This window comes from Anolis carolinensis, chromosome 2 (assembly GCF_035594765.1).
Source record: "Anolis carolinensis isolate JA03-04 chromosome 2, rAnoCar3.1.pri, whole genome shotgun sequence".
NCBI classification, from domain to species: Eukaryota; Metazoa; Chordata; class Lepidosauria; order Squamata; family Dactyloidae; genus Anolis; species Anolis carolinensis.
This window is the reverse complement of record NC_085842.1, coordinates 19,935,883-20,075,517: the sequence shown is the minus strand read 5'-3', so window position 1 is coordinate 20,075,517 and position 139,635 is coordinate 19,935,883. Positions and strand designations below refer to the sequence as shown.

At 43.1% G+C, this 139,635-nt stretch overlaps 11 protein-coding genes across 19 annotated transcripts; 9 read left to right on the top strand and 2 right to left on the bottom strand.

The window, feature by feature from the left end:
* Positions 1–5,399: 5,399 nt before the first annotated feature.
* Positions 5,400–17,035, bottom strand: LOC103280875 (zinc finger BED domain-containing protein 4). Of its 2 annotated transcripts, none has more exons than XM_008121159.3 (4): positions 16,825–17,035; positions 11,222–11,973; positions 9,639–9,765; positions 5,400–8,224 (listed from the first exon to the last, which is right to left on the bottom strand). In XM_008121159.3, exons 2-4 carry the CDS (start codon positions 11,951–11,953, stop codon positions 5,625–5,627), a joined length of 3,459 nt encoding a protein of 1,152 aa, XP_008119366.2. In that variant the 5' UTR covers positions 11,954–11,973; positions 16,825–17,035; the 3' UTR covers positions 5,400–5,624. The 2 variants fall into 2 exon arrangements, with proteins under 2 accessions (XP_008119366.2, XP_016853101.2); XM_016997612.2 differs by having other exon boundaries at positions 11,222–12,039; positions 16,825–16,978.
* LOC103280877 (zinc finger protein 436) lies at positions 17,035–24,411 on the top strand. 2 transcript variants are annotated; one of them, XM_062973397.1, is made up of 5 exons: positions 17,035–17,295; positions 18,368–18,454; positions 19,569–20,372; positions 20,942–21,068; positions 22,116–24,411. In XM_062973397.1, exons 3-5 carry the CDS (start codon positions 19,647–19,649, stop codon positions 23,291–23,293), a joined length of 2,031 nt encoding a protein of 676 aa, XP_062829467.1. In that variant the 5' UTR covers positions 17,035–17,295; positions 18,368–18,454; positions 19,569–19,646; the 3' UTR covers positions 23,294–24,411. The 2 variants fall into 2 exon arrangements, with proteins under 2 accessions (XP_062829467.1, XP_008119367.1); XM_008121160.3 differs by lacking the exon at positions 18,368–18,454.
* Positions 24,412–24,658: 247 nt separating this feature from the next.
* On the top strand, positions 24,659–29,494 carry LOC103280886 (zinc finger protein 391). The gene is made up of 4 exons (XM_016997617.2): positions 24,659–24,904; positions 25,643–26,449; positions 26,990–27,116; positions 28,116–29,494. The coding sequence occupies exons 2-4, from the start codon at positions 25,724–25,726 to the stop codon at positions 29,123–29,125; spliced, it is 1,863 nt and encodes a 620-aa protein (XP_016853106.2). The 5' UTR covers positions 24,659–24,904; positions 25,643–25,723; the 3' UTR covers positions 29,126–29,494.
* Positions 29,495–31,990: 2,496 nt separating this feature from the next.
* On the top strand, positions 31,991–41,754 carry LOC107983567 (zinc finger and SCAN domain-containing protein 20). Its single transcript, XM_062973401.1, has 4 exons — positions 31,991–32,148; positions 36,393–37,213; positions 37,768–37,894; positions 39,590–41,754. The coding sequence occupies exons 2-4, from the start codon at positions 36,482–36,484 to the stop codon at positions 40,729–40,731; spliced, it is 2,001 nt and encodes a 666-aa protein (XP_062829471.1). The 5' UTR covers positions 31,991–32,148; positions 36,393–36,481; the 3' UTR covers positions 40,732–41,754.
* Positions 41,755–43,692: 1,938 nt separating this feature from the next.
* LOC103277502 (zinc finger protein 397) lies at positions 43,693–51,556 on the top strand. The gene is made up of 4 exons (XM_062973403.1): positions 43,693–45,261; positions 47,336–48,156; positions 48,711–48,837; positions 49,519–51,556. The coding sequence occupies exons 2-4, from the start codon at positions 47,425–47,427 to the stop codon at positions 50,643–50,645; spliced, it is 1,986 nt and encodes a 661-aa protein (XP_062829473.1). The 5' UTR covers positions 43,693–45,261; positions 47,336–47,424; the 3' UTR covers positions 50,646–51,556.
* Positions 51,557–55,059: 3,503 nt separating this feature from the next.
* Positions 55,060–61,784, top strand: LOC134297021 (zinc finger and SCAN domain-containing protein 31-like). The gene is made up of 4 exons (XM_062973468.1): positions 55,060–55,809; positions 56,843–57,656; positions 58,208–58,334; positions 60,221–61,784. The coding sequence occupies exons 2-4, from the start codon at positions 56,931–56,933 to the stop codon at positions 61,042–61,044; spliced, it is 1,677 nt and encodes a 558-aa protein (XP_062829538.1). The 5' UTR covers positions 55,060–55,809; positions 56,843–56,930; the 3' UTR covers positions 61,045–61,784.
* Positions 61,785–68,628: 6,844 nt separating this feature from the next.
* Positions 68,629–87,146, top strand: LOC103282965 (zinc finger and SCAN domain-containing protein 20). Its single transcript, XM_062973430.1, has 5 exons — positions 68,629–68,796; positions 73,388–74,227; positions 77,194–77,317; positions 81,745–81,939; positions 85,331–87,146. Exons 2-5 carry the CDS (start codon positions 73,391–73,393, stop codon positions 86,020–86,022), a joined length of 1,848 nt encoding a protein of 615 aa, XP_062829500.1. The 5' UTR covers positions 68,629–68,796; positions 73,388–73,390; the 3' UTR covers positions 86,023–87,146.
* Positions 87,147–89,369: 2,223 nt separating this feature from the next.
* On the bottom strand, positions 89,370–99,280 carry LOC103280873 (gastrula zinc finger protein XlCGF26.1). Its single transcript, XM_062973405.1, has 6 exons — positions 99,146–99,280; positions 96,896–97,386; positions 95,144–95,207; positions 94,391–94,476; positions 93,754–93,874; positions 89,370–92,990 (listed from the first exon to the last, which is right to left on the bottom strand). Exons 2-6 carry the CDS (start codon positions 97,316–97,318, stop codon positions 91,708–91,710), a joined length of 1,977 nt encoding a protein of 658 aa, XP_062829475.1. The 5' UTR covers positions 97,319–97,386; positions 99,146–99,280; the 3' UTR covers positions 89,370–91,707.
* Positions 99,281–99,344: 64 nt separating this feature from the next.
* LOC107982281 (zinc finger protein 664) lies at positions 99,345–114,469 on the top strand. 6 transcript variants are annotated; one of them, XM_062973481.1, is made up of 6 exons: positions 99,345–99,468; positions 102,374–102,807; positions 104,897–104,990; positions 108,115–108,188; positions 108,961–109,081; positions 111,942–114,469. In XM_062973481.1, the coding sequence occupies exons 2-6, from the start codon at positions 102,502–102,504 to the stop codon at positions 112,904–112,906; spliced, it is 1,560 nt and encodes a 519-aa protein (XP_062829551.1). In that variant the 5' UTR covers positions 99,345–99,468; positions 102,374–102,501; the 3' UTR covers positions 112,907–114,469. The 6 variants fall into 6 exon arrangements, with proteins under 6 accessions (XP_062829551.1, XP_062829552.1, XP_062829554.1 ...); XM_062973482.1 differs by having other exon boundaries at positions 99,353–99,468; positions 102,359–102,807; XM_062973484.1 differs by lacking the exon at positions 99,345–99,468 and adding an exon at positions 104,571–104,613 and having other exon boundaries at positions 102,644–102,826.
* Positions 114,470–114,615: 146 nt separating this feature from the next.
* On the top strand, positions 114,616–126,784 carry LOC134292279 (gastrula zinc finger protein XlCGF57.1-like). Its single transcript, XM_016997615.2, has 6 exons — positions 114,616–115,463; positions 116,969–117,406; positions 117,591–117,687; positions 118,679–118,743; positions 118,926–119,046; positions 120,711–126,784. The coding sequence occupies exons 2-6, from the start codon at positions 117,002–117,004 to the stop codon at positions 121,826–121,828; spliced, it is 1,806 nt and encodes a 601-aa protein (XP_016853104.1). The 5' UTR covers positions 114,616–115,463; positions 116,969–117,001; the 3' UTR covers positions 121,829–126,784.
* A 2,440-nt stretch (positions 126,785–129,224) lies between these two features.
* LOC100566775 (zinc finger protein with KRAB and SCAN domains 7) lies at positions 129,225–138,343 on the top strand. Of its 2 annotated transcripts, none has more exons than XM_016997622.2 (6): positions 129,225–129,371; positions 131,776–132,230; positions 132,393–132,522; positions 133,258–133,334; positions 133,519–133,639; positions 135,925–138,343. In XM_016997622.2, exons 2-6 carry the CDS (start codon positions 131,814–131,816, stop codon positions 136,860–136,862), a joined length of 1,683 nt encoding a protein of 560 aa, XP_016853111.1. In that variant the 5' UTR covers positions 129,225–129,371; positions 131,776–131,813; the 3' UTR covers positions 136,863–138,343. The 2 variants fall into 2 exon arrangements, with proteins under 2 accessions (XP_016853111.1, XP_016853110.1); XM_016997621.2 differs by having other exon boundaries at positions 133,480–133,639.
* The last annotated feature ends 1,292 nt before the right edge of the window (positions 138,344–139,635 follow it).

Genomic DNA, 139,635 nt, shown 5'->3' with positions numbered 1-139,635 from the left:
ATCATAGAATCATAGAGCTGGAAGAGACCACATATTCCCAAGCTAACTTTTCCTCTTTAAAATTTATTTAATTTATTTAATTTATATACCGCTCTTCTCCCCCACAGAGACCCAATGTCAATGTTGTGCAATATCTTCTTTTACTTTCATTTTTCCAGGTAGAAAGCTCCATGCAGATGTTTCGACTCTTGCAGCAGAGTCTAGAATTTCCCACTATTTCAAGCTAGTATTGTCCAAGGATGAAATTGGAGATCCAAGAAGATGTTACAAGTCATATACCATGGAAAGTGAGAGGGAGCTGCCATGTTGGGACAACGGAGGCATTTCTGCCTAGGAGACCAATGGAGGTGAAACAGGAACCCAACAAAGACTCATTTCAGCAGTGGGAAGCCCAATGGCAGGAGTTCCTGAAGAGTGTGGAAAGTCCTCACCCAAACTGGGGGACCCCTCATTCAAGGGAGGAGCCATGGGAACCTCCTTTGAGCAAGTGGCCGAAGCCTGGCTTATGGCCAGCTTCAGGAACTGTGTTGCCGGTGGATGAAAGATGAAAGGCATTCGAAGGAACAGATCCCGAAGCTGCTGGTCTTGGAGCAGTTCTTGGCCGTCCTGCCTCCAGAGATAGAGGCCTGAGTCAAGGAACGTGGTCCAGAGACTTGTTCCCAGGCGGTGGCCTTGGCGGAGGACTTCCTCCAGAAGCAGCTAGAGTCCAGGAGGCAGGCAAACCAGGTGAGGACCATTCATTGTCTTGATCCTGGGTAGCTCGCACAGTTTCAGTCCTGTGGCTTAGTATGGGTTGGGATTTCGACAAGTTGAAAGTTATCATTCTGGCCAGTCTATTTTTGTTGATTTTTCCACATCTTGTATAATACTTGAGCCTGAATAATTGGAGATTTTAATATGGCATCAACTCTAAAAGATTAGAAAACATTGCTGTATGTTCTTGAGTTCCAGGCTTCCCAAAGGGTTGCTTTTTGCAAGCTGTCAACAGATCTTCATTTATCAAGCTCAGGAGGCAGTGTCATTAAGTTTGGAGTAAGTAAAATGTAACCTGTGTGGATCTATCTTTGAGTCTTCTTAGGTCTCCCAGCATCGCCTCTGCCCCAAAAGTTGACCCTTGGTTTACTTTTTGTTTTTAAAAAGGCCTCTTTTGTGCTGAAACAGCCATGGAAGCAGAAAAACAATGCAAAATTGCCTCACAAATTCCCATGAGATAAAGCACACTGAGTATTTAATTTTTAAAAAAAGTTTAAATACAATTGGGGTGTGGAGTGCCCTACAAAGAGCAAATTTAGCCGGCATCACATGCCCAGGCAGTAGGTTTAATCTGGGATTATGACTTGTGAGATCTGGGTTCAAGTCCCTACTGGCATTATGTGACTATTTGCCAGTTATTTTCTCTGCCCCTGACCTACCTCAGAAAGAATAGAGCGTGAAGTCTTGGAGGAGGATGTATGGAACCAAGATGGGCCAGCAAGCACATGGAGGATCTGAATGCCAAATCCTTCCCATTTCAGACATGTAACCTCAGTGGGCAGGTCACACTCTCTCAGCCCCAGAGGAAGGCAAAAGCAAGCCCCTCTGATTAAATAGTTCTGCCAATGCAAGGGGCTATAGTGAGGTTAAACAGTATCTTGCGGTTTTGAGAATTTCTGGCAAATTGCTAAGATAGAAATAGTCCAACTCACGTGGGTGGAGTAGGAGTTATGCAGTAGCAATGCAGCCAGTGAGTGCCTGCCATGCTCAATTCAGCTGGGGTCCAGCTCTGGGAAGCCCAGGAGGGGGAGGTTGGTCTTGAGGAACACTAGCTGTACCACCACCACGCAGGGTCCAGCGTGGCCTGGTGAGGAGTGACAAGGAAAGGGACTAAAGTGAGCTTAAACTCAAGGCTGCTTTGACACACAATGCGGTTTTGAGAATCTGTGACAAAATGATAAGATAAAAATGGTCCAAAAAACACCTAGCGCAGGGATTCTCAAACATTTTCAGCCACTGAGCCCTTTTTAAAGCAAACGTTTCTCGTGGAGCCCAAAGAAGTTTATCTATATATATAAAAGGATAAAAAACATTTGGCCTAGGACAAAACAACAAAACTACACATCCCAGAAACACTAACTTGGCAACACAACCCCTCATCCATGCCTCTATGTTCATACAGCAAAAAGAAAAGAAAAATAAAGTCCTAATTAGAGGGAAAGGAATAATTGTTTTTTATCCAATTGCTGCCAGTTAGAAGGCTAAGCTCTGCCCACTTGGTCTCCTAGCAACCTACTCAGCCCAGGGGACAGGCACAGTTAGGCCTCAGGCCTCTTCCACATATAATCCAGATTTTAACTGAATTATATGGCAGTGTAGACTCAAGGCGCTTCCACACAACAAATAAATACTATACAATACTACACAGGGACATAGACCCCCTCTACCCTCACCACTTTCACAGTACACAAACAACCAAATGCATACTAAACATAAAGAGAATCATACAACAGACATTCAATACCACCACTACCTCAACAAGTTCTCACCAACACCACCAGACAACGCCACAGCAATGCATGGCCGGGCACAGCTAGTATATTATATTTTATATATTATATATAATGTATATGGTCTTTCCTTAAGGATCATAAGGAAGGCTGAGCGAAGGAAGATAGACATTTTTGAAGTATGGTGTTGGAGGAAAATTCTGGGAGTGTCTTGGACCGCAGGATCAAACCAGTCCATCCTCCAGGAAATAATGCCCAGCTGCTCACTGGAGGGAAGGATATTAGAGGCAAAGATGAAGTACTTTGGCCACATCATGAGAAGACAGGAAAGCTTGGAGAAGAGAATGATGCTGGGGTAAATGGAGGGAAAAAGGAAGAGAGGCCGACCAAGGGCAAGATGAATGGATGGTATCCTTGAAGGCACTGCCTTGGGCTTGAACTTGAAGGAGCTGGGGTGGCCATGGACGACAGGGAACTCTGACGTGGGCTGATCCATGAGGACACAAAGAGTCAGAAGCGACTGAACAAATAAACAACAATATAATGTATATGTATCGGCAAGGGCAAACTTTTTGGCGTTGTTTTAAAATTTGACAAGATAGGCCCGGCCAGTGGCAGATAGCGTTTGTGTGAACAAATTGAAAAAAACATGAACAAAATTCCTATGTGCACTGCAAAAAAAGGAAAAAGAGGGGCTCCACGCTTTCCTCCTCCTCCCTCCTTCAAGCTTTTCCTCCTCTTTCCTGATCCTCCCCTTCTCTTCCTCCTTTGCCTCCAAAAGCCTTTTCTCTCCCCTTCCCTTGTGGCCAAAGCCTTTTTTCCTAGTTTCCCTTGCTGCCCAAACCCCTTTCCCCACCTCCCTGGCTTCCAAAAGCCTTTTCCCACTCACTTCTCTTGCTGCCAAAAGCCTTCCCAGCCTCCCTTGCTTCCAAAAGTCTTTTTTCCTCTTTTCCCTTGCCACCAAAAGACCTTTTCCTTATCTTCCTTGCTACCACATCCTTTTCCTCTCACCTTGTTTCCAAAACCCTATTTCCCTCCCGCAGCTCAGGGGTGCTTTGATTGTGCTTTTCCTGCATGGCAGAAGGGGCGTTGGATTGGATGGCCCCTGGGATTTGCCACTGAAATACTGTTAAGTTTATCCTGGTTAAAATTGTTCATCATTTTAAATATTGTATGGTTTTTTTCTTTCCTTTTTAAAATACTACAGATGAGATACGTGCAGTGTGCATAGGAATCTTCATTTTTTTCAGATAGTTTATACAAACACACTCCATTCATCTAACAATTTTAAAACGCAACGAGTCAAAAAAATTGCCCATGCTGATACATATACATTATATATATTATATAAAATATAATATATAAACATTTCTTGGGGCTCCACAAGAGACTTTTGCTTCAAAAAAGGTTCCGTGATTGAAAACATTTGAAAACTCCTGTCTAGTGCATATATATTAAGAATATGATGCTGTCATGAGATTTGTGTATTCCAAGTAGACTGGAACGTACTTAGTCCTAATCCTTTTTTATACTGGTTTTAAACCACTTCATTGGATGTATTGCAGTAGCACATTCCCAGATTACTTTAGTGTTTACACCTAATTTTATTTTTTTGTTAATATTTAATGTTTATTTTACTTAAGTGATATTTGTCTTTACTGTTCTAATGTAGCACAAATCCTATGTAAAATCATACTACGTATTTTTGACATTAATATTGAAATCTGAAATATATACAGAAAGTCTTTACTTTATAATCAAATGGGTTTCTTTGTGTTTTGAATGTCATCATCTCACCTGAATTCTGAAACTCCAGTGAGACTAAGCCATAATGGGGAAAACATAGCCCTTAGGTTACATACAACCGCTGAAGCCCCCAATTCTATATTTTATTACTTTTCTTAGACAACATATTTTTCCTATTCATTTCTTGAAAAGGTTTTTTTTGCCCCCAAACTGGCCAAAGCAACTCAAATCTAGCAAAATGCAGCCATGTATTTATTTCTCCCATACTCCATAGCCTCCCAATTCAAGTCAAAAGAAAATAGTCAGATCAGGCTGGAGGACTCTTTAGCTGCCTGTTCTTAACATGCCCCACAACTATGAGAGTACTGCAGACATTATTTCCCACCAGCCTGATCTGCGGCACCTTGCAAATATTTCGCTTGAGGCAGTATTGCTGTCAAGAGCCCAGCATCTTAAATACAAATCTGAAAACAGGTTTAGATTCATTTTTCTGAATGAAAGAACTAAAGGAACTTACTTAAAATACCAGTATCTATCTTTGGTTACAGGAGTAGCTGCTGGTGGTAATTATGAGGAGGATTAGACTAAAATCAATTCCTTGCTCATTGCTGTTACAGTAGAGTCTCACTTATCCAACATTCGCTTATCCAACTTTCTGGATTATCCAACATGGTTTGCCTCCTGGCCCAATTCACTGCTGTTTCTCTAGGCAGCAAGGATTGAACTTTTATGGATTTAATTTCCAATAATGTCGCTACTGTAAGTTTATTTAATGCAATTCTATGTTTATTTGTAGTCAATTTATTAGTAGTCAATTTTTTTTAGTCTGTTTGCAATATATTGCGATGTTTTGGTGCTAAACACATAAATACAGTAATTACTACATAATGTTATGGTGTTTTGGACTTCTTTTTGTTGATTTGTTGTAAAACATGATGTTTTTGATGCTTAATCTGTAAAACCATAACGTAATTTGATGTTTAATAGGCTTTTTCTTAATCCATTTCATTATCCAACATTTTCGCTTATCCAACATTTTACCGGCCCGTTTATGCTGGATAAGTGAGACTCTACTGTGCTTTATACTCAAGGTATTTATTCCTCAATGTTAATTTTAGAATGTCTATTAGTCATTCCAATGGAAAACAAAAAAAAAAACAAAAGAATTAATGAACTTGGAACTCAACACCTGGAAGTGTATTTATTTAGACATGTTGATATTACCTTCAAATATACACCCAGCCACCCATCCCCTGTGGAAAAAGTCATCATTTTCAGGGTTCTTTTAGGGTAGCAGGAAACATGACGTATTAATGCTACCCGAGCAAGTGTCAACAAACTCAAATTGTTGGAGTAGGAGTTTTGCAACAACAATGCAGCCAGTGCCTGCCATACTCAACTCAGCTGGGGATCTAGCTCCGGGAAGCCCAGGAGGGGCAGATTGGCCTTGAGGAACAACAGCTGTTCCACCGTGGCAGGGTCCAACGTGGTCCAGTGAGGGGTGACAACATCTCCAACCATATTGAACACCCTCTCACTCAATGCGGTGGTCGGTGGACAACTGAGGTGTTCCCGGGCAACCGTCGCCAGATCCTGCCACATCTGGCTCCGGGATACCCAGTAGGCCAGTGGGTCGCAGGACAGATCCTCCACCGGCTCCTCCAGATACTGGTTTACAGAAACCTCCGCCTTGTCTCTCCTGCATGGCTGACCGTACTTGGGCCCAACCATCTTGGCCAAGGCCCTGGTAAAGTTCCCATTCTCCTGATGCTGCCGCCTGCCAGCCATGGGGACGGGTGATTCCCTGCTGGCAGTGCTGCACAGGGTCCCTGGTGTGGGTGAGGGTGGTGAGGTGGTGGCAGCAGGTGTGCAAGCTACACCTTCTCTCTCTCCGCCCCTGTGTAGGTATGCCGCCCTGACTGCTGACACCAGTTCAGCCTTCCAGTGTGCGGCCGTGTTCTTGAAGCATACAGTGACCTTCATGCGTGGATCACACATGCCAGCCAACATGTGCGCCCTACTACTGAAGAGTGGCTCCAGGTGTTTTGTGACGGCACTAGTCAAGCGCGTCACCACTGCCTGCACCTGGGGTGTCAGCGTCCAATCCAGGTTGGCAAGGGCACTGTCCCCCTCGAGGCTTTCCAGGTGCTCCTTCAGTCCCAGCACCAGAGGGAGCACGTGACTGAGAAGGGCTGTTGAAGCACTCAGGGTCTCTGTGGCCTCCAAGAAGGGCTGGAGCACAGAGACCATCTGGGAGATGCAGTCCCAATCGTGCTTTGACAAGGGCGTCTGCACAGGGCCGAGACCCTCCAATTCCAGGCCTTGGATCACCTTCTGCTGCTCCACCAGCCACTGGAGCATCAGGAAAGTGGAGTCCCATCGGGTGGGGATGTCCAGCAACAGTTTGTGTTGCAGGACCCGCTCCATGGCCTGCCTCCCCTGCAGCAGTCTTCCAGCCTTGATGCTGCAGTGGAAATGATCCGTGATCTTGCGGCACCGGTCAATCAGTTTAGTGATGTCTCGGATGCCACTTGGGAGGGTCTCTGTAGAGGACGTACCAGCCAGCCCTAGCCCTTCACAGATGGTGAGATGGAGCATGTGCGCAAAAGAGCTCACGCCTCGGAAGCCAGCGTCCTCCATTGCCTGTACTATATTTGCCCTGTTATCCATTACCATAAAACCGCGGGTGAGATGCTGCCTCCCAGACAGCCACTCCTCCAGCATGCGGTCTATGGCCCGGCGAAACTCGGCAGAAGTGTGGGCCTTGTCTATCACTTCTACATGGAGCAGGGCCCAGCGATGCCCTGTCTCCATGGCGCCCTCTCTCTCCCACCAATGACCTGTGAGGGAGAGGTATGCATTGCTTTCACCCGTACTGGACCAAATGCCTGTGGTGAAGTGGATGGATGTCGATCCGGCACCATCCAGCAACTGCTCAACATGTTCCCTGCAGCCATGATACAGGGATGGCACCACCATCCTCGAGAAGGTGGTATGTGAGGGGATCTTGTAGTAGGGAGCCACCAATGCCATCAAGCGACAGAACCCTTCTTGCTCTACCATTAGGAAGGGCTGGTCATCGAGAGCCAGCATCTCTCCCAGGCACTGGGTGATCTCCTTCACAGTGGGCAGCTTGCCACCCACTCTGTCCTTGCCCCTGATCGCGTCCCACTGCTCTAGGGTGGCCTGCCTCTTCTCCCTTCCGGCAGCAGGGGGACTGGAAGGTGTCTTGTTGCTACTTCTGCCACAAACAGTCCCAGTCTGAGGAAGCGTGCCAGCTTGCAGAGGGTGGTGCCTCCTGAGATGCATCTGCATCCCAGTTGTAGACAGATGTTTTATGTTTTTGCCCCTACTGACTTTTCTTTTACAGTGCTTGCACACCGCCTGTGTGCGATCCTCTAGCCGCACCTGGAAGTGGTCCCAGACGGAGGACCTAGGCCTTCCAAGCCCCAGGGATAAAGGTACGGCCTCAAAACCTGCACGTCCCTCATTTTGCCCACTGCCTGCTGGGGATGCACGGCCACAGGTAGGAGAACGTTCAGGGGACTCCATCTGAAAATCCCCTTCAGTCCTCTCTTCCAACTCCTGTGTAAGCTCTGAATTCATACACTGTCTCTCATCTGCAGAAGTACTTTTATTCAGGTACATGTATGAACTCATCCCTTCATAAAGCATGTCACATTCAGTGAGGTTTCCACTTTGATTGATAGTCTTTGCAAACATTAAATCTGTTTGGTCCTCAGGGCGAATTCTCCAATGAACACTGGGGAAAGCAATCCCCTTTTTTTCTTTCTCACTTTCCTGCTGGACTGAAATTTCGTGGAAGCTTCCCACCTGAAATGGGAAGGATTTGGCTTTTGGCTTCTCCACATGGCTTCTGTCTTTGCTTGTTGGCCCACCTTGGCTCCAAACATTCTCCTTCAAAGCTTGACACACTGTTCTTTCTGAGGAATCCTCACTTAGTTTCCCCTCATTCTCATTTTTCCTTTCATCAGCTGTTGGAAATAAAGCAGAAGGCAAATTAAGACCCACTCTCACAATGCCACCTGAAAGCTTCCCACAAAGGTTTAGGGGGAACAAGACGCAGTGGTTGCTCCCAAGTCTTTGGAAATTCTTCCCTGGGGAAGTTAGGATGGCATCTCCTTTCTTTCTTTTCACTGACCAAGGAAAATTGTATAGTCTGAGAATGTTTCTGAATCTTGAATAAGATCTGAAAGAGAAATTGGACCGTATACTGTTTTTTTTCCTTTCCTTCTGTTCCTTGCGCAGCAACAATTTCTGTGTTTCAACAAGCTTCGAATTTATTTATTCGGATTATTTCCCATATACAGCTCCTTCATCATATATACTGTACAAACAGTCATCAACCCACACATAACCCGGAGTATAAGAAGGGTACAAGACTTTGCCACAAAATAAGAAGGCAACTGTGCCCACACATTATCACAGGAAATGTGGTGTCTCCTTCTTTGGAGGTTTTTAAACAGAATACACTCAAAACAGTGTTATCCTTATTATCCAATGTTCTGCATGGCAGAATGGAGATGAACTGGATGGTTCTTGCGGTCTCTTCCAACTTTATGGTTCTAGGTTTTTACAGGACACACCGGTAACCCCATCACCCACAATATTAGAAGTACAGTAGAGTCTCACTTATCCAACTTAATCGGGCCGGCAGAACATTGGATAATAAGGAGGAATTAAGGAAAGGCCTGTAAAACATCAAATTACATTATTTTACAAATTAAGCACCAAAACATCTTGTTTTACAACAAATTTGACAGAAAAAGCAGTTCAATACACAGCAATGTTATGTAGTAATTACTGTATTTACAAATTTAGCACCCAAATATCACAATGTATTGAAAAGATTGACTACAAAAACATTGACTACTAAAAGGCAGACTGCACTGGATAATCCAGAACGTTGGATAAGCGAATGTTGGATAAGTGAGACTCTACTGTATTATTAAGGCCTCTAGAACAGCAGAATCCATATATACGCTTTCATTTACTTACACTTAAGGTAAAATTCTCTCTCTAGGCATTTGCTAGATCCTCCAGTGCGATTCTTTGGAAATATACCATGGGCAGAACTCGATACAATAATGCAGGGGAGGATTGACCAGAGATGATAAGGATTTCCAGGCCAGGAGTCTGTCCATGCGGTTCCTTCACTTACCCCAGCAAAGGGGAAACTTTGGCCTTCCAGATACTACAACTGTCAATCCTCTCTGGCAAAGCATTATAGAAGTTGGGAGCCCCAAGTGCCTAGCAGACTCTTGGGCTTACACTATCCAAAGATCTAAGGGAAGGCCCTACTCAGGGGGATAAGCAGCCACAGTGCTGTGGTTAGTCTAGGAAGAACATCCTCAACATCCAAGGAAACAAATAGCCCGTTCTTCTTACCAAAGGGTCCAGCATTCCTGTCGTCATTTTCCTGTTTGGTCGCCAGACGAAGCTTCTTTTGCTCTATCTCAGGCAGGGCTTGACCAGCTTCAGGGGAACCCGACATCTCCTCTTCCTCTAACTGCACCTAAAATATTTATCACTTGTTAGTCAAATGCATATCTCACATATTTGGCTTTCCTCTGACTTACACAATGCATTTCGTGGTCCAGAAGGGACTTGAATCCAGATCTCGCAAGTCACAATCTCACATGAAAACTACTGCCTGGGCATTTGATGACAGCTGCATTTGCTCTATGCAAGGTATTCTTTGCCCATACTATATGTCAACTTTTCATAAATAATAATAAATCGTTATTTATATCCCACCTTTCTCCCCATGAGATTCAAGGCGGCTAACATCTAAACAACAGTTTAGAAAGAACAATACAAAAGTTTAAAAACAATGCAATAACAGTGTGGTAAAAACAGAATTAAAAGGCAGCAAATAAACTAAAATGTCATTTAAAACTCATATCCTTCAGTAACCCTCATCTCTTTATGGGCATTTGTGAGGCAATTTTGACATATTTTTCTCCTTCCATGGCTGTTTCAGGCACAAAAGAAGCCTTTTTAAAACCACAAAGTAAACTGAGGGTTAACTAATGGTGCAGAGGGAATGCTGGGAGACCTAAGAAACTCAAAGATAGCCCCATACAGGTTACACTTTATTCATTCCAGACTTAAACATACTGCCACCCTGTTTTATTTATTTATTAGCTACATTTATATGCCGCCCTTCTCACCCCAAAGAGGACTCAGAGCGGCTTACAAATTAAATTTACATACAATATTATATTAGCACAGTACAATACTGGTAATAAATTACTATATTGTACTGTATCAATATATTGTAGTATTATTAGTAATATTACATGTAAAATATAATATATAATTAATTTTATATTGTATTATTAGTATTATATTGTATTACAATATAATATGAATATTATATGTATGTACAATATGTTATAACTATTATATAATAGTTACATTGGCAGTCTTCAGAAAGAACTTGAAGACCTGGCTGTTCCAATGTGCCTTCCCAGATTAATAGGAAATCTCCAACTCCAAGTCCCATAAGCACTTTATTAGAACTAGATCGTATATCGCACTCTGCACTTGCCCTAGAAGCCTTATATATCACCTGTCACATCAGCACTTTTAATCTTGTACCCATTACTCTGGCCCGGCCCAGTTTTATTGTGTTTTAGCGTATTGTTTATTGCTTGTTGTTTATACTGTTTTAATTGTTTTTAATTTGCCTTTTGTTTTGTATTGTTATATTGTGTGTTGAGGCCTTGGCCTTTGTAAGCCGCATCGAGTCCTTCGGGAGATGCTAGCGGGGTACAAATAAAGTTTAATAATAATAACAATAATATTGTAAATTATATTGTGTGTATGTGTGTGTGTGTGTGTATATATATATATATATATATATATACACACACACACACACACACACACACACACACATAAACATACACACATATATATGTTGGCACTTTGTACGAATCAGCCATTTGGGAAGCCTAGAAACCCACCTGGTTTGCCTGCCTCCTGGACTCTTGCTCACACTGCTTCTGGAGGAAGTCCTCTGCCAAGGCCACTGCCTGGGAGCAAGTCTCTGGACTACATTCCTTGATCCAGGCTGTTATCTCTGGAGGCAGGATGGCCAGGAACTGCTCCATGATCAGCAGCTCCAGGATCTGCTCCTTCGAATGCCTTTCAGCTTTCAGCCACCGGCAACACAGTTCCTGAAGCTGCCCGTAAGCCTCTCTCGGGCCCTTGGCCTCTCGGTAGCGGAAACGCCGGAAACACTGCCGCTGCTCCTCCCGCCGCATGGCATCCCCGTGCAAGATGGCAGCCTTCAATTTCCCATAATCTTCCCTGCCTTCGGCCCCCAGGCCAATGAAGGCCCTCTTGGCTTCTCCGCTCAAAGCTGGCAGTAGCCGGGGCACCCACTTTTCCTTGGGCCACCGGCAGGCTTGGGCCACTTGCTCAAAGGAGGCCAGGAAGGCTTTGGTGTCGTCCCATGGCTCCTCCTTCGACTGGGAGGTGTCCTGGTTTGGGTGAGGGCCTTCCAAGCTCTTCAAGAACTCCTGCCATTGGGTTTCCCACTGCTGAAGTGAACCTTCGTCAGGTTCCTGTTTCACCTCCATTTGTCTCCTTTGCAGGAATGCCTCTGTTGTCCCAGCATGGCAGCTCCCTCTCACTTCCCCTGGCACCTGCCCTGGTATGTGACTTGTAAGGTGTTCCCGGGTCTCCATTTTCATCCTTGGAAAGTAGCCTGAAACTGTGGGAAATGCTAGACTTTACTGGAGCATTATAAACATCAGCATGAAGCTTTCTGCCTAGAAAACTGAAAGAAAAAAAAGAGGAATATTGCACAACATTCACATTTTAAAGAGGAAGAGTTATGAAAGCAAAGATGCAGGGCTGGAGTGGAACTGGTCATTAAGTAGGTAAGCATGAAAAGATCAAACAGGACAGTCAGATCTCTGTATCCATCGGGGGTACAGTAGAGTCTCACTTATCCAAGCCTCGCTTATCCAAGCCTCTGGATAATCCAAGCCATTTTTGGAGTCAATATTTTCAATATATCATGATATTTTGGTGCTAAATTCGTAAATACAGTAATTACAACATAACATTACTGCGTATTGAACTACTTTTTCTGTCAAATTTATTGTATAACATGAAGTTTTGGTGCTTAATTTGTAAAATCATAACCTAATTTGATGTTTAATAGGCTTTTCCTTAATCCTTCCTTATTATCCAAGATATTCGCTTATCCAAGCTTCTGCTGGCCCATTTAGCTTGGATAAGTGAGACTCTACTGTATTTTCCGTAATGTACTGCAAAAACAAAACTGTGGAAAACAGCGAACCCTATTGAAATGAATGACTCTGCCGACAAACAGTTGCCCTGGAGAATTGAGGCCAGGAGTGTCAATCCCGTTTTTATTAAGGGCTACATCAGCCTTATGGCTGCCTTTAAACGGCCATTGAGACCATGGATAGAGAATCTGTGAATACAGAGGGAAAGCTATAATTCTTCTACATAGTGTTTGGTACTCTTTAGTTTTTATCTAGTTTGGGTCCTCAGGTGTTATTGAATAACAACTCCCACCACTTAATAGGAATCGCAACCCAAGAGTACTTATGGCTCTGAAGTTAGGAAAAAGTTACAGGGCATTTCACAGTCAGACATCTTATCCACAGGCCTTCTCTCTTAAATGCCACGCCACTATCCTGACTAAACAGAACAAACAGTAGTTTTCGAGCTGTTACTTTATCTCAACTCCCATCAGCTCTAGTCCTGATGTCTAATGATGAGAAATACAGAAGGTGTAGTCCAGCATCTGGAGGGCCAGGGCTTCCCATTTCTCATTGTCTATGCCACAGTTTTTAAGGTTGTCTATAAGCCCTTCTTTAAATCTCTTTTTCCTATCAATCAACACTCCGTTTTCCATTCTTGAGTTGAGTATAGTAACTGCTTTGGCAGACAGTGATCAGGTATTCGGACAATATGGCTTTCCCAGTAAATTGGATGGTGAAGGATCATCACTTTGATGCTGGTGGTCTTTGCTTCTTCCAGCATGCTGACATTTGTCCTCCTGTCTTCTCAAGAGATTTGCAGAATTTTTCGGAGGCAATGCTGATAGAATGCAGAAGTTGAGTGTGACGTCTGTAGAGGGTCCACGTTTTGCAGGTGTATAATAGGGTTGCGAGATAATAGCTTTATAAACATGCATCTTAGAATCCCTACGAATGTCCCGATCTACAAACACTCTGCTTCATTTGAGAAAATGCTGCACTCGCAGTGCTCAGACGGTGTAGTATTTCAGTGTTGATGTTAACTTTTATGGAGAAGTTGATGCCAAGGGAGTGGAAATGGTCAGTATTTTCTAATGTTACACCATTAAGCTGTATTTCAGGCATTGCAGAGGGATTGGCTGGTGCCTGCTGGAAGAGTTTCTCGATGCTCAGTGAGAGGCCAAACTTTTTGTATGCTTCTGCAAAGGTGTTTAGAGTGACTTGTAGGTCTTCTTCTGAATGAGCACAGACTACATTATCATACTGGGGTCTATAACTGATGTTGTTTTGACCTTGGTTTTGGCTTTCAGTCTGCTGAAGTTAAATAGCTTGCCATCTGTCTAATAGACAATTTCCACGCCGATGGGGAGCTTCCCATCAACAAGGCGTAGTATCATAGCAATGAAGACTGTGTTTTTAACCTATGTTTTGTTGGGCCCGTCCCCATGTGAGCTGCCCTGAGTCCCTTCGGGGAGATGGTGGCAGGATATAAGAATAAGGTTATTATTGTTATTATTATAAGACGGAGAATAAGGTTGGGGCAATTCTGACTCTAGGAGGATGTCTTCTGAAATAGGTAGAAAGTGGTTTGCAAGGATTTTTGCAAGACATTTCCCAGCGGAGGTTAGAAGGGAGATTACCCTATAGTTTCCGCAATCTGTTCTATCCCCTTTTTTGAAAAGGTTGATGATGTGAACTCCGCTGGGATTTTCTCAGTTGCCCACACTTTCTCAATAAGCTGATGGAGTTGTGGTCTCAGCTCAGGTCCACCCTCTTTTTTAAAAAAAAAATCATTAAGATTTACAGTAAAATAATAAAAGAAAGGTATGGGAGAAAAGATGGGAAAGGTCTGCCTTTCCCTGTCAACAGGGATCCCCTCAGGTCCTCTGGCTTTGTTATTTTTTAGTTGGCTGATGGCTTTGCTGACTTCCTTCAGACTAGCCAGTGCTAGGGAGGTTAGGGAGGTTGTGGTTGTGCTCTTAGTGTAGTGGAATTTATTTTTTTATCCTTCAGAAGTTTGCTTCCATCTGATTAACACAGATCATGTATGCCATGATTTCTTGGGCCATAGATGACTTTTGTGGCTTTAAAGAATCCCCATGCATCATGGATATCTGCAAAGTGTTGGATTTCTTGGGCCTTTTTGTCCACCAGATTTTGTTGAGTTCTCTGGTCCTTCTTTGGACCTCACCTTTCACACTGGCATAGATCTTTTTCTTTGGAGCGGAGTTGGTGTTTCTCTGCCATATTTTGAAGGTTTTCCTTTTCTTATCGATTAACTACTGGATCTAGTTATCATTTTCATAAAACCACTCTTGATGTTTCTTAGTTTGGTACCCAAGGGTTTATTCGCAGGCTGTAGAATCATAGAATAATAGAGTTGGAAGAGACCTCATGGGCCAGCCAGTCCAACTCCCTGCCAGGAAGCAGGAAATTGCATTTAAAGTACCCCCGACAGATGGCCATCCAGCCTCTGCTTAAAAGCCTCCAAAGAAGGAGCCTCCATCAGTTCGATGGCGGTCTTCAGTTTGTTTCAACATTCCTCAACATTTTCAGGGTGTTCTAAGGGTAGATGATCCTTGAATGTTGTTTGAAGAAGGGCTCATTTAGAGGGCTCTTAAAGGGCTTGGATGTTCATTTTACGGCTTATCTTTCTTCTTTGGAGTCTGTGTTTGGGGGCGATCTTGATGGCCATCGTGCATCGAGTTAACCAATGGTCTGTCCAGCAGTCAGCAGCATCTGTTAAAGAGCCCCCAGTGGCATAGTGGGTTAAAGCCTTGTGACTTGGAAGATTGGGTTGCTGACCTGAAGGTTGCCGGTTCAAATCCAACCCGGGAAGAGCGTGGATGAGCTCCCTCTATCACCTCCAGCTCCATGCGGGAACATGAGAGAAGCCTCCCACAGGATGGTAAAAATATCAAAACATCCGCGTGTCCCTTGGGCAACGTCCTTGCAGACAGCCAATTCTCTCACACCAGAAGTGACTGTTATGCTCTTGTGTGGAGCACATAACGGCGGTCTCTGGCACGTATAGTTACATAGTCTCAGAGGTGCCAATGCTTTGACCGGGTGCTTCCATAATGTCTTAAGCTTGTTTGCCTGGTGAAAGAGTGTGTCTGTGATGACAAGGTTGGTGCACATTTGGTGAGAAGTGGGATGCCATTTGGGTTGCTGTTTCCAACCCCATCTTTTCCTATAATCCCTGGCCACAGGTCCAAGTCCAACTCTCGCATTAAAATCACCCAGGAGGATGATTTTGTCCTCTTTGGGTATCTCCAACAGGTGTTGGAAATGACTAGACTTAATGTCAGGGAAAAACATTTACCTTTACTTATTTATTATCCCTATTTTCCTCCCACAACTTTAAAATGCAGGACAACTCAACTAAAACATACAGAAAATACACTTTAAAATGTAAACAAACTGAGGGTGCATCTCCACTGGCAAATGAATGCAATTTGGTTCCCCTTTTAACTGCCAGGCTCAATGCTATAGGATCAGGATAGCTCTTTAGTAAGAAAAAATATTATTGAATAATAAGAAAATATTATCCAAGCAGATGGAATGGAAGTCATTTTTATATATTTTTTTATTTTTGGTGTGTGGGTATATTTTGTAGATTGTAGAGTTTTATCTTTCTCTCTTTTTCTTACTTTTCTATACCTTGGTTGTTCTCACCCTTTTGATGTAGTATAAAAATTTAATAAAATTATTTTTTTTTAAGGAAAAGACCTTGTAAAACTGCCATTCCCAGCATCCCCCAGCATGGGGCCTGGAAACAGTATATTATTTGAGAACACAGAAATGCTCGACCACTCCAACAACTATCATGTCAGACTACACAGAGAAGCCATTGAAATCCACAAGCATGTGGGCAATTTCAACAGAAAGGAGGAAACCATGAAAATGAACAAAATTTGGCTATCAGCATTAAAAAAAACTCCAAAATCAGAGCAGTAAATGAGAAGCAACACTCTGAAAACAGAGGAGTTCCAGACATGAATCAACCAGGGGCAGCTAACGACTCTGAACAAAGGATGCCCCAGGCAGGAAGAAACCAGGATATGAAGCTATTCAATGCTAATTAAGGTGATTAACTACAACATTCACACTGGCCTCCAACAGACAAGAATTCTTCTCTCATCCTGGACTTTCCACAGATATATATATAACCCTTCCTTGCTTAGTTTTCTCCATACCTCACAACCTCTGAGGATGCCTGCCATAGATGTGGGCGAAACGTCAGGAGAGAATACTTCTGGAACATGGCCAGAGAGCTCGGAAAACATACAACAACCCCATTTCCCATCACAGCCGCCTGGACTTACCTTCCTCCCTCCAGTTTCTTCCCTCTAAACCCAAGAACGCCGCCTCAGGCGTTTCTCCTTTTCCTCCAAAAACCTCCGAGAAAGAAAAGCAAAAGGCACGAGTTTCCCAAGAAGCCGCTTTTGGAGGAGAAGCCGGACCAGGAAGAGCAGGACACCGGCCACATCCGCCCAAAACACTCCAGGAAGTCCTCTCTAGCCACCTGTAGTTCCAGATCTCGGAGGTTTGCCTTCAAGCCGCCTTTGGTCCTCCAGAATTTTGGACTCCAACTTCCAGAGATTTGGCTAGAGAGGACTTCCTGCGGTGTTTTATTTTGCAAGGTTGTGGCCTGTGTCCTCCTCTTCCTCCTCCAAAAGCGGGTTCTTGGGAAACTCGTGTATTTTACATTTCTTTCTCGGAGGTTTGTGGAGGAAAAGGAGAAACGTCTGAGGCGGAGTTCTTGGATTTAGAGGGAAGAAACTGGAGGGAGGAAGGTGAGTGGAAGAGGAGAGGATCTGATGGGAAATGTTGCACCTCAAAAGGCAAACCTTGGCCCTGCAGGTGTTTTGGACTTCAACTCCCACCATTCCTGACAGCTTAAGCGGCTGAGGGGGAAAAGGAAGGGGCCTGAGGCTGTCAGGAATGGTGGGAGTTGAAGTCCAAAACACCTGCAGGGCCAAGGTTTGCCCAGACCTACACTAGGTCATATATATCAAACCCAAGGCCCACATGCTGACTGTGGCCTTCCATGTCATTTAATGTGTTCCTTCTCATCTACAACTCCTGTATTTCCGCTCTGAAACTCCTGTATTCCTCATCATTAGACATCAGGACTGGAGCTGATGGGAGTTGTGATACAGTAACATCTGGAAGGCTGTAGCTTGTTCTCTTTAATTGGAAGAGTGGGGTCTCTATTGAGATACAAGCCTTGTGGGTGTGAGGCCTGGCTTTAAAATTCCCTTTAAACATTCTCCAACCTCAGAGCCACCAATGCAGTTGCCTTGCGATTCCCATTATCCCCCGGTCGCACGGCACGTGGCCAAAAGTCGTGGCAGTTGTGGTTCAGTAACATAATTGGACATAAAGTAAAGGTTTCCCCTGACGTTAAGCCCAGTCATATCTGCCTCTGGGGGTTGGTGCTCATCTCCATTTCTAAGCCGAAGAGCCGGCGTTGTCTGTAGACACCTCCAAGGTCATGTGGCTGGCATTACTGCATGGAGCGCCATTACCTAGGAGCGGTACCTATTTATCTACCCACATTTGCATGTTTCCAAAATACTAGGTTGGCAGAAGCTGGGGCTAACAGTGGGCGCTCATTCCGCTCCCTGGATTCAAACCGGCAACCTTTTGGTCCACAAGTTCAGCAGCTCAACACTTTAACAGCACTCTGTTCAGCAGCTCAGCACTTTAACAGCACTTTGTTTTAATCTGTTTCTGTAAACCGCTCCGAGCCAAACTGGGAGTAGCGGTATACAAGTCAAATAAATAAATAAATACTGTGCCACTGGGGGCGAGTCTTACTTATCCAACTTTCACTTATCCAACGCTCTGGATTATCCAATGCAGTTTGCCTCCCGCCCGGATCCACAGCTGTTTCTCTAGGCAGTAAGGACTGAACTTTTGATGCATTTAAGTTCCAACAATGTTGTTACTGTAAGTTCATTTTCTGTAATTCTATCTTTATTTGTAGTCAATTTGTTAGTAGCCAATGTTTTTGTAGTCAATTTTTCCAATACATTGCGATGTTTTGGTGCTAAATTTGTAAATACAGTAATTACTACATAATATTACCATGTACTGAACTGTTTTTTTTCTGTCGATTTGTTTTGGTGCTTAATTTGTAAAATCATAACATAATTTGACATTTAATAGGCTTCTCCTTAAACTCTCCTTATTATCCAACATTTTCATTTATCCAACATTCTGTCAGCCCGTTTATGTTAGATAAGTGAGATTCTACTGTAATTGTTTTTAAATATTGTTGACACGTCTGTCAGCCAAATTCCCAAGTATTTCACTTTTCTGTCTATTTGAAATCCTGAATCTTCCATCAGTTTTTGTCTGTTGCAAATTTTATTTTATTTTTTTTTCTTTGTTGACCTTAGGTCCTCATATTGTGCCATAATCCCTTAACAACTGGTTTAATGCAACTAATAATCTGCTTGGTTTTCCATCAGTAGCATTAAGTCATCGGCACATACACCTATTTTTTGTTCCACTTTTCTGACTTCTAAATCTCTTATATTAGATTCTAAGCTTCTTATATTAGCTGCTGCAAGTGTTGTAAGCCACTCTTGAGTCCCCTCAGGGAGATGGGGCAGGGTATAAAATAAAATTTTATTATTATTATTAGCCTGTGGCGCAGCAGGTTAAAACTAAAGAGTATCAAACACTATGTAGAAGAATTATAGCTTCCCTCTGTATCCACAGATTCTCTATCCATGGTCTCAATGGCCGTTTAAAGGCAGCCGTAAAGCTGATGTAGCCCTTAATAAAAATGGGATAGACACTCCTGGCCTCGATTCTCCAGGGCAACTGTTTGTTGGCAGAGTCATTCATTTCAATAAAGTTCTCTGTCATCCATGGTTTTCTGTTTTTGCAGTAAATTAAGGAAAATACCCCCCATGACTATCCTGTTTTGATCTTTTCATGGTTACCTACTTAATGACCAGTTCCATTCCAGCCCTGCATCTTTGCTTTCATAACTCTTCCTCTTTGAATGTAAATGTCGTGCAATATTCCTCTTTTTTTTCTTTCGGTTTTCCAGGCAGAAAGCTTCATGCTGATGTTTATAATGCTCCAGTAGAGTCTAGCATTCCCCACAGTTTCGGGCTACTATCCAAAGATGAAAATGGAGACCCGGGAACACCTTATAAGTCACATACCAGGGCAGGTGCCAAGGGAAGTGAGAGGGAGCTGCCATGTTGCGACAATGGAGGCATTCCTGCAAAGGAGACCAGCGGAGGTGAAACAGGAAACTGACGAAGGCTCTCTTAAACAGTGGGAAACCCAATGGCAGGAGTTTCTGAAGAGCGTGGAAGGCCCTCACCCAAACTGGGGCATCTCTCAGTCGAGGGAGGAGCCGTGGGACGACGCCAAAGCCTTCCTGGCCTCCTTTGAGCAAGTGGCCCAAGCCTGCCGGTGGCCCAAGGAAGAGTGGGTGCCTCGGCTCCTGCCAGCATTGAGCGGAGAGGCCAAGCGGGCCTTCCCTGGCCTAGAGGCCGAAGGCAGGGAGGATTATGGGAAAGTGAAGGCCGCCATCTTGCACGGGGATGCCATGCGGAGGGAGAAGCAGCGGCAGTGCTTCCGGTGTTTCCGCTACCGGGAGGCCGAGGGGCCGAGAGGGGCTTACGGGCAGCTCCAGGAACTGTGTTGCCGGTGGCTGAAAGCTGAAAGGCATTCGAAGGAGCAGATCTTGGAGCTGCTGGTCTTGGAGCAGTTCTTAGCCGTCCTGCCTCCAGAGATAGAGGCCTGGGTCAAGGAATGTGGTCCAGAGACTTGCTCCCAGGCGGTGGCCTTGGCGGAGGACTTCCTCCAGAGACAGCGAGAGGCCAGGAGGCAGGCAAACCAGGTGAGGACCGTTCATCATCTCAATGTTGTGTAACTCACATATGGGTTGGGGTTTGAAATTTGAAAATTTTCGTTCTGGCAACTCTAATATTTTGTTGACTTTTTTGACATCTAGTATTGTCGTTGAGCCTGTATCATTTGGGTTTTTTAATCTGGCTTCAAGTTTAAAAGATTCTAAATTTTCAGCTTAATTTGTGGTTTTAAAAAAGCATCCTTTGTGCCTGAAACAACCATGGAAAGGAAGAAAACGCGATGAAACTGCCTCACAAATTCCCATGAGGAAGTGGTCATACTAAGTTTTTAATGTAAGGAAACATTGAAATACAGTGGGAGTGAGAAGTGCCCTGCAAAGAGCAAATGCAGCCCCCATCTTATGCCCAGGCAGTAGGTTTAATGTGTAATCATGACTTGTGAGATCTGAATTCAAATCCTTTCTGGACCATGAAACCCATGGGCTAGTTATTTTCTGTGGCCCTGACCTACCTCACAAATACTTTGAAGATGGTGTAGAGCAGAGAAAATCCATATACATGAGATCTACATTTGGCTAACAAGTGATAAATATTTTAGGTGCCGTTAGAGGGAGAGGAGACGGCGGGTTCTCCTGAAGGTGTCCAAGCCCTGCCTGAGATGGAGCAGAAGAAGCTTAGTGTGGAGATCAAACAGGAAGATGACGACGGGGATACTGGACCCTTGGGTAAGAAGAATGGGCTGTTTGTGTCCTTGGGTGCTGATGATATTCTTCCTAGATTAATCACAGCAGTGATGCTGCTTCTCCCCCTAAGTAGGGCCTTCCCTTAGACCTTTGGATGGTCTAAGCCCAAGGGTCTGCTGGCTACATGGGGCTCCCACCTTTGCCAAAGGGGATTGAAATGTGTAGTATTTAGAAGGCCAAAGATTCCCTTTCCCTGGGGTTAAGGGACTGCATGGGCAGACCCCTGGCCTGGAAATTCTCATAATCTCTGATCAATTCTCCCCTGGAATATTGTATCTAGTTCTGGCCATTAAAGTTCAAAAATGTCCAAGAAAAACATACTATAGAATCACACTGGAGGATCTAGCAAATGCCCAAAAAGATTATTTTCTTTTAGTGTAAGTAAGTGAAATCGTACATATGGATTCTAGAGGTCGTAAAATATTTCTAATATTGTGGGTGATTGTGGGTCCTGCGATGATATAGAATCATAGAGTTGATTCTATAAGGATCATGCGATCCATCTCCATTCTGCCATGCAAAACATCCTGACAGATGGCCATATCACCTCTGTTTCAAAGAAGGAGGTTCTAAATTTCCTGAGAAGACGTGTGGGCATAGTTGCCCTCTTAGTTTGTGGCAAATTCTTGTACTCTTGTCATAATCCGTGTTTTGTGTGTGGGTTGATTACTGTTGTTATATGTGATGAAGGAACGCTATAAGGGAAATAATCTGAATGAGTAAACATGAAGTTTATTGAACCACAGAAATAATGCTATGCGAGGAACAGAAGGAAATGAAAAAATAGAAAAACAGAAAAAAAATCTCTTTAAGTACTTATTCAAGATCCAGAAACTTTCTCAGATTATACAATTTTCCTTGGTCAGTGAAATGAAAGAAAGGAGGGACGATCCTAACTATGCCAAGAAAGTATTTGCAAAGTCTTGGGAGCAGCCACTGTGTCTTGTTCCCCTTAAACCTTCCTGAGAAGCTTCCTGGTGCCATTGTGAGAATGGGCCGTAACTTGTCTTTCTGCTTTATTTCCAACAGGTGATGAATTGAAAAGTGAGAATGAGGGGCAACTAGGTGGGGATTCCTCAGAAAGAACAGAGTGTGAAGCATTGAAGGAAAATGTTTGGAGCCAAGACGGGCCAGCGAGCAAAAATGGAGGAAGTGAAAGCCACCTGGAGGAGGTGAAAGCCGAATCTTTCCCATTTCAGTTGGGAGACTTCCACAAAATCTCAGTTCAGCAGGAAAGATGGAAAGAAACAAATGAGACTGCTTTCCCCACAGTTCATTGGAGAATTCACTCTGAGGACAAATCCAGTGAATGTGAAACACTTTCTGAAGGGACAGGTTCCAACATATACTGGAATCAAAGTATTTCTGCAGATGAGAGACAGTTTATGAATTCAAATCCTGATAAGATGAAACATCCAAGGATCCAAAAAGAGGAGAAGCTGTATAAATGTTTGGAGTGTGAGAAATGCTTTGGTCGGAAGACCCATCTCTTGTCTCACCAGATAATTCACACAGGAGAGAAGCCGTACCAGTGCTCCGAATGTGGGAAATGCTTTGGTCGGAGTGCCCATCTCAAGTCACACCAGGTACTCCACACCAGGGAGAAGCCCTATAAATGTACAGAGTGCGGAAAGGGTTTCAGCCACCATGGAAGCCTTAGCTTACATCAACAGATGCACACCGGGGAGAAACCGTATCAGTGCTTGGAGTGTGGGAAATGCTTTGGCCGGAGTGCCCATCTTAAGTCACACGAGATAATCCACACTGGGGAGAAGCCGTATCAATGCTTGGAGTGTGATAAATGCTTTGGTCGGAGTACCCATCTCAAATCACACCAGGTAATCCACAGCAGGGAGAAGCCCTATAAATGTATAGAGTGTGAAAAAAGTTTCAGCCACCAGGGAAGCCTAAGCTTCCATCAACGGATTCACACAGGGGAGAAGCCATTTTCCTGCTCCGAATGTGGTAAGAGCTTCCGTGATCAGTCCAGCCTTGTTAGACATAAGAGAATCCACACCGGAGAGAAACCGTACACCTGTGCAGAGTGCGGGAAGGGATTCAGGCAAAGTACCAACCTGACTTTACATCAAAGAATTCACGGCCAAAGAAGCTGCCACACAAATATCAGTGGGAATAACCAGCTGAATACTGGCATGACTGTGTTAGTCTCTCCACCTAATCCAACAATCAGTCTAGTAGCACCTTAAAAATAAAGCCCTATTATCAGGCGTCCTCAAAGTTTTAAAGCAGAGGGCTGGATTCACTCTCCCTGAGACCATTGGGAGTTATGATTACAGGTTGGAAAAAAATGAATTAAATTCTACACACACTGCACATATCTTATTTGTTGAGCAAAAAAATATGAAAGAACAATACAATAGTTAATATGAAGGACAATTCTAAACAACATAAATTTACCATTATTTCAGTGGGAAGTGTGGATCTGCTTTGGGCTGATGAGATGGTCAAGTTAGCTAGGATTGTTGTTATTTGCCTGCAAGTTCTTTCAGATTTAGGCCGGCCCTGAGACTGAAGTTTAGTACATGGGCTGGGCAAATGACCTTGTGAGGGCCTCATCTAGCCCGTGGGACTTAGTTTTGGGACCCCTGCGCTATACATTCATGGTCAGCTGCAACCAGCAGTGCTGCGGAGTTTGAAGAGGCACGAATGGAGGGCTTAAGGGAGAAACGTGCCAAGAGGAAGGCCCGTCAAGCCAACCCTGACCAGGACTGCCTTCCACCTGGAAACCAATGTCCTCACTGCGGGAGAAGATGCAGATCAAGAATAGGTCTCTTCAGCCACCTAAGAACTCTGCTGTTTTGCTGAGCGAGTGAGTTGAAGGCACCTTAATACTAAATACCCTGAAGGCAGTTCAACGGATCTATCTTGGAAGCTACAGCCTTGGTTTGCACTTGGATGGGAGACCGACATGGAGTCCAAAGTGCTGGAGGCTTTATTGCAGAGGAAACCCACCTTTGGGTAGTTATATGTTTTCCGGGCTGTATGGCCATATTCCAGAAGTATTCTCTCCTGACGTTTCGCCCACGTCTATGGCAGGCATGTTTCACATTGGCATGTTTTCGAACTGCTAGGTTGGCAGGAGCTGGGGCTCACAGCGGCCGCTCCCGCCGCTCCTGGGGTTTGAACCTGGCACCTTTCAGTCTCCAGCTCAGTGCTTTAATGCACTTGCCACCGGGGCTCGTATAGACTATGAGAATGATGGAAATGTTAACAAAAATACAAGAATAAATAAAATAATATAGAAAAAGTAATAAAAATTCTAAAATACAGGATGAATAAAATAATAAAATTCAAGAATACATAATTTTTTTTAAAAAAAAAAACAGTACTTATTTGCACTTATGGGTAGGCTGGAAAAATTACTTATTAAAAATGGCCAGAGGAATTTCTTCCCCGTTGAGAAAAGCATTTCCTCCCAGCTTCAAAACGCATGTGTTTCCCAAGCTCGGCTCTTCCAGGAAGATTTGGACTTCAGTTCCCAGAATTCCTGCTCCTTGTCCAAGGAAGCGGAGGCTTCTGGGAGTTGAAGTCCAAAAGCCTGTAGGACCAAAGGCCACTTTAAGGCAAACCTCCGAGATCTGGAACTCCAGGTGGCTAGAGAGGACTTCCTGCGGTGTTTTGTTTTGGGCGGATGTGACCTGTGTCCTCCTCTTCCTGGTCCGGCTTCTCTTCCAAACGCGGCTTCTTGGGAAACTCGTGCCTTTTGCTTTTCTTTTTTGGAGGAAAAGGAGAAACATCTGAGGCGGAGTTCTTGGGTTTAGAGGGAAGAAACTGGAGGGAAGATTCAAGAAGGAAAGGTGGGTCTGATGGGAAATGTTTCCTCTCCTTCCTCCCTTGGGAGCAGGATGAGGGAGGGCAGGAGGGTGGCAAGGGGAGAGTCCTGGGAGGCAGGGGATGCTGGGAACTGCAGTTTCACAAGGTCTTTCCCGTCTCTGCCAAATAGTGCTGGTTCCTCCCCAAACTACAGCTGCCCTGATCCTATAGCCTTGAGGCTGGCAGTTAAAAGGGGCACTGAACTGCATTATTCGGCAGCAGAGATGGACCCTCAGTTATTGTCACCAGTTTAATTCTACTTTAGAATGTAGGAAGAGGGGGGTAATAAATGCACACAGCACATGTCTCATTTCTAGGGCAATAATACCATGAAAGAACAATACAATATTTTAAATGAAGAACTATTTTAACCAACATAAAGGCATCGGTATTTCAATGGGAAGTGTGGCCCTGCTTTTGGCTGATGAGATAGTCGGGTTTGTTAGGACTGGTGTTGTTGTTTACCTTCAAGTCATTGCAGACTTAGGACAACCCTGAGACTCAGGTTTAGGCCAGGGGCCAAGTGAAGGGCCTTGGAGGGGCAGCACCGACCTGCAGGCCTCAGTTTGGGGAGCCCTTGGCCAAGGCTGTTTCTCCCTTTCCATGGTTTCTTATTCAATGGCCAGTTCCATTTCAGCCCTGCATCTTTGTTTTCTTAAATATTTCTCTTTAAAATCTGAATATTGTGCAATATTCTTATTTTTTTTCTTCCGGTTTTCCAGGCAGAAAGCTCCATGTGGATGTTTCGACTGCTGCAGTAGAGTCTAGCATTTCCCACCGTGTCAGGCTAGTATTGTCCGAAGATGAAAATGGAGATCCGAGAAGACCTTACAAGTCTTATACCAGGGCAAGAGTCACGGGAAGTGAGAGGGAGCTGCCATGTTGGGACGACGGAGGCATTCCTGCCAAGGAGACCAACGGAGGTGAAACAGGAGCCCAACAAAGACTCTCTTCAGCAGTGGGAAACCCAATGGCAGGAGTTCCTGAAGGGCCTAGAAGGCCCTCACCCAAACTGGGGCACCTCTCAGTCGAGGGAGGAGCCGTGGAATGACGCCAAAGCCTTCCTGGCCTCCTTTGAGCAAGTGGCCCAAGCCTGCCGGTGGCCCAAGGAAGAGTGGGTGCCCCGGCTCCTGCCAGCATTGAGCGGAGAGCCCAAGCGGGCCTTCACTGGCCTGGAGGCCGAAGGCAGGGAGGATTATGGGAAAGTGAAGGCCGCCATCTTGCACGAAGATGCCATGCGGAGGGAGGAGCAGCGGCAGTGTTTCCGGCGTTTCTGCTACCGGGAGGCCGAGGGGCCAAGAAGTGCTTACGGGCAGCTTCAGGAACTGTGTTGCCGGTGGCTGAAAGCTGAAAGGCATTCGAAGGAGCAGATCCTGGAGCTGCTGGTCTTGGAGCAGTTCTTGGCCGTCCTGCCTCCAGAGATAGAGGCCTGGGTCAAGGAATGTGGTCCAGAGACTTGCTCCCAGGCGGTGGCCTTGGCAGAGGACTTCCTTCAGAAGCAGCGAGAGTCCAGGCGTCAGGCGAACCAGGTGAAGACCATTCATTGGGGTCCAGACTTCCCAAAGGGCAGCTTTGTGCCAGCAGATCTTCTTCACTTATCTAGCCAGGGTAGCAGTAACTGAATGTAGACTGTATGGGGATGTCTTTGAGCTTTCATAGTTCTCCCAGCATCCCCTCTGCCCCAATACTTAACTCTCAGTTTATTTTGTGATTTTAAAAAGGCTTCTTTTGTGCCCGAAACAGTCATGGAATGAGAAAAACGTGGCAAAATGGCCACAAATTCCCATGAGATTTTACTTTAAGAAAAGTTGAAATAGAGTGTGGGTGAGGAGTGCACTGCAAAGAGCAAATACAGCCCCCATCAAATGCCCAGGCAGTAGGTTTAATGTGGGATTGTGACTTGTGAGATCTGGGTTCAAGTCACTTCAGGACCATTAAACTCATTCTGTGATCCTGGGCCAGTTTTTTTCTCGGGCACTGACTTACTTTACAAATACTTTGAGGACTGTGTAGAGCAGAGGAAAGCCATATATGTAAGATATACATTTGGCTAACAAGTGATATTTTAGGTGTCGTTAGAGGAAGAGGAGATGGTGGTTTCCCCTGAAGGTGTCCAAGCCCTGCCTGAGATGGAGCAGAAGAAGCTTAGTGTGGAGACAAAACAGGAAGATGACGATGGGGATGCTGCACTCTTGGGTAAGAATGGTCTGTTTGCGTCCTTGGATGTTGGTGATATTCTTCCTAGACTAACCACCACACTGTGGCTGCTTCTCCCCCTGAGTAGATCCTTCCCTTAGACCTTTGCATAGTCTAAGCCCAAGGCTCTGCAAGGTATATGGGGCTCCAAGCTCCTGTAATGCTTTGCCAGAGAAGACTGAATATTGTAATATCCGGGAGGCCAAAGTTTCCCCTTTCCTGGGGTAAATTAAGGGACTTCCCAAAGTTATGGGCAGACCCATGGCCTGGAAAGCTTCATTGTCTCTGGTCAGTCCCCACCTGGATTATTATTTCCAGATCTGGCCATCAAAGTTCAAAAATAGCCAGGGGAAACATACCATAGAATCACACCGTAGGATCTATTTTAGCAAATGCCTTCAGAGATCATTTTCCCTTAATTGTAAGCAAGTGAAACTGTACATACGGGTTCTGCTGTTCTGGAAGCCGTAAAATATGTCTAATATTGTGGGTGATGGGGTTACCAGTGAGTCCTGTGATGACATAGAATCATAGAGTTGGAAGACACCTGCAAGGACTATTTAGTCCATTTCCATTCAGCCATGCAGAAAAACACACTCAAAGCACCCCAACATATAGATTTTCCATCTCTGTTTAAAAACTTCCAGAGAAGGGGACTCCACATTTCCTGAGGAGACGTGTGGACAAAGTTGCCCTCTTAGTTTGTGGCAAAGTCTCCTACCCTTCCCATAATCCATGTTGTGTGTGGGTTGATGGCTGTTGCTATACCTAATGAAGGAGCTGTATAAGGGAAGAAATCTGAATAAATAAACATGAAGCTTGTTAAACCACAGAAATTGATGCTGTGTGAGGAACAGAAGAAAATGAAAAAATAATAATAGAAAAACACTATAGGTTCCAAAATTACTTTTGACTCTTATCCAAGATTCAGAAACCTCAGATTATACAATTTTGATTTTGAGGATGGGTCTTTTTTGCCTTCTGCTCTATTTCCAACAGGTGATGAAAATAAAAGTGAGAATGAGGGACAACTAAGTGAGGATTCCTCAGAAAGAACAGAGAGTGAAGCATTGAAGGAGAATTTTTGGAGCCAAGATGGGCCAGTGAGCCAAGATGAAAGCCACACGGAAGAGCCGGAAGAAACGTCCTTCCCATTTCAGGTGGAAGACTCACAAGAAATCTCAATCCAGCAGGAAAGCGAGGAAGAAAAAAAGGGGTCTGCTTTCTCCAGTGTTCTTAGTAGACTTCACCCTGAGAATGAATCAGATTTAATGTTTGCAAATACATCAAGTTCCAACATATCCCTGAATCAAAGTATTCCTACAGATAGGAGACAGTGTATGAATTCAGATCTTGGTAAAATGAACCATCCAAGGATCCCAAAAGGGAAGAAGCTGTTTAAATGTTTGGAGTGTGGGAAATGCTTTGGTTGGAGTTCACACCTTACTTCCCATAAGAGAATCCACACCGGTGAGAAGCCGTATCAGTGCTTGGAGTGTGGGGAATGCTTTGGTCAGAAGGCCCATCTTAAGTCACACCAGATAATCCATACCGGGGAAAAGCCATATCAGTGCTTGGAATGTGGGGAATGCTTTGGTCAGAGTGCTCATCTCAAGTCGCACCAGATAATCCACACCGGGGAGAAGCCGTATCAGTGCTTGGAATGTGGGAAATCCTTTGGTCGGCGTAACAGTCTCAAGACACACCAGAAGATTCACACTGGGGAGAAGCCCTATAAATGTACAGAGTGCGGAAAGAGTTTCAGTCACCAGTCTACCTTTATCAGACATAAGAGAATCCACACCAGAGAGAAGCCGTATCAGTGCTTGGAGTGTGGGAAATGCTTTGGGCAGGGGGCCACCCTCAAGACACACCAGAAAATTCACACAGGGGAGAAGCCGTATCAGTGTTTGGAGTGTGGGAAATGCTTTAGTCAGAGTGCCAATCTCAAGAAACACCAGAAGATTCACACTGGAGAGAAGCATTCACACTGGGGAGAAGCCCTATAAACGTACAGGGTGCGGAAAGAGGTACAGTGACCGGTCCCCCTTTGTCAGACATCAGAGAATCCACACCAGAGGGAAACCGTACTCCTGTTCAGATTGTGGGAAGAGTTTCAGCCAAAGTACTAGCCTGACTTTACATCAGAAAATCCATGGTGAGAGAAGATGCCTCACGAAAATCATCATTTGCTGAATGCTGGCATGGCTGTGTTAGTCTTTTCACCGAATGGAATGGACAGTCTAGTGACCTCTCAAAAAGGAATACCCTATACCAGGCGTACTCACACTTTTAAAGCAGAGGGCCAGTTCATGGTCCCTCAGACTGTTGGGAGGCTGCACTATAGTTAGTAAAAATAATGAACAAATTTCTATGCACACAGCGCCTATCTTATTATTAACTGCATTTCTATACTGCTTTTCTCACCCCTGGGGGGACTCAAAGCGGTTTACAACATAATAAATGGCAGAAATCAATGCCTTACAATTATATAAAAATATATCACATATCTAAATAAAATACATACAACTGTAGATTAAAACCATTAAAACTATAAAAACATCAAACAAAGACATATGCATAAAACATGCTATTACAGTAATTGACACAGATCCCTTCTTTTCCCCCACCACCATCCCCCATCTCCCTCCATAAAGTTTCACCCTTTCTTTATATACCACCCCTGGTATATAAAGATGGTGGAGGCCCTATCTTATTTGAATGGAATAGAATGACTTTATTGTGATTATAGTTTGTACAACGAAATTAAATGCTCTCCCCAGCAGACATCACAAAAATAACACACCATCCCTCAACGCTCCAACCACCACCACACAGCCCCCAGTGCCACATCAGTGCAAAACCATGGAGTTCAACATTGTTACAGCTCTAGGATAAAAGCTGTCTTTCAGTCTGTCCTTGTTTTTGTCATCTTGTACTGCCTGCCATATGGTAATAATTCCCCTCCCCCCCCCCCCCCAAAAAAAAAAAGAATATGTCGGGTTAAATTGGTCCTTCAGAATGTTCTGAGTTTTCTTAAGGCTGCAGGACTTATAAAGTTCTTTCAAAGAAGGGAGAGGGGAAAGTCAAGTTAATTAGGATTGTTGCTTTTGTGTACCTTCAAATCATTTCAGATTGAAGGTGACCCTGAAACCAAAGTTTAGGAGCAGGGCTGGGGAACTGACCTCCAAGGGCCTCATCCAGCCCCTGTCTGTATCAGGGCCCATAGCTGTATCCGAGTAGGGTGGCAAAAGATGATCCCTTATCCATCCTGGAAGAACCTAAAAGAAACACCGACCCTTCTCTCAACCACGGCATTGCTAATGCCATTTGAATGCTTGGGTAGGAGGCCTCTGGGAGCCACAGAGAGGATGTTAAAACCCAAAGCTTTGGCCCCAAAACCAGCCCACAACATATATATGATGTTGACTTCTATACGAGTACTAGCTTTGGTACCTGGCAGTGCCTGGGTTATTTGAAAAGGGCCTTGTTTGTTTTTGGATGTGAGATAATATCTGTTTGGTCCTATGTTACACTATTTCTTACCAAAAAAACCCCTCAGTCTTTGCTTTGGTTTTTTATGAATGTTCCCATAAGATAATGCATAAGGATGTGGGTGAACTACAATTCCCAAAAATCTTGGGTCAATCCTCCAAAATTTCCCCCAGTATTCACAGTTGGTGTGAATCTCCACTCAGCTGTGAAACTCAACTCGGTGACCTTGGGCACGTCACACTCTCTCAGCTCCTGTAGAAGGCAGGGCAACTCCTCCCGCAAAACAAAGATTGCCAGGAAAACTTATGCTGGGTTCACTCTAGGACGGCCAAAAGTCATGAACAATTTGAGGGAACTCAAAGATTTAAAAAATACAAATGCCCTAAAGCACTACATCCCATCTGCCCTGGGAAGCTAAGCAGGGTCAGCCCTGGTTAGTACTTGGATGGGAGACCCCAACACACCCCAAGTGTCCTGGGCTCTGTTTCAGAGGAGGAACTGGCAAAACCAGTCACCCCTTACCTGAGAAGACCCCCTTGTAATTCATGGGGCTGCATGAACCCACCAGTGAATAGAAGGCACAGGGTGCACCTTAATACTAAAGGCATTGAAGGCAGTTGATGTGATCTTGGAAGCTAAGCAGGGTCAGCCTTGGTTTGCACTTGGATGGGAGACCGACAATGGGCGCAAAGTGCAGGAGGCTTCACTGCAGAGGAAACCACTTTCTTTGCCCCTTTGCAATTCAGGGGAACATCATCCATCTCCAGACAAGTTCAGCAGCACACCTTGGATAAAGGACAGGCAGAGAGGAAGCTTGGGAGTGGAAAGGACGATCATAGAATCATAGAATAGTAGAGTTGGAAGAGACCTCATGGGCCATCCAGTCCAACCCCCCGCTAAGAAGCAGTAAATCACATTCAAAGCACCCCCGACAGATGGCCATCCAGCCTCTGCTTAAAAGCCTCCAAAGAAGGAGCCTCCACCACAGCCCGATGGAAGAGGAATTTGTAAAACACTTTATAGAACATAAGAACGATGGAGAGGTTAATCGAAATGCAAGAATAAATAAAAAGAATAAAATTCTAGAACACATAATTTGAAAGAGCAGACCTGATTTGCACTTCTTATGGGTAACGTGGGGAAAGGAACTTTATTAAAACATGGTCAGAGAAATTTCCTCCCGTTAAAAAAAGCATTTCCTCTCAGTTTCAAAACCCACGTGTTTCCCAGGCCCGGCTCTTCCAGGCATTCTTGTCCAAGGGAGCGGAGGCTTCTGGGAGTTGAAGTCCAAAGCCTGGAGGACCAAAGGCTGCTTTGAGGCAAACCTCCGAGACCTGGAACTCCAGGTGGCTAGAGAGGACTTCCGGCGGTGTTTTGTTTTGGGCGGATGTGGGCTGTGTCTTCCTTTTCCTGGTCCGGCTTCTCCTCCAAACGCGGCTTCTTGAGGAACTCGTGCCTTTTGTTTTTCTTTCTGGGAGGATTTTGGAGGAAAAAGAGAAACGCCTGAGGCGGAGTTCTTGGGTTTAGAGGGAAGAAGGTGAGGGAAGACATGAAGAGAAAGGCAAGGCGGGTCTGGTGGGCCGTGTTTCCTTCCTTCCTTCCTCCCTCGGGAGCAGGACGAGGCAGAGCCGGAGGGCGGGGAGGAGAGTGAGGGCCCTGGGCGCGTCTCCACTGGAGGAGGAAGGAAGGCCCTTCACTCCCCTGGCTTTTTAAGGCTGCTTTGGGTTCCAAATATGGGAGGAAAAGAGGGGTAATAACAACAACGTTGATGAGGAGCTAAGAAGTGGTTGAAGAAGGAGGGAAAGTGGGGGCCAGAGAGGAGGGAGGGGCACCCGAGGCCATCTAGTCCAGCCCCTTCTCCCCTTTAGAGCCACGTTCTGCAGGAAGAGCTGCTGATCTAGAGGGTTATTTCTCAGTGAATGTGATATCAGTGCTTACAAACGCAGAGAATGGCCTCGAAATCGTGGACACGAGGCAGGGAATGATTTCTCCCTCTCGATCCTGTTGGACTGGAACTCCCAGTGAGGGGGACTGGTGTTAAAAGGGAATTTTCAGGGATACTTCCAATGACTGTAAGTCCCATATGTCTTGATTTACTGCTACAGTAGAGTCTCACTTATCCAAGCCTCGTTTATCCAAGCTTCTGGATTATCCAAGCCATTTTTGTAGTCAATGTTTTCAATATATCGTGATATTTTGGTGCTAAATTCGTAAATACAGTAATTACAACATAACATTACTGTGTATTGAACTACTTTTTCTGTCAAGTTTGTTGTATAACACAATGTTTTGGTGCTTAATTTGTAAAATCATACCCTAATTTGATGTTTAATAGTCTTTTCCTTAATCCCTCCTTATTATCCAAGATATTCGCTTATCCAAGCTTTTGCCAGCCCGTTTAGCTTGGATAAGTGAGACTCTACTGTATTTGATCTAATTTGCAAAAGGTCATTGTGTGAGGCCCATGTCTTGAGAGAAAACGCTGATGTTTGGAAAATGAGATGCTGCAGAGAGGAAGTTACTTCACATCAGGACAGAACTGGTTAGGTAGTACTCCCTAAGTTTCGCAGCCATTTTGAAGTTATGTTTGTTTGCAACAGAAGTAGATAAGCCTGTCCCGCAGGTGCTGTGCTCAGGGTCAGTGACATGAAAGCGCCATTGTCTAAAGACTCATACGTTGCTTTTTGCTCAATGGAACAGAGAAACCAATGGAATTGTATGCTTGTTAAGTAAGATGCTTGTGACGTAATCAATTTTTAAAAAAATCTTTATTGAAGGTTTTCCATCCATTTTTGATAAAATATCTTTATTGAAGGTTTTCCATCCATTTTTGATAAAATATAGAAAAATAGAAGAAAAAAAAAGAGAGAGAGAGAGAGGTGTAAGAAAGAAATGAAGAGAAGGGGGAAGGGAAAAGAGGGATTTGAGTAGGGAAAGAAAGGGGAAAGAAGAGAGATAGAAATAAATAAGCTTAAAGAGAGGGAGAAAAATAAAGAAAGAAAATAAAATAAAAATAAAAGGGTAGATCTTCCAAGTCTTTTCCGGTGAGGTATATTGCATCTGTTCTTTCTTCTTTCTCAATCTTCATCCAATTCTTACTACTTTTTGGTGTGTATATATGTATGTGTATATCTTTTTCCTTATCTAGTAGATAGGTCTGCCTGGTATCTTATTTAAAAAGATATCTTTTTCCCCCCTATATATATATATATTTTTCTTTCTCCTTCCTGTTTATATAGTTCTCCACTTGTTGCCACTTTGTCTCTTTTCTTGGTTTTCCCTGTTGCTTAGCCGTTAAAAAGGTTAGTCTGTCCATGTTTTTTTATTTCTGAGATTTTGATTAGCCAATCTGTTTATTAGGTATTTCTTTTTGTCTCCAAAATCTCCCGTATATGATTCTGGCTGCTGTTAAATATGTTACAATTTTTTCTTCATTTGAGCCCGGGGGGAAAATTTGAAATGCCTAATAGGTACGTTTCGGGTGATTTATTAAATCTCTTGTCTAAAATCATTTCTAGACTTTCATGAATTCTAGACCAGAATTCTTTTGTTTTTTTACACTTCTACCAAATGTGAAAGTATGTCCCCTCTTCCTCTAAAGACACTTGTTGATTTTTGCTCAATAGAACAGAGAAACCAATGGAATTGTATGTTTGTTAAGATGCTTGTGACGTAATCAATTTTAGACCAAAGAAATGATTGATCTTTGAAGACCAATAAGAATGTGTTTACAACTTTCTGAAATAGTGATAAAAAGCCATTGCAACCAATTTGGGTTGCGACAAAACCTTTGATTGCGTTTATTTTTTTAAATGTATTTCCAATATTTATATCCTGCCCTTCTCACCCGAAGGGACTCAGGGCAGCTTACAACACTGGCACAATTAGGTGCCTATACAAAATCAACAATACATAAAATCAGTTAAAAACTAATAAATACAGTATAAAATTACAGTATATAAATTTTAAAAATATGTATGCTCATATCCGTTTGTCCAAAAACCTCGTGCTTTATCCATAAGTCAGTCCGTATTATCTTTATCGTTTATTCCTTAAAAGCCTGGGCACATAGCCATGTTTTTAGGGGCTATGCATTTTTGTCGTTACGGCTATGCTCGCAATAAACAGCTTGAGCAGTTTGAAGATTCAACTTTTGGTGTCTTTCCTAACCTTGCCCCCTTCGCCGAGGGGGCTCCTGCCTTCAGTGGGATCATAGGAGTACCAGCGCGTCTTTGCCCCTTTGTTAGCATTCCTCTCCACTGACTGTACTGATGGGAGTTGCAGTCCAAACATCTGGAAGGCTGAAGGATCTATGAGAAGAGATGGGGGATTGTTTGACCTTGGAAATGGAGTGGCATTGCTTCTAATGTAAAATGAATGTGGCTCCGGCACCCAGGGACCATGATGGAAAGGAAAACACTGTTAAGGGAGGGGAAGAAAGGAGAGAGAAATATATTATGTATTGCAAGTAATGGCCTCCAGACTCCCCTGATCGCCCCCATTATCAGCCGATGGAGGTTTTTGCAAATCAAAGAGAGGGCTGAAAAACTCAGCTTATCTTCCTGTATATATGGAAATTCTAGTTTAAGTGCACCAAACCTTGGATTACAGTTTCTTGCTTTTGCCTTAAGTGACTTTTGGAATTGCTGTTCAGAGTTGGACATTGCTTTTTGTTAACGTTCTGGAAATCTAGTTCATGGATGTATTTTGAAACTGTTTTATATTAGACATTCTTTTTAATAAGCTTACTATTCTTGTTCATCTTTGTGGTGTTTGGGTGAAAAAGGAATCAAGTAAGTGGTTGGGCTGCAACAGGCATCACTTCAAGAGCTCCAATTTTCAAAATGGATGCCGTTTTCAAAATGATAGGTGCATCTTATTGGGAGAGCTATCAGTACTATAGAAAGGTCTATCTCGATTTTACAGACATTGTTATAGCCTGGTCAGATTCTGAGTGTTCAGAAGGTGAGACTGTGGACTCTGGAGGAGTTTTAATGCGCCCGGAGTAGGAGAGAAGTGACTGGAGAGAGTCATTGTGGAATCTTCCGGCAGTTCCCATGAGACTGGAGAAAGCAATATCCATTCTCATGAGAATCTGCCAGAAGTGCAGGCTGAGAGAAAGGTGGGAGACAAATGTTTGTCCAGATCAAGGCACTTGGAGCTTCGGAGGCAGTGCGTTCAACAGAGACAGACTCACTTTTCCATGCAGATTAGAGATAAGGAGAGGAAGAGCAGGTCTGTGAGGAATGATGTTATGGGAGGATTTGAGGTCTTTTACATGGGTTTCTGCTGATACGAGCATTTATGAGAGCAATATTGTATTCAAGTGAACATCTCTCAGTTCTTGGTCCTACATTTGTGCATTCATGTATTCAGGTTCCTAAGTTTGCTCCTGGTTCTCGTTTCATATGTGGCATAGGTCGCCTGCCTTGGATTCATGCTGTTGTGTTTATGGATATATCTGGGGATTGACTCTTGAGACTATATGTGAAGGAATTTTGGAATCTTGGGCTTGACATTCCTGGCCTAGGTTCTCCAGGACAGCTTTGTGCTGGCAGAGCCTTTCATTGCAATAAGGTTTGCTATTATCCATAGTTTCCTGTTTTTGCAGTAAATTCAGGAAAGTATGCCCCATGGATACAGTCGTCAGAGTGTACTGTTTTAACGTTTTCTTGGTTATCTGTTCAATGACCAGTTCCGTTCCAGCCCTGCATCTTTGCTTTCATAATTCTTCCTCTTTGAAAACGGAATGTTGTATAATCTTCTTCTTTTTTCTTTCAGTTTTCCAGGCAGTAAGCTCCAGGCAGATGTTTAGACTGCCGCAGTAGATTCTAGCATTTTCCACGATTTCAGGCTAGTATTGTCCGAGGATGAAAATGGAGACCCAAGAAGACCTTGCAAGTCTTATACAAGGCCAGGTGTCATGGGAAGTGAGAGGGAGCTGCCATGTAGGGACGACGGAGGCATTTCTGCCAATGAGACCATCGGAGGTGAAACAGGAGCCTGATCAAGACTCACTTCAGCGGTGGGAAACCCAATGGCAGGAGTTCCTGAAGAGCATGGAAGGCCCTCACCCAAACTGGGGCACCTCTCAGTCGAGGGAGGAGCCGTGGGATGACGCCAAAGCCTTCCTGGCCTCCTTTGAGCAAGTGGCCCAAGCCTGCCGGTGGCCCAAGGAAGAGTGGGTGCCCCGGCTCCTGCCAGCATTGAGCGGAGAGGCCAAGTGGGCCTTCACCGGCCTGGAGGCCGAAGGCAGGGAGGATTATTGGAAAGTGAAGGCCGCCATCTTGCACAGAGATGCCATGCGGCGGGAGGAGCAGCGGCAGTGTTTCCGGCGTTTTCGCTACCGGGAGGCCGAGGGGCCGAGAGGGGCTTACGGGCAGCTTCAGGAACTGTGTTGCCGGTGGCTGAAAGCTGAAAGGCATTCAAAGGAGCAGATCCTGGAGCTGCTGGTCTTGGAGCAGTTCTTGGCTGTCCTGCCTCCAGAGATAGAGGCCTGGGTCAAGGAATGTGGTCCAGAGACTTGCTCCCAGGCGGTGGCCTTGGCGGAAGACTTCCTCCTGAGGCAGCGACAGCGAGAGTCCAGATGTCAGGCAAGCCAGGTGAGGTCTGTTCATTGGGTTCCAGGCTTCCCAAAGGGCTGCTTCGTGCAAGGTGCCAGCAGATCTTCTTCACTTATCTAGCCAGGGTAGCAGTAACTGAATGTAGACTATATGGGGCTGTCTTTGAGCCTTCTTAGGTCTCCCAGCATCCTTTCTGCTGCAATATTTAGCTCTCCGTTTATTTTGTCATTTTAAAAAGGCTTCTTTTGTGCCCGAAACCCTCATGGAATGAGAAAAACATGGCAAAATGCCCTCACAAATTCCCATGAGATTTTACTTTAAGAAAAAGTTGAAATACAGTGCAGGTGAGGAGTGCACTGCAAAGAACAAATGCAGCCCCCACCAAATGCCCAGGCAGTAGGTTTAATGTGGGATTGTGACTTGTGAGATCTGGGCTCAGGTCCCTTCTGGACCATTAAACTCATTGTGTGATCCTGGGCCAGTTATTTTCTCTGGCACTGACCTACCTCACAAATACGTTGAGGACTATGTAGAGCAGAGGAAAGCCATATAGGTGAGATCTACATTAGGTTAACAAGTGATCCATGTTTTAGGTGCTGTTAAAGGAAGAGGAGACGGTGGGTTCCCCTGAAGGTGGCCAAGCCCTGCCTGAGACGGAGCAGAAGGAGTTTAGTGTGGAGACCAAAGAGGAAGATGATGATGGGGATACTGGACACTTGGGTACGAAGAACGGGCTGTTTGTTTCCTTGGATGTTGGGGATGTTTTTCCTAGACTAACCACAGCACTGTGGCTGCTTCTCCCCCTGAGTAGGGCCTTTCCTTAGAATCATAGAGTTGGAAGGGACCTCGTGGGCCATCCAGTCCAACCCCTGGCAAGAAGCAGGAAAAACACATTCAAAGCACCCCCAATAGATGGCTATCCAGCCTCTGTTTAAAGGCCTCCAAAGAAGGCTATTCCACCTTACTCTGGGGCAGAGAGTTCCACTGCTGAACAGCTCTCAGAGTTAGGAAGTTCTTCCTAATGTTCAGATAGAATCTCCTTTCCTGTAATTTGAAGCTATTGTTCCTAGTCTCCAGAGCAGCAGAAAACTATTTTGCTCCCTCCTCCCTATGGCTTCCTTTCACATATTTCTACATGGCCCTCATCATGTCTCCTCTCAGCCTTCTCTTCTGCAGGCTAAACATGCCCAGCTCTTTAAGTTGCTCCTCTTAGGGCTTGTTCTCCAGACACTTGATCATTTAAGTCGCCCCCCTCTGGACATATTCCAGCTTGTCAACATCTCCCTTCATTGCGGTGCCCGGAATAGGACACAGTGTGATTCCAGGTGTGGTCTGACCAATGCAGAATAGAGGGGGAGCAGGACTTCCCTGGATCTAGACACTAGACTCCTCTTGATGCAGGCCAAAATCCCATTGACTTTTAAAGCTGCTGCATTACATTGTTGGCTCATGTTTAACTTGTTGTCCACAAGGACCCCAAGATCTTTTTCACTTGTACTGCTGTCAGGCCAGGCATTGTCCCCCATTCTGTATCTTTGCATTTCATTTTTTCTGCCTAAGTGGACTCTCTTGCGTTTGTCCCTGTTGAAGTTCATTTTGTAAGTTTTGGCTCGTCTCTCAAATCTGTTAAGATTGTTTTGGATTCTACTCCTGTCTTCTGTAGTATTAGCTCTCCCTCCCAATTCGGTGTTGTCTGCAAACTTGATGATCCTGCCTTCTAACCCTTCATCTAAGTCATTAATAAAGATGTTGAACAGAACCAGACCCAGGGCGGAACCCTGCTTATGGCACTCCACTTGTCACTTTTTTCCAGCATGAAGAGGAAGAATTGGTGAGCACCCTTTGGGTTCGTTCACTTAACCTTAGACCAGTGGTTCTCAATCTGTGGGTCCCCAAATGTTTTGGCCTTCAACTCCCAGAAATCCGAACAGCTGGTAAACTGGCTGGGATTTCTGGGAGTTGTAGGTCAAAACACCTGGGGACCCAAAGGTTGAGAACCAAAGCCTTAGACCTTTAGATAGTCTAAGCCCAAGAGTCTTCCAGGTACATGGGGCTCCAAGCTGCTGTAATGCTTTGCCAGAAAAGATTGAAAGTTGTAGTATCTGGAAGGCCAATGTTTCCCTTTCAAGGGACTGCATGGGCAGACCCCTGGCATGGAAATCCTCATCATCACTGGTCAATCTTCACCTGAATTATTGTATCCAGTTCTGGGCATCGAAATAAAAAATCTGAAGAAATAAACACGAACCTTGTTGAACCACAGAATTTTATGTTGCGTGAGGAACAGAAGGAAATGAAAAATAGAAAATCTTATAGGTTTCAACTTTTCTTTTGATTCTTATTCAAAGTTCTCAAACTATGAAATTTTCATGGTGAAAATGGGTCTTAATTTGCCTTCTGTTCTATTTCCAACAGGCGATGAAAGGAAAAGTGAGAATGAGAGGCAACCAGGTGAGGATTCTTCAGAAAGAACAGAGTGTGAAGCATTGAAGGAGAATTTTTGGAGCCAAGATAGGGTTGCGAGCCAAGATAGGGTTGCGAGCCAAGATGGAAGCCACACGAAAGAGCCAGAAGCCAAATCCTTCCCCTTTCAGGTGGGAGACTCCCACGAAATCTTAATCCAGCAGGAAAGCGAGGAAGAAAAAAAGGGGACCGCTTTCTCCAGTGTTCTTAGTAGACTTCACCCTGAGAATGAATCAGATTTAATGTTTGCCAATACATTAAATCAGAATGGAAACCTCACTGAATGTGAAACGCTTTATGAAGAGACAAGTTCCAACATATACCTGAATCAAAGTATTCCTGCAGATGAGAGACAGTGTATGAATTCGGATCTTGGTAAGATTAACCATCCAGGGATCCCAAAAGGGAAGAAGCTGTTTAAACATTTGGAGAGCGGGAAATGCTTTGGTCAGAAGGCCAACCTCATGTCACACCAAAAGATTCATACTGGGGAGAAGTCCTATAAATGTACAGAATGCAATATGAATTTCAGTGACCAGACCACCTTTCTCAGACATAAGAGACACCACACCAGAGAGAAGCCGTATCAGTGCTTGGAGTGTGGGAAATGCTTTGGTCTGAAGGGCAGCCTCACGTCACACCAGAAGATTCACACTGGGGAGAAGCCGTATCAGTGCTTGGAGTGTGGGAAATGCTTTGGTTGGAGTTACTCTCTCAAGTCACACCAGAAGATTCACACTGGGGAGAAGCGTTATAAATGTACAGAATGCAATAAGAGTTTTGGTGACCGGTCCAGCTTTGTCAGACATAAGAGAATCCACACCAAAGAGAAGCCGTATGAGTGCTTGGAGTGTGGGAAATGCTTTGGTCAGAAGGGCAACCTCACGTCACACCAGAATATTCACACTGGGGAGAAGCCGTATCAGTGTTTGGAGTGTGGGAAATGCTTTGCTCAGTGTGCCACCCTCAAGAAACACCAGAAGATTCACATTGCAGAGAAGCCGCATCAGTGCTTGGAGTGTGGGAAATGCTTTGGTCAGAGGACCCATCTCCAGTCACACCAGAAGATTCACAACTGGGTAGAAGCCCTATAAATGTACAGAGTGTGGAAAGAGGTACAGTGACTGGTCCACCTTTGTCAGACATCAGAGAATCCACAACAGAGGGAAACCGTACTCCTAATCAGACTACGGGAAGGGCTTTAGCGAAACTACTAGTCTGACCTTACGTCAGAGAATCCATGGAGAGAAAAGATGCCGCGCAAAAATCAGCATTTGCTGAATGCTGGCATGGCTGTGTTAGTCTTTTCACCGAATGGAACGGACAATCTTATGGCATCTTAAAAAGTAATACCCTATACCAGGCATCCTCAGACTTTTAAAGCAGAGGGCCAGTTCACGGTCCCACAGACGGTTGGGAGGCTGCATTGTACTTTGAAGAAATAATGATCAAATTCCTATGTACACAGCGCATATCATATTTGAATGGAATAGAATGACTTCATTGTCATTGTACAACAAAATTAAATGCTTTCCCCAGCACAGATTAAAAAAACAACACACCCATCCCTCCACACTCCGTCCACCACTGCACAGCCCCCAGTGCCACATCACTGCCAAACAATGGAGTTCAATATCGTTACAGCTCTAGGATAAAAGCTGTCTGTTTTATCTGAATATTCCGGGTTAAATGGGTCTTTCAGAATGTTCTGAGCTTTCTTAAGGCTGTGGGTCTTCTAAGGTTCTTTCAAAGAGGGGAGAGGGGAGGATCAAGTTAATTAGGATTGTTTTTCTTGTGGACCTTGATATAGTTTCAGATTGAAGGTGACCCTAGAACCAAGGTTTGGGGTCAGGAGCTGGGTAACTGACCTCCAAGGGCCTCATCCAGCCCCTGGGCCTTACTTTGGGGACCCCTGACCTATATAGTCATGTATAAGTCTAGAAATCCTAGTCAAAAAAATCAACTCCAAAATCCTAGGTATACTTTTGCTTTTATGATTGTATTTCTTGGGCGTTAAATTTTGCCAATTTTTGTAAGCCGCCCTGAGTCCCCTTGGGTGAGAAGGGCGGGGTATAAATGTTGTAAATAAATAAATAAAATAAATATCCACAGGCCAATGTGAGTAGTGTATACTAATTCTTATTTTTTATAAAGGGACTATCTCTGTATCTCAGTAGAGTGGCAAAAGACATCACCTTATCCATCCTGGAAGAACCTAAAAGAAACACCAACCCTACTCTCAACCACAGCATTGCTAATGGCATTTGAATACTTGGGTAGGAGGCCTCTGGGAGCCACAGAGAGGGTGTCAAAACCCAACATTTTGGCCCCAAAACTTGCCCACAACATATATATGATGTTGACCTATATATGGGTTCTAGCTTGGCTATTCGGCCCGGGTTTTTTGAAAACGGCCTTGTTTGTTTTTGGATGTGAGATAATATCTATTTGGTCCTATGATACATTGTTTCTTATTGAAAAAAACTCAGCCTTTGCTTTTGTTTTTTATGAATGTTCCCATAAGATAATGCATAAGGATGTGGGTGAACTACAATTCCCAAAAATCTTGGGTCAATCCTCCAAAAATGCCCCCAGTCTTCACAGTTGGCCATGTTAGGTCTGTGTGCCAAATTTGGACCAGATCTGGCGTTGGCTGGGTTCAGTGTTCTCTGGATAAGGGTGAACTAAAACTCCCAGATTCCCAGGGCAATCACCTCGATACCGTCCCAGTCTTCACAGTTGGCCTTGTTGGGTCTGTGTGCCAAGCTTGGTCCAGATCTGGCGTTGGCTGGGTTCAGTGTCTTCTGAATACAGGTCAACTGTAACTCCCGGATGCCAAATTCAATCACCCCCAAACCTCGCCAGTAGACAAAGTTGGCTGTGTTAGGTTTGTGTGGTGCGTTTGGTCCAGATCCGTTGTCAGCTGGGTTCAGTGCTTTCTGGATAAGGGCGAACTACAACTCCCAGATTCCCAGGGCAATCTCCGAAACGTACAATGTGAATGGGTTCCTGAGTTAGTAAGCTTAACACAAATAGCCCACTTATATACTACTAGCTGTGCCCAGCCACGCGTTGCTGTGGCGAAGTATGGTGGCATGGGAAATAAAGTATTGAGGAATTGGTGGTAGTTGGTATATGTTATTTCCTAAAGCTTGTGAATATACAACATTTCTTGCTTGTTCTTTTTGGCATTCTGGGTTATATATAGCTGTTTCGAAGGGCTTTGAGTCTACGCTGCTATATAACCCAGTTCATATCAGATAATCTGTATTTTATAGGCAGTGTGGAAGAGGTCTAAGTGAACCCTGCCTGTCCCCCGGGCGCCATTGTGGCTGAGGGGGATGCATTGACACGAAGGGGGCGGGGCCTACCCTTCTGCTTGGCAGCTAGGGGAAGAACGGCTTTCCCTCTGCCATTTGGACTTCATTTTTCTAGGTGTTTTTTAATTGAAAGACATAGATTGGATGACTATGTGTTTTGTTGCCAAATTTGGTAAGATTTGGTTTAGTGGTTTCGTTGTTTACTCCATGGGAAAAATGCAAATTACATTTTATATATATATACCAGCTGTGCCCGGCCACGTGTTGCTGTGGCGTTGTCTGGTGGTGTTGGTGAGAACTAGTTGACGTAGTGGTGTTATTGAATGTTTGTTGTATGGTTGTCTTTATGTTTAGTATGCATTTGGTTGTTTGTGTTCTGTGAAAATGGTGAGGATAGAGGGGGTCTATGTCCCTGTGTAGTATTGTGTAGTATTTGTACGTTGCCCATGTGTTGTGAATGCTTGGATTGTGTCCTGCTGCATAGTAGAAAGGGTTGGGCTGGATGGTCCTTAGGGGTCTCTCCAAACTCTTGGATTCTATGCTTCTATTATTATTATTATTATTATTATTATTATCATCATCATCATTATGTAGAGGTTGGATGGCCATCTGTCAGGAGTGCTTGGATTGTGTCCTCCTGCATGGTAGAAGGAAGTTGATCTGGATGATCCTTAGGGGTGTCTCCTAACCTTATGATTGTATGATATTATTATTATTATTATTATTATTATTATTATTATTATTATTATTATTATTATTATTATTATTGAGAGGCTGGGTGGCCATCTGTTGGGCGTGCTTGGATTGTGTCCTCCATGGCAGAATTGGGTTGGACTGGATTCCCACAGTAATTATTTCATATTACAGTAGAATCTCACTTATCCAACATTCGCTTATCCAATGCTCTGGATTATCCAACGCAGTCTGCCTTTTAGTAGTCAATGTTTTTGTAGTCAATGTTTTAAATTCATTGTGATATTTTGGTGCTAAATTTGTAAATACAGTAAGTACAACATAGCATTACTGAGCATTGAACTACTTTTTCTGTCAAATTTGTTGTATAACATGATGTTTGGTGCTTAATTTGTATAATCATTACGTAATTTGATGTTTAATTGGCTTTTCCTGAATCCCTTCTTATTATCCAACATATTCACTTATCCAATGTTCTGCCGGCCTGTTTATGTTGGATAAGTGAGACTCTACTGTATATTGATAATCTTCTATTATCTGCTTAGAGCTGGATTATATGAGGTCCCTTCTTCACAGCTGTATAAAATGCACACTGAAGTGAATTATCTGGCAGTGTGGACTCAAGATAATCCAGTTCAAAGCAGATAATATAAGATTATAAATGGGTAATATAGCTGTGTGGAAGGGCCTTGAGTCTACACTGCCATATAATCCAGTGAAAATCAGATAATCTGTATTTTATAGGCAGAGGGGAAGAGGCCTGAGGCCTAACTGTGCCTGTCTCCTGGGCTGAGTAGGTTGCTAGGAGACCAAGTGGGCAGAGTTCTAACTGGCAGCAATTGGATAAAAAACAATTATTCCTTTCCCTCTAATTAGGACTTTATTTTTCTTTTCTTTTTGTTGTATGAACGTAGAGGCATGGATGAGGGGTTGTGTTGCCAAGTTTAGTGTTTCTGGGGTGTGTAGTTTTGTTTTGTCCTAGGCCGAATTTTTTTTATCCTTTTATATATAGATACATAGATAGATAGATAGATAGATAGATAGATAGATAGATAGATAGATAAGAACGATGGAGAAGTTAATCGAAATACAAGACTTAAAAAATAAAATAATAAATTAAGAATTATAGAACACATAATTTGAAAAAAGCAGACCTGATTTGCACTTCTTCTCATGGATAACGTGGGGAAAGTATTACAAACATTGTCAGAGGAATTTCTTCCCCGTTAAAAAAAAGCATTTCCTCCCAGCTTCAAAACCCACGTGTTTCCCAGACTCGGCTCTTCCAGGCAGTTTTGGACTTCAGTTCCCAGAATTCCTGCCCCTTGTCCAGAAAAGCGGAGGCTTCTGGGAGTTGAAGTCCAAAAGCCTGGAGGACCAAAGGCGGCTTGAAGGCAAACCTCCGAGATCTGGAACTCGAAGTGGCTAGAGAGGACTTCCTGCGGTGTTTTGTTTTGGAGGATGTGACCTGTGTCCCCCTCTTCCTGGTCCGGCTTCTCCTCCAAAAGCGGCTTCTTGGGAAACTCGTGCCTTTTGCTTTTCTTTCTGGGAGGATTTTGGAGGAAAAGGAGAAACACCTGAGGCGGAGTTCTTGGGTTTAGAGGGAAGAAGGTGAGGGAAGGCACTGTTTTTAACACTGTATCCTGCTTGTTGATTTTAATGATTGTTTTTATTGATGTTGGTGTTTTTTACTGGGATAATTGTTTTATTGCTTTGTTACTGTTATTTGTTTGTTTTATCGGGCCAGGCCCCATGTAAGCCGCCCCGAGTCCCTTCGGGGAGATGGGGCGGGGTATAAAAATAAAGTTGTTGTTATTATTATTATTATTATTATTATTATTATTATTATTACTAGCTATGCCCGGCCACGCGTTGCTGTGGCGAAGTATGGTGGTATGGGAAATAAAGTATTGAGGAATTGGTGGTAGTTAAGGTAAAGGGTCCCCTGGGCTGAGTGGGTTGCTAGGAGACCAAGTGAGCGGAGCTTAGCCTTCTAACTGGCAGCAATTGGATAAAAACAATTATCCCTCTCCCTCTAATTAGGACTTTATTTTTCTTTTCTTTTTGTTGTATCAACCTAGAGGCATGGATGAGGGGTTGTGATGTCAATTTTCGAGGTTGTGGGGCGTTTACTTTTGTTGTTTTGTCCGCTGCCGTGATGCCATCACTCTTTTATATATATAGATAAGGCAGGGGAGGGAAACGGGGGGCAGGTCTGAGGGGAAATGTGGCAGCTTCTCCTTTGGGAACAGGATGACGGAGAGCGGGAAGGCGAGGGTCCTGGATGGTAGGAGTGCCGGCGCCTCTTTGCCTCTTCGTTATCCTTCCTCTCCACCGACTGTACGGATGGGAGTTGCAGTCTGAAGGATCTGTGAGAAGAGATGGAGGACTGTTTGACCTCGGAAATGGAGTGGCATTTCTTCTAATGTAAAATGAACGTGGCTCCGGCACCCAGGGACCATGATGCACTGGCGCTTACCGTAAGGGCATCCTCCTGGAGGCATCGTCCCCTTGGGCGTTTCCAGGCCCTCCATGCCATTCCCTGGTGTGTGGCCATCGAGGGACCTCCAGCCTCCAGGCCGGCTTCTCCCTCCGGAGTGGCAGCACCCAAGGCTCCTTCCTGGCGGCTATGCAGACCCAGCCTTCCTCCAACCGTCCTGCCTGCTTGCCCTTCTCTGAGAAATGTAAAAGGCAACATATGGGACTTATAGTCATTACAAGTATCTTTGAAAATTATGTTTAAACCCACGTCTTTCTCAGCCGTTCTCAAAACGACAGTTGCAGCTTATTGGGGGATCCATCAGTGCTATAGCAATGTCCTTCTCGATTTTACAGACATTGTTATAGCCTGGTTAGATTCTGAGTGTTCAGAAGATGAGGCTGGGGACGCTGGGAGGGTTTCAGACGGCCCAGAGTAAGAGAGATGTGGCCTCGAGAGAGCCGTTGTGGAATCTCCTGGCAGTTCCCATGAGACTGGAGAAAGCGATATCAGTTCTCATGAGAATCTGCCAGGAGTGCAGGCTTAGAGAAATGTGGGAGGCAAATGTTTGTCCATATCAAGGAGCTTGGAGCTTCGGAGGCAGCGCGTTCAACAGAGACATGCACTTTTCCCAGCGACTTAGAGATAAGGAGAGGAAAACCAGGTGTGTGAGGAATGATGTTATGGGAGGATTTGAGGGCTTTTACGTGGGTTTCTACTGGTATAATCCTTTGTGAGAGTAACATTGTATTCAGGTGAACAGCTCTTAGTTACCGGTCCTACATTTGTGTATTCATGTATTCAAGTTTCCAAGTTTTTCCTGGTTTTCGTGTCAAGTGTGGCATAGGTTACCTGCCTTGGATTGATGCCATCGTGTATATGGATATATCAGGGGACTGACTATTGAGACTATATGTGAAGGGATTTTGGAATCTTGGGCTTGATATTCCTGGCCTAGGTTCTCCAGAACAGCTTTGTGATGGCAGAGCCTTTCATTTTAATAAGGTTTGCTATAATCCATAATTTCCTGTTTTTACAGTAAATTCAGGAAAGTATGTCCCATGGATATAGTGGTCAGAATGTAATGTTTTAACCCTTTCATGATTCCCTATTTAATGACCAGTTCCATTCCAGCCCTGCATCTTTGCTTTCATAACTCTTCCTCTTTAAAAACTGAATGTTGTATAATATTCTTTTTTCTTTCAGTTTTCTAGGCGGTAAGGTCCAGGCGGATGTTTTGACAGGCGCAGTAGACTCTAGCATTTCCCACGATTTCTGGCTAGTATTGTTCAAGGATGAAAATGGAGACCTGGGAAGGCCTTACAAATCATATACCAAAGCAGGTATCGTGGAAAGTGCGAGGGAGCTGCCATGTTGGGACGACGGAGGCATTCCCGCAAAGCAGATCAACAGAGGTGAAACAGGAACCCGACAAAGACTCTCTTCAGCAGTGGGAAACCCAATGGCAGGAGTTCCTGAAGGGCCTAGAAGGCCCTCACCCAAACTGGGGCACCTCTCAGTCGAGGGAGGAGCCGTGGGACGACGCCAAAGCCTTCCTGGCCTCCTTTGAGCAAGTGGCCCAAGCCTGCCGGTGGCCCAAGGAAGAGTGGGTGCCCCGGCTCCTGCCAGCATTGAGCGGAGAGGCCAAGCGGGCCTTCACTGGCCTGGAGGCCGAAGGCAGGGAGGATTATGGGAAAGTGAAGGCCGCTATCTTGCACGGGGACGCCATGCGGAGGGAGGAGCAGCGGCAGTGTTTCCGGCATTTCCGCTACCGGGAGACTGAGGGGCCGAGAGGGGCTTACGGGCAGCTTCAGGAACTGTGTTGCCAGTGGCTGAAAGCTGAAAGGCATTCAAAGGAGCAGATCTTGGAGTTTCTGGTCTTGGAGCAGTTCTTGGCCGTCCTGCCTCCAGAGATAGAGGCCTGGGTCAAAGAATGTGGTCCAGAGACTTGCTCCCAGGCCGTGGCCTTGGCGGAGGACTTCCTCAAGAAGCAGCGAGAGCAAGAGTCCAGGTGTCATGCAAACCAGGTGAGGACCGTTCATTGGGTTCCAGGCTTCCCAAAGGGCTGCTTTGTGCAAGGTGCCAGCAGATCTTCTTCACTTATCTAGCCAGGGTAGCAGTAACTGAATGTAGACTATTTGGGGCTGTCTTTGAGCCTTCTTAGGTCTCCCAGCATCCCCTCTGCCCCAATATTTAACTCTCAGTTTATTTTGTGATTCTAAAAAGGCCTCTTTTGTGCCTGAAACAGTCATGGAATGAGAAAAACATGGCAAAATGGTCTCACAAATTCCCATGAGATTTTACTTTAAGAAAAGTTAAAATAGCGTGTGGATGTGGAGTACACTGCAAAGAGCAAATGCAGCCCCCATCAAATGCCCAGGCAGTTGTGTTTAATGTGGGATTGTGACTTGTGAGATCTGGGTTCAGGTCCCTTCTGGACCATTAAACTCATTGTGTGATCCTGGGCCAGTTACTTTCTCTGGCACTGACCTACTTCACAAATACTTTGAGGACTATGTGGAGCAGAGGAAAGCCATATACATGAGATATACATTAGGTTAACAAGTGATCAATGATTTAGGTGCTGTTAGAGGAAGAGGAGACGGTGGGTTCCCCTGAAGGTGGCCAAGCCCTGCCTGAGATGGAGCAGAAGGAGTTTAGTGTGGAGACCAAACAGGAAGATGACAATGGGGATACTGGACCCTTTGGTAAGAAGAACGGGCTGTTGGTGTCCTTGGATGCTGGGGATTTTTTTCCTAGACTAACCACAGCACTGTGGCTGTTTCTCCCCCTAAGGCCTTCCATTAGAATCATAGAGTGATCGGTGTCATCTGTAAACTTGATGATCATGCCTTCTAACCCTTCATGTAAGTCATTAATAAAGATGTTGAACAGAACCAGACCCAGGGCGGAACCCTGCTTATGGCACTCCACTTGTCACTTCTTTCCAGCAAAAAAGGAAGCATTAGTGAGCACCCTTTGGGTTCGTTCACTTAACCTTAGACCAGTGGTTCTCAACCTGTGGATCCCCAAATGTTTTGGCCTTCAACTCCCAGAAATCCGAACAGCTGGTAAACTGGCTGGTATTTCTGGGAGTTGTAGGCCAAAACATTTGGGGATCCACAGGTTGAGAACCACAGCCTTAGAGCTTCAGATAGTCTAAGCCCAAGAGTCTGCCAGGTACATGGGGCTCCAAGCTGCTGTAATGCTTTGCCAGAAAAGATTGAAAGTTGTATCTGCGTGAGGAACAGAAGGAAATGAAAAATAGAAAATCTTACAGGTTTCAACTTTTCTTTTGATTCTTATTCAAAGTTCAGAAACTTTCTCAGACTATGAAATTTTCATGGTGAAAATGGGTCTTAATTTGCCTTCTGCTCTATTTCCAACAGGCGATGAAAGGAAAAGTGAGAATGAGAGGCAACCAGGTGAGGATTCCCCAGAAAGAACAGAGTGTGAAGCATTAAAGGAGAATTTTTGGAGCCAAGATGGGGCTGCGAGCCAAGATGGAAGCCACACGAAAGAGCTGGAAGCCAAATCCTTCCCCTTTCAGGTGGGAGACTCCCACGAAATCTCAATCCAGCAGGAAAGCAAGGAAGAAAAAAAGGGGGCCGCTTTCTCCAGTGTTCTTAGTAGACTTCACCCTGAGAATGAATCAGATTTAATGTTTGCAAATACATTAAATCAGAATGGAAGCCTCACTGAATGTGAAACGCTTTATGAAGGGACAAGTTCCAACATATACCTGAATCAAAATATTCCTGCAGATGAGAGACAGTGTATGAATTCGGATCTTGGTAAGATGAACCATCCAGGGATCCCAAAAGGGAAAAAGCTGTTTAAACGTTTGGAGAGAGGGAAATTCTTTGGTCAGAAGGCCAACCTCATGTCACACCAAAAGATTCATACTGGGGAGAAGCCCTATAAATGTACAGAATGCAATATGAATTTCAGTGACCAGACCACCTTTCTCAGACATAAGAGACACCACACCAGAGAGAAGCCGTATCAGTGCTTGGAGTGTGGGAAATGCTTTGGTCTGAAGGGCAGCCTCACGTCACACCAGAAGATTCACACTGGGGAGAAGCCGTATCAATGCTTGGAGTGTGGGAAATGCTTTGGTTGGAGTTACTCTCTCAAGTCACATCAGAAAATTCACACTGGGGAGAAGCTTTATAAATGTACAGAATGCAATAAGAGTTTCAGTGACCGGTCTACCTTTGTCAGACATAAGAGAATCCACACCAGAGAGAAGCCGTATCAGTGCTTGGAGTGTGGGAAATGCTTTGGTCAGAAGGGCAACCTCACGTCACACCAGAGAATTCACACTGGGGAGAAGCCGTATCAGTGTTTGGAGTGTGGGAAATGCTTTGGTCAGAGTGCCCATCTCAAGAAACACCAGAAGATTCACACTGGAGAGAAGTCCTATAAGTGTACAGAATGCAATACGAGTTTCAATGACCGGTCCACCTTTGTCAGACATAAGAGAATCCACACCAGAGGGAAACCGTACTCCTAACCAGACTGCGGGAAGGGCTTTAGTGAAACTACTAGCCTCACCTTACGTCAGAGAATCCATGACGAGAGAATATGCCACACGACAATCAGCATTTGCTGAATGCCAGCATGGCTCTGTTAGTCTTCTCACTGAGTGGCATCTTAAAAAGGAATACCCTATACCAGGCGTCCTCAGACTTTTAAAAAGAGGGCCAGTTCACTGTCCCTCAGACTATAGGGAGGCCACATTGTACTTTGGAGAAAAAATGAACAAATCCCTATGCACACAGCGCATATCATATTTGAATGGAATAGAATGACTTCATTGTCATTGTACAACAAAATTAAATGCTTTCCCCAGCACAGATTAAAAAAACAACACACCCATCCCTCCACACTCCATCCACCACTGCACAGCCCCCAGTGCCACATCACTGCCAAACAATGGAGTTCAATATCGTTACAGCTCTAGGATAAAAGCTGTCTGTTTTATCTGAATATTCTGGGTTAAATGGGTCTTTCAGAATGTTCTGAGCTTTCTTAAGGTCTTCTAAGGTTCTTTCAAAGAGGGGAGAGGGGAGGATCAAGTTAATTAGGATTGTTGTTCTTGTGGACCTTCAACTAGTTTCAGATTGAAGGTGACCCTAGAACCAAAGTTTGGAGGCAAGGGCTGGGTAACTGACTTCCAAGGGCCTCATCCAGCCCCTGGGCCTTACTTTGGGGACCCCTGACCTATATAGTCATGTATAAGTCTAGAAATCCTAGTCAAAAAAATCAACTCTCAAAATCCTAGGTATACTTTTGCTTTTATGATTGTATTCCTTGGGCATTAAATTTTGGCAATTTTTGTAAGCCCCCTCGGGTGAGAAGGGCGGGGTATAAATGTTGTAAATAAATAAATAAAATAAATAATTATCCACAGGTCAATGTAAATAGTATACACTAATTCTTATTTTTTATAAAGGGATTATCTCTGTATCTAAGTAGAGTGGCAAAAGACAACACCTTATCCATCCTGGAAGAACCTAAAAGAAACACCGACCCTTCTCTCAACCACGGCATTGCTAATAGCATTGAATACTTAGGTAGGAGGCCTCTGGGAGCCATAGAGAGGGTGTCAAAACCCAACATTTTGGCCCCAAAACTTGCCCACAACGTATATATGATGTTGACCTGTATATGAGTTCTAGCTTGGCTATTCGGCAGTGCCCAGGTTATTTGAAAACGGCCTTGTTTGTTTTTGGATGTGAGATAATATCTATTTGGTCCTATGATGCATTGTTTCTTTGCTTTCGTTTTTTATGAATGTTCCCATAAGATAATGCATAAGGATGTGGGTGAACTACAATTCCCAAAAATCTTGGGTCAATCCTCCAAAAATGCCTCCAGTCTTCAAAGTTGGCCATGTTAGGTCTGTGTGCCAAATTTGGTCCAGATCCGTTGTCAGCTGGGTTCAGTGCACTCTGGATAAGGGCGAACTACAACTCCCAAATTCCCATGGCAATCTTTCCGAAATGTACAATGTGAATGGGTTCCTGAGTTAGTAAGCTTAACACAAATAGCCCACTTATATACTATTTAAGAGAAACTGTACAAAACCCATATCATATTTTTTGTGATTACTGTGAATTCTAACAGTATAATAAGCTTAACGTTTAACCTAGTTGCTGAATCTCTTCTCTCCCCAAACCGATCCCATTGTGTGCCTCCTGAGCGTGTTCAACCCTCACGGGGCTATTTCTGCATTCCAGCGTTCCCATTGCAAGGGTTTGATTCATGGGTTTCCTCCATTAATCTTGAGGACCTTAAGCCTATGTGTAGGCCCTTCCAGACAGGCTTGTATCCCAGGATCATAGGTTTTCTGCTTTGGACTGGAAAACTAGGACCCCAACCAGGGGAACTCACCTTGGGCAAGCCCCACTCTCTCAGCCTCAGAGGAAGGTTCTGGTAAAGTGAATTTCTTGGAAGAAACCTTACCAAGAAGACACCACGAGAGACCTTACCAAGAAGACGCCACGAGAGACCTTACCAAGAAGACGCCACGAGAGACCTTACCAAGAAGATGCCACGAGAGACCTTACCAAGAAGACGCCACGAGAGACCTCACCAAGAAGACGCCACGAGAGACCTCACCAAGAAGACGCCACGAGAGACCTCACCAAGAAGACGCCACGAGAGACCTTACCAAGAAGACGCCACGAGAGACCTTACCAAGAAGACGACGCCACGAGAGACCTCACCAAGAAGACGCCACGAGAGACCTCACCAAGAAGACGCCACGAGAGACCTCACCAAGAAGACGCCACGAGAGACCTCACCAAGAAGACGCCACGAGAGACCTCACCAAGAAGACGCCACGAGAGACCTTACCAAGAAGACGCCACGAGAGACCTCACCAAGAAGACGCCACGAGAGACCTCACCAAGAAGACGCCACGAGAGACCTCACCAAGAAGACGCCACGAGAGACCTTACCAAGAAGACGCCACGAGAGACCTTACCAAGAAGACGCCACGAGAGACCTTACCAAGAAGACGCCACGAGAGACCTTACCAAGAAGACGCCACGAGAGACCTCACCAAGAAGACACCACGAGAGACCTTACCAAGAAGACGCCACAAGAGACCTTACCAAGAAGACGCCACGAGAGACCTTACCAAGAAGACGCCACGAGAGACCTCACCAAGAAGACGCCACGAGAGACCTCACCAAGAAGACGCCACGAGAGACCTCACCAAGAAGACGCCACGAGAGACCTTACCAAGAAGACGCCACGAGAGACCTTACCAAGAAGACGCCACGAGAGACCTTACCAAGAAGACGCCACGAGAGACCTTACCAAGAAGACGCCACGAGAGACCTTACCAAGAAGACGCCACGAGAGACCTTACCAAGAAGACGCCACGAGAGACCTCACCAAGAAGACGCCACGAGAGACCTCACCAAGAAGACGCCACGAGAGACCTCACCAAGAAGACGCCACGAGAGACCTCACCAAGAAGACGCCACGAGAGACCTCACCAAGAAGACGCCACGAGAGACCTCACCAAGAAGACGCCACGAGAGACCTCACCAAGAAGACGCCACGAGAGACCTCACCAAGAAGACGCCACGAGAGACCTCACCAAGAAGACGCCACGAGAGACCTCACCAAGAAGACGCCACGAGAGACCTTACCAAGAAGACGCCACGAGAGACCTTACCAAGAAGACGCCACGAGAGACCTTACCAAGAAGACGCCACGAGAGACCTCACCAAGAAGACGCCACGAGAGACCTTACCAAGAAGACGCCACGAGAGACCTTACCAAGAAGACGCCACGAGAGACCTCACCAAGAAGACGCCACGAGAGACCTCACCAAGAAGACGCCACGAGAGACCTTACCAAGAAGACGCCACGAGAGACCTTACCAAGAAGACGCCACGAGAGACCTTACCAAGAAGACGCCACGAGAGACCTTACCAAGAAGACGCCACGAGAGACCTCACCAAGAAGACGCCACGAGAGACCTCACCAAGAAGACGCCACGAGAGACCTCACCAAGAAGACGCCACGAGAGACCTCACCAAGAAGACGCCACGAGAGACCTCACCAAGAAGACGCCACGAGAGACCTCACCAAGAAGACGCCACGAGAGACCTCACCAAGAAGACGCCACGAGAGACCTCACCAAGAAGACGCCACGAGAGACCTTACCAAGAAGACACCACGAGAGCTGGTAGTGCTGAGGGATCCCTAGACATTGAATCCTAGAGTTGGAAGAGACCCCAAAAGGGTCTGATCAAGTCCAACCCCTTCTACCATGCAGGGGCACACCATCAAAGCATTCCAGACAGAAGGCCATCCAGCTTCTGTTTAAAAACTTCCACAGGCGGAGATTACACCCACTCCAAGGTAGCAGCACGTACTATGGCTGAAGAGCTCTGTCTGTCAGGAAGTTCATCCCAATGTTTAAGTGGAATCCTTCTTTCCTGTCATTTTTATCCCTGAGTTTTTTGTGTCCAAGTCTCCAGAGCAGCAGAAAACAAGCCTTTGAGATATGTAAACATGCCCATCTTAACCTGTTCTCTAAGGCCCGGGCTGTGGCGCAGGCTGGAGAGCAGCCTGTTTCAACCAGCTGCAAGGAATCACTCTGACCAGGAGGTCATGAGTTCGAGGCCCGCTCGGAGCCTATGTTTGTCTTGTCTTTGTTCTATGTTAAAGGCATTGAATGTTTGCCTATACTGTAATGTGATCCGCCCTGAGTCCCCTTCGGGGTGAGAAGGGTGGAATATAAATGCTGTAAATAAATAAATAAAACATACCCATAGTTTCCAAGCCTTTGATCATGTGGGTTTGACAATTCGGGGGTGGGGTGTGGGGGTGGGCATCATCAATAATCTACAGACAATTTTCACAGCACACGTTTGATACAGAACAGACAGAGAAAGCTAGGAGATTGAAATGGCCATGGAAATACCATTTTATGGCCTCATCACACCAGAGCATGGATCCATTTTAAATCCGGTTTCTGCTTCCTGCAGAATTCTGGGATTTGTAGTTTAATGAGGCCCAGGACCTGTCTGGCTGAGCTGTTTAAAGGCCCCTCCACAAAGTGGATCTAAACTCTAGTGTTATGAGGTGTGACTATGAGAAGGATGAAAATGTTAACAAGGATAAATATAATTTAAAAACCAACATGATAAAAATTCAAGAATAAATAATTTTAAAAAACAGTCCTTATTTACACTTCTTCTCATGGGTAAACTGGAAAAAAAGTACTTTATTCAAACATTTTCCGAGGCATTTCTTCCCCCTTGAGAAAAGCGTTTCCTCCCAGCTTCAAAACCCAAGTGTTTCCCAAGCTCTTTTTCAGGCAGTTTTGACTTCAGTTCCCAGAGTTCCTTTGTCCAAGGAAGCGGGGTCTTCTGGGAGTTGGAGTCCAAAAGCCTGGAGGATCAAAGGCGGCTTGAAGGCAGACCTCCGAGATCTTGAACTACAGGTGGCTAGAGAGGACTTCCTGCGGTGCTTTGTTTTGGGCGGATGTGTCCCGTGTCCTCCTCTTCCTGGTCCGGCTTCTCCTCCAAAAGCGGCTTCTTGGGAAACTCGTGCCTTTGGCTTTTCTTTCCCGGAGGTTTTTGGAGGAAAAGGAGAAACATCTAAGGCGGAGTTCTTGGATTTAGAGGAAAGAAACTGAAGGGAAGAAGGTGAGGGAAGGAAGGAGAAGGGAAGGCAAGGCGGGTCTGAAGGGAGGAGCAGGAGGGCGGCCCGGGGAGTGAGGGTCCTGGGTGCGTCTCCACTGGAGAAGGAAAGCGGTTCACACCCCTGACCCTGCCCTGGCCCCATGCAGGGGATCCTGGGAATTGCAGTTTTACAAGGTCTTTTCTTCTTCAAACTACAGCTGCCCTGATTCTATAGCATTGAGCCTGGCAGTTAAAATGAGCACCAAACTGCACCCAGTCGACAGTGGAGATGAGCCTAAGTTACTCTGACAAGTTTAATTCCATTTTAAAATGTCCTTAATGCATGTTTTTGGATGGCTTGCTTTTTAAAGTTGTGAGCTGTGTCCAGTCCTAATTATGGGAGGAAAAGAGGGGTAACCAATGAATCGCAATGCACACGGCACATGTCTCTTTTATAGTGCAAAAATAAAAACACCATGAAAGAACAATACCATATTTACAATGAAGCACAATTTTAACCAACATAAAATTGTCAGTATTCCAATGGGAAGTGTAGGCCTGCTTTTGGCTGATGAGATAGTCGAGTTTGTTGGGACTGGTGTGGTTGTTTCCCTTCAAGTCATTGCAGAATTCGGGTGGCCATTTATTTATTTATTTATTTACAATATTTATATTCCGCCCTTCTCACCCCGAAGGAAACTCAGGGCGGATCACATTATATACATATAGGGCAAACATTCAATGCCCATATACACATAGAACCGAGACAGAGACAGACACAGAGGCAATTGTATGACTTTATTACCCAGTTAATAGACAACCACAGGAGGGGACAAGTGCCATTACTGGCCATGAGACTCAAGTTGAGGGTGGGAGCCTTGGAGGAGTGCAACTGGCCTGCAGGCCTCAGTTTGGGGACCCCTTGGCCCAGACTGTTTTTCCCTTTCCCTGGTTAATTATTCAACTGCCAGTTCCATTCCAGCACTGCAATTATGCTTGTGTCACTTTTCCTCTTTAAAATGTGAATGTTGAATGACCTTCTTTTTTTCCCTTCCAGTCTTCTACGCAGAAAGCTCCATGCAGATGTTTAGACTGCTGCGGTAGAGTCTACAATTTCCCACCGTTTTAGGTAGTATTGTCCGAGGATGAAAATGGAGACCCAAAAAAACCTTACAAGTCTTATACCAGGGCAGGTGTCATGGGAAGTGAGAGGGAGCTGCCATGTTGGAACGACGGAGGCATTCCTTCAAAGGAGACCTACAGATGTGGAACAGGAACCCGACAAAGACTCGCTTCAGCAGTGGGAAACCAAATTGCAGGAGTTCCTGAAGAGTGTGGAAGGCCCTCACCCAAACAGGGAGGCCCCTCAGTTGAGGGAGGAGCCGTGGGGCGACGCCAAAGCCTTCCTGGCCTCCTTTGAGCAAGTGGCCCAAGCCTGCCGGTGGCCCAAGGAAGAGTGGGTGCCCCGGCTCCTGCCAGCATTGAGCGGAGAGGCCAAGCGGGCCTTCACCGGCCTGGAGGCCAAAGACAGGGAGGATTATGGGAAAGTGAAGGCCGCCATCTTGCACGGAGATGCCATGCGGAGGGAGGAGCAGCGACAGTGTTTCCGGCGGTTCTGCTACAGGGAGGCTGAGGGGCCAAAAGGAGCATACAGCCAGCTTCAGGAGCTGTGTTGCCAGTGGCTGAAACCTGAAAGGCATTCGAAGGAGCAGATCCTGGAGCTGCTGGTCTTGGAGCAGTTCTTGGCCATCCTGCCTCCAGAGATAGAGGCCTGGGTCAAGGAATGTGGTCTAGAGACTTGCTCCCAGGCCGTGGCCTTGGCGGAGGACTTCCTCCAGAAGCAGCGAGAGTCCAGGCCTCAGGCGAACCAGGTGAGGACCATTCATTGGGGTCCAGGCTTCCCAAAGGGCTGCTTTGGGCAAGGTGCCAACAGACCTTCATTTATCAAGCAAGGGTTGCAATGTAGTTACGCCTGGGGTAAGTAAATTGTAGCCTGTATGGGGCTATCTTTGAGCCTTCTTTGATCTCCCAGCACTCCCTCTGCCCCAATAAAAGGTTTCCTTTGTGCTTGAAACAGCCATGGAAGGAGAAAAGCACAGCAAAATTCCCCCACAGATTCCCATGAGGAGGTGGGCATACTGAGATTTTAATTTAAGAAAAAGTTGAAATACAGCAGTCGTGTGGAGTGTCCTGCAAAGAGCGAATGCAGGCCCCATCAAATGCCCAGGCAATAAGTTTAATGTGAGATTGTGACTTGCAAAATCTGGGTACAAGTCCTTTCTGGACCATGAAACATGTGACCATGGGCTAGTTATTTTCTCTGACCGTGACCTACCTGTCAAATATTTTGAGGACAGTGTAGAGCAGAGGAAAGCCATGTACTTAAAATATACATTTGGCTAACAAGTGATAAATATTTTAGATGTCATTAGAGGAAGAGGAGACGGTGGGTTCCCCTGAAGTTGGCCAAGCCCTGCCTGAGATTGAGCAGAAGAAGCTTAGTGTGGAGATCAAACAGGAAGATGATGGCGGGGATGCTGGACTTTTGGGTAAGAAGAATAGCCTGTTTGTTTCATTGGATGTTGGGGATGTTCTTCCAAGACCACGGGTCCTCAAATTTTTAATCCGCTGAGCCCTTTTTGAAGCAAAAATGTCTTGTGGAGCCCCATGAAATGTGTCTATATATCAAGCATAGTCAAACTTTTTGATGCATTGCGTTTTAAAATTTGACAGATGAGCCGGGCCAATGGCAGATGGATGAAGAGTGTTTGTGTGAACTAATTGAAAAAACAAATTCCTATAAATGCTGCATATATCATGTTTCAGTACTAGGATCATCAACTTAGTACTTAAATCAGGCTTGGCTTGGATTGGGGCTGCTCACTTCTCTTGTCAGTGCTTGGAAGTGTTTGACACTTCCTCCTGGGCTTTAGTGAGGACTTTTTTTGTTTTGTTTTCATACTTTATTTTTTATTTATTTGTGTATTTTGTAGAGACCTCTCTTAATTTTTTCGCTGTCTCATGTTTATCACTGATGAATGAGTTTAGCAAAATATACTATTTAATTGATGAATCTCACAATAATTCTAATTGGTTTTTAATTTTTTTAATGCTTAATATTTATTTATATCATATTTCTGGATGTCATTATGCTTTGTGTGATTTTTGTCTTGTATTTTATGTTACACGTGCTTTGATTTGTATTGTATTATATTTATATACTATGTATTTGCAATGTGGCACTCAAGTGGCCAAATTGTAAGCTGCTCTGAGTCCCCTTTGGGGTGAGAAGAGCAGGGTAGAAATATAGTAAGTAAATAAATAAATAATAAATAAGCCCAAGGGTCTGCCAGGTACATGGGGTCCCAGCTCCTGTAATGCTATGCCAAAGGGGACTGAAACTTGTAGTATCTGGAAGGCCAAAGATTCCCCTTTCCTGGGGTAAGTTAAGGGATGGCATGGGCAGACCCCTGGCCAGGAAATCCTCATCATCTCTGGTCAATCTGCTCCTGGATTATTGTATCCAGTTCTGGCTGTCAGAAGTTCAAGACTGCCCAGGGGAAGAGTACCATAGAATCACACTGGAGGTTCTAGCAAATGCCCAGAGAGATTATTTCCCCTTAAGCGTCAATAAGTCATATTGTACATATGGATTTTGCTGTTTTGGAGGCCTTAAAATATTTCTAATATTGTGGGTGATGGGCTTATCAGTGGGTCCTGTGATGACATAGAATCATAGAGTTGGAAGAGATCGCAAGGACCAGCCAGTTCATCTCCATTCTGTCATACAGGAAAGCACAGCCAAAGAACCCTGACAGATGGCCATCCCATCTATTTAAAAACCTCCTGAGAAGAAGTGTGGGCATAGTAACCCTCTTAGTTTGTAATAAAGTCTTGTACCTATCTCATAATCAGTGTAGGTCAACAACAGTTGTTACATGTCATGAAGGAGCTGTATAAGGGAAATAATTGGAATAAATAAACATGAAGCTTGTTGAACAACATAAATGGATGCTGCGCAAGGAACGGAAGGAAATGAAAAAAATAGAAAAACAGTATAGGGTTCCCTTCCCTATTGGTCAACCAGTTTTTTTTCGTTTTTTTTCTTTCTTTCTTTTTTTTCCCCCCTCCAGTTTTCTCTCTTCACCTATTTTCAGAACCCTTTCACCTCCCTCACTTTCCTATCAATACATTGTTCCACCACTTTCGATGTATTATGTTTCTTTACAAAATAAAAAAATAATGAGTCAATAACAAAAACAGTATAGGGTTCAATTTTCCTTTAGGCTCTTATTCAAGATTCAGAAACTTTCTCAGACTATCCTAAGTCTTGGGAGCAACCACTGTGTCTTGTTCCCCCTAAACCTTTGTGGGAAGCTTTCAGGTGGCATTGTGAGAATGGGCCCTAATTTGTCTTCTGCTTTATTTCCAACAGGTGATAAATGGAAAAGTGAGGGGCAACTAGGTGAGGATTCCCCAGAAAGAACAGAGTGTGAAGCATTGGAGGAGAATGCTTGGAGCCAAGAAGGCCCAGTGAGCCAAGACGGAAGCCACACGAAAGAACCGGCAGCCAAATACTTCCCATTTCATGTGGGAAACTCCCACAAAATCTCAGTTTGCTCTGAGGACAAAAAAGATTTAATGTTTGAAAAGACCTTCAATCAGAGTGGAAGCATTACTGAATGTGAAATGCTTTATGATGGGACGAGTTCCAGCATACACTTGAATCAAAATATTTCTGCAGATGAGAACCCATGTATGAATTCGGATCCTGATAAGATTAAGCGTCCAGGGATCCAAAAAGGGGAGAAGGTGTATAAATGTTTGGAGTGTGGGAAATGCTTTGGTCGGAAGGACAATCTGAAGTCACACCAAATAATCCACACGGGAGAGAAGCCTTATCAGTGCTTGGAATGTGGGAAATGCTTTGTCCGGAGTGCCCACTTGCTTAGGCATCAGGAGATTCACATGGAGGAAAAACCACACCGCTGCCCAGATTGCAGCAAGAGCTTCACCGACAAATCAGTGCTCATTGAGCACCAAAAAATGCACACGGGGAAGAAGCCATATACCTGCTCTGTATGTGGCAAGAGTTTCCGTGACCAATCCAACCTTTCCAGACATAAAAGAATCCACACTGGAGAGAAACCGTACACCTGTCCCGTGTGCAGGAAGGGCTTCAGCCAAAGTTACAGCCTAACTTTACATCAGAGAGTCCATACCAAGAGAAGCTGCCACATGAAACTCAGCATTTGCTGAACGCCGGCATGGCTGTATTAGTCTTTTTACCCAAATGAATGAACAGTCTCTTAAAAATAAATATCCTATATCAGGTATCCTCAAACTTTTTAAGCAGAGGGCCAGTTCATGGTCTATCAGACTGTTGGGGTCAGACTATAGTTTGAAAAAATCATGAACCAATTCCTATGCCCACTGCACATATTTTATTTGTAGTGCAAAAAGCCATGAAAGAACACCACAATATTTAAAATATATTTCAGTGAAAAGTGTGGACCTTCTTTGGGCTGATGAGTTAATCAAGTCAATTAGTGGTGGTCCCGTGGTGACCAGTCTCAAACGCTCTCATTAGTTTGTTACAAGAAGTAGCCTGATGCTGAGAAGGAGTTGAACTAAAATTAAGTAGTAGTAAAAAGGAGAAGGTGCAAGGAGCAAGAAACAATCAAGGAAGACAAAGCCTGAAGTTCAGGGGTATTTAGAGCTGACCTTTTGCTGAAGAAGCTGATTAACACAAAAGGCTGCCGGTCAGTGAAATTACCCCCTCGGTGACTGGACATTGCTTCATAAAACATTGCTTAGAATATACCTTGACTCTGGGATTTGCTCTAACATGACATTTACATAGAACATTTTCGTATTTCACAATGCAAATCCATAGAGAATTTCAGCATCTAGGTAATTTAATCATTTTTACTATTTGCTAGTTTACAATTTTTATTATTTTTATTATTTTACTTTATTTCATTAAATATGTTTTATTATTTGGCGAGTTGGTGATTTTTTTTTTACTATTTTACTACTTTAATATTTTATAAATTTATTAATCCAATATGAGACTTATTTCTTGAACATATTTTTCCTGTTTTTATAACTTTTATGACTGCAAAATTATAAGGATAAATCTTGAAAAGTAATAGTAAAATCAAAGCCGAGGAGTGTTCTATGATTCTATAAAAATAGTTTTAATTTTAGTCATAGTTAAGCTTTCAACGACTTAGGATGGTCGCTACACGGACCCAGATACATAAAACTTCTGCTCTGATTACTCTGCCCATCCTTGTTCAAAAGTCAGTTTTAGAATACTTTTCTATCCTATTGTCATGTGCCTGGGGTGCCGAGTTTAAGGGCCTTGAACAGTTCCTTGGACAATTTCCTGTATGAGCGGTTTCTCTGAGCCCATGTCATAGTGGGTGGATGGCTAGATCTTGAAATACCCTTCTCACTAAGATTCCCCGCCTACATAACGTAGGCTTGAGGATATATAAGTTCTTAGACGTGATGACATCATCAAATGTTGTTAGTAGCCGCAATGAATTATTGATGTTTTTGCATAGCCAAGTAATGGCATTGATTTTAATTTCGGATGGATGCATCATGAGAATCTATGCAAGGGACTGTGTAACCCGATGTAATGTATTCCACCTGCCTCTATTCAATCGTGTATCTGATACATCAAAGGCTACCTTGTTTAATTGGGGGACTTGACGATATGTATTCCTTTCTTGGTGGTATAAATGCCTATATTGGCATCTGGGGTTCAGATTCTCCTCTTTATAGCACTTGTTTGTGTAATCCAACCTATCTAATGTTTCCCTGCAGTCTTGCGCTATGTTTCCGCCATATAATTTCCCTCTTTCCCAGTCCTCAATATCATTGTCATTATCAATTCCAGCCCCCCCATCCCTCATGAGTTAAGGCCTCATTTTCTCTCCCCCAGAACCACAAAGTTGTCTGGTCCAAGAATTCTTCAGCCCCTTGATGGAAGGAATTTTTAGTTGAAGTAGCTACAATGTGAGGTACCCCCTCACCCAAGTGATCTAGTTTCTTGTTTAGGGCCTTCAGGTGTTGAAAAAGGAGGCTCGTCGATTGACCTAATAAGTTACACATATCCGAGAGCACAATGCTCAATTGTGATGAATAATACTCCATTGATCCAAGTCAGAAGGGGTAGTCCACTCACTAGGGTCTTCTCGATGGTGGAGCAGGCATGGAAAATCTCACAATGGTCCAATTACACAAAAGGCCCGTGGGATACACACACGCTGCTATTCAACGTAACCAGGAACCGTCACAGAGAAACTGCGCCAAAACCAATACCAGCTAATAAAACAATATTCACAAAATCTGGATTATTTAATATCTATGATCTATTTCTCACTGGCCTTAACAATCCCTTAAACTTCAGTCTTCTAGGATTAAAATCCTCCAAAGTCAACCGCAAAAACTAAAATTAAAGTTAAAATTAAGCATGGTCATTTTCTTGGGTTGTAGGAGTACGAGGAAGAAAGGGGTGGTAACCGCACTCTGTCCCTCTCTGCCCCTCTCCGCAGAGGTAGAAGCTGGGGCTAACAGTGGAAGCTCATCCCATCCCACAGATTCAAACCGCCAACCTTTCAGTCAGCAGGTTCAGCATCTCAGTGGTTTAACCCGTTATGCCATCGTGGCCCTCAATGGGCTATTTTTGTGTTTGTTTCCATTTCCTAAACATATATATTTAGGTGGTTATTTCTGTAAACATACTAACAGCCATCTAATTGCACGTTTTGCTGTTGATGGATTTGATCAATATGTTCTTTCCAGGAATGTCTGTCAGAGTAATTTGCAGCGCAGCAGCAGTTGGATGGAATTAGTGGAATGCAAAACGAAGAGACACCAGAGGCGATGGTAAAACTATATACAAGTTTTACTGAAAGCAGTAATAATCAAGACAAACAGACTTGCAGACAATGGACACAGGACTTGACTCTCAGCAGACAGCTCTCGACTCAACTCAGAACAGAACTGAACTAAACTGATGCAATCAGCAATGCACACACACTTGTGTCTGGACACTCCCTGGTTCCAGCCACACATCAGGGACATCACAGCTTCTTAGTAATTAACTCTTTCCAGACTATGTTACACTCTGGATGATGCAATACAGGCAAGACACAAATTTCATTTAAACACTACCAATACACAAATTCCACATTAACAATCTCTAGGTCCTTCAGCATATCTCTGTGATTAATGTCTGCGTGCACTTATGCCAGAGGACCTATAGACTTCTCTAAGTTTTTATACGTCCTCCAGCATGATTCTGTGAACAAGTTCTGGTAGACGTTCCTGTTGTTGAGAAGTTGTTATCTACACCCAGCTTTTTCTCTGCCAAAGGAGATTCACAGCAGCCATAGTTGATCCGACTCTGGTAAAGATTCTGGTAAAGTAGATTTCTTGGAACAAAGTACATTTCTTGGAAGAAACGTTCCCAAGGAAACACCATGAGAAGTGGGTAGTGGGGAAAGATCCAACAGCACAGACCTCCTAGCCATTGAATCATTGACCCTTCTGCCACACAAAACAGACCTGCAGCCACAGGTTAATAGGGTTGCCAAATTAAATACCGGAGGGGCTCCTGTACTTTTGTTTCGTTTATTCGTTCAGTTGCTTCCGATCCTTTGTGACCTCATGGACCAGCCCACGCCAGAGCTCCCTGTTGGCCATTGCCACCCCAATTCCTTCAAGGTCAAGCCAGTCCCTTCAATGATACCATCCATCCACCTTGCCCTTGGTCAGCCCCTCTTCCTTTTTCCTTCCATTTTCCCAGCATCATTCCCTTCTCTAAGCTTTCCTGTCTTCTCATGATGTGGCCAAAGGACTTGCCAAGAAGATAAGATGGCTATCTGCTGAGATATTGGAAACAGAGCAAGAAAGAAGGAAAGCAAAAGGAAACAGTGATAGGGGGAGATATGCCCAATTAAATGCACAATTCCAGAAGTCAGTCAGAAGAGATAATGAACTATTTTAAAACAAACAATGCATGGAAGTGGAAGAAGACAATAGAATAGGAGGGACAAGAGACCTCTTCCAGAAAATTAGAACTATTGGACGTAAATTTCAGGCAAAAATCGGCATGATCACAAACAAAGATGGCAAGGACCTAACACAAGCTGAAGAGATCAAGAAAAGATGTTGAGACTATACAGATGATCTGTATAGGAAAGATAATATCGAGGATAGCTTTGACATTGTGGTGAGTGAATTAGAACCAGACATCCTGAGGAGTGAGGTTGAATGGGCCTTATGAAGAATTGCTAATAGCAAGGCAGCAGGAGATGACGGGATCCCAGCTGAACTGTTTAAAATCTTGAAAGATGATGCTGTCAAAGTGATGCATGCCATATGCCAGCAAATATGAAAAACACATGATTAGCCATCAGATTGGAAAAAATCAACTTATATCCCCATACCCAAAAAGGGAAACGCTAAAGAATGCTCAAACTTCCGTACAGTGGCACTTATTTCCCATGCCAGTAAAGTAATGCTCACGATCCTGCAAGGCAGACTCCAGCAATACATGGAGCGAGAGCTGCCAGATGTCCAAGCTGGGTTCAGAAAAGGCAGAGGAACCAGAGACCCAATGGCCAATATCTGGATGCAGGATAATGGAGGAAGCTAGGCAGTTTCAGAAAAACATCTATTTTTGTTTTATTGACTATTCTAAAGACTTTGACTGTGTGGATCATAATATGAGGATTGAATGAAAAGTAATGCCTCCCCCTTCGTAACTCCTCAACAGATGGCAGTCCTGGTCTGCGGCAGGTCCTGGCTTGTTCAGTAGACTCTCCTCTACACTTCCATTTGGCGGGAAGCCTTAGCATTGAGTGGTTGTGTTGTTAAAGTGCGAAGTATGGACCCCTGCGCAGACGGTCGGTCAATGCAACTTAAGCAACGTGCAGTCACTGAATTCTTGAGAGCAGAAGGTGTCACCTCAAAGGAGAAAGGCGTCACCTTCATTCTCGTAACGTGAGAGGAGTTCCTGGCAAATTTCAAGTCTGTGCGCTTTCATTTCAGGCGTCAGCATCCTGGGTGCCCATCATGCACAGATCTTCCGATAGCCAAGCAAAGCAATAATGTGACTGAGTGATACAACGATCGTCCTGAATCAATTCGTCAACCTTTTGGGGCCGGGCTGTGGCGCAGGCTGTTGAGCAGCTGCACTAAATCACTCTGACCATGAGGTCATGAGTTCGAGGCCAGCCCGTGGCGGGGTGAGCACCCGTCAATTAAAAAAAAAAATAACCCCTGCTCGTTGCTGACCTAGTAACCCGAAAGATAGTTGCATCTATCAAGTAGGAAATAAGGTACCACTTATAAAAAAAAGTGGGGAGGCAAGTTTAACTAATTTACGACCTGGAATGAGGAAGTGCCATCAGAGTGGATGATGAAGCAGCTGCTCCCCCCTGTGGCCAGAATCGAACATCCCCTCAGGAGAAGGTTAAATTGCCTCTGCGACTGTCTGTCTCTGTTTGATGTGTTTATGGGCATTGAATGTTTGCCCTATGTGTGTATAATGTGATCCGCCCTGAGTCCCCTTCGGGGTGAGAAGGGCGGAATATAAATACTGTAAATAAATAAATAAATTTTGCTTGTGAAACTCGGTGGTTGCTGTCACAGGGCGTCCAACTCTTTGTCACGCAAGTCAGATGTTCCCACCTCAACATCTTTAAACGTACTCGCCCAACGATGCACAGGACTCACATCAACACAACCCCCATAAACAGCTTGCATTCTCTGATGAATCTCCTTTGGGGTGTCAAGAATTCAGTGACTGCACGTTGCTTAAGTCGCATTGACCGACCGTCTGCGCAGGGTTCCATACTTCACACTTTAACAACACAACCGTTCAGTGCTAAGGCTTCCTCATCTGCGCAGGGTTCCATACTTCGCACTTTAACAACACAACCGTTCAGTGCTAAGGCTTCCCCATCTGCGCAGGGTTCCATACTTCGCACTTTAACAACACAACCGTTCAGTGCTAAGGCTTCCCCATCTGCGCAGGGTTCCATACTTCACACTTTAACAACACAACCGTTCAGTGCTAAGGCTTCCCCATCTGCGCAGGGTTCCATACTTCACACTTTAACAACACAACCGTTCAGTGCTAAGGCTTCCCCATCTGCGCAGGGTTCCATACTTCGCACTTTAACAACACAACCGTTCAGTGCTAAGGCTTCCCCATCTGCGCAGGGTTCCATACTTCGCACTTTAACAACACAACCGTTCAGTGCTAAGGCTTCCCCATCTGCGCAGGGTTCCATACTTCGCACTTTAACAACACAACCGTTCAGTGCTAAGGCTTCCCCATCTGCGCAGGGTTCCATACTTCGCACTTTAACAACACAACCGTTCAGTGCTAAGGCTTCCCCATCTGCGCAGGGTTCCATACTTCGCACTTTAACAACACAACCGTTCAGTGCTAAGGCTTCCCCATCTGCGCAGGGTTCCATACTTCGCACTTTAACAACACAACCGTTCAGTGCTAAGGCTTCCCCATCTGCGCAGGGTTCCATACTTCGCACTTTAACAACACAACCGTTCAGTGCTAAGGCTTCCCCATCTGCGCAGGGTTCCATACTTCACACTTTAACAACACAACCGTTCAGTGCTAAGGCTTCCCCATCTGCGCAGGGTTCCATACTTCGCACTTTAACAACACAACCGTTCAGTGCTAAGGCTTCCCCATCTGTGCAGGGTTCCATACTTCGCACTTTAACAACACAACCGTTCAGTGCTAAGGCTTCCCCATCTGCGCAGGGTTCCATACTTCGCACTTTAACAACACAACTGTTCAATGCTACGCTTCCCCATCCGCGCAGGGTTCCATACTTTGCACTTTAACACAACCGTTCAATGCTAAAGCTTCCCGCTAAATGGAACTAACTATAGAGGAGAGTCTACTGAACAAGCCAATCCCTGTGTGGCCATGTTCCAGAAGTATTCTCTCCTGATGTTTCACCCACATCTATGTCAGACATCCTCAGAGGCTGTGAGGCATGGATAAACTAGGCAAGGAAAAGGAAAAAATATATATCTGTGGATTTAAAAACTCTAAAATCAAAACAGTAGATGGGAACCAACACTCTGAGGGCAGAGGAGCCCCAAGGACGGCTAATGACCGAACAAAGGATGCCCCCCAGGCAAGAGAGAAAACCTTTCCAATGCTAATTAGGGTGATAAACTGAGACATTAATGCTGACTTCCCAGTGACAAAGGACTCTTGCCACACCCTGGACTCCACACAGATATATATTCTTTCCTTTCCTTGCCTAGTTTATCCATGCCTCACACCCTCTGAGGATGCCTGCCACAGATGTGGGCAAAACGTCAGGAGAGAATACTTCTGGAACATGGCCACACAGCCCGAAAGACATACAACAACCCTGTGAATCCCGGCCATGAAAACCTTCGACAACACAAGCCAGTCTCTGCCGCAGACCAGGACTGCCATCTGTTGTGGGGTTACGAAGGTGGAGGCATTACTTTTCATTCAACCCTCATACATTGTGGCAAGTTTTTGGTGGTATGAGGATACCAAGCCACCTTGCCTGTCTCCTGAGAAATCTGTATAAGGACTTGTGGAGTGTTTCTCAAGGGAATTGCAGCAGGGTTTGCTTGCCACACTATGCTGCAATTCTTTCTCCAATATTGCCACTAAATGCACAAGAACCCCCAGCAGTTTTCAATCTGGCAACCCTAGGAAGCATAGGCCTGGAAGGTTGAATGTATTTTCAATAGAGTTTTCAAAGGGTTAAGCTGGTAGAGCTGAGTTGCCTAGAGCGGGCTGTGGAAGCCAAAGGAGGGAGGAGTAAGTGAGCATCGCCAAAACTGGGGCAGAGGGGGCTTTTGTTCTTATTTAGGCTCCAAGAGAAAAGGAAGAGGATCTGACCTGGCCTGGCCTTTCTTTTTGGATGCATCCAAAAAAGAAAGAAAAAGGAGGGTGCATAGGAAGAGGTAAGATGCTTGGAGAGAGTAGGGATTTGAACCCAGATCTTTGAAGATCAAAGTTACCCCTCATTAAGGCTCATTCTGGCTGGGCATGATGGGAGCTGTATTGTTTGCAAAGCCACATGTTCTGACTCCTGATCTGATGTTTCCCTATCAAGAAAAGGATTGGGTTGCTGTGATGGTCATGTTCCAGAAGCATTCTCTCCTGATGTTTCGCCCACATCTATGGCAGGCCGTGAGAAGTCCCAAGTTTTGCTTCTGTGAGTCCCAAGGTGCAGCTCCAGGCATGGGCAAACTTGGGCCCTCCAGGTGTTTTGGACTTCAACTCCCACAATTCCTAACAGCCGGTAGGCTGTTAGGAATTGTGGGAGTTGAAGTCCAAAACACCTGGAGGGCCCAAGTTTGCCCATGCCTGAACACTGTAGAGTTATAGCTTTATGGATCCTATTGTGTTCTTGTTATCTAAGGTTGCATCCACACTGTAGAATTAATGCAGATTAACACCACTTTGCCATGGCTCAGTGCAATGGAGTCATGGGATTTATAATTTGGTGAGGCATCAGCACTCTCTGGCAGAGAAGGCTTGCAAAATTAGAGTTCCTATGATTTCATGGTTTTGCAATTAATGTTAAATCAAGTCTGGATGGCCATCTATCAGGAATGCTTTGCTTGTGTCTCCCTGCATGGACTGGATTCTCATGGAGGTCTCTTCCAGTTCTATGATTCTATTCTGCTTCTTACTGCTTTTGACAAAGCTGGGTGATTGAATGGTGGATTGCAGCCATTTACTGCCTGGAGAAAATAACAAAAGCTGGGAGATGGGAGTATTATGAAGGAAGGACACTGGGGAATGTGTTGTCGAAGGCTTTCATGGCCGGGATCACAGGGTTGTTGTATGTCTTTCGGGCTGTGTGGCCAGGTTCCAGAAGCATTCTCTCCTGACGTTTCGCCCACATCTATGGCAGGCATCCTCAGAGGTTGTGAGGGATGGATAAACTGGGTAAGGAAGGAAAAATCCACAAGCATGTGGACAACTTCAACAGAAAGGAAGAAACCATGAAAATGAACAAAATCTGGCTACCAGTATTAAAAAACTCAAAAATCAAAACAGTAGATGGGAAGCAACACTCTGAGGGCAGAGGAGCCCCAAGGACGGCTAATGACTCTGAACTAAGGATGCCCCCCAGGCAAGAGACAAACCTTTCCAATGCTAATTAGGGTGATTAACTGAAACACTGACAAAGGACTCTTGTCACACCCTGGACTCTCCACAGATATATATTTTTTCCTTTCTTACCCAGTTTATCCATGCCTCACAACCTCTGAGGATGCCTGCCATAGATGTGGGCGAAACGTCAGGAGAGAATACAGCCCGAAAGACATACAACAACACTGGGGAATATTGGGAGGGCTGGATTCAGCCCAAGGGCCCTATGGTGGAAACTGGTTGGAATCCATGGTGAATAATAATAATAATAATAATAATAATAATAATAATAATAATAATAATAATACTTTATTTTTCTATCCCTCCACCATCTTGCCGAAGGGACTTGGGGCGGCTAACATGGGGCCAAGCCCAAAACAGAAACAAGTTATAGCAATTTAAAACACATATCAATACAGTAGAGTCTCACTAATCCAAGCCTCGCTTATCCAAGCCCCTGGATAATCCAAGCCATTTTTGTAGTCAGTGTTTTCAATATATCATGATATTTTGGTGCTAAATTTGTAAATACAGTAATTACATCATAACATTACTGCGTATTGAACTACCTTTTCTGTCTAATTTGTTGTATAACAGGATGTTTTGGTGCTAATTTGTAAAATCATAACCTAATTTGATGTTTAATAGGCTTTTCCTTAATGTCTCCTTATTATCCAAGTTATTTGCTTATCCAAGCTTCTGCCGGCCCGTTTAACTTGGATAAGTGAGACTCTACTGTAACTTAAAACAATGATACAACAATCAAATAAAACAATCAATTAAAACATAACATACAATAAAACAGAAGGTGAAATCAGCCCTCTGTATCCATGGATTTGGCATCCACGGATTCCACCATCTACTGTTTGAAAAAAAAAAATTAATCTAAAAAGTGAACTTTGTTTTTGCCCTTTCATACAAGGGGCATCATTCTACTAAGTTGTTGTATATCATGGGACTTAAGGTTCCACAAATTTGGGTAATCTATAGGAGGTCCTGGAACCAAACTATGTATGTATGGGTTGCTGTGAGTTTTCCGGGCTGTATGGCTATGTTCCAGAAGCATTCTCTCCTGACATTTTGCCCACATCTATGGCAGGCATCCTCAGAGGTTGTGGGGTCTGCTGGAAACTAAGCAAGTGGGGTTTATATATCTGTGGAATAATGTCCAGGGTGGGAGAAAGAACTCTTGTCTGTTTGAGGCAAGTGCGAATGTTGCAGCTGGTCACCTTGCTCAGCATTGAATAGCCTCGCAGCTTCAAAGCCTGGCTACTTCCTGCCTGGGGGAATCTTTTGTTGGGAGGTGTTAAGTGCAAGGCCATTCAATGCTAATCAAGCTGGGCAATTGCAACATTCACACTTGGCTCCAACAGACAAGAGTTCTTTCTCCCACCCTGGACATTCCATAGATATATAAACCCCACTTGCTTAGTTTGCAACAAACCTCACAACCTCTGAGGATGCCTGCCGTAGATGTGGGCAAAATGTCAGGAGAGAATGCTTCTGGAACATGGCCAACAGCCCAGAAAACGCACAGCAACCCAGTGATTCCAGCCATGAAAGCCTTCTACAACATGGTTTTTTTTTTACTCATTTAAGATTTACTATAGATATACCACAGCTAACAAAGTAAAATACATTTACAGGTTTAACTTTTGTGGGTTTGGCTATCACGGATTTGATTAATATATAACCCCTTCTACACAGCAGTATAAAATCCACAGAATCTGCTTTGAACTGGATTACATTTATTATTTATTATTTATTTGCTACATTTATATCCCGCCCTTCTCACCCCAAAGGGGACTCAGAGCGGCTTACAAATAATATTTACATACAGTGTTTTATATCACTAGCACAGCACAACACTAGCACTATATACCAGCATATTGCACTATACCACTATACTGTAATATTACCAGTAATATTACATGTAATAAATAATATATAATTAATATTATTATATTGTATTATTATTAGTATTATATTGCATTACATTATAATGTTATTATCAATATTACATGTATATACAATATATTAAGTATTATTTATTATTGTAAATAATTATGTGGCCAGCATGACTGCGCTCCATGCAGTCATGACCTTGGAGGTGTCTATGGACAACGCCAGCTCTTTGGCTTAGAAATGGAGATGAGCACCAACCCCCAGAGTTGGTCACGACTGGACTTAACGTCAGGGGAAAACCTTTACCTTTACCTATTGTATATTATATACAATATTATACACACACACATACACATATATAAAATATACTATATCATTAGCATAGCATGTTACTGACATGACAGTGTAGACCAGGGGTCCCCAAACTAAGGCCCGGGGGCCGGATGCGGCCCATCGAAGCTATTTATCTGGCCCCCATGGCACAAGGGCAGAAGGGGTTTGGACTAAATGACCCAAGGGGTCTCTTCTTCTCTTACAACCCTTATTATTATTATTATTATTATTATTATTATTATTATTATTATTATTATATTGTATGACACAGCAAACAAGATAGATATGCTGGATTTCGTATCACAAAATCACATTATTATTATTATTATTATTATTATTAACATTGAGGTTGGATGGCCATCTGTCAGGGGTGCTTTGCTTGTGCTTTCAGTGCACAAAGGCAGAAGGGGATTGGACTAAATAACCCAAGGGGTCTCTTCCAACCCTCTTTATTATTATTATTATTATTATTATTATTATTATTATTATTATTAATAATAATAATAATAATAACATTGAGGCTGGTGGCCATCTGTCAGGGGTGCTTTGCTTGTGCTTTCGGTGCACAAAGACAGAAGGGGATTGGACTCAATGGCCCAAAGGTTCTCTTCCAACCCTCTTTATTATTATTATTATTATTGTTATTATTATTATTATTATTATTATTATTATTAATTATAATTATAATTATTATTATTATTATTGCTCGGTGGCCAACTATAGTCCGGCCCTCCAACGGTCTGAAGGATTGTGAACTGGCTCCCTGTTTCAAAAGTTTGGGGACCCCTGGTGTAGACTCAGATAAACCAGTTCAAAGCGATAATGTGGATCATCTGCTGTGATATTCCCAGTTTATATGGCAGTGTAGAAGGTCCCATGGTCTTTCTAGGAATCTCTAGGTCCAAAGCACAATTTTATGGCCAACAGAAAATCATAAACTTACCTAAAATATTATGAGAGCTTTTGGAGATTTTTTAAAGTAATTGATTGCATGGTTCTTGAGCGAGAACTTTGTAGATGAAAATGGAATGCAATGTCATAGAGTATGTTGCATCTCCAAATATCAGAGTATTATCTGTAATTTTTATGGCTCTTGTTTTCTTCCTCAACTTCTTTCTCTGATTCAAAACTTGCTGTCTCTGTTCGCTCCAGGTCATGGTCAATACTTCCGAAAAAATTCAGTGTTTAATACCCTTTGGGGAGAAGGAAACAGTGAAAATGGAGTCAGAAGAGCCTAGAAGAGATACACAAAGCGAGGTACCAGAAAGCACAAGCAAAGATGGCCCAGGTTTCAACTCCAACGTAGATCATAATGGAAGAAATGAGCCTCCGGATGCAATGTCTTGTGGGACCGGGGGAATGTCTCTCTCCAGAGTCACGTTGCCTCCGGTGAAGGAAGAGCCGCAAGAGGAATGTACAGCCCAGCGCTGGGAATCCCAGTGGCAGAAGTTCCTGAGGACAATGGAGAGCCCTCTCTCACCACCGTCATCAAAGGAAGCCACGCCATGGGAAGACACCAGGGCCTTCCTGGCCTCCTTTGAGCGAGTGGCCGAAGCTTGCCGTTGGCCGAAGGAGGAGTGGACGGTCCGGCTCCTTCCGGCCCTCAGCGGAGAAGCCAAGGAGGCCTTTCTCAACCTGGAGGCCGGAAACAGGGAGGACTATGAGAAGGTCAAGGCGGCCGTCTTGAGAGGAGATGCCGTCATCCAGGAGAAGGACCGTCAGCGCTTCAGGGGATTCAGATGCCCGGAGGCCAAAGGGCTGAAAGAAGCTTACGTACAACTTCAGGACCTTTGTCGTCGGTGGCTGAAGGTGGAGAGACGCGCCAAGGAGGAGATGCTTGAGCTGGTGGTTCTGGAACAGTTCCTGACCCTCTTGCCCACGGAGGTCCAAAACTGGGTCGTGGGGCATTACCCGGAGACCGGCTCCCAGGCAGTGGACCTGGCCGAGGATTTCCTCCTGAGGCAGCGAAAGGCGGAAGGGGAAGGGGAACAGGTGAGATCATTTATATAGTAGACTAGCTTTGCCCGGCCACGCGTTGCTGTGGCTTATGGGAATCCTTTGTTGGCCAGGTGGAATAGCAGTGAATAGCCTTGCAGTGTCAAAGCCTGGCCGTTTCCTGGAGTAGCTGGAGCTTTTTGTTGTATGAACGTAGAGGCATGGATGAGGGGTTGTGCTGCCAAGTTTAGTGTTTCTGGGATGTGTAGTTCTGTTGTTTTGTCCTAGGCCGAAATTTCATTACCCTTTTATATCTATAGACTAGCTGTGCCCGGCCAGGCGTTGCTGTGGCGGAGTATAGTGGTATGGGAAATAAAGTATTGAAGCATTACTTAAGTTAAGATAAAGGGTAAAGGTTTTCCCTGGACATTAAGTCCATTATAAATGGGTTATATAGCTGTGTGGAAGGGCCTTGAGTCTACACTGCCATATAATCCAGTTAAAATAAATCTGTATTTTATAGGCAGTGTGGAAGAGGCCTAAGTGAGGCCTAACTCTGCCTGTCCCCTGGGCTGAGTGGGTTGCTAGGAGACCAAGTGGACGGACCTTAGCCTTCTAACTGGCAGCAATTGGATAAAAATAATTATTCCTCTCTCTCTAATTAGGACTTTATTTTTCTTTTCTCTTTGTTGTATGAACGTAGAGGCATGGATGAGGGGTTGTGCTGCCAAGTTTAGTGTTTCTGGGATGTGTAGTTTTGTTGTTTTGTCCTAGGCCGAAATTTCATTACCCTTTTATATATATAGATTGTTCTACCCATGTCCAGAATTGGGACAAGACAACTGTGGGTTTAAAGCAGGGATCCCCAAACTTTTTAGACAGGGGGACAGTTCACGATCCTTCGAACCGTTGGAGGGCCGGACTATAGTTGACCACCGAGCAATAATAATAATAATAATAATAATAATAATAATAATAATAATAATAATGGTTGGAAGAGATCCTTTGGGCCATTGAGTCCAATCCTCTTCTGCCTTTGTGCACCAAAGCACAAGCAAAGCACCCCTGACAGATGGTCACCCAGTATCAATGTTAATAATAATAATAATAATAATAATAATAATAATAATAATAATAAAGAGGGTTGGAAGAGACCCCTTGGGCCATTTAGTCCAATCCCCTTCTGGCTTTGTGCACCAAAAGCACAAGCAAAGCACCACTGACAGATGGCCACCCCGTCTCAATGATAATAATAATAATAATAATAATAATAATAATAATAATAATAATAATGTGATTTTGTGATACGAAATCCAGCATATCTATCTTGTTTGCTGTGTCATACAATATAATAATAATAATAATAATAATAATAATAATAATAATAATAAGGGTTGTAAGAGAAGAAGACCCCTTGGGTCATTTAGCCCAACCCCCTTCTGCCCTTGTGCCATGGGGGCCGGATAAATGGCTTTGATGGGCCGCATCTGGCCCCCGGGCCTTAGTTTGGGGACCTCTGGTTTAAAGCGTGTCAAACTCAATTTATTAGAGGCCACATCAACTTTATGGTTGCCTTCATAGAGTCATTGAATCTATAGACCAGACATAGACAAGCTTAGGCCCTCCAAGTGTTTTGGACTTCAACTTCCACAATTCCTAACAGCCAGTAGGCTGTTAAGGATTGTGGGAGTTGAAGTCCAGAACACCTGGAGGGAGGGCCCAAGTTTGCCCAGGCCTGGGATAGAATCATCGTCCGCATCTATGGATACAGCACGAGGTTTTCTGGACAAACGGATCTGATCAAATGTTTTAAATTTATATATTGTAATTTTATATTGTATTTAATAGTTTTAATGGATTTTATGTATTGTTTGATATGTATTTCTTTTATTTATTTATAGTATTTATATTCCGCCCTTCTCACCCCGAAGGGGACTCAGGGCGGATCACATTATGTACATATAAGGCAAACATTCAATGCCCATAAACACATCGAACAGAGACAGACAGACAGACAGACAGACGCAGAGGCAATATAACCTTCTCCTGAGGGGATGTTCGATTCTGGCCACAGGGGGGAGCAGCTGCTTCATCATCCACTCTGATGGCACTTCCTCACTTCCTCATTCCAATGTTGCAAATTAGTTAAACTTGCCTCCCCACTTTTATAAGTGGTACCTTATTTCCTACTTGATAGATGCAACTATCTTTCGGGTTGCTAGGTCAGCAACGAGCAGGGGCTATATTTTATTTTTAATTGACGGGTGCTCACCCCGCCACGGGCTGGCCTCGAACTCATGACCTCATGGTCAGAGTGATTTATTGCAGCAGCTGCTTACCAGCCTGCGCCACAGCCCGGCCCCAGTTTTTGTGTGGGCATCAAATTGTGGCCATTGTTGTAAGCTGCCCTGAGTCCTTTCGGGTGAGAAGGGCGGGATGCAAATGTTGGAAATAAATAAATAAATAATCTGTGTTTATGGCTTTTGCCTATTCGATTATTCACAGATTTGATTAAAAATGTTCTTGCTAGGAGTCTCTAAAAAGGAAGACACGGAGAAACTTTAAAACTGACTTCCAACCCCAAAGAGATATTAAACACACGATTAGTTGTCCTGCTGTTCTATCATATATAAAGTCTCCATTTCTGTCCTCTAACGTCATTGGTATCTTACTCATCTTCTGATCCCTCAAACCTTTCTCACCTCCATAGGTGAGCTTCCTTGCTCCTAGCCAGAAGGTGGAGGTAGAGCAGAGTTGAGGGTGAGCCCTGGCACAGTTAGGACTGGGAGGGAAAGAGAAAATGAATCAAGTACAGTCATAAACTCCTGGAAGAGCTTTGTAAATTGAAGCAATTAAGGCTTGCAACATTTCAGCAAGCTGCTGCTCAGTTGAAGCTTTATCCATAGCCTTTTCCTCTTGCCTGGAGCAGAACGGAGCATTTGCAGCCTCCTGCCTGGACAAAAGCTGAAGATTCAAGGTCCAGCTCTGGTATCTGAAAATCCCATTCCTTTCTGCTGTTCCAGGTGCTGCAGGAAGTGGTGGTGGCTGTGAGTTGCTCAGAAGCAGACCAGCTTGTGTCGGATGAACAGAGGCAGCTGCCCATCAGAATGAAAGAGGAAATAGAGGATGCACCGACCAGCATGTTCGGTAAGAAGAAAGCTGCAAAATCACTACCGTGTTTCCCCGAAAATAAGACCTCCCCAAAGAATAAGACCTAGCAGGGGTTTGGGGGATTGCCAAATATAAGGCCTCCCCTGAAAGTAAGACCTAGCAATTAAGGCTGCAGCAGAGTTCCATTGGGAAGCATGGCTGCAGGGCAGAACCAGCACTCATTCATACACACCGGAGGGAGGGAGGGAGAGAAAGTGCTTGCTGGCCTTGCCTTGCCTTGCCTGTTCCCCAGCCTCCGTGGCTGCTGCTGCGCTGCCGTTTCTTCCTTCCGAGAGAAGGCTCCGTTCCTGGCCCTGCTCCCTTTGCCCCCAAGGGTTCTGATTGGCTCCTGGAGCCAGGGCAAGGGAGGGTGGGAGGGAAGGAAGGAAGAGGGCTTTCCACTCCTCCCCAAGGCTTCGCTCCTTAAAGGTACAGGACGCATAGGGATTCTCCTCTCATCCTTATTCCAATCCTATGCCATGAAACTGATTATTTTATACTATTATTCTATTACCATATTATTATCATCATATCTGTTACTATTATTATATCCCATTATTATATTATCCTATTAATATATTTTATATCATTATATTATATTTTTTCTATTATTATTATTATATCATTATATTATTATTATATTATTATTCTATTATATTTTCATATTATTATATTATTCTGTTATTATTATATTCTATTTTATATTATCCTATTAATATATTTTATATCATTATATTCTATACTATTATTCTATTATATTATCATATTATTATTTTATTATTATTAGCATATTCTGTTTTATTATTATATTCCATATTATATTATCCTATTAATATATTTTATATCATTCTATTCCATTCTATTATTCTATTATATTATTCTATTATTATTATATTATTATGCTATTCTGCTATTATATCCCATTATTATATTATCCTATTAATACCATATTATTATCATATTTTGTTATTTTTATATCCTATTATTATATTATCTCATTAATATATTGTATATCATTATATTATTATTATTATATTATCATATTATTATTATAGTATATTATATTATTCATCATTCATGACTACATTGAAACTAGAATAGAGAGAAATCAGCGTGGAAACCTTGTGAAACCTAAACTGCAAGAGGTACCATAGATTGTTGCACATGTAAATAATGGTAGTAACAAGAAATTCTTGATAGGATTCATAGTTTGTCTGGTTATGCTGGTTTGTGATGACAACTACTTTACAGTATATAATAAATGTTCATTTTGTTGTTCAACAATAAATGTGAGCTCTTCTTCATGGAAAAATAAGACATCCCCTGAAAATAAGACCTAGTGCATCTTTGAGAGCAAAAATTAATATAAGACCCTGTCTTATTTTCGGTGAAACAGGGTAGCATTGGAGGGAGTTGGGATACATTAACATCTGGAAGACTGGATTTTTTTTTCTATTTAGTTAGGAGAGTGGGCTTTGGATTTATATACAGGGCTTGCAGATGTGATGCTTCGCTTTAAAATGCCTTTTAACCTTTCCCCAACCTCAGAGCTGGAAGGGCTGTTGGGTTGCCATTCCCATCAGCCCCAGTCTGCATAATCAAAAGTGATGGGAGTTGTTGTTCAACAATTTCTGGGGATCCAAACTGGGGGGAAACTAAAGAGCACTAACCACTATGGAATATATATACCCTATTTCCCCGAAAATAAGACAGGGTCTTATATTAATTTTTGCTCCCAAAGATGCACTAGGTCTTATTTTCAGGGGATGTCTTATTTTTCCATGAAGAAGAATTCACATTTATTGTTGAACAACAAAATGAACATTTATTATATACTGTAAAGTAGTTGTCATCACAAACCAGCATAATCAGACAAACTATGAATCCTATCAAGAATATCTTGTTACTACCATTATTTACATGTACAACAATCTATGGTACCTCTTGCAATTTAGGTTTCACAAGGTTTCCACGCTGATGTCTCTCTATTCTAGTTTCAATGTAGTCATGAATGATGAATAATATAATATACTATAATAATAATATGATAATATAATAATATAATTATATACAATATATTAATGAGATAATATAATATAGGATATAATAATAACAGAAAATGATAATAATATGGTATTAATAGGATAATATAATAATGGGATATAATAGCAGAATAGCATAATAATATAATAATAATAGGATAATAGAATAGAATAATAGAATGGAATAGAATGATATAAAATATATTAATAGGTTAATATAAAATGGAATATAATAATAATAACAGAATATGCTAATAATAAAAAATAATAATATGATAATATAATAGAATAATAGTATAGAATATAATGATATAAAATATATTAATAGGGTAATATAAAATGGAATTTAATAATAACAGAATAATAATATAATAATATGAAAATATAATAGAATAATAATATAATGATATAATAATAATAATAGAAAAATATAATATAATGATTTAAAATATATTAATAGGATAATATAATAATGGGATATTATTAATAGTAACAGAATATGATGATAATAATATGGCAATAGAATAATAGTATAAAATAATCAGTTTCATGGCATAGGATAGGAAGATGAGAGGAGAATCCCAATGCGTCCTGTACCTTTAAGGAGCAAAAGCAGCAGGACGAAAGCCCTCTTCCTTCCCTCCCTCCCACCCTCCCTTGCCCTGGCTCCAGGAGCCAATCAGAAGCCTCTGGGAAGCAAGGCAGCATGGCCAGGAGGGAGATGGAAGGAAGGAAGAAATGGCAGCAGCCACGGAAGGTTCTTTAAGCCTCGGCTGGGGGACAGGCAAGGAAAGGCAGGGAGGGAGGGAGGCACAGAAAGCAAGCACTTTCCCTCCCTCCCTCCAGTGTATGAATGAGTGCTGCTTCTGCCCGGCAGCCATGCTTCCCAATGGAACTCTGCTGCAGCCTTAGTTGCTAGGTCTTACTTTCAGGGGAGGCCTTATATTTGGCAACCCCCCCCCCCCCAAACCCCTGCTAGGTCTTATTCTTTGGGGAGGTCTTATTTTCGGGGAAACACGATATATATATATATATATATATATATAGAGAGAGAGAGAGAGAGAGAGAGAGAGAGAGAGAGAGAGAGAGAGCTAGCCTCCAGTGGTGCAGTGTGTTAAAGCACTGAGCTGCTGAACTTGCCGACCAAAAGGCCGCAGGTTCGAATCCGGGTAGCAGAATGAGCGCCTGTTGTTAGCCCCAGCTTCTGCCAACCTAGCAGTACGAAAACATGCAAACGTAAGTAGATCAATAGGTATTGCTCCAGCGGGAAGGTAACGGCGCTCCATGCAGTCATGCCAGTGGCCACATGACCTTGGAGGTGTCTGCTGACAACACCAGCTCTTCAGCTTAGAAATGGAGATGAGCACCAAACCCCAGAATCGAACACGACTACACTTAACGTCAGGGGAAACCTTTACCTTTATTTTATTTATCTATCTATATATATAAAAGGGTAATGAAATTTCAGCCTAGGACAAAACAACAAAACTACACATCCCAGAAACACTAAATTTGGCAGCACAACCCCTCATCCATGCCTCTACGGTCATACAACAAAAAGAAAAGAAAAATAAAGTCCTAATTAGAGGGAGAGGAATAATTGTTTTTATCCAATTGCTGCCAGTTAGAAGACTAAGCTCCATCAGGGGAAAACCTTTACCCTTTACCTTAACTACCACCAATACCTCAATACTTTATTTATTTATTTATTTATTTATTTATTTATTTATTTATTTATTTATGTTCATGCGGCCCACCCTGCTATATTGCTTTTTTGACTTTGTGTTGTACTGTACATTATTATTTATTGTATTGTTTAATTGTAATATGATATGTTGTTTTTATATTTTGCTATATTGTATTGTCCTGGGCATGGCCCCATGTAAGCCGCCCCGAGTCCCCGTTGGGGAGATGGTGGCGGGGTATAAATAAAGTTTTATTATTATTTATTATTATTATTTCCCATACCACCATACTTTGCCACAGCAACACGTGGCCGGGCACAGCTTTTTATATATATATATATATATATATATATATATATATATATATATATATATTCTTCTGTATCAATGGATCCAATAGCCTCTTGAAGGCTACCATAAGGCTAATGTGATCCTCAATTAAAATAAATTTGACACTCCTACCTTAGATGTCCTCCAAAGGTTTTTTGGAAAGTTCAAAATGTCTTGCCTAGGAGTAACCCAAGAGGGTAGGAGCTTGGAAATAATTAGTTAACAATCAACACAAATCCCTAATAGATCCAATGGCCCTTAGTTTTAGCTATATTACCCTTGTTTTAAATTGCAAGCTGTCTTGAGTCTTGGTTTTGGTATACGTGAAGTTAATAATGATGGTACTGATTTCTTTCCCATTTTCCAGAAGTCTCGGCTCCCTCGATTTCTCCTTTAAATCCAACAAAAAGAGAGTGGGGGACCCCAGATGATGACGAGAAATGTATGCCCAGAATCTCTAGTGTCGTGGGATCCTACGAGTCAACAGTGTGGAAAGTGGAGGAGATTGTTACTACATCTTTCAAGGAGGAAAACACATCCCCTCTTTTGGGCACGGAAGATGGTAAGGTCCCAGCTGAAACCACTGTGAATGGGAATTGATGGTGGCAAGAAGGAAAATGCTTGTAGCAATTACGGGAAGTGTATGGGAGATGAAAGCCTGGGTGGTGCTGTAGTTAGAGTGTCAGACTGGGAGTGCATCTGCACTGTAGAATTAATTCATTTTGACCCCACTTTAACTTCCTTCAGCGATGCAAACTATTTCTTAAGAAGATTGACAGCACTGTTTAAGCTGGAAGATGCTTAAGTTATTAAATGTACAATTGCATTCAAGTCCTTTGTTGATGGCATCGACTTTTCTCAATACCAACTTTCCAACATGATTGATATGGATGAAACTGCAGTGTTTATGGGTCAAGGATCTCAAATAGCAGTTGATCAGTCGGGTGACTCCTCGATGTACATTCCCTTCACTGGTTATGAAAGCGCATGTGTTGCCTGTATTTTGACAATTCGTTTGGATGGAAATAAAGTCCTACCTCTTATCAATACTAAGGGCAAGAAAGATAAGATTGAATGTGTTTCAAATATTTATATTCTTGAAACTAACAGTTGCGTTGCTAATGGTTACATGGACAAGAGGTGCTCATTTAAGGAAAACACTGTTGCTAGACATGAGAAATTAGGATAAGTGGTTCTAAAGAAAATAGAGTCATAAGAAATTCATGATGGAATCCAGGATTTGGAAAGTTATGATGATGGTGTCAAACTCATTTTCCTGGACGACCACATGACCTTTATGGTTGCCTTCATGGTTGAATCTATGGACAGAGAATGTGTGGATACAAAGACCAATTATAATTTTTTTACACAGTGGTCAGTGCTTTGTAGTTATTTATTTATTTAAAGTATTTATATTCTGCCCTTCTCACCCTGAAGGGGACTCAGGGCGGATCACAGAACACGCATATACGGCAAACATTCAGTGCCGTTTAAACACTGACAGACAGACAATTGTACATAGATAAAGGTATATAAAGGCTTTTTTCCGTCTTCAGCATCTTATAATATTCTTTTAGAGTTTATTAAAAAACCGCAAAACAGCGAATCCGCGAAAAGTGAACCGCAAAGTAGTGAGGGAACACTGTATTATTATTATTATTATTATTATTATTATTACAGTAGAGTCTCACTTATCCAACATAAATGGGCTGGCAGAATGTTGGATAAGCAAATACCCTGTTTCCCCAAAAATAAGACATCCCCAGAAAATAAGACCTAGTAGAGGTTTTGCTGAATTGCTAAATATAAGGCCTCCCCGAAAGTAAGACCTAGCAAAGTTTTTGTTTGGAAGCATGCCCAATGAACAGAACACCAGAGCATGCAGGATCAGTAAATGTACTTACTATAAAGTGTTGTACAAGGAAATATTGGTAGTAACAAGAAATTCTTGATAGGATTCACAGTTTTTCTGGTTATGCTGGTTTATGATAACTACTGTATATAATAAATGCTCATTTTTTTGTTCAACAATAAATGTGAATTCTTCTTCATGGAAAAATAAGACATCCCCTGAAAATAAGACCTAGAACATCTTTGGGAGCAAAAATTAATATAAGACACTGTCTTATTTTTGGGGAAACACGGTATGTTGGATAATAAGGAGGCATTAAGGAAAAGCCTATTAAACATCAAATTAGGTTATGCTTTTACAAATGAAGCACCAAAACATCATGTTAGATGACAAATTTGACAGAAAAAGTAGTTCAATACGCAGTAATGCTATGTAGTAATTACAGTAGAGTCTCCCTTATCCAACACTCGCTTATCCAACGTTCTGGATTATCCAATGCATTTTTGTAGTCAATGTTTTCAATGCATTGTGATATTTTGGTGCTAAATTCATAAATACAGTAATTACTACATAGCATTAATGTGTAATGAACTACTTTCTCTGTCAAATTTGTTGTCTAACATCATGTTTTGGTGCTTAATTTGTAAAATCATAATCTATTTTGATGTTTAATTGGCTTTTTCTTAACCTCTCATTATTCAACATATTCGCTTATCCAACATTCTGCCGGCCCGTTTATGTTGGATAAGTGAGACTCTACTGTATTTATGAATTTAGCACCAAAATATCATGATATATTGAAAACATTGACTACAAAAATGCGTTGGATAATCCAGAACGTTGGATAAGCGAGTGTTAGATAAGTGAGACTCTACTGTATATCCAATGATGAGGAATACAGGAGCATCTGGAAGGCCACATAAAATGACATGGTGGACCAATTTCAGCTTATGTACCTTGATTTTTACAAATGCGACTTAAAAGATTCCTAGAAGATGTTCTTTCATTAAAAAAATAATTTTTTGAAAAATTCTTGGAGGTCCTGTACAGTAGAGTCTCACTTATCCAACACTTGCTTATCCAATGCTCTGGATTATCCAACGCTCTGGATTATCCAACGCATTTTTGTAGTCGATGTTTTCAATAAATCGTGATATTTTGGTGCTAAATTCATAAATACAGTTATTACTACATAGCATTATTTCATATTTAATTACTTTTTCTGTCAAATTTGTTGTATAACATGATGTTTTTGGTGCTTAATTTGTAAAATCATAACCTAATTTGATGTTTAATAGACTTTTCCTTAATCCCTCCTTATTATCCAACATATCCGCTTATCCAACGTTCTGGATTATCCAACGCATTTTTGTAGTTGATGTTTTCAATAAATCGTGATATTTTGGTGCTAAATTTGTAAATACAGTTATTACTACATAGCATTATTTCATATTTAATTACTTTTTCTGTCAAATTTGTTGTATAACATGATGTTTTTGGTACTTAATTTGTAAAATCATAACCTAATTTGATGTTTAATACCCTGTTTCCCTGAAAATAAGACATCCCTGGAAAATAAGACCTAGTAGAGGTTTTGCTGAATTGCTAAATATAAGGCCTCCCCTGAAAGTAAGATCTAGCAATGTTTTTGTTTGGAATCATGCCTGCCGAACAGAACACCAGAGCATGCAGGATTGGTAAATGTACATATCATAGAGTGTTGTACATGGAAATAATGGTAATAACAATAAATTCTTGATAAGATTCAGTTTGTCTGGTTATGCTGGTTTGTGATGACAACTACTGTACAGTATATAATGTTCATTTTTTGTTCAACAATATATGTGAATTCTTCTTCATGGAAAAATAAGACCCCCTGAAAATAAGACCTAGCACATCTTTGGGAGCAAAAATTAATATAAGACACTGTCTTATTTTCGGGGAAACACGGTAGACTTTTCCTTAATCCCTCCTTATTATCCAACATATCCGCTTATCCAACGTTCTGCCGGCCCGTTTATGTTGGATAAGTGAGACTCTACTGTATTTGAAACTTTCTTTTTACTTTATACTCTTCTCTGTTTTTTCCTCTCTCTTTCAGGCACTGATTGGCTAAAGCAAAAGGAGTGGGAACCATGCATAATATTATCAGAAGAAACAGACTGCAAAGCTGCAAAAGAGAACGTGAATGCCTCAAGAATGCAGGAAAGAGAGCACGCAAAGGAAAGAAGGGAGGGACTCGTTCCTTGCCTCCTTGAAAACCCAGTAGAAAAGGAAAATAAGATTAACTCAGTGGAGAAGTTGTATGTGTGCTCTGTGTGCGGGAAAGGCTTCAACCGCATCAAAAGCCTGGCTTCACACCAAAGAATCCACCAGGAAGGTGAATGTGGAAAGGGCTACGCTGAATGTGGCAAGGGCTGCTGTGATCAGCCTGGCCTTGCGAAGCACAAAGGGAGAGACACAGAGAAGAAGCCCTATCAATGTCCTGTCTGCAAGAAGAGCTATAAGCAGAAGGTGCGCCTGATAACGCATCGCAGGATCCACATAAAAGAGATTCTGGAGTCTGGCCAGAACTTTGTCCCCGCCACAAGCTTGGTTTCAAACCAGAAGGTTCACACGGGGGAGAAACCGTATCAGTGCCCGTTCTGTAGGAAAAGCTTCGGCTACAAGGCCAGCCTTCTTACCCATCAGATCATTCACACCAGAGAGAAGCCGCACAAGTGCTCCGACTGCAGCAAGAGTTATTTAATCCAGTCCAGCCTCATGAAGCATAAGAGGATTCACCGAGGATGACGAAAGCGCATCCGTGTTTGGGAGCAAGAAAAGGCTTCCCAACAAAGAGAGAAGCCATAAAAGTGCTCAGTCTATGGAATTAGTCTTATTTATGCACACCAACGAATACACCCCGTACATAAAAATGTGCAAACGGCAGAAATAATGTTAGTGATAAATCAACAAATAGGAAAGAATTAAATCTAAAGGAGATGTCTTACAAGTGTTTGAATGTGGAAACAACTATAGGTGCGTCTACACCAGGCATGGGCAAACTTTGGCCCTCCAGGTGTTTTGGACTCCAACTCCCACCATTCCTAACAGCCTCAGGCCCCTTCCTTTTCCCTCTCAGCAGCTTAAGCGGCTGAGGGGGAAAAGGAAAGGGCCTGAGGCTGTTAGGAATGGTGGGAGTTGGAGTCCAAAACACCTGGAGGGCCAAAGTTTGCCCATGCCTGCTTTATATAGTTTCTCCAACTTCACTCTGTCAGAGTATTTGCAACGCAGCAGTAGTTGGATGGAAGCAGTGGAGCGCAGAACGAAGAGACACTCAGAGACGTTGCTAAAACTATTTACAAAGTTTTACTGTATGCTGCAGTAATCAACACAAACAGACTTACAGACGACAGATGAACACAGGACTGTTCTGTTTTACAACAGAACTTGACTCAAACTCTAGGCAGACAGAACTCAACTGAACTGACGCAATCAGTTTGCACAAATACTTGTGTCTGGATACTCCCTAGTTCCAGCCACACATCAAGGTCGTCATAGCTTCTTGGCAATGAACTCTTTCCACACTATGGTACATTCTGGATGATGCAATCAGTTGCAATACAAGCATGGCACAAATTGCATTTAAACACTATCAATACACAAATCCCACATTAACAAACTCACCCCTAAAAATCAACACAAGATAAATTCCTTTATGAGCCATATATGTTTAATTCATTGGTTGAGCCCCCAGAAAAAACCCGCGTTTCTAATTCTTTGGAGGACAATCTCATGAGACAGAGCTTCTTTCTTTTTTTTGGTGTTTAGCCCTTTAATTGTGTTTTAGTTGGATGGTTTTGTGGGTTTATTTTGGATGGAAATGACGGTCATAGAAATGTGTAAGAAAAAATAAAACTTGTAAGGAAACTTGCTATGTGTCTGGAGTATGAAATACCTGCGCCTGAAAGCACTTCTCTAAATCATTCATCTGAAGCCATGTCAACTTAATAGATTTTTTTTTCGTGTCAGGAGCAACCAGAGTTGCTTCTGGAGTGAGAGAATTGGCTGTCTGCAAGGACGTTGCCCAGGGGACGCCCGGATGTTTTGATGTTTTACCATCCTTGTGGGAGGCTTCTCTCATGTCCTCACATGGAGCTGGAGCTGATAGAGGGAGCTCATCCGCGCTCTCCCCGGGTGGGATTCGAACCTGGCAGCTTTCAGGTCAGCAACCCAACCTTCAAGTCATGAGGCTTTTATCCCCTAGGCCACTGGAGGCTCCTACCTTAATAGATTTGAGAACTTTTAGTCCTACACTTAAACAGAAAAAAAATGAAATGGTCAGATATAGGATGGATGACACCTGGCTCCCTTGAAAGAGTCTTAGTAGATCACAAACAGAACTTGATCTACTAAGCATTGGCTTTTTGATGTGCCAGCTCAAAAAGTCAATGCAATTCTAGGCTGCATCAAGAGGAGAATTGAGATTGAGTGTTGCCACCTTGTGACTATAACCCAAACTTGGGCCCCCCAGCTGTTTTGGACTTCAACTCCTACAACTCCTAGGAATTGTATAAGTTGCAGTCCAAAACACCTGGAGGGTTGAAGGTTGCCCATGCCTGATCTAGACCATCTGTAGAAAGGTTAGAAGATCAAGGTGTTGAAACTTGAGAGATCCAGTCTAAGTCCTTAATGAACGATGAGGCTGCTTCCAACTCTATGGGTGCATCTATGCTGCAGGTATTGTGCCATGGCTCATGGAGGTGTCATTCAATGTCTTGAAATGCGTCGACAAGTAGAATGAGTGCAGATAGACACCACTTTCTCTACCATGGCTCAATTCTATGGAGTCATCAGAGTTGTAGCACCAGCACTCTTTGGCAGTGAAAGCTAGACATTGTGAAACCACAGCCCCATGATTGTAGCAATTAAAATGGGGTCAAACCGCATTAATTCTACAGTGTAGACCAGGCATTGGCAAACTTTGGCCCTCCTGGTGTTTTGGACTTAAACTCCCACAATTCCTAAGCACACACCACACTTTATATCATGGTGACTCAACTTTAACTGCCATGGCAAGGTTATGTGCCATGTTGAGATTTGCAGCTCAAGGAGGAACACTTAGATTGATCAGCCAAAGAGTTGTCAGGACCTCATCTCATAAGATGCAGCCACAGCAGTTAAGGTGGAAGCCCAGCATTGTAATTACTGTATGGGACTGAAATATCAGCCCTAGGTGGGACACATCAAGGTGGAACATGGGAGATCCAGTTTGAGTCCACAATGAGTGATGGGGCTCCTTACAACTCTACTGGTGTATCAATACTGTAGAATGGATGCAGTTTGACACCACTTTCAACTGCCATAGCTCAATGCTATGGAATCACGGAAGTTGTGGTTTGATGATGCACCAGCACTCTTTGACAGAGTAAGATCTTTGCAGAATCATTCAGGTTTAAGTTAACCCTAGCACCATTTTCTTTCTGGAGGAAGATAATGTTGGAGTAGATAACGAGTGGCTCTTTAGATCTTCTATATCCCATATGCCTATACAGTACATCCCTGATGATATGTTTTAAAGGAAATTTCATTAGGAACAGTGGAAGCTAACCCGAAGTTCCCAGAGATATCTACTGTTGTGATTATGGAGAAATTTGGAGCAGCTACTTACAAATAACTAGTCACATGTAACTACTTACATAACTATATTATGATAGCAGTTCAATGGGGGATAACTGATGTTACTGCGGTGTCATTATTGGAACATGTTACACTACCATAGTGGTTGAGAGAACAGCACTTGGTTCAGATGGTGTCAAACTGCATTAATTCTACAGTGCAGATGGGCTTCCAGGTAATCTCATGGAGAATAAACAGAAAGTTAGATTGGACTGATGTTTTGTTCTGAGCCAGTACAACACTCTTGCTCTGTTCATGGGTTCTTTGTTTCCTGGTTTGCTTTAACTTTTCATATGTGCTCATCAGTTCTTTCCTTTGGGTATTTTATACAAGGCATTTTACTACACCATTGCAAATAATGGGACTTGAGCATCCACAGGTTCTGGTATCCATGGGGGCGAGAGGGAGCTCCTTAAACCAAACACCACTGATATTCTGTATGAAACATAAACAATCTGTTAGCAAGGCACAATAGTATATCATTTTTTAAAAAGAAATGTCTTTATTGCAAGTTTACATTACAAAAGCTGTAATAGAAAAGTACAGGACCAAAACAATCTGGTAAAAGTGGTAAACATCTAAATGGGTAAACTACATTAATCCAATAGATATCAAAGGAGTTATAATATGGTGAGGCTGGATATCAAACATACAATGGCCAGTCAGAGTTGTAATTTCATGGATAGAACATATTTAAAAAGTAGATTCCCCAAATCTTATTTTTTTCTGAGGGACCACAAGGAGTACTACTTAGTTTTGAATGAATAATAAATTGGTACCATATTTTTTCAAAAGCTCTATCTTGACTGTTTCCATTGAAATTTCATTTAATGTTAGTATTTCAAAAATGGGCAGTTCCTGAATGACAGTCAGAAGCACCTATCTCCAGTTTTGTAGCACCTTGCAAAATAGAAAACAACCATTCACCCTTCAGAGGATTATAGGGACTTTGAAAAACTGACATAACTTAAGTGCCTCACAATGTACTATTGTTTGATTGGTTATGTCAGGGACCAGTGTCCAAAAGGGATATATTTTGGAATATCTAGTCCACATACGTAATGCACTACTTCTTGTCTAGACTGTGCAGCACACTGATAAAATATCCCATTAGAAATGCATGAAAGTTGTGGTGGTAAGAGATATCATTTGTAAACTGCTTTCAAAATAATGTATTGTTGAAGGCTTTCAAGGCCAGAATCACTGGGTTGCTGTGAGTTTTCCAGACTGGAGAGCCATATTCCAGAAGCATTCTCTCCTGACATTTTGCACACATCTATGGCAGGCATCATGAAATTTATATATCTGTGGAATGTCCAGGGTGGGAGAAAGACCTGTCTGTCTGAGGCAATATTGTAATTGAATATTGTAATTGGTCACTTTGATCAGAAAACAGGAATTCTAGACAGGAAACAATCAGGGCCAACCAACAACTCCCAACAAAGGATTTCCCCAGGCAGGAAGCAGCCAGGATTTGAAGCTGCAAGACTATTCAATGCTAATCAAGGTGGCCAACTGCAATATTCACACTTGTCTCAAACAGACAATAGTTATTTCCCCCATCCTGGACATTATTCCACAGATATATAAATCCCACTTGCCTAGTTTCCAACAGACTTCACAACCTCTGAGGATGCCTGCCATAGATGTGGGTGAAACATCAGAAGAGAATGCTTCTGGAACATGGCCATACAGCCTGGAACTCAAAGCAACCCAGTGTTTTCAAAATATTTTCTCTAGCAGAGGATGGATTATAAACTCTTTAGTGTGACACAAGGATTCATGTCTGACTGAAGCTTCTTTCCGTTTGGATTCTTTAATACCAAATAAGGAAGAGTTTCATACTATAGGTATTACCATATGCCAAGTATTTAAATGCTTTCCCCATCTCTATGGTTTTATCGCAGTGTGCTGTAGTGGTTTGAGTTCTACTGCAACAGATGGTTTGAAACTCTAATTTGGCCATGGCAACCACTGGATGATCTTGGACCAGTCACACTCTCTCAGCCTTAGAGGAAAGCAAAGGCAAATCACCTCAGGACAAATTTAGGCAGGAAAACCCTGTGATAGGTTCATCTAAGGATCACAATAAATCAGAAACAACTTGAAGGCACACAAAAAGAATTTAGTGTGAATGTCTGGATTATAGAATCATAGAGCTGGAATAGACCTCATGGGCCATCCAGTCCAACCCCGTCGTGCAGGAAAAGCACCATCAAAGCACCTCTGACGGCCATCCAGCCTCTTTTTAAAAGCCTCCAAAGAAGGAACCTCTGCTACACTCCAAGACAGAGAGTTCTCTTGTTGAACAGCTTTTATGGTCAGGAGGTTCTTTCTAATATTCAAGTGGAATCTCCTTTCCTCTAATTTGAACTCATTGCTCTGAGTCCTAGTCTCCAGGGCAGCAGAAAACAAGCCTGTTCTCACTTATGACATCCTTTCAGATACTTAAACATAGTTCTCATGTCTCCTCTCAACCTTCTCTTCTGCAGGCTAAACAGACTGTTTAAGCCGCTCATTCACGGCCTGATAAGGAACAATTTCCTATTATAGATACTCCCCATTCCAAGCATTTCAGGATTACCCATTTTCATACTTTTCTTCAATACAGTTGCCCTGGTTTTTCCTAAGATTATATTTCTATAAAGTGAGAAATGACTGAGTCGCTTTCCACATTTTTAAGTGCTGAAATGATTTATCCAGGGATAATGATGTTACAGAAGGTGTTGTATGGAATGGCATCTGTTTCCATACAACAATCATTGTAACTGTTTCTCCCTTGTGTTCTGATTGGAACAATGTTTACACTCCGAAAATTTAAAGGCCTTCTTCTGTGTGAGTTGCTTGGTGACAAATGAGGCCTTTCTTCCGGCTGAAGCTCTTCCCACACTCCAGGCATTTGAACAACTTCTCCCCTGTGTGAATCACTTGATGATAATTGAGGCCCGTCTTCCGACTAAAACTCTTCCCGCACTCCAAGCATTTGAATGGCTTCTCACCGACATGAGTTGCGTGATGCCGAGTGAGGCTAATTTTGTAGCTGAAACTTTTGCCGCATTCCTGGCATTGGAATGGTTTGTCCCCTGTGTGAGTCACCTGATGGTAAGTCAAGCCCGTCTTCCGGCTGAAGCTCTTCCCACACTCCAAGCACTGGAACGGCTTCTCACCTGTGTGCATGGGCTGATGGTAAGTCAGGCCTTTCTTCCGACTGAAGCTCTTCCCGCACTCCAGGCATTTGTATGGCTTCTCGCCTGTGTGGATTGCTTGATGATACGTGAGGTCCGTCTTCTGAGTGAAGCCTTTTCCGCACTCGTCGCACTGAAAGGGTTTCGTCCCGGTATGAGTTGCGCGATGCCGGGTGAGTTGCTTCTTCCAACTAAAGCCCTTTCCACACTCAGAGCATATATGCGGTTTCTCCCCTCCGTGCGTGGACTGATGACTCGCCAGGCTTATTATCCACCTGAAACATTTCCCACACTCCAGGCATTTAAAGGGCTTCTCCCCCGTGTGCATTGCGCCATGGCGAGTGAGGTTGATCTTCCGACTAAAGCTTTTCCCACATTCCAAGCATTTAAAAGGTTTCTCCCCGGTGTGCGTGGCCTGATGGCGAAGGAGGGTTTCTTTCCGACTGAAACTTTTGTCGCACACCAAACATTTAAACGGTTTGTCCCCAGTGTGGGTCGTGAGATGCATCAGAAGGTGCGACCGCCAGCTGAAGCTCTTTCCGCAGCCTAGGCACTTAAACGGCTTCTCTCCTGCATGAGTTCTTTCCCGCAACATTAGGCTGCAGGTCTTTCTGCATTCGTCGTCTTCAAAAGGCTGCTCCCTTGTGTGAGTTCGCATATGAAGGTAAAGACTGGCTTTACTCCTAAAAGTTTTCCAACATATAAGGCAGATGCTGATTTCTTTCCCTTTCTGGGTTATCTCTTGGTATGAGATCTGGCTGTCATCATCATCATCATCATCATCATCTTGAAGAGAGCATACATTTTCCTGAGCAGTCGTTTTCATCCCATCGCCTTTCTCCACCTCACAATTAGCTGTTTGGAGGAAGAGCCCTGGGTGGTCTTCTTCATTTTCATTGTCTTGCTCACCTCCATCTTGAAAAGAAAAGAAATAAAAAAGGTCATAACACAAAGAAGTAATGCATAGTTAAAGCCAAGAAATAACACAATTTTTACTTGATATAATTGGCATATTTCTGAGGAGGCAACTGGAAACATAAAAGGTATTTCAGAGCCTCCCCATTAGATGTCTTAAAAGGCCACACTTGGTGAGCCCTCCCCAGGTTCTGGCTGGTTGGAGTAAGCACCCCACACCCCAAAGAGGATCTCAGTGTCCAAAGGGGCATATTATTGTAGGGGAGAAGGCAATCCTCTAGGCAACCTGGACCCAAATCAAGTAGACTCAAACCACAGACTTAATAATATAAATTCATATGATTAAGAAGTGACTTGCAGTTTCTCAAGTTAAGATGAAGTGTGGGCTTCTTCACACTCCCTTCTTATGCCACAGAAACAAACAAGTACTGTGCATGCAAAGGAAATTCTAAAAATATGAAAAAATTGTTTTTTTTCTTAAAAACTTGAAACTTCAAAAATGGGGTGCACCTTACAGTTGATGGTGCCTTAGATTTGGAGAAATGTAGCAAGTGAATCTCTTATTTCTAATGCTGGGTGAAAGGAGACACAATAATTGTTCATACAAAGCAGGCACTTGGTTTGAGGAGGAATAACTCTACAAACTAGCCAGAGTAGATGATTCACATTTTGCTTTAGTGCAGACTGACAAAGATCTCAGGGAGTTGATTTTTCAGCACTTGCAAACTGATCCAAAGAAATTATGAGAAAGAAAGATGCTTACCAAGAGAGGACAGGATCCCCAAATTCTCCTCCATCACTTCCCAATGAAGAGCCCTTTGACCGGAGTCCAGCAGGGCCCACTCCTCCTCTGTGAAATACACAGCTACCTCTTCAAAGATCACCTGGAAAAAGGTCGTGTTATTTGTGAGCACAGAATGCCAGAACATGGGTGCATACTACACTGTAGAATTTATGCAGTTCGTCACCATTTTAACCTCCGTGGCTCAATAATGTGGAATAATGGAAGCTGTAATATTACAGAGCTTTTAGCTTTCTTTGCTAAAGAGTGTGGATGCCTCACCAAACAATAAGCCGCCTTGAGTCCCCTTGGGTGAGAAAGGCGGGGTAAAAATGTTGTAAATAAATAAAAATAAATAAATCCTACAGAGCCATGGTGGTTAAAGTGGTGCCAAACTACATTGATTCTACTGTGAAGCTGCACTCTAAGTCAGAAAACAGAACAATGTTGTTTTGGGTTGCACAAAAGAAATGAGTGCAATTCACAGTCCTTGTTTATGGTCCCTTTGGATGGAAGCAAAACAAAAGAGTGAGATTTGGAGAGCAGAAAGATAGGAAGATATATGGGCAGGGCGCTTAGTTTAACCCCTTTCTGGCCAATGAAGGATCCTGCCTAATACCTGATCCGGTTTTGGAGATGCTGTTCTATATCCATCAGAACGAAGAGACGTGATTGTATATAGAGCCTCTGAACTTATTTCAGCTTCTGTGACAAACAGAAAAAGCAAAAAGGATGGTTATTTTCTACTGTTTCTGATTCAAGTTTTTCCACAGGAAAATATAGAATATACTATACTAAAGAACTGGACAGTAACAGAAGAAGTGTAGGAACCCAAAGGTTGACAGAACTAGAAAAAATCACACTGGAACCAAGCAAGAAGCCAAGGCACTATTAAACAGTCACACAATGTTAACTATCTTGAAGGAAAAAGCACACAAGTATTTGGCTTCTCATATTTAAACCCTAAATTTAAATCAGGGTCACATCTCAAAGTTAGTTCCAACTGAAATACCTACAAGAGAACAGTAATATTTATTTTTTCCCCTTGTTTTTACATTACACCACCTCTTTTCATCATGCTTTCACCCTATACACCTGTATGTTTATTTTTTATTATTGTAAAATTCACTCATATGTGTTATTAATAAAATAATTTAAAAAGGAAGGATCTGTTTTCTGTTCTTTTGTATTTAGGAGATGGAGGAGGGTTTTCATTCACAGAAGATTAAGGTCCATGTTCCAAGCAATCTTCTGTATAAAAACATGATGGACTCTGGGGCCATCTAGTGGCCAGAATGCCAATCCATGGAAGCATCAATTCCCATCAAAACCAGGGCTGGTAGAGATATATATAAGCCCTCTTTGCTCTTACCTAGTGGGGTGGACACTCTGTCCCCATCATGCCTGGTCTCAGCCGTCTTTTCCACAAACCAGTCCTGCATCAGAAGTAGCAAGAAGGATGCAAAGAAGGAAGAGATTTGGGGAAAAGAATGGAAGCAGAGGATTATGTGAACACTTTGGATTACTGCATAAGATTTCAAAAAAAAATCATTGTCATGACCACCATCAGTACTACTGCCATGTTAATTTATATATCCTATCTCTTCCCCTTAACTGGGCTACCAGGTGGCTTGCATTAATTAGAACACAAAAATAAAAATGTGCAATGAAAGATTTAAAAAGAGATTAGGCTATGTATAGAATTAAAACAAATCTAAATGCACAGGGCTATGGAGCCTCCGGTGGCGCTGAGATGCTGAATATGCTGACCAAAAGGTCCACAGTTCAAATCTGGGAAGCAGGACGCGCTCCCGCTGTTAGCCCCAGCTTCTGCCAACATAGACGTTCGAAAACATGCAAATGTGAGTAGATCAATAGGTATTGCTCCGGCAGGAGGATAACAGAGCTCCATGCAGTCATGCCAGCCACATAACCTTGGAGGTGTCTACGGACAACGCCGGATCTTCGGCTTAGAAATGGAGATGAGCACCAACCCCCAGAGTCGGACACGACTAGAGTTAATGTTGGGGGAAAACCTTTACCTTTACCTTAAATGCACAGACCCCAAGACAATACTAAAACAATGGAATAAGATATTTAGCTTCTCACAAAGCAGCCAGTAAAATGTGGGCTAGACAATACTACTATTAGGTGGATTGGGATTAGTTGATTGATCACAAACTTAACATGGGTCAAGAGTGTGACGTGGCAGCTAAAAAAGCCAATGCGATTCTAAGGTGCATCTATAGGAGTATAGTGTCCAGATCGAAGGAAGTCATAGTTCCATTCTATTCGGCTGTTTCTGCTCCCCGAGTATGACTGCTTTACGTTACAAAGGTGAATTGTGGTCTGGAGCGCATGACTGTAATGCAGACGCCAAATAAACAAGCCAAAAAAAAAGGCCAGTGTGATTCTAGCCCCATTATATTCTACCTTGGTCAGACCTCACCTGGAATAACACTGTGTCCAGTTTTGGGCCCCACAATTCAAGGAGATGGACAAGATGGAAGATGTGTAGAGAAGGGTGACCAAAATGATAAAAGGTGTGGAAACCATGAATCCCTCTGGGGAACTGCTTAGGGAGCTTAGAGAAAATAACACTGAGGGAACATGAAAGCCATATTTAAATATTTGGACTGGATAACTTTTGTGGTCTCTGTAAACTCTAGGATTGTATGATTCTATTGACTACATATACGTTTCTACTGGATGTAGACACTTGTATGTATTACCATGCTTTTCATCATGTACATATTTGTTTATAGATTGAAACTGATGGGATACTCTCTCATTAGCAGTCGACACTGACTATTTGATGCAGTCCGAAGCTAGTTTAAACTGTGGCAGTTACACAAGAAACTCCCACAAAAGCCTGTGAAAGAAAAGCCCTAATGTACGCTTGTGCTCTGTGGTTTGTGTAATTACCAGCCAGACACAAAAGTGGTTCCGGGATTTCCTATGTAATCATTAACAGAGTGAACCACTTCTTCACTATTGGTTTGGAACTCTATTTTCTCAAATGTATCTTCTAGATTGTTGAAAGTTTTTGTTAACTGAACAAGAGCTTGCTCATATATGACACTCACAAATAAACATTCCTGCCCCAAGGATGAATGCTTCCCACCTGTGGTTCTTCTGTCCTATTCTCTGTTGCGTGGCTGAGGAGGAATCCTTCTGCCAGGGCCACAGCCTGGGTGCTGCTCTCTGCCCCACACTCCCGCACCCAGCGCTCCATTTCCGCAGGAAGGACGGCCAGGAACTGCTCCAGCACCACCAGGTCCAACATCTCTGCTTTGGTGTTTCTTTCTGGTTGGAGCCATTGCTGACAAAGAGAATAAAGCTGGCTGCAAACCCTCCGGGGCCCCTCCGCCTCCTTGTAGCAAAACCCTCTGAAACGCTGGTGCTGTAAATCCGAACTGAACGCATCCTCCTCCAGGCTCTTTTTCATGCTCCTTTCAAAGTACTCCTTTCTGTGCTTCATTTGAAGGCTTTCTGCTAACTCAGGTCTGGCTAGGTTTGTTCGTATTTCCCAGGCAGTTTTCAACATGGCCAAAGCACTGCTTTCTTGACTTGGCAAATGTCGTCCAAGGCAAAATTACGGAGGGAGACCAGGCCCTGCAAATGAAACAAAATGTCCTGCGTTTTAGCAATTCTGGAGACAGGGTTGCTGTATGGCCATGTTCCAGAAGCATTCTCTCCTGACGTTTCGCCCGCATCTATGGCAGGCATCCTCAGAGGTTGTGAGGTCTGTTGGAAACTAGGCAAGTGGGGTTTATATATCTGTGGAATAATGTCCATGGTGGGAGAAAGAACTCTTGTTCGTTTGAGACAGGTGTGAATGTTTCAATTGGCCATCTTGATTAGCATTGAAAAAAGTTTCAGCTTCAACGTCTGGGTGCTTCATGCCTGGGGGAATCCTTTGTTGGGAAGGGTTAGCTGGCCCTGATTGACTTATGCCTGGAATTCCTTTGTCTTCTGAGAGTTGTTCTTTATTTACTTTCCAGATTTTAGAGTTTTTTTAAATACTGGTAGCCAGATTTTGTTCACGTTCATGGTTTCCTCTTTTCTGTTGAAATTGTCCATTTGCTTGTAGATTTCAGTGGCTTCTCTGTGTAGTCTGACATGGTGGTTGTTAGCATGGTCCAGCATTGCTGTGTTCTCAAATAATATGCTATGTCCAGGTTGGTTCATCAAGTGCTCTTCTATGGCTGACTTCTCTGGTTGAGTTAGTCTGTAGTGCCTTTCATGTTCTTTGATTCGTGTCCGGGCAATGCTGCATTTGGGGGTCCCTATGAAGACTCGTCTACAGCTACATTCTTGCAGAAGTGAGAGGATCCCTCTTGTCCTTTGCAATACATGTTGGATTTTCTTGGTGGTCTTGGTGGTCTGTAGATAGTTTGTAGGTTGTGTTTCTTCATCAGCTTCCCTATGCAGTAAGTTGTTCTCTTGATTATTATAAGAACACATTTCCTCTTCTACGTTCAACTCTCAACTCTGCAGGAGTCTACCGCAAACCATGCAGCTGTGAACAAGTCTACACAGGGACAACCAAATGCAGCAATGCCCAGACATGAATCAACAAACATGAAAGGCACTGTAGACTAACTCAACCAGGGAAGTCAACCACAGCAGAGCACCTGATGAACCAACCTGGACACAGCATATTATTTGAAATCCACAAACATGTGGACAATTTCAACAGAAAGGAGAAAACCATGAAAATGCACAAAATCTGGTTACCAGTATTAAAAAAACTCTAAAATCAGGAGAGTAAATAAAGAACATTCAAAATAGGGGGATTTCCAGGCATGAAACAATCAGGACCAGTTAACACCTCCCAAGAAAGGATTCCCCCAGGCAGGAAACAGCCAGGCTTTGAAGCTGCAAGGCTTTTCAATGCTAATCAATGTGATCAATTGAAAGATTCACGCCTGCCTCAAACAGACAAGAGTTCTTTCTCCCACCCTGGCCATTCTACAGATATATAAACCCCACTTGCCTAGTTTGTAACAGACCTGACAACCTGTGAGGATGCCTGCCATAGATGCGGGCGAAACGTCAGGAGAGAATGCTTCTGGAACATGGCCATACAGCCCGGAAAACTCACAGCAACCCGTGATTCCGACAATGAAATTCTATAGTGCAAATTCTATAGTGCAGATCAGGCCCGGGCCGGCTTGGGCCCTCCCTCCAGGTGTTTTGGACTTCAACTCCCACAATTCCTAACAGCCTACCGGCTGTTAGGAATTGTGGGAGTTGAAGTCCAAAACACCTGGAGGGAGGGCCCAAGCCGGCCCGGGCCTGCTGTAGATGCCCCAAGAGGGGCCGATGTGGCTGGTTCTCCCTCCCTCTTCCTCCCTGGCTGTCAATTTACCCTCCGTCCCCTTGCCAGGCCTCTGCCCGCCTTCTTCGCCTCCTCCTGGACAACAAAAGCAGGCCTCCTCTCGCTGGGAAGCAGCTCTGCTGTCACTCCCACACCTTGGCCCCGCCCCTTCCGGCCGTTAGACGCGCGAGCCTGGTTTTTCGCCTGCGGCGCGCGACATGCTGCAGGCATACGGGTGGAAACTCAGTGCTGCTGTCACTCTCCGCCTTAGCCCCGCCCCTTCCGGCAGCAGGGAACCCGGAAGTAACGTCAAAGCAGAAGTGTGAGTGGATTGAGGAAGAAGAAGGAGCGAGGGGCTTGGTCTGGAGGCGCTGGTCAGTCCTTTTGTGGGTTTTTGGGGAGGAAAGGGCCACAGGGCTGGAGGGGGAGGAATGCAGGGTTTTTTGGGTGGGGAGATGAGAAGGCAAGTGGGGATTTGTATAAGGAAGGGGGCTGAGAAAGAAGACCAGGCCTCCAGCATTATTACAATCATATCCTATGTGTGTTCTCTGTCCTTCAAATTCTATGATTTCCATAGTATGGAGCCATGGCAGTTAAGCAGTGTCAGACTACTGTGTGTCCATGTGTGTATACTACATACGTTGTATACATGCATAATAAAAAAATGATAATAATAATAATAATGATAACTTTATTTTTGTATCCCGCTTCATCTCCCCGAAGGTACCGTACTCAGGGCAGCTCACATGAGGACAAAGCCCAGTACAGCATAAAATATAGTATAAATTGCATTAAAACAAGAACATATAAAACAAGCATATAAACAGTAAAACATAATGAACAGTCAACCAGTAGTTGGGGCACTGTTAGGGTAATAGAGTCAGGCGATAAAATATATACCCTGTTTCCCCGAAAATAAGACAATGTCTTATATTAATTTTTGCTCCCAAAGATGCACTAGGTCTTATTTTCAGGGGATGTATTATAATTCACATTTATGGTTGAATTTTTAAAAAATGAAAATTTATTATCTACTGTACAGTAGTTGTCATCACAAACCACAATAACCAAACTGTGAATCCTTTCAAGAATGTCTAGATTATATTTTATTGCTATACTGTTTTTAAATTACTGTTTTAAATTTCTGTTTGTATGTAAATTTATGTTGTTGTTGGGCTTGTCCCTGTGTAAGCTGCCCTGAGTCCCTTCTGGGAGATGGAGGTGGGATACAAGAATAAAGTTATTATTATATTATTATTATTATTTCTTGTTACTACCTTTATTTCCGTGTACAACAATCTATGGTATGTACGTTTACCGATCCTGCATGCTTCCAAACACAAACTTTACTAGGTCTTACTTTTGGGGGAGGCCTTATATTTAGCAATTCAGCAAAACCTCTACTAGGTCTTATTTTCTGGGGATGTCTTATTTTCAGGGAAACAGGGTATGTGTGCAATCAATACAATTTCTATAGCTGGGACAAATAAAGTGCAGTAGATGGGGATGGGTGGACACACCCTCTTACACACCCTCTCTCTACACACACTATATATAGCAGCCATGGGCAAACTTCAGCCCTCCAGGTGTTTTGGACTTCAATTCCACAATTCCTAACAGCCAGTAGGCTGTTAGGAATTGTGGGAGTTGAAGTCCAAAATACCTGGAGGGTCAAAGTTTGCCCATGGCTGGTATATGCATACATATACACTTTCTACTGGCAGCCTCCAGGATAATAATAATAATAATGACAACTTTATTTTTGTATCCCGCCTCCATCTCCCTGAAGGGACTCGTGGCAGCTCACAAGCCCAACCAACACAGTTAGAATAAAGCATAAAATTCATAAAACAGCATCATAATAACAGATAGACAACACACAACTAACATAGTAAAAAAAATCATCAAACCAACACTGGCCTGGGTAAAACAATTCTGAGGGGCATTAGCAGGACTAGTGCAATTCCGTGTCGAGGATAGTGCTAACAGATAAAAGTGCAAGAGCCATATGAGGAAACTTGGGGTGGGGGGCAATGTGAGATAGAGCCTTATGTCTCTATAAAAGTGCAAGGGCTAGACTTAGGACTTGGCCAGGCCAGACTTAACTGGGGGACTGCTAATCAAAAGCACAGTGGAACATCCAGGATTTTAGATCTTTCTGAAAGATGGACAAAGTGGGCGCTAGTCTAATCTCTCTGGGGAGAGAGTTCCAGAGTCGGGGGGCTACCACCAAGAAGGCCCTCTCTCTCGTCCCCACCAACCGTGCCTGTGATACAAACAAGATGATAATAATAATAATTTTATTTCTTGCCTGCGTCTCATCATGGCTCAAGGCAGGTTACAGCATCACTAAAACATAAACACATAATCATTTTAAAACACTTTGTAAAATGCACATATTAAAACATACCTCCATAAAATACGTATCAGAATACACAAAACCAGCCATACAGTGGAATTTAAAATTCACCATTAAAACTGGGTAGACCTGCCACAAGAAATGGGTCTTCACTTGCATCTTACATTCCATCAGCTGATCTAGCTGTCAGAGCTCTACCGGCAGGTCATTCTACAGTCTTGGGGCGGCCGATGAAAAGGTCCTCCGGGTGGTGGTTGCCAGTCAGGTTTTGGCTAGTTGGAGTAACTCCCCCCCCCCCCCCCAAAGAGAACCTCAGTGTTTGGGGTAGATTGTATGGGAGAAGGCAATCCTGTAGGTAACCTGGACCCAAACCATGCAGGGCTTTAAAGGTCAAAACCAACACCTTGTACTTTGCCTGGAAACTAATTGACAACTGGTGGAGGTTGATATGCTCACTCCCTAGATGTTCCTGTAACCAATCTGACTGCTGTGTTTTGAACTAATTGGTGTTTCCGAACTTGGTACAAAGGTAGCCCAATGTAAAGCACGTTACATAGGTTAAATCTTGGGGTTACTAGTGCGTGTACTACCATCTTCAGGTCCTCCAAATCTAATACATCATAAAATGATGCATGTGTCACCAACATGAAATGTTTGGAAAAGCTGTATATAGAAAGACATATAATTCCACAAGTTTTTATAATAATCAAGAAAGGTTTGTAGTGTTTTAAGAGGATCTTTTCTTTTTTAATTACCCTGCTTCAAGTTAAAAAGCTTTTGCAATCCTTTTTTCCCCAGAAAGTAAGTCTGACTTGAATGGGTCTGTAAAACATTTTCCTAAGTGTGTGAAAGTTGTCTCATCAAACATCTTGCTTGTTTTGTAAGGTTCTTTGTAATTCTTCCAGCTTTTTGCCTTGCAGGAGTGTCTGGCAAACGAAAGAAAAAGCTTCATCACCCTAGACTCTGAATGGAAGCAGCAATCAAACAGAGCTCCTTTGGATCCGCATCTTCTTCTTCAATCTGAGAGCAGAAGATCCTGGAGGTAGACATGCTCAGCTCAGATGTACAGTGCCAAAACTTCAGACAGTTCCAGTATGAGGAGGCTGAAGGGCCCAGAAAGGTTTGCAGCCAGCTCCACACCCTCTGCCACCAATGGCTGGAGCCCGAAAAGCACACAAAGACTCAGATGCTGGACTTGGTGATCTTGGAGCAGTTCCTGGCTGTTCTTCCTCCAGAGATAGAGAACTGGGTCAAGGAATGTGGGGCAGAGACCTGCTCCCAGGCAGTGGCCCTGGCTGAAGGTTTCCTCCTGAGTAAGAAAGAAGAGAAATGCAAGGAGGAAGGAGAGCACCAGGTGGGGATAATTTATGCTGGTAGGTTCAAAGTGCTAGGAATATTGGTTTCAGAGGGTATTTTAAAACTACAATACAACCCTTTTTTCTGCAGAGGATACATCTCAATACTACCTTGTAGATAAGAGTTTCCAAACATTTCAAGTTTGTGATACACTCTTTTTAGTACATGCATCATTATGCAACACAGTAATTCAGTTTTAATTTCAACGCAGAGGTTAAACCAATCCTTTATAAGAGATATGGACACATACATGAATCATAATAACGAAACATATGGGGACACAACCATTTATTTTTCTATATATTCGCTTGGGTACCTGACGTTGCCCAGGTTACTTGAAAAAGTCATTTTTTAATTGTACAAAATGCATAAGGTTGTGGATTGACTACAACTGACATCATGCCACGTTAACCCCGAGAAACTCCATCAGTATTTAAAGGTTTTTTTTGTTGGGCAAGTTTGCTCTGGATGCATTACTGGTGGGGTTCAATGTGCTTTCTGGCTGCAGGTTAAACTACAACTCCCACTATGGTGAATCAGCCCCCTCAACCCCCCCCCCCCAAGTAGGTTGAGTTAGTCATGGGGGTTCTGTGTGTCATGTTTGGTCCAGGTCCATCATCAGTGGAGGCCACAGTTTCTCTGGTTGTGGGTGAACTACAACTTCCAGAAAGGAAGGCCAGTTCCTGCCAAACCCCTCTAGTAATCCAATTTCAGCATATCAGGTATATGTGTCAAGTTTGTTCCAGATCCATCTGTGTTTGGGTTCACAGTGCTCTCTGGATGTAGGTGAACTCCAACTCCCCCAAATCAAGGTGAATTTTCCCCAGAAACATCCAGTGTTTTTTGCTGCTCATGGGCACTCTGTGTGTCAAGTTTGGTCCAATTCTATCTTTGGTAGATTTCAGAGTGCTGCTGGATTGCAGGTGAACTATAAATCCCAGTACCTACAACTCTAACATGTCCAGGCCAATTTCCCTCAAAACCCACCAGTATTCACATTTGGGTATATGGGGTATGCATGCCAGGTTTGGTCCAGATCCATCATTGTTTGGGTTCATAGTACACTCTGGATATAGGTGAACTACAACTCCTATAAATCCCTCCAACGATCTCCAGTATTTTTTTGATGGCCATGGGGATTCTGTGTGCCAAATTAGTTCCAGGTCTGTTGTTGGTGGAGTTCAGAGTGCTCTTAGTTTGCAGGTGACCTATACATCCCACAACTCCTATAAATCTTGGTGAATTCTCCCCAAACCTCTCTAATATTTTCATTTGCTGATCAATTCCTCTGTTTGCTGTGTGACATAGAAAAGAATAGGAAAGGGTTATGGGAGAGGCAGTGGGTGGGGGTCATACAAATTCCATGCTAATGGAGAGAGAAAGGAACACTGGGATGTCTGTGGTGGAGGAAACACAAAAAATCTAGGTTAAAATTGTCCCCGAATGAAAGCCTTCACTTGGGCGGGGGGCAGTATGGTGTTTGTGGAGGACATTGTCAGGGCTCTTGGACATGTTCATGGTGCTTGCTATAAACTGCAATGTCATTGGAGGGAGTGCTTTTGGTGGCTCCTCAGCGCTGTGGGTTATAGCTGTTTGTGGAAGTGGGAGTCTGTCGAGGTGGGCACCGCAGCCACAATTATTCTCATTCAGACTAAATGTGTATATTTGTCTTAAAGTATATATATTATTGCCAAATATATTTCTAGGATGTGTTATACACCTCATTCCTCTACTGAACATAACCTGTATATATCTCAACAGGAAAACAATGCTAGTATCTGATATACACACAACCCAACAACAGGTAATCCCAGGTACATAGTCTTTGTTTCAGGGGATCCTTTATCACTTGTGTCTCTTTAAATGTAGTCTGTATTAGTCTCCTAATGTGTGATTGTTTTCCTCTTTAGCCTGTAGTCAATAAATCTTCTCGTAATAGACTGCGGTATGCTGTTTCAGATATATTGCTGTCTTTTTATCTTAGTTGCACTTGCAAAGTGAGGATTATTCACCTAGGCTTTGTTCTCTTTAATCTTTTTGTACTTTTCTTCTGTGTTTTGTGATTCTTGCTGTTTCTCCTGATGTAGGACTTGTTTGTGAAGGAGAAAGCTGAGATGGGGAAGTGTCTTTCTGAGACCAAGCAGATGATGCTGGACACAGATAGAATCTCCAGTTCTATAGGTAAGGATGAAAGAGGCAACTTCCTTCCTTATCCCTCACTCAAAAATTCCTAAAATTCGCCTCTTATCATAAACTGAGGAGTCTACACTCTTCTGAATATTTTTATTAGCACCAACATGCGAAACAATATAATATATAGGGGGAATTTACAAAAAAGGGCAAAATATAAAACATAATTGCCTCAAGCTAATACTAAAACTAAAAACTATCTTACAAAACTACATATTTGCAGGTTTTGTTTTGAGAATTTCACTGCAGAATTAAAGTGGAGGCCTTACTGTATACTGAAACACGGCAAAATGCAACATAATCAAGAAAATGGGAAAAGACAAGTGACTTCCTACTTTCCAGCTAATATTTATAATTATCCACAGACTAGATGGCCCTTGTAGTCTCTTCCAACTCTGATTCTATATCTTTTGTCTCCTAAATATACGCCTTAAATGAACGTCTTCTACATAATATTCAATTTTAATATTTTTCGAATGCTAATAATGATAATTTCTTGCAGTATTCCCTCAAAGGCAACCCCAATGATTAATTCTCACTCCTTGTTAAAAGTTAGGTCAAGGTTTTCCCCTGACATTACGTCTAGTCAATTCCAACTCTGGGGGTTGGTGCTCATCTCCATTTCTAGCCCAAGGAGCCGGCATTATCCATAGACCCCTCCTAGGTCATGTGGCCAGCATGACTGCATAGAGCGCTGTTACCTTCCCACCACAGCAGTACCATTGATCTACTCACATTTGCATGTTTCCAAACTGCTAGGTTGGCAGAAGCTGGGGATAACAACGTTCTGCGGATTGGTCAGCAAGTTCTGCAGCTTAGCAGTTTAAAGTACTCAATGCCTTTTCCCTAATCAAAGATGTCAATTTATCAGTCCCTTCAAGGTGATACAATGTCCTTAGTCCATCTCCTTGTGGTGAAATAATAGTAATAATAATAATAATAATAATAATAATACTTTATTTATATTCCGCCACCATCTCCCCAACGGGGACTCGGGGCGGCTTACATGGGGCCATGCCCAGAGCAATACAAGATAATATAAAAACAACATATCATAACACAATTAAAACAATACAATAGATAATAATATACATTACAACAAGAAGTCAAAGAAACAGTAAAAACAAGGGCGGGCTGCATGAACACAGAGATAAAAACTCGGGTGAGAGAGACAAAGGAATAAACCACAGGGGACAGGGACACATGAAAGTGGAACAGTCTAGAGGATAGATGTTGGAGGGGAGTAACAAAGGAATATATGACAGTTACTCTCCAAAAGCACAGCGGAAGAGCCATGTTTTTAAGTCTTTTTTAAAAGCTAACAGAGTGGGAGCTTGCCTAATCTCAATGGGCAGTGAATTCCATAATCGGGGGGCCACAGCAGAAAAGGCCCTCTCCCTTGTACCCACAAGACGGGCCTGAGATATAGGTAGTGGTGACAGGAGGGCCTCCCCAGATGATCGCAGAGATCGGGCAGGTTTATGGTAGGAGATACGGTCACGAAGGTAGGTGGGTCTCAAACCGTTTAGGGCTTTATAGGTGATGGTCTGCACCTTGAATTGGGACTGGAAGATGAACGGCAGCCAGTGGAGCTCCTTAAACAAGGGAGTAGATCTCTCCCTGTAACTTGCCCCGGTTATTAATCTGGCAGCCGAGCGTTGGACCAATTGTAATTTCCGGGCCGTCTTTAAGGGAAGCCCCACGTAGAGCGCATTACAGTAGTCCAGTCTAGAGGTAACTAAGGCATGGACCACCGTGATCAAGTCAGACTTCACGAGGTATGGTCGCAGTTGGCGCACAAGTTTGAGTTGTGCAAAGGCCCTCCCGGCCACCGCCGACACCTGCGCCTCAAGCATCAACGCTGAATCCAGGAGGACCCCCAAACTGCGGACCTGTGATTTCAGGGGGAGTGCAACCCCGTCCAGCACAGGCTGCCACCCAATACCCCGATCAGACGAGCGACTGACCAGGAGGGCCTCTGTCTTGTCGGGATTGATCCTCAGCTTGTTCCTCCTCATCCAGTCCGCCACAGCGGCCAGGCACTGGTTCAGCATCCGGGGGGCTTCCTTGGAGTTAGATGGAAACGAGTAGTGGATTTGTGTGTCATCTGCGTAGAGATGGCAACACCCTCCAAAACTCCGGATGACCTCTCCCAGTGGTTTCATGTAGATGTTAAATAGCATGGGGGATAAGATAGACCCTTGCGGGACCCCACAGGTCAATGGCCACGGGTCCGAGCAGGTATCCCCCAGCTTCACCATCTGGGAGCGGCCCTCCAGGAAGGACCGGAGCCACAGCAAAACCGTGCCACCGAGCCCCATCCCAGAGAGCCTCCCCAGAAGGATACCATGGTCGATGGTATCGAAAGCCGCTGAGATGTCCAAGAGAACCAGCAGGGTCACACTCCCCCTGTCCAGTTCCCTGCGGAGGTCATCCACCAAGGCGACCAAAGCCATCTCGGTGCTGTGTCCAGGCCTGAAGCCAGACTGCGAGCGGTCCAGAAAATCAGTGTCATCGAGGAACTCCTGGAGCTGCGTGGCAACCACCCGCTCCAGAACCTTGCCCAGAAATGGGAGGTTGGAGATTGGTCTGTAGTTGTTACAAACAGATGGGTCTAATGAGGTCTTTTTTAGTAGCCAACTAAATAGCCAACTCGTAGCTGTGTTCATATATTGAAGGACTCTGTTACGTTTCTTTCATCTGTTCATCCTTAAGCCCAACAAAAAGAGTTCTGGTTCCAGTTGAATTCATTTCAAAATGTCTTCCATTTTATCTGAATCCAATAATTTTTTTTGCTCAAGTCTGGCACATATGATAAAAAGTTCCTACTTGTTGCTTACACTTACAACAAATATTAGTGAAGCCCTTAATGATGTTAGTTATTATGTTAAGAGTATTAAGAGAACAACATTCTGTATGTATTTTGATTTTGATTTTATTCTACCTGTTTTTACAATAAAAACATTAATAAAAATGGTTAGTCATTATACTTTCTTCCCACTTACTGAAGCAGGAGTGTAATGCAATGTGATATGACATTGCCCATGTTTTGCTGGAAAGACTTCTTTCAGAAATAGAGGAATGGTATTTGACTCCCCTTTTACATCTCTCACAGGTGATGGGATATTGACATTGGCAGCTTCTCTTGATTGTGATGCTCCTGATGCATCTTCAGTGAGACTAAATCAGGTAAGGGTCAGGATTTTGGAAGGCTTCCGATCCCTGACTTCTGAATGTATCCTGGGCCTAAAGCAATCTTTCTCTTCCATTGGAGTTGCTTTGGGTGAATGCTTTGTTTAAACATTTAAACTGTTAGGCAACCCCAAAGGGCATTAGTCTCTTTCCTGAATGGAGCTGACCTTAATAATAATAATAATAATAAAACTTTATTTATACCCCACCACCATCTCCCCAACGGGGACTCGGGGCGGCTTACATGGGGCCATGCCCAAAACCATACAATATGACAAAATATAAAACAACATATAACACAATTTAACAATACAATAAATAATAACATACATTACAATCCAAAATTCAGAAAAAGCAATAAAAACCAGGGCAGGCCACATGAACACTAAGTTAAAACTCGGTGAGAAAGACATATGAATAAAACCACGGGGAGCGGGGACATAAAATAGTGGAACAGTCTAGAGGATAGATATCCCAAGGGAATAACCGAAGAAAGATATGTCAGTTACTCTCCAAAGGCACACCGGAAGAGCCATGTTTTTAAGTCTTTCTTAAAGGCTAGCAAAGTGGGGGCCTGCCTGATCTCAATGGGCAGTGAATTCCACAGTCGGGGGGCCACAGCAGAAAAGGCCCTCGCCCTTGTTCCCACAAGACGGGCCTGAGATATAGGCAGAGGCGACAGGAGAGCCTCCCCTGACGATCGAAGAGATCGGGCGGGTTTATGATAGGAGATACCTTTTGTGCTCATGGGTAATGTGTCTTTCTTTAGGTAACTTTTGAAGAGGTGGCTGTCTTTTTCAGTGAGGAGGAGTGGGTTCTGCTGGATGCAGCACAATTGTTTCTGCACTGGGAAGTGATGGGGGAGAATTTGGGCCTTGTGTCCTCTCTGGGTGAGTCTACATCTTTCTCATGGTTCTTAAACAATCAGTATTGCAAATGATTACAGTCAGCCCTCCACATTCACTGAGGTTAGGGGCACAGGACTTCCTCAAAAGTAGAAATGTGGCAAATAAAGAAATATTTTTTAACATGAGATAATAGCCTTGATCCTCCAGTACAACTCTATGGTCAATTTTTGCCCAAATGTGGCTAGAATCACACTGGCAAAGCTTAGAGAAGTGTTCTTTCTAAGAATATCTAGGTCCTCTAGCACAACTGTATTCCAAAAGGAGGGCAGGAAGCTAGAGGAAATGGAGGGGATTATTTGTCCAATCCTTTCTGTAAAGACAAAGGAAAAGTTGTGCAGTGTTGTGAAGGCAAGGTCATGTTCCGCATCAGTGAAGATCAGTGAAGACCTGGTGTTGCATACTATACTGATACTAACCCTTACTTGGATATTAATCCTGAATTGTGTCCTACTCACCTGTGAAGGGAAAGAATCACAATTCCATTTCTCTTTGCTACATTAGACAACATGGTTTTCAATAGTACTTTTAGTAGGAGAACAAGAAAGATTCTTGGGCCAAGTAAGCAAAATAATGCGTTTGTGAAAGTCTTGTCTGTCTTGTATGGACATTTTGTCATTACATGATGTGAAATGTGTTTTTGACATCTTTCTGACCAACCAGCTAGTATTTCACTGTATCTTGTGTGAAGTAATTTTGTAATGCATGGATATTTCAGATGTGAAAAATTAGGATTTGTGTTCTCCCTCTTCTTGCTTGGAGGAGAAGACTCCTAGGGCTTGAACATTGCTTAATGAATTGCGACATTGAAAGCTATGTTCTACAAGGCTACTGTATGGTATGGAAGCCAAGTCCCATGAGGACTGGTTTAGAGAGATGGATATGTCTTGCCTGGAGAAGAGAAGGATAAAAGTGGGTGTGGTAGCCATGTTTACATATATGAAAAGATGCCCTGTGGGAGCTTGTTTCCTGCTGCTCTAGAGACTGGGACAAAGAGCAACAGATTCAAACTGCAGGAAAAGAGTTTCCATCCAAAGATTAGGAAAAACATTCTGACAGCGGAGGCTGTTTGGCAGAGGAATACACTCCCTCAGAATGTGGTTGAGTCTGGAGGCTTTTATAAAGAGGCTAGATGGCCATCTGTCGGGAGGGCTTCAGTTCTGTGTTCCTTCATAGCGGATTGGAGTTAGACTGAAAGGCCCTTGGGGTCTCTTCCAACTCTATGATTCTAATGTCCAAACATAATTGGAAGAAAGAATTACATTTTTCATTCCTAGCTGAATTCACAGAGACAAGTATTGTAATTCCCAATATAGTTTGTTCTAAAGATTTCAAGCAGTTATCATTAATGTTATATCCCATATTTCAGTTCTAAGGGGGAAGCTGAGCACCATTCTCCATGAACTCAACATCGCTTGCTGCACAGAACAGATTCCAAATATTTCCAACCTATAGCTCAGTGGTTCCCAACCTGTGGTCCATGGACCACCAATGGTCCCCAAGAACTAAAATATGGTCTGCGGCCTCACCGTAACTACACCATTGCAATGAAAATGACTGGTTTTGTGAAGCTCTCTTATAGTGCTGAGGCAATAGGGATGTCGGGAGGGGAGAAGCTGACTTCCCACGAAAAGGGCAACAACAAGCCTCCTGACTGCTGCTTCTCCTCCCGTTTCCTCCCCCTGAGTGGTGCCTTGAAAGCGGGGGCAACTTGGTGTCTTCATTTTTAGGCCTGTTCCGGGTTATTTGGGGGTGCTGATTCAGAAAATTGCATTGGATAGACCACATCAGCTCTAGATTATTAAATATGGTTTTCTGTGGGCGAGCAGATACTTGACTGCTGGATGGCATATGTTTTGTATTAGAAACTAGAGCTGATTTGGCCTATCCAATGCAATTTTCTTAAGCTGCACTCCAAATAACCAAACAGAATCTAACGTTGACAAGAAACTTATTTGTAACCCTTTTGGTACTACTGTTGGAGAGTGGTCCCTGGTCAAAGTGGTCCCCAGTCAAAAAAAAGGTTGGGAACCACAGCTATAACTGATAGAGCTGGAATCCACAAAACATTGCTAGAACTGTTTGAAGTTCAACTGTTTTAGCATGTGCTCATACAAAAGTTCTTGTCTATAAGCTTAAAATGGAAAGAGGCAAAACGCAATGATGTGGATAAGAGAGAGAAGACATAGTATAGTTGGTGTTATAGAATCATAGAGTGGGAAGAGACACCAAGGGCCACCCAGTCTAACCTCATTCTGCCAGGCAGGAACACAGAATCAACAGATGACCATCCAGACTTTGCTTGAAAACCTCCAGTGAAGGAGACTCCACCACACTGCTGAATGGCTCTTTGTCTCAGGACATTCTTGGTAATTTTTAGGTGGAATCTCTTTCCCTGTCATTTGAATCCATTGCTCTGTGTCTTACTTTCTAGAACAAGTGTAGCATCCTTATTGTGTGCCTTCAAGTAATATCTGACATATAATGATTCTAAGGTGAACCTATCGTGTGGGTTCTGGGGTGAGAGTGTGTGGGTTACTTTGGCCAAGAGGAGAATCGAACCCTGATTTCCACAGAACTGTGTCCAACTACTATACCAAGCTGGCTTTTAAAACAGTTGGGTTACAAAGCCTTTAGAACCCCCAACATTTATAGAAAGGGATGAACTTAGTGGGCCTCTTCTTTCAAGAGGTCCACCAGTGGAAAAGCTCTGGAGTTCCATCTCTCTCTCTTATGGCTTCCTCACATTGATAAAAATGGATATCAGCTAACCAATAATGTTAATACTCTGTGGGCTTCCTCTATTTTTCTCTGGGGCTCTGACAAGTTCTACTCTCTCTTCCAGCTGGTGATGGGCATCTGGTTGAGAATGAAGGAGAATCATACAGGTTGTGGCCTGAAAGAGCCACATGTGAAGAGGTGAAAGAGACAGAAAGATACACTGATGCTGAAGGAAAGAGGAGGAGTAAAGCAACAGCGTGTCAAAGTGGGGAGATCTTTGGAATCTCAGTTGAAGAAATGACACCCAATGGAAATGAATGCACTTGTTTTCTGTGTAGGAGAAGCTTCAGTTGTCAAGCGAGCCTTGACTGTCACATGAAGATGCACACAGGGGAGATGTCTTTCAAAGGTGACGAATGTGGAAAGATCATCGGTGATGGGAAAGACCTAGTTTCCTATGAAAAGACTCATCTGAGGGAGAAACCATTTTGCTGCCTGGTGTGTGGAAAGAGCTTCCATAAAAAGCTCCACCTGACCTCTCATGAGAGAATCCATACAGGGGAGAAGCCGTTTAAATGTGTGATGTGTGACAAGAGATTCAATCACAAAAGAACACTCACTCGCCATGGGAAAGTTCATATGGGAGAGAAACCATTTAAATGCTTGGAGTGTGGGAAGAGCTTCATTCAGAAGACGGACCTCGCTCGTCATCAAGCTATTCATTCGGGGGAGAAGCCATTTAAATGCTTGGAGTGTGGGAAAGGATTCACGCAGAAGGGGAACCTTGCCTGTCATGAAAGGATTCATACAGGGGAGAGACCTTTTCAGTGCGCTGAGTGTGGGAAGAGTTTCAGTCGCAAGAAAGGCCTCATTTATCACCAGACGACTCATACTGGAGAGAAACTCTTTCAGTGCCTGGAGTGCGGGAAGTATTTTAGACAGAAGGCAAATCTCACTTATCATCAAACCACTCATCACAGGAGAGAAACCATTTCGATGCTTGGAGTGTGGAACGGACTTCATTCAGAAGCTGCACTTCACTTGACAGCTAATAATTCTTATGTGGAGAAACGGTTTCAGTGCTTTTAGTGTGGAAAGGGTTGCAGTTTGAAGGTAAACCTCACTCATCCTCAAGCAGTTCCTATAGCGGAGAAACCACTTCAAAGCTTGGGATGGGGAAAGAAATTAATTCAGAAAGTACACCCATTTGCTGCCAATTGCTTAAGCAGCTGAGGGGGAAAAGGAAAGGTCCTGAGGCTGTTAGGAATGGTGGGAGTTAGAGTCCAAAACACCTGGGGGGCCCAAGTTTGCCCAAGTCTGGTGTAGATGCATCCTTTGTCAGCATGCCATTTATGATATTGGAAAAAATCAGGCCCAGAACAGAAATTTGCCACTTTTCTTCATTGATGTTCAGGAACCATTGGTGTACACTCTGTGGTCTCAGTCCATAAGCCAATTTCCAAACACTTAACAATAGGTTCATGGAGCCCACATTTTATCATTATTGACTCTTAGTGTTATCAGTATATTTTTTATTGGTTTTTGTTTTTGTCCTTTCATGTTTATATTTTATCATTGCTTGTATTTTGATTTTGCTGTAAGCCGTCCCGAGTCTAATTATTATTATAATTATTATTATTATTATTATTATTATTATTATTATTATTATTATTATTGGCAACTTTGTCCAAAGCCTTAATGATATCAATATGTGCCAACACAACAGTCCTGTAATCTATCAGATTTGTAACTCTGTCCAAAACTAGAGGTAAGAATAGTTCAGTATTAATTCCTTACTGGCCTCTTGGCAATCACTGCACTCTTTTCTATGTAGAAACGGATGGATATGAGAAAAAATATGATTACCTTGAAGCACATAGCCCTAGATTCCTCTTAGGCCCCATCTACACTGACCGTTTAACTCAGTTTCAAATTGTGGCCAGACAACAAACTCCCACAAAAAATGCACAAAAAAATGTTCTGTGGTTTGTGTCATCATCATCTGGTTCCAGGATTTCCTATATGATCATCTGCACAGCGAAAGTACTTTTTTCAATACAGTTGCCGGTTTGAATTCAAGCCGGGAGAGTAAGGATGAGCTCCCTTTGTCAGCTCCAGCTCCATGCAGGGACATGAGAGAAGCCTCCCACAAGGATGGTGAAACATCTGGGTATCCTCTGGGTAACGTCCTTCCAGACAGCCAATTCTCTTCCTCCAGAAGCGACTTGCAGTTGCTCAAGTTGCTCCTGACATGAGGGGAAAAAAACCAAATGCTGTTAAAGGTATGGTGTAGGGAGTCACACAGAACTGCATTCTTCTTTACATTGCAAAGCAATATCTGAATAGTACAGATAGTGTTGAAATACACTTTTCTGGTCTTCTTTAGATGCCCTTTGGGAAGAACTAATGAATGAATGGATACGTTAACCCCCACCCCGTCTGTCACCCTTTAACACAAATATGTAAGAGCCCTTCCAGGAATAAAAAAGCATCAACTTACATTTTTTTACATTTTTCTCTTGATATATTAACTGTATTTATTGTATATGCCTTTAATTACTCCGGATTTGTAATATTTTGGCCATGGCTTGATGGTGGTCAGATTGTTACCTTCTTCACTGCTGCTATTATTGAATACAGTATTATTTTATATTCTCTCGTCATTTTTTTTGGCTGGGAGGGGGTCGTGTGTCTGCAGGTCAGCAAAGTAATGATCTGACTAAAAGTTCAGCACAATTTGGATTGCTGTGAGTTTTCCTGGCTGTATGGCCCTATTCCAGAAGCATTTGCATTTGCTCCTGACATTTCGCCCACATCTGTGGCAGGCATCCTCAGAGGTTGTGAGGTCTGTTGGAAACTAGGCAAGTGGGGTATATGTATCCGTGGAATAATGTCCAGGGTGGGAGAAAGAACTTTTGTCTGCTTGAGGCAAATATGAATGTTGCCATTGGTCACCTTGATTAGCATTAAATAGCCTTGAAGCTTCAATGTCTGGCTGCTCTCTGCCTGGCGTAATCCTTTGTTGGGAAGTGTTAACTGGCCCTGATTAATTCATGTCTGGAATTCCTCTGTTTTCTGAGTGTTGTTCTTTCATTGCTGTCCTGATTTTAGAGTTTTTTTTAATACTGGTAGCCAGATTTATTTCATTTGCATGATTTCTTCCTTTCTGTTGAAATTGTCGACATGTGGATTTCAGTGGCTTCTCTGTATAGTCTGACATGGTGGTTGACTTGTTAGAGTGGTCCAGCATTTCTGCAATTTGCAATTTTGGGCCGAGATATCCCGTCTAACCTGTAGGTGGCACTGTGGCGCCAGGGACTGGGGGCAAGAACATTACTAGATCTACATTAGAAACAACGGAGGGGAGGAGTTGGAATGTTTAGAGTGAGTGCTGATTGGTGGAACGCCGGAGAAAATTTGCATATCGCTACTGATTGGTAGTCGGGATAGAAAGACAGTCCGCCCCCTCATGCAGACTGGCTTCTGGGAAAGAGACCCCAGTTTCCTCGGCTGTCACTCTCGGCCTTGGCCCTTCCCTTTCCGGTTCTCCTTGCTCTCTTACTGGCTGCCTCACGTGGCCATGCCCTTTCCGGCTATTTGTGCCTGCCTCTTTCTAATGTAGTGTGGATTGCTGCAGCTCTCTCAGGTAAGTGGCCTGCCTTTTAAAGGAGTGACAGCAATACAAATAAAGAGACATTTTATCTTGTGTTGTCGAAGGCTTTCATGGCCGGAATTACTGGGTTACTGCGATTTTTCCAGGCTGTATGGCCATGTTCCAGAAGCATTCCCTCCTGACGTTTCTCCCACTTCTGTGGCAGGCATCCTCAGAGCTTGTGAGGTCTGTTGGAAACTAGGCAAGTGGGGTTGATATATCTGTGGAATAATCTCCAGGGAGGGAGAAAGAACTCTTGTGTGTTTGTGGCAGATGTGAATGTTTCAATTGGCCAGTTTGATTAGCATTGAGTGGACTTGCAGCTTCAAGGCCTGGCTGCTCCTTGCCTGGGGGAATATTTTGTTGGGATGTGCTAGCTGGCCCTGATTGTTTCATGTCTGGAATTCCCCAGTTTTCAGAGTGTTGTTCTTTATTTACATTAAAATGTAATTAAATATGAATGGTATTCAAAATAATTAAAATGTATTCATAGCTAAAACCACATCACCCTCCGAGTTTATTTAAAAAACCTCCTCCTTTAAAAGCCTGCCTGAATAAAACAGTGCTAGGGTTGTTGTATGTTTTCCTGGCTGTATGGCCATGTTCCAGAAGTATTCTCTCCTGTCATTTCGCCCACATCTATGGCAGGCTGAAGTTTCTGAGCACTCTTCAGAGGCAGCCCCATGTAGAGCGCCAAAACATCTAGGGACCCACAGTTTGAGAACCACTGTTCTAGATAGATCATAATCAAGAACAATTTATTGAAGAAGCCAATTTCTAGTTTGAGTATTTTGTGTTTTATATTTATCAATGTGTTATTAATGCTTATCCCATTGTCTGTATTTTATTATTGTATATTTATGTTGTTCATAGAATCATAGAATAGTAGAGTTGGAAGAGACCTCATGGGCCATCCAGTCCAACCCCCTGCTAAGAAGCAGGAAATCGGTTTCAAAGCACCCCCGACAGATGGCCATCCAGCCTCTGCTTAAAAGCCTCCAAAGAAGGAGCCTCCACCACGGCCCGGGGGAGAGAGTTCCACTGCTGAACAGCTCTCACAGTGAGGAAGTTCTTCCTGATGTTCAGGTGGAATCTCCTTTCCTGTAGTTTGAAGCCATTGTTCCGTGTCCTAGTCTGCAGGGCAGCAGAAAACAAGCTTGCTCCCTCCTCCCTATGACTTCCCTTCACGTGTTTGTACATGGCTATCATGTCTCCTCTTAGCCTTCTCTTCTGCAGGCTAAACATACCCAGCTCTTTAAGCCGCTCCTCATAGGGCTTGTTCTCCAGACCCTTAATCATTTTAGTCGCCCTCCTCTGGATGCTTTCCAGCTTGTCAACGCCCTAAGTCCCCGGGGGGGGAGGGGGCGGGATATAAATAAACTTTATTATTATTATTATTATCATTCTGAAATATCTTTCAAAACAGAAAGCTCGCTCAGCAAACAGCTTGCTCATTTTTATTTTCTTACCTTTCTGTCCCCAATCTTTTTGTCTTGCAGAAAAATCTGAAATTGGTGGAAAATCTTGTTGAAATGATGGCAGGGCAAGACTTGGGAAAAGACCCTCCTTCCATTCAGGATAAGCTTAGTGGGGTCTTCTGGGAAAGAACCACACAGAAAAGCATGGGAGTGGAAATGCTCCGTGTGGATGGACAGCGTCAGAGCTTCACACAGTTCTGCTACAAGGACACAGAGAGGCCCCGAGAACTTTGCAGCCAGCTACACCTTCTCTGCCGCCAGTGGCTCCAGCCAGAAAGACACACCAAGGCGGAGATGATGGATCTGGTGGTGCTGGAGCAGTTCCTGGCCGTCCTTCCTGCGGAAATGGCGCACTGGGTGAGGGAATGCAGGGCAGAGAGCAGCGCCCAGGCCGTGGCCCTGGCCGAAGGATTCCTCCTTAGCCAAGCAGAGGAAGACAGGGAGATCAAAGAGCAGCAGGTGAGAGGGAGTCATCCTGGTCATTTCAAAGGACTGGGCAGATTTATTTTGGAGTTCATTTTAAAATTTCATATTTTCTATAAATAATTCAAAGTAAGGATGGCAATCCTAACTTTGTCTTCTTCCATTATTTCTTCAATTCTTGGCTTTCTTAATGAGCTTCTTCATGTTTCTTCTGATGAAGGACTTGTTTGTGGAACCGATGACCGAGGCAATGAATTGTCCATCTGAGATCAAGTCCGAAATCATGCTGGACAGTGACAGCTTCTCCACTGCATCAGGTAGGGAGAAATTGGACACTCTTTTTTTGCTCCCCTTCTTCACATCTGCAGAAAATTTCTGGGTAACATTGTGTTCTGTGCAGTTTAACAGTTATATATACCAGGACTTTAAAACATAAACTCAGTGGAAGGAGGACATTGGGGATTGGTATCCTGACCACCCCAGAAACCTCTCCAGTCCATCTGCAGTTTCTGCCCTCTTTTTGTTTGGGGAAGTGACTGGAAACTCAACAGTATAAACCCCACTTGCCTAGTTTTCAACAGACCTTACAACTGCTGAGAATGTCTGCCATAGATGCAGGCGAAACGTCAGGAGCAAATGCTTCTGGAACATGGCCATACAGTCCAGAAAATTTACTGTAACCCAACATACATTTTTGTATTTGATTCCAATTCCCATTATCAAAAGCTATTGCCAGAAAAACCTCCTTCTCCCCCATGAATGTATAGAAGTATACCAAGGAGATATTAGTGACTTTGCTCTCTGGTGTAGATTTCAAGGTAACCTCAGTTAAATTTGGGGGGATTGATATATGAGAAATCAGCGGGGCGCTGTAGCAAGATAGATGGTGAATGCAGTGTTGGCACCATCCAGTCCCCCCTCCCCTCCCAATAATCAGTCCTCATTTGTCTCCAATTGAGCCTCTCCACTCCTTACTGGAAGTTCTATGAAATTTCATTTCTGTTGCATTTTGTACATCTGTGGTAGCAGAATGGAATCTTTAAAGAGGTTCTCGTTTCCCTCTCTGATGAAAATAAAGATGTAATAAATACCCAAATATTGTGGGGTCCTATAGAATTCCTCAATCTGATTCTTTCTGTTAGGATTTTCTGTTAGGGTTTATATTCCTAAAGACGTTTGCCAAACCGCTCAGAGTCTCACTTTTCTCTGTGTGCATTTGTATTGCATTTTGGAGTGTGTGGAAAGACTTAAATTAGAAATAGAAGGAATGGTCCATGATTCAGCTTTCTCCTTTTGTGTCCCTCACAGGAGAAGGAATGAGCCCATCTCTTGATTTTGATGCTCTTGGTGAAGCTTCAGTGGGGCTGAATCAGGTGAGGGGAAGGATTCCTGGAGGGCTGGCTATCCCTGACCCTCGCCTTGGGCATGGAAGACTCCCCTGGGAATGAAAGATGCCCACCCTGAATGCCTTGTTTAAATAGTGAAGTTCAATTAGGCTACCCTAGTCTTTTCTATTGGAGTACTTCCTTCTCATGGATCAGTTGTTTTTCTTCAGGTGACCTTTGAGGAAGTGGCTGTGGATTTCACGGAGGAGGAGTGGGCTCTGCTGGACCCGGGTCAAAGGGCTCTTCAGATGGAAGTCATGGAAGAGAATTTCAGGCTCTTATTCTCTCTGGGTAAGTCCACCTCTTTCTTGTGATTCATTACATATTTTCCCACCCAAACATCATTATTGTCTCATTGAACATCTTGCTTAACATAAAGCTGAATTCTCTTTTGCCCTGTTGATTTCTGAGATCCATTCAGAGTCTCGCCAAAATTACCAGGGATGATGTCGGGTCCAGATGTGTTGCTGATCAATATCTCCTGGCTGTTGTTTTAATACTAACAGAAGGGAATAAATATCACCTGCACACAATTTTGATCCCATCTTTATTTCTTTATGCTGTCACTAGCAAATACATACATTTTTGTTCTTGAAGACTTTCATGGCTGGAATCACTGGGTTGCTCTGAGCTTTCTGGACTGTAAGGCCATGTTACAGAAGCATTCTCTCCTGATGTTTCACCTGCATCTGTGGCAGGCATCCTCAGAGGTTGTGAGGTCTGTTGAAAACTAGGCAAGTGGGGTTTATAAATCTGTAGAATGGCCAGGGTGGGAGAAAGACCTCTTGTCTGGTTGAGGCAAGTGTTAATGTTGCAATTGGTCACCTTGATTAGCATTAAATATCCTTTCAGCTTCAAAGTCTGACTGCTTACTTCCTGGGGGAATCCTTTGTTGGGAGATGTTAACGGGCCCTGATTGTTTCATGCTTGAAATACCCGTTTTTTTAGTGTTGTTCTTTATTTACTGTCCTGATTTTAGTTTTTCAATACTGATAGCCAGATTTCGTTTATTTTCTTGGTTTCCTCCTTTCTGTTGAAGTTGTCCACATGCTTGTGGATTTCAATGGCTTCTCTGTGTAGTCTGACATGATAGTTGTTGGAGTGGTCCAGCATTTCTGTGTTCTCAAATAATATGCTGTGTCCAGGTTGTTCCCACAAGTGCTCTGCTATGGTTGCTTTCTCTGGTTGAGTTAATCTGCAGTGCCTTTTATGTTCTTTGATTCGTGTCTGGGCAATGCTGCATTTGGGGGTCCCTATGTATACTTGTCTACAGCTTTATGGCATATGGTAGACTCCTGCAGAGGTGAGAGGATCCCTCTTGTCCTTTTTCTCCCACCCTGGACATTCCACAGACATATAAACCCCACTTGCCTAGTTTTCAACAGACCTTACAACTGCTGAGAATGTCTGCCATAGATGCAGGCGAAACGTCAGGAGAAAATGCTTCTGGAACATGGCCATACAGTCCAGAAAATTTACTGTAACCCAACATACATTTTTGTATTTGATTCCAATTCCCATTATCATTTGACATTGCCTATGTTCCTTATGACTGATGCGAGTGAAACCAGAGACATACATAATCTGACTGATCATCAAAGCATTGTCAGAAATTATTCCCACAGATACCCAAGGTATCAACCAAATCCAGATAATTTCTGTCTACATCCTTAGTATAAAAGGAAAGACCCTAAGGAACAAAAATGAATGGGGTAGAGAAGAAAGGGAAACTAGACTGAGTCACAAGTAGATCTTCGGGCTATAAAGTCATGCTTCTGTTAAGTAATAGAAAAAGTTCAAAGAGGAGCTCAGTGAACCGTGTCCCTCTACAGAGCAATGAAAAGACTTTGGTTCCTTTTCCAATATGGATGTCAACTAAGCAGTTGTTTTAACACTTTGAGGCTTGTTTCCATTTATCTCTAGGGTTCTGACCTGTTTTTTTCTCTGCTTTGCAGGTGGTGGTGGGCAATTAGAGGAGAATGACGGAGAACCAAGTAGGCAGTTGTTCGAAAGCATAAAATGTAAACAGATGGAAAGGAAAGAAAGAAATCCTGTTGTTCATTGGAAGGGGAGCAATTCTCAGACTGGAGAGGTCTCTGCAGTCTCAGTCTCAGAAATAATTCAAAGAGTAATGGAAAGAAACGGATGCCTACTTTGTGGAAGAAGTTTCAGTTGTAAACAAAACCTTGATTCTCACATGAGAACTCACACAGGAGAAAAGCCATTTCAGTGCTTGGAGTGTGGAAAGAGGTTCAGCCGCAAGTCGATCCTCATTAGTCATGGAAGAGTTCACACACGGGAGAAACCATTTGAATGCTTGCAGTGTGGAAAGAGCTACAGCCGGAGGACGTATCTTGCATGTCATGAAAGGATCCACACAGGAGAGAAACCATTTCAGTGCTTGGAGTGTGGAAAGAACTTCAGGCACAAAGCCAACCTTACATGTCATGAAAGAAGCCACACAGGAGAGAAACCCTTTAAATGCTTGCAGTGCGGAAAGAGCTACAGCCGGAGGACGTACCTTACGTGTCATGAAAGAAGCCACACAGGAGAGAAACCCTTTAAATGCTTGGAATGCGGAAAGAGCTACAGTCGGAAAACGCAACTTACATATCATGAAAGAATCCATACAGGAGAGAAACCGTTTGAATGCATGCAGTGTGGAAAGGCTTTCAGTCAAAAGGCATTTCTTGTTTCCCATCAAACTGTCCACACTGTGGAGAAGCCATTTCAGTGCTTGGAGTGTGGAAGAAGCTTCAGCCAAAAGACAACACTCCTTCGCCATCAAAGAGTCCATACAGGAGAGAAACCATTTCAGTGTTTGGAGTGTGGAAGGAGCTTCAGGCAGAAGGCGAATCTCACTTGTCATCAAAGAGTTCATACAGGGGAAAGGCCGTTTCAGTGCTTGGACTGTGGAAGACGCTTCAGTTTGAAGTTGAGCCTCACTTACCATCAAAGAGTTCACACTGGGGAGAAACCATTCAAGTGCTTGAAGTGTGGGAAAAGTTTCCGCCATAAGGTATCCCTCATTTCTCATCATGCATCTCACACAGTGAAAGAAACAATCAAATAGCTGGATTATGGAAAGAGCTTCAGGCAGAAGACAGACCTACATTGTTCCAAAACGTTCATACAGGAGAGAAGCCGTTTCATTGCTTAGAGTGTGGAAAACAGTTTGGGCAGAGATTACACCTGACTTGTTATCAACGACTTTATTCAGTCAAGAAACCAAGAACATTTTTACATGACGCTCTAAAACCAGGTTCTAGAATTACAAACCCATCTTGCTTGAACTGAAGCATTCCCTAATACCCACTGTTCTTATCGTATCAATTGTTTATACAAGTTGAAGTGGCTTTTATACCACAGGTGCTGGGACATAAATCTTCCCAACCCATGTATTGCCCCTCTTCCTAAATGCTCCTTTATTTTATCAAAGTCTGAAAGAATTGCACCACTGCAAGAGTTAAGAATTTCACATGATCAAGCTTCTTTCTCTATAAAGCAGGGTTTGCAGTTGCCTAGTCAATACTTCTGCATTTTCACAGTACACAAGCATTGTCTCTATGAACACTTACACTATTAATAAAAATGAAGATGCGTTTTACAATTATAATCTCTTTCCTCATTTGTGTACTCTGCAAGTAGGACGCTTATATTTGATTGGCCAGCTTTGTTTAGCAACATACAAGTATGCACAAACTGGACGTTTTGCAAAATGAACTTGCGTACAGAAATGAAACAATTAAGAAGGGAAAACCATATCAGTTCCTATAATTATCTGCAAAGCTGCACAGTTGCTTGACCTGAAGAAATGTTACAAGAGGAAGAAAATGGGCTGAAACTGGGAACTATCACCTTTGCAACCAGAGGTCTTCTTGGTCTGCCTATTAGAAGTTGAAATGACAGCAGATTGGGAACAATGAAGTACAGAGGACCGAAGGAACATCCATGACACACCTATGGTCAGGCGCCCTCAATCCAGAGTGCTTTCAGATTATCGCATGGCTGTAAACATTTTGAACACCAATTCAACATGCTTTCAACACCCTAAAATGGATTTCTGTTTACAGAAAACTACCACTTCAACATGAGTAGAAGACTGATTTACTCAGTGTTTACAATGATGCTGTGTGATGGTTTTCATTTGCGGCTCGGGAGCTTCGAGCACTTGCTAAAGTCTACTGCAATAATATTCCAAGTAAAGCCCTGACTATGGAAAGAAAGGCTGGAAGAGAGGGACTTTGGTTGTCATTAGGGAGACCATTTGAATGCTCAAAGTATGGATAAAGTTTAACTCAGAAGGTGCACTTCACATTAGCAAAGACCTCGTGTAGGTGGTAAAAATCTGTGAATGCTTGCAGCTTAGAAAAAACTTCACTTATATCTCATTTATCATGAAAATGTTCACACAAGTGGTAAACTATTTTAAGGTGTGGAAGAAGCTTCCATAGGAAAATGCACTTCACTCATCAACAAAAGCTTCACACGAGAGAAACCATGTAAATGCTTTGAGAGTGAGAAGAGTTTCCAGCAGAAGTCACATCTCATTCACCATCAAATAACTAACACAGGAGAGAAACTATTTAAATGCTTACAATGTGGAAAGCACTTCAAACATTACTCATTTCCAATCAAACTATTCACACAGGAGATACGAAGTGTGGAAGAAACTTCCTTTGAAAGGCAGATCTTACTTATCATCAAAGAGTTTATACAAGAGAGATGCTTGGAGTGTGGGAAAACTTTCAGTCATAAGATATCCCTCATTAGTCAAACAGCGCATTCGGGGAGACACCATGTAAATTCTTGGACTGTGGAAATTCAGAAGAAGGACTTCACTCGCCATCACAGAATTTGTACAGGAGAGAAACCATTTGAATGCTCAGAGTTTGGAAAGGGCTTTAGTTGGAAGATGCCCCCACTTGTCATCAAAGAATTCATATCAGGAAAAGCTTCAGAGTGTGGGAAGCACTTCAGTCAGAAGATACACTTGATTTGCTATCAAGCAACTCACATAAAGGAGTATACATTCAAATCAGGAGTGAGCAGAGGCGGCCTGAACATTAGATTTTGGCCTGCTTTGTTGCCCCTTATTTACCATCAAGGAATTTGCACAGTAGCCATTCAAATCAGGAATGTGCCAACAATAGAGCTGAGGTGTCCCTGGTTCCTGTCACCCGATTTTGGGTTGCTTTGGTACCTCTGAGCACTGCTGATTGTTGTCATGGCTGTCATATTGGAAGAGACATTGCATCTGCCATTTGGGACAAATGGAAGTGCCATTCCTGTTTTCTTTGGAGACATTATGGTGAGAAATCTTTCCCAGTTTTTGGGTGACTGAAAGCTTGATACAGTATTTAACAGTCCAATTTAGGCAGTAAAACAGAGTGGTAGGACCACTGTTAAGGGTTAGTAAGAGTCCTAGAGGCCGTGTTGGTTCTCCTAAATATCAGGTGGCCTGAAGGTCCTACAGTTCTTATGTTCTTAAATGCTTGGAGTATGGAAATAATTTATCTAAAAGATAGTCCTTATTTTTCATCAAGGAACTCATACAGAGACTATCTTTAAGCACTGAATGTGTAAGAAGAGGGCATGGGGATGGGGATTATAGTGATGATAGTGATAATTTTATTTGTTACCCATCTCTCCTCATGGCTTGAGGCAGGGCACAACATAATTAAAATACATGCATAAAACAGAAGACTGTAAAAATACATGTATTAAAAACACAGAACAAAGATTAAAATACCAATACTTATAAAATGTAAATTTGAAATTCATAGTTTGAAATTGGCAGAGTAGACCTGTTGGAAGAAATAGGTTTTTAATTACGTCTTACATTCTGACAACTCATTTAGTCGTCAGATTTCTTCCAGCAGGTCACGCCACAGTCTTGGGGCAGATAATGAAAAGGTTCTCTGTGTGAAAGTCACCAGTCAGGTTCTGACTGGTTGGAATAAATGCCCCCAGAGGACCTAAAGTGTCATAAGGAGCAGATTGTATGGGAAAAGGCAATCCTGTAGGTAACCTGGACCCAAACCATGTAGGGATTTAAAGGTCAAAACCAGCACTTTGCCCCAAAACTAATTAGCAGCCAGTGGAGTGACTTTAATAATGGTGAAATATGCTCACTCCTGGATGTTCCTGCAAGTCAGTGGTTCTCAACCTGTGGGTCTCCAGATGTTTTGGCCTTCAACTCCCAGAAATCCTAACAGCTGGTAAACTGGGATTTCTGGGAGTTGTAGGCCAGAACACTTGGGGACCCACAGGTTGAGAACCACTGCTGTAACAAGTCTGATTGTTGTGTTTTGAACTAATTGGAGCTTCCAAACTTGGTACGGAGATAGCACAATGCACAGCGCATTGCAGAACCTTGAGGTGACCTGTGCCCTTCCAAATTTAGGAAGGGCACAGCTAGCATATTGGCTGAAGCTGGTAGTTAGCCCTCCTGACTGTCGCATCTACCTGACATTTGGAGGGATGGATATAGGGTCCCTTCCATGATGCAAACAGTCTTTTGGGGGAGTGTAACACCATCCAGAACTGGTTGACACACTTCCATCCCCAGATTAGGACCCTTGATGACAAGCACCTCTGTTTTGTCTGGATTCAGTTTCAGTTTGTTTTTCCTCATCCAGCCTATTACGTCCTCCAGACATTCATTCAGAGGAAACACACTATACTTAGCTGAGGCTGTTTTTGAAGGCATGGAAAAATATATTTAGGTGTCATCACTGCTAACACCCCACCTCATGTCTCTGGTTTCAAAAGCCGCTAAGAAATCTAGAAGCACCAAGAGGGCCACACTCGCCCTGTCAGTCTTGAGACTGAGATCATCCACTAAGACAGTGGTTCTCGACTTGTGGGTCCCAGGTTTTTTGGCCTACAACTCCCAGAAATCCCAGCCAGTTTATCAGCTGTTAGGATTTCTGGGAGTTGAAGGCCAGAACATCTGGGGACTCACAGGTTGAGAACCACTGCTAAGATGATCTGTCCTGAAGTCTGTTTGAAATGGTTCAAGGAAATGTGTGTCATCCAAGACTTTCTGGAGCTGGACAGAAACTGCCTTCTCAATCACTTTGCTCATAAAATGATATTTTAAATTGTAAGTCGCTCGGAGCACTCTGGTGGAGAGTGACTAATTAAGAAATAAAGTGAAGTGAAAAGGAAGGTAGAGACTGGTTTGTAGCTATTAAGGTCCAGCGGATACAGGGAGGACTTTGGAGTATTTAGTTAATTGTCCTAACTGATGGTAGGTTTGTGGAATTCACCAATCTGAACCAGCATCAAGTAGAGAACACTATTAGCACTTACAAAGTCTGTACCTTAACTGTCTCGAACAATATGCCTTTTCTCTCCACAATGCTGGAAGGGTTATAAAGACAAGAGATTTAAGGTTTAGATGTGGTTGGGATGCAATGAAGTTAAAAATGGGGACTGATGTGGTAAAAGTCCTATCAGTTATGCTAAATAAAAAAAATCAAATGTACTGAATTTTTTAAAATGACCTATTCTGAAGCTCTTCTTTTTATATTCAAAAGGCCTAATTCATCACTTTAATATTAACTTTTTAATTTTCTTGCGAGCAGCATGCTTAGAAATTACAAAGCATTGAAACTTTGTAAGTAAGGGGTTTTTTTTCCTAAATAAAAAAGATTATGGTCCTTAACTCTGGTAGTAAAACTAACTTATCAGAGAAGAACATCAAAAGGGCAAACAGGAGTTTTGATTTTGTATCAATGTATAGGATATACAGAGTTCAAAACCACATAATTTGAACTTCTGGAATAATGCTTAAACTTTTAGATCAATCCATTTTAGTAACTTTACAGTTAGAGAATAGATATATAAAGATACTGATATTAATGTGATAGATGTTGCAATGGAGATTAATACTATATTGTTGATTTGTTTTAGGTTCTTGTTTTCCTGTTTCTTTTCTTTCTGTAACTGTACAGTTACCCTGGCCTTTTTTGTTATCAAGTTTATGTAGTATGTCAAGATGAAATAAATTTTCAAAAAAATATTTTCCTTCATTTTTTTTGTTCGATGCCAGGTCTGAATTCATTGAAACAGCTACTGTGCATATATCACTTCCTTACTGCTTTTTGACTTATGGTGATCTCTTTGGGGGGTTTCTAGGCAAGATTTGTTCTGAAGGCTTTTGCTTTCCTCCAGAATAGTTTCAACACTCAAAAGTACTGCATTTCAATGGCTGTTTACACACAGGTTGTAAATGTAAATAAGGAGCCCCGGTGGCGAAGTGTGTTAAAGCACTGAGCTGCTGAACGTGCAGACCGAAAGGTCCCAGGTTCAAATCCCGGGAGCAGAGTGAGCGCCTGCTATTAGCTCCAGCTCCTGCCAACCTAGCAGTTCGAAAACATGCCAATGTGAGTAGATCAATAGGTACCGCTCCGGCGGGAAGGTAACGGCACTCCATGCAGTCATGCCGGCCACATGACCTTGGAGGTGTCTACGGACAACACTGGCTCTTCGGCTTATAAATGGAGATGAGCACCAACCCCCAGAGTCAGACATGACTGGACTTAACGTCAGGGGAAACCTTTACCTTTACCCTGAGTCCCCTTCAGGGTGAGAAGGGCAGAATATAAATGCTGTAAATAAAATAATAAATAAATTTTGTAAATGATATATTATGTTTATTTATATCCCACTTTTTTTCCATACAGAGACTCAAAAGTGGTAAGTCAAAATACTGTAAAGATCAGAAAGGCATTTCAAGTTTCTGTTTTTGCTTATCAGGAGGTTTCCTATTTTTTTGTTGGCCCTCAAGTTGGCTTTGATTTGTGATAACTCTATGGATGGGAGGCCCCCAAGTCTCCCCATCCTCCACTGCCCTGCTCAGGTCTTCCTCTGTATAATAAATCCCAGGAGAAAGTGGCCACTTCTGCCCAAGGCTCTCACTCCGTCCATCAGGTCTAAATTAATCCTTTGATTGCTTCTTCCATCTTGTGGGAAATGTAATTGCGATTGATATTCTTAGTTTGGCTTCCAACAGATATCAGGTTTGTAGACATTGCTCATTAGTCTTCTTTATTTATGAATGATTGGTAATTATTTTAGAAAGGTATAATCCCAATCTGGCAAACAAATTAAGTCAAATGTGTGCTATGCAAAACTATGGTTAGGTGGATCTTTTTCTTTTTTTTTTAAATCATTTTTATTAAAGAATATTTTTAAAAGATTTACATCTTCTAGTTTTGCTAAAGGAAGGTATGGGGAGGGGAGGGTTTAGGTTAGTCAGGGTGGGATAATAGGGGGTGAATGAGTGACTGAGAATCCTAAGGACTTGGGTACATATTGTTGGGTAGGTGAGGTTGGACTAAAACAATTGAGAAATAGATTTGTAAGAGGGTAGGTTAATTATTTTAGAAAGGTATAATCCCAATCTGGCAAACAAATTAGTCAAAAGTGTGCTATGCAAAACTATGGTTAGGTGGATCTGTAATTGGTTAAGTAAACGAACCCAAAGGGTGATTCTCACCAATGTTTCCTCTTCATCCTGGAAAGAAGTGATGGATGGAATGCCATGAGCAGGTTCCGTCCTGGGCCTGGTTCTGTCCAACATTTCTATTAATGGCTTAGATGAAGGGTTAGGAAGCATGGTCATCAAGTTTGCAGAAGGGATAAAATTGGGAGGGAGAGCCAATACTCCAGAAGACAGGAGCAGGATTCAAAACGATCTTAAAAGACTAGATAGATGGGCCGAAACTAACAAATGGAGTTCAACAGGGACAAATGCAAGATACTCCACTTCAGCAGAAAAGATGAAATGCAAAGATGCAGAATGGGAGACAATGGCTGGCTTGACAGCAGTACGGGTGAAAAAGACCTTGGAGTCCTCGTGGACAGGAAGCTGAACATGAGCCAACAATGTGATGAGGCTGCTAAAAAAGCCAATGGGATTTTGGCCTGCATAAATAGGAGTCTAGTGTCTAGATCCAGAGAAGTCATGCTCCCCCTCTATTTCGCCCTGGTCAGACCACACCTGGAATACTGTGTCCAATTCTGCACTGCAATTGACGGGAGATGTTGACAAGCTGGAATGTGTCCAGAGGAGGGCGACTAAAAGGATCAAAGGTCTGGAGAACAAGCCCTATGAGGAGCGGCTTAAAGAGCTGGGCATGTTTAGCCTGCAGAAGAGAAGGCTTAAGAGGAGACATGATAGCCATGTACAAATACGTGAAGGGAAGTCACAGGGAGGAGGGAGCAAGCTTGTTTTCTGCTGCCCTGCAGACTAGGACACGGAACAATGGCTTCAAACTACAGGAAAGGAGATTCCACCTGAACATCAGGAAGATGTTTCTTGGTAGTGGGTTGGACTGGATGGCCCATGAGGTCTCTTCCAACTCTATGATTCTATGAGAGAGGGAAACGGGGAGGGGAGGGGCCTCTGAGGAGGGACTTCCTCCGGATGGGCTCGGCATTGGTCCCGCTGGGCAAGGGGGGCGTGGCTTAGGCCACCTGACCGGAAGCAGGAAGTGCCACCCTCAAAGGGGAGCCTTGGGTTAGTCCTCCTTGCCGTCCTCCTCCAGGCCTCGGAGGGAAGGGACAGGCGGCGGGGATCCGGGAGGAAGACTCCGGAAGGGAAGGTGAGAGGCCGGCGAAGGAGAAGGCGCCTTCCCTCCTTCTCTGCTCAGCCTCAGGGCGGAGGCCCAGCAGGAAGCCCCTTCCTTCTCCCTGAACCGAAGTGTGGTGCAGTAGAGTCTCACTTATCCAGCACTCGCTTATCCAACATTCTGGATTATCCAACGCATTTTTGTAGTCAATGTTTTCAATATATCGTGATATTTTGGTGCGAAATTCGTAAATACAGTAATTACTACATAGCATTACTGCGTATTGAACTACTTATTCTGTCAAATTTGTTGTACAGCATGATGTTTTGGTGCTTAATTTGTAAAATCATAACCTAATTTGATGTGTAATAGACTTTTCCTTAATCCCTCCTTATTATCCAACATATTCGCTTATCCAACGTTCTGCTGGCCTGTTTATGTTCAGTGAGACTCTACTGTAGTTCTTTTAGGCCATGTCCTCCTCTTTCATGGGACCGTGGAGCTTGTAGTCTGGTGAGGCACCAGCCCCTTGGGCAGAGAAGGCTCAGTTCTCCCTCCACTTTTGTGGCTTCCATGATTCATGGCTTAGATCAGGCATGGGCAAACTTCTGTTGGAAACAGGCCACCTTCTCAAGCCTCCTCTGATTGATTTGTCAGTGTAGAATATGCTGTTTCAGTACTGAAGTGTATATGTGTTCCTTGGTATGCAGTATTTCCTAACTCTATGTTCTTGCGGCAGTGAGAGGGGCTGCAGACCCCGTGACCACATCAGGGACTGTTTAAAATGCAGTTGAAAAAGATGACAGTTGAAAGATGACCCTTGAAGATGACAGTTGGAAGTAGACAGTCATGCAAGGGAGTTGTACAGAGCTGAATAGCAGTGAAGAGACTGAGAAAGACTGGAAGGTAAAGACACAAACTGGTGTCTTTACCATTAAAGTTTAAATTAACGAGAAACGCGCCTGTATCTTTAAATAAAGGTACAGGTAAAGACACCAGTTTGTGTCTTTACCTTTAAAGTTTAAATTAACGAGAAACGCGCCTGTATCTTTAAATGCAGGAAGTTGTGAATAAAACAAAAATGATATTTTAAAGAAGTCTCCTTGAATTTTGTCTTTTGAGAGCATGAAATAGAAACAATATATTTATGGGAGAGTAGAATTTTTTTTTAGCACTAAACATTTCTCAAGATCTGATATATATATAGTCTATCTGCCCATTTTATAATAGCCCATTCTTGAGCTGTTGCCAATGTTATATTGCACTTTATTGTCTATTTCAACTGTGAAATTACCTTCCCCATTTGGCACATTCTGCACTGGGTTCTATGAATTAGTCTCCTGTTTTAGTATTGTATGTTTCATGTCGATTTTAACTATTGTTTTTACTGATATTGATGTTTTTATTGGTATAATTGTTTTATTGCTGTGTTATCGACATTTGATTGTTTTATCGGGCTAGGCCCCATGTAAGCCGCCCCGAGTCCCTTCGGGGAGATGGGGCGGGGTATAAAAATAAAGTTATTATTATTATTATTATTGTCCCCCTGTAGCGCAGCATGTTAAAGCGCTGAGCTGCTGAATTTGCAGACCGAAACATCAATGCCCCGGAGTGTGGTGGAGGCTCCTTCTTTGGAGGCTTTTAAGCAGAGGCTGGAAGGCCATCTGTCGGGGGTGCTTTGAATGCGATTTCCTGCTTCTTGGCAGGGGGTTGGACTGGATGGCCCATGAGGTCTCTTCCCTCTACTATTCTATGATTCTAGCAGTTCGAAAACATGCACAGGTGAATAGATCAATAGGTACCACTCCAGCAAGAAGGTAACAGTGCTCCACGCAGTCATGCCAGCCACATGACCTTGGAGGTGTCTATGGACAACGCCAGCACTTCGGCTTAGAAATGGAGATGAGCACCAACCCCCAGAGTTGGACACAACTAGACTTAATGTCAGGGGAAAATCTTTACTTTTACCTAATAGGAACCGAAACAATGGAAGGGACTGAGTTTTTGGTCTATGAACTTCCCAAGTTATAAAGAAATGAGCCAAGGCATTTTGATCTTTTTTTCTGTTTCCTCCCTCTTCTCAGATGAATATAGATCAATTACCTTCAGTGTCACTCCATTTTATTTATCTGCAGGGACTATTTGACAACACTGCATACCTTTCTGCTGCTGGGAGTGTGATTCCTGTTTTTCTTCATTTTTTCTCTTTGTTTTAATTAATAGAACGACATGCATTTCCATTATAATACTGGTCATGAACTGTAATAAAGATTGATTGACTGCTGGATAGATTGATGGAGCTAATTTCAGGCTTTAATGTGATTTTGAAACATATTCCTAGAGTGTTCATAATAGTTCCTTCACCAAACCTCTTGCTTGTTTTTCCTGGCCCTTTCTTTCTATCCCTAATAATTTTCCCAATGTTTTTGCCTTGCAGGAGAGAATCTGATAACAGTGAAATATCTAGCTGAAAGGATGGGAGGAAAAGACTCTTTTGAGCCCAACCTGGGAAAAGGCCCTTCCCTCATTCAGGCCAAGCCTAGTGGAGCATTGGAGGAAAAAGCCACACAGATGAGCCTGTGGAAGGAAGTGCTCTCTTCAGATTTACGGCGCCAGCAATTCAGGGATTTTGGCTACAGGGAGACGTTGGGACCTCGGGAGGTTTGCAGCCAGCTGCACCTTCTCTGCCGCCAATGGCTTCAACCGGAAAGACACACCAAGGCTGAGATGCTGGACGTGGTGGTGCTGGAGCAGTTCCTGGCCATCCTTCCTCTGGAGATGGAGCGCTGGGTGAGGGAGTGCGGGGCAGAGAGCAGCTCCCAGGCCGTGGCCCTGGCAGAAGGATTTCTCCTCAGCCACGCAAAAGAAGGCAGGCAGAGCAAGGAGCAGCAGGTAAGAGGGAGTCATCCTGGTCTTTACAAAAAGATTGGAATGCTGTTTCTAAAGGATTTTTTCAAGCTCCTTGAAATCCCTTCAAAGCAGGCATGGCCCTCCCTGATTGTCCCCTCTTAAATTCTTTTCTTAATCTGATTCTTCCTATTTTTTCTGGTGCAGGACTTCTTTAAGGAAGAAGAGAAGACCAAGGCAACAAAGTGTTCATCTGGGACCAGTTGGATCATGACAGACTGGGACAGCATCTCCGCCTCATTGATGCTGTGCACTGACAGCCTCTCCACCTCACTGGGTGATAATAAAGAGAATTTTTAAAATTCTTGGTCCTTTTCTCTCCAATACATTGAAAATAAGCAGGCTGTATAGCTTTCAGTATTCCTCACTCTTCACTTCCATTGCCTATCCTCACCTCCTCCTCAGTATTTTTCTCCCGTTGAGAAACTGGATTTCTTTTACCTTAGTATATCTGGAAGGAAATCCTTAAGGAAGTTCTCATCTCTCTCTGTGATGAGAATTATAAATGAATTCTCATTGTGATACTGGAAATGACTCTTATTTTTAAAGAAAGGCTCCTAATTTATTTTTACTTTCTTTTGGACCATTTTTTTCTTTTCACTTTAATATCAGTGTTTTAGTTACACGAATCAATTAGCACTTTAAACTAAATTTAAGGAGATGTTTTCATTATTTTCTAAATGCTTTTACTTATGTATGTAATCGTTAACCCCACTGTAGATTACACTGAGGGTCATGTGGGTGAAGAAGAAACAATAGAGGATGGCCCCAGAACCAAACATTCTGGGGCCATTTAGTTTTCTGTAAGCTGATTATTTCTATTATGCCTTGCCTAGATTTCTAACAATGTTGGTCATCTGCAAATGTGAAGCTGGGCTGGGTCCCACATCTCTCTTGCATGTGTTTGTCTTGGCTCTGTCTTGTGTTTGAGAGGATATGGAAAGACTTCCATTAGAAATATAGAGGTTGGTCCATGACTTGCCTTTCTCTCTCTTTTTTTTGTCTCCCTCAGGAGAAGGAACAAGGACACAACCAACATTTCCAAGTCCATCTCTTGATCCTGGTTCTGCTTCAGTGGGGCTGGATAAGGTGAGGGAATGATCCCTGTGGGGCTGGCTATCCCTGACCCTCTTTCTGGGCATGGAGGATTCTCCCTGCAAATGGAAGGCATCTGAATGCTCTGTTTTATGAGTGAAATCCCGTTAGTTTATACCAAACTACATTTCTTTTTAAGTTGGCGGTTTCTGTCCATGGACGCAGTATCTTTCTTCAGGTGACTTTTGAGGAGGTGACTGTGGATTTCACGGAGGAGGAGAGGGCTTTGCTGGACGCAGACCAAAAGGCCCTTCAGACGGAAGTCATGGAAGAGAATTTCAAACTTATGTGCTCTCTGGGTAATTCTCTTTCTTTCTTGTTATTCACATGTGCCTTCCAACAATGCCTGTTATCTTGTCAAACATACTGTATTTCAAATAGGTGACTTTCTCATGCTTTCTCCATTTGTAGTGTCTGAGGTCTGTTCTTTTGTGAAAGATACAGTGGATGCTGATCATACTAACAATACATTTTTTTTGTTACTACCCTCTCACAATAAAGTGGGATGCAACATGGTTAGAAGAGGCAGATAAAATACAATACAGTACGATCAAAATGCATCTGTTAAAATGCACAGAACAAAAATTACCTATACTAAAAAGTAGGTTAAAATTCACAGTTTAAAATTGACTGTGTAGAATCTTACCTTTCTAAATGAGTAAAGTTAAACAATTGCAGAAAAGTAGAAAGGATCTACTGTGTTGTGTAGCGTTTTTAGGATTAGAAGTCATGTTTGAGTTTTGTGTGTGTTTTAATCAACTGTTTGTTAAGTGCTACTTATGTATATATGGTTTTCTTCATTGTCATGAATATAACATTGGAAAAATATGGTGTCTTTGTTTCAGTGTCACCTATAGATAAGGAATTTTTCATGGTTTGAAAATATATTGTTAGATGTCTTTGAGGTTTGCGGTGGGACTAAGCATCACTTGCATAAAATTGTCACCCCCTCTCTCCTTCCCTAGAATCATAGAATTGGAAGAGAGACCTCATGGGCCATCCAGTCTAACCCCCTGGCAAGAAGCAGGAAAATTGCTTTCAAAGCACCCCCAACAGCTTAAAAAGCCTCTGCTTAAAAGCCTCCAAAGAAGGAGCCTCCACTGCACTCCGAGTCAGAGAGTTCCACTGGTGAACAGCCCTGTGCTGTAGCTTACAAATGCATATTATTTGGACTCAATTCCCACCTTTATTCACCATTAGCTATGCTGCTTCTCAATAATGGAGGTGTAGTACAAAAACATCTATGGGGTCATTCCATGCCAAGTGGTCTAAAATTTAAAAAGTTCCCACCATCTCCAATTTTGTTCAAATTAGCTGTAGGTGTTAAACTAAGTTTCCAAAAATGTGAGGTCTCTAACTGCAGTAGTTGCTGATCTAGACTCCCTTAACTGAAGGATAGTCAGTCAGTGTGAGCACAACATTTAAGAAAAGGCAATTTTTGGAATCTAATAAAATTGAAACTAAATGTGTAAGAATGGCTAGTATCCATTTACTCATGTCATAGTATGTTATATTTTGTGCATTTATGCTTTATGCTTTATACATCCTCATGGTCCTGCTAGTTACTGCATGGCTATTGGGCGTGGCCCCTATGGCAACGGGGATTCTGGTTTCAATGTGATATATAACATACTTTGACCTGAGTAAATGGATACTTAATGGTTGCATTGCAAAACAAAAACATATCAGTCTTGTAGAGCAAAATCTTCTCTTTCAGATGATACTATTCATGAGCATATTCAGGTAGATGCTTTTTTAATAATTGGCTTTGAACTTTTATAGATTTTACCATTTGCGCCAAAAGTGTCAAATTTGAAAATATCCTGCAGGGCGGTTATAGATACTGGGTAGTTGCAAATCTGGCAGTATTATGTCCAGCACGAGCATAATGCTTGGTCAAAATTTCAAGTCCGTATCTTCATTTGCATGGAAATTGTTGCAGTCTGAATATTTGTCAAATTTGTCACGACCCATTTTGATGCACACTTTGAGTTAACTTGTTTGACTGGATTTTGCATCCATAATGTTATAATTAATTTCATTGGTATCAGCAGGAAAACCTGTACAGGATTTCAATTTACTAGCCATTCATACATTTAGTTTCAATTTTATTAGACCCCAAAAATGGCATTTTCTTAAATGTCATGCACATGCTTACTGACTACCCTTTTGTTAAGGGGGTCTAGATTGGCAGCTATTGCAGTTAGAGACCTCACATTTTGGGAAACTTAGTTTAACACCTGACTGGTGCTACAGCTAACATTTGAGCAAAATTGGCAAAATGATGGTGGGAAAATTTAGACCACCTGGCATTGAATGACCCTTTGGTATTTCAATTGTATTTTATTATTTTTATGCCTGAGCGACCGTAAGTTCTTCAGACTACAAAATCCTATTTCTGTAAGTATCTCCTATAGAAATAGTTGAAGGACGGACTCAGTGGATCTGTTCGCCCTACAGAGGCAATGGAAAGAATCAGATCTCCTCTCCCAGATGGTTGGCAGCTAAGGAATTGGGTCAACACCCTTCGGGCCAGACTCTAGTTGCCTCTGTGTTTTTGACCAGCTCTATCTCTATGTTCCAGGTGCTGATGAGCAGTTGGAGGAGAAGGAAGAGGGGCCAAGCAGGAGCCTGTTCAAAAGAGACACATGGAAAGAGAATGGACCAAAAGGAAGACTACTTGATACTGACGGGAAAGAGCAGAAGGAAACATCAGCTTCTCAGGGTGAAGTGGTCCATGAAATCACAATCCCAGAAATACCTCAGACAGAAATGGAAATAAATATATGTATTTGTGGAAAGAGCTTCAATGGTAGAGAAAACTTTGAATCCCATATGAGAATTCACACAGGAGAAATGTCTGTGAAAACTGAGGAGTGTGGCGAGATCAGCAAAGGCCACATTTCTCATCCGATTAATCAGATGTGCCCCAGATCTTTTAAATGCTCAGATTGTGGAAAGAGCTTCATTGAAAAGAGGCAGCTCACTTGTCATCAAGCAACTCACAGAGGAGAGAAACCATTTCAGTGCTTGGAATGTGGAAAGAGTTTCACTCAGAAGGTGCATCTCACTTTGCATCAAAGTACTCACTCTGTGGAGAAACCATTTAAATGCTTGGAGTGTGGAAAAAGCTTCAGTCGGAAGACAATCCTGACTCTTCACGAAATAGTTCACACAGGAGAAAAGCCATTTCAGTGCCTGGAATGTGGAGAAAGCTTCAATCGGAAGACAAATCTCACTTGTCATCAAAGGATTCACACAGGGGAGAAACCATTCCAGTGCCTGGAGTGTGGAAGAAGCTTCAGTTGGATGACAAATCTCATTCGGCATCGAAGTGTTCACACAGGGCAAAAAACATTTCAGTGTTTGGAGTGTGGAAGGAACTTCAGCCAGAAGAGATACCTCACTTGTCATGAAAGAATTCACACAGGGGAGAAACCCTTTACATGCTTAGAGTGTGGGAAGAGCTTTGGTCAAAAGGCACACCTGATTTACCATCAAGCAACTCATGCAAAACATTAGAGCAGATGGCAGAAAACATGACTTTTATGCGATAAGGCACAGTATAGAGAACACCTTTGCTCCTTTAAGGTGGCAATATGTGCAGCGTAGAACACTGCATTTGCAGATTCACGTCCAGCTGAACTGTTCAGAGTGGTGAGAGGCTTAATCCAGGTGTCCTCCCTTCTGAACCCATTGTTAACCTTCAGTAGCTTACTGTGATGCTTTTATCAACCATTTTGCAAATAAAATCTCTTGCTGACTTAGACACTGTCATTGAAACAGAGACCATCAATGAGGTGTCCGGCAACTCTGAGTGGGATTACACTGGATCAGTTTCAATTGGCTGAGTACTGTTGATGTGACAAGCTGCCTTCTTGATCCCTGTCCATTTTGGCTGGTCAACTTAGGAGGAAATGCAATTCGATCTTAAATACAACAAATTTATTAATCCATCTCTCAGGGAGGGGAACTTTCCACTCTGTTTACAAGAAGTAGTAGTTAGACTGCTGCTGAAAAATCCCTCCCTGGATCCCCTGGACCTTAATAATTGCAAACCAGTGTGTAACCTTCCTTTTTTGAGCAATGCGATTGAGAAGGCAGTTGCCCTCCAACTTCAGGCAGTCCTGGATGGCACACACGTCCTTGACCCATTTCAAAGTGGCTTTAGAGCTGGATATGGACTTGATATTGCTATGGTTGCTTTGGTGGATGATCTCTGTCTCAACACCAACGGGAAGTGTGTCCCTGTTGGTGCTTCTAGATCTCTCAGGGAGTGTTTCTGGATCTGTCCCTCCAAATGTCAGCCCAGGTAGATGTGACGGTCAAAGTGCTTACTACCTGATAACGCCAGCTGCGCCCCTCCATAGATTTGGAGGACTTAAACATGGCACTGCATGTGTTGGTAAACTCAAAGTTGGGCTTCTGTAATGCACTTTACATTGTGCTACCTTTGTACCAAGTTCGGAACTCCAGCTGTTTCAAAATACGGCACCCAGATTGGTTACAGGAACATCCAGGAGTGAACATATCACACCTATCCTAAAGTCACTCCATTGACTGCCAGTCAGTTTCCGGGTAAAGTATATGGTGTTGATATTGACCTTTAAAGCCCTACATGGTTTGGGGTCAGGTTACCTACAGGATTGCATTCTCCCATAAAATCCGCCCTGAACACCGAGTCCCAACTAGCCAGAACCTGACTGGCCACCCAGAGGACCTTTTTATTGGCCACCCTTAGACTGTGGAATGACCTGCCAGAAAAGCTCCCACAGTGAGATCAGCTACTGGAATTTAAAACGAACTGAAGACCTATCTCTTCCGGCAGGCCTACCCTGTTTTAAACGTGAATTTTAAACTCGTGTCTTGTGTTTAATCTCTGTTTTGTGTATTTTAATATGTATATTTATAGAATTTTTACAATGATTATGTATTTTTATTATGCTGTAACCTGCCTCGAGCAACGAGGAGAGGCGGGTAAGAAATAAAATTATTATTATTAATATTATTAGCACTTCTTTTTAAAAATATTCTATTCCTCATCTTAACTACAAAACAGTAATAAATGAGTCACAGACCTCTTTAATTAAGGATTTGTCTTTGATCAACAGTGTCAAAATGTCCACCTCGGCTTATTCACATGTCTTCCTTAGCCATCACGATGTATCAGGATGTCTGGTTCTTTCCATCTTTAGGCATAAATAATTCTCACTATAATAATCACATAATAGTGACCTTCCATAATTCTTTTGTAGTTGGTCATACAACATCCACAACAAAAACAGTTCACATTTCTGGGTTGCTGTGAGTTTTCCAGGCTGTATGGCCATGTTCCAGAAGCATTCTCTCCTGACATTTCGCCCACATCTATGGCAAGCATCCTCAAAGGTTGTGAGATCTCTTGGAAACTAGGCAAGTGAGGTTTATATATCTGTGGAATAATGTCCAGAGTGGCAGAAAGAACTCTTGTCTGTTGGAGGTAATTGTGAATACAGTAGAGTCTCATTTATCTAACATTCGCTTATCCAACGTTCTGGATTATCCAGTGCAGTCTGCCTTTTAGCAGTCAATGTTTTTGTAGTCAATGTTTTAAATACATCGTGATATTTTGGTGCTAATTTCATAAATACAGTAATTACTACATAGCATTATTGCGTATTGAACTACTTTTTTGTCAAATTTGTTGTATAACATGATGTTTTGGTGCTTAATTTGTAAAATCATAATGTAATTTGACATTTAATAGGGTTTTCCTTAATCCCTCCTTATTATCCAACATATTCACTTATCCAACATTCTACTGGACCATTTATGTTGGATAAGTGAGACTCTAATGCAATTGGACAGGTTGATTAGCATTGAATAACCTTGCAGCTTCGAAGTCTGGCTGCTTCCAGTCTGGGGGAATCCTTGTTTGGAACGTGTTAGCTGGCCCTGATTGTTTCCTGTCTGGATTTCCTGTTTTCTGAACTCTAAAATAAGGGCAGTAAATAAAGAACAACACTCAGAAAACGGGAATTCCAGACAGGGAAACAGGCTAACACATCTAAATAAATGATTTCCCCCACCAAGAAGCAGCCAGGCTTTGAAGCTGCAAGGCTATTCAGTATTAATCAAGATGATGTCCAATTGCAACATTCACACATGCCTCCAACAGACAAGAGTTCTTTTTCCCTCCCCGGGCGTTCCACAGATATATAAACTCCACTTGCCTAGTTTCCAACAGACCTCACAACCTCTGAGGATGCCTGCCATAGATGTGGGCGAAACGTCAGGAGAAAATGCTTCTGGAACA

Bases quoted from the DNA above. Each gene is read 5' to 3' on its own strand.
- LOC107982281 (XM_062973481.1), top strand. From the start codon at position 102,502: ATGCTCAGCTCAGATGTACAGTGCCAAAACTTCAGACAGTTCCAGTAT. The intron at 108,189-108,960 runs GTAAGGGTCAGG...GTCTTTCTTTAG, and splicing joins CTTCAGTGAGACTAAATCAG to GTAACTTTTGAAGAGGTGGC. The intron at 109,082-111,941 runs GTGAGTCTACAT...TCTCTCTTCCAG, and splicing joins GGGCCTTGTGTCCTCTCTGG to CTGGTGATGGGCATCTGGTT.
- LOC103280886 (XM_016997617.2), top strand. From the start codon at position 25,724: ATGAAAATGGAGATCCGAGAAGACCTTACAAGTCTTATACCAGGGCAA. The intron at 26,450-26,989 runs GTGAAGACCATT...GTGATATTTTAG, and splicing joins CCAGGCGTCAGGCGAACCAG to GTGTCGTTAGAGGAAGAGGA. The intron at 27,117-28,115 runs GTAAGAATGGTC...TATTTCCAACAG, and splicing joins TGGGGATGCTGCACTCTTGG to GTGATGAAAATAAAAGTGAG.
- LOC100566775 (XM_016997621.2), top strand. From the start codon at position 131,814: ATGGGAGGAAAAGACTCTTTTGAGCCCAACCTGGGAAAAGGCCCTTCC. The intron at 133,335-133,479 runs GTGAGGGAATGA...TTTCTTTTTAAG, and splicing joins CTTCAGTGGGGCTGGATAAG to TTGGCGGTTTCTGTCCATGG. The intron at 133,640-135,924 runs GTAATTCTCTTT...TCTATGTTCCAG, and splicing joins CAAACTTATGTGCTCTCTGG to GTGCTGATGAGCAGTTGGAG.
- LOC103280877 (XM_008121160.3), top strand. From the start codon at position 19,647: ATGAAAATGGAGACCCGGGAACACCTTATAAGTCACATACCAGGGCAG. The intron at 20,373-20,941 runs GTGAGGACCGTT...TAAATATTTTAG, and splicing joins CCAGGAGGCAGGCAAACCAG to GTGCCGTTAGAGGGAGAGGA. The intron at 21,069-22,115 runs GTAAGAAGAATG...TATTTCCAACAG, and splicing joins CGGGGATACTGGACCCTTGG to GTGATGAATTGAAAAGTGAG.
- LOC134292279 (XM_016997615.2), top strand. From the start codon at position 117,002: ATGATGGCAGGGCAAGACTTGGGAAAAGACCCTCCTTCCATTCAGGAT. The intron at 118,744-118,925 runs GTGAGGGGAAGG...GTTTTTCTTCAG, and splicing joins CTTCAGTGGGGCTGAATCAG to GTGACCTTTGAGGAAGTGGC. The intron at 119,047-120,710 runs GTAAGTCCACCT...TCTGCTTTGCAG, and splicing joins CAGGCTCTTATTCTCTCTGG to GTGGTGGTGGGCAATTAGAG.
- LOC103280875 (XM_008121159.3), bottom strand. From the start codon at position 11,953: ATGAAAATGGAGACCCGGGAACACCTTACAAGTCACATACCAGGGCAG. The intron at 9,766-11,221 runs GTGGGTTTCTAG...TAAATATTTTAG, and splicing joins CCAGGAGGCAGGCAAACCAG to GTGCAGTTAGAGGAAGAGGA. The intron at 8,225-9,638 runs GTAAGAAGAACG...TATTTCCAACAG, and splicing joins CAGGAATGCTGGACCCTTTG to CTGATGAAAGGAAAAATGAG.
- LOC107983567 (XM_062973401.1), top strand. From the start codon at position 36,482: ATGAAAATGGAGACCCAAGAAGACCTTGCAAGTCTTATACAAGGCCAG. The intron at 37,214-37,767 runs GTGAGGTCTGTT...TCCATGTTTTAG, and splicing joins CCAGATGTCAGGCAAGCCAG to GTGCTGTTAAAGGAAGAGGA. The intron at 37,895-39,589 runs GTACGAAGAACG...TATTTCCAACAG, and splicing joins TGGGGATACTGGACACTTGG to GCGATGAAAGGAAAAGTGAG.
- LOC134297021 (XM_062973468.1), top strand. From the start codon at position 56,931: ATGAAAATGGAGACCCAAAAAAACCTTACAAGTCTTATACCAGGGCAG. The intron at 57,657-58,207 runs GTGAGGACCATT...TAAATATTTTAG, and splicing joins CCAGGCCTCAGGCGAACCAG to ATGTCATTAGAGGAAGAGGA. The intron at 58,335-60,220 runs GTAAGAAGAATA...TATTTCCAACAG, and splicing joins CGGGGATGCTGGACTTTTGG to GTGATAAATGGAAAAGTGAG.
- LOC103277502 (XM_062973403.1), top strand. From the start codon at position 47,425: ATGAAAATGGAGACCTGGGAAGGCCTTACAAATCATATACCAAAGCAG. The intron at 48,157-48,710 runs GTGAGGACCGTT...TCAATGATTTAG, and splicing joins CCAGGTGTCATGCAAACCAG to GTGCTGTTAGAGGAAGAGGA. The intron at 48,838-49,518 runs GTAAGAAGAACG...TATTTCCAACAG, and splicing joins TGGGGATACTGGACCCTTTG to GCGATGAAAGGAAAAGTGAG.
- LOC103280873 (XM_062973405.1), bottom strand. From the start codon at position 97,318: ATGTTGAAAACTGCCTGGGAAATACGAACAAACCTAGCCAGACCTGAG. The intron at 95,208-96,895 runs GTGGGAAGCATT...CTTCTGATGCAG, and splicing joins ATAGGACAGAAGAACCACAG to GACTGGTTTGTGGAAAAGAC. The intron at 92,991-93,753 runs GTAAGCATCTTT...TTTCTTTTCAAG, and splicing joins GGGGATCCTGTCCTCTCTTG to ATGGAGGTGAGCAAGACAAT.
- LOC103282965 (XM_062973430.1), top strand. From the start codon at position 73,391: ATGGTCAATACTTCCGAAAAAATTCAGTGTTTAATACCCTTTGGGGAG. The intron at 74,228-77,193 runs GTGAGATCATTT...CTGCTGTTCCAG, and splicing joins CGGAAGGGGAAGGGGAACAG to GTGCTGCAGGAAGTGGTGGT. The intron at 81,940-85,330 runs GTAAGGTCCCAG...TCTCTCTTTCAG, and splicing joins TCTTTTGGGCACGGAAGATG to GCACTGATTGGCTAAAGCAA.